The sequence below is a fragment of the Bombina bombina genome, chromosome 1 (genome assembly GCF_027579735.1).
Source record: "Bombina bombina isolate aBomBom1 chromosome 1, aBomBom1.pri, whole genome shotgun sequence".
In the NCBI taxonomy this organism is placed as follows: Eukaryota; Metazoa; Chordata; class Amphibia; order Anura; family Bombinatoridae; genus Bombina; species Bombina bombina.
Genome location: NC_069499.1, coordinates 1,392,481,273 through 1,392,625,451, shown reverse-complemented (window position 1 = coordinate 1,392,625,451; position 144,179 = coordinate 1,392,481,273). Strand labels below are relative to the sequence as shown.

The following is a 144,179-nucleotide window of genomic DNA, read 5'->3' as shown; positions in this document are numbered from 1 at the left end:
ATAAGACAGACAGAGATACAAACAAATTGGCCCTTGGTATATGCCCAAAGACACAAAAATATGACCTTTGCAGGCAGAACAACATACATTATGACAGCATTTGGGAAAATGAAGACAAAATTACAGTCTAAAATGCTGTCTCAGATTGCCAGAGTGAGTTCTGCATTGAGTTACAGACCTTGCTGGTAATTATTACTCAAGAAACAAATTATTTTCTTAAACAGTATGACACCACACTTTGTAACATTATATTTTTGTGAGCAAATTATACATAATTTTATTATACCAGATTACATTACTTGCAAATTATCATTATTGAGCAAAGTTTAATTGTATTTATCAACAGGAAATGACAGTCATTTCTGTATTCCTAAAGGAATAAGCAGGTATTTCAGGAATTATCAAGTATATTTAGGGGGCTATATATGGAGTTATTGGAGCAAGTACTGGTGAACAATATTATGTTGTGAAAATCAGCCCGGTCTACTAATTGGGGCCTATTCATCATTGCGTCAATATCGACGCATTCGCTAGAGTTAATAATAATTAAAAAGTCTGTCAAAAAACACGCGCATCAAGTATGGAGCGATGAGCATCGGACTGTTGATAAATAAGAGTCATCGATGTCGCAGATATTCTGTTTTTTCCAACTTTATTTATACCATTTCATTACTGTCAATGAACAAGCAAATTTCTCTAAAGCTAATCTTTTATTTTTCATATGTTAACATCCAAGAAATAGCTATATTTATACCTGAACAAACAATATCTCATAGAAAGTTATTTTCTATGTATTTGTTATACCAAAAACTGATTGATATATTTTCACAATAAATTAATGTGTATTTGTATTTCTAGAAATCATGATATCCCTATCTCATGTTTTTTAAAAGGATTATTAATGCTAGAATTTGCACATATATCTTTGCACTTTATATATATATATATATATATATATATATATATATATATATATATATATATATATATATATATGTGTGTGTGTGTTATGTCAGAAATCTTTTGCAAACATATTTACATGTCCCTATATTCCTTTTCTTGTCTTTCATATCTCTGTGTTTATTTATACCACTATATGTATATAGTGTAGATTTATTATTATTCTGAGCAGGAATAATTGCTAATATAACATGTAATCAGAGTATCATATGTATTTATTTGCAAACAATGGATATTTTAAGAGCTAGGCCAGTTTTCTCTCTGCACCTGTGTAACCCCTCCTGATTGCAGCCTAGTTTTAAACACCTCCCCTACACAGGTTTTTAAAAAAAATGGGCTGGCATATAAGATGACATTTCTTAATGAAAATAAAATTCAAGAGAATGAAGAAAAACACTGAAAATAGCATGATAGTAAAGTGGTGATTTTTATTTCTGCTGCATTTGATTCATGACAGTGAAATGTTAGGTAGACTATCCCTTTGAGCTCTCAGTTTAAGACTATATTGAATCAAACCATTCGAATTTTAAAATCATTGTCTAAAATATTATACTGTGTGTCCTAATGTCATCATTAAAGGGGTATTCCAGCCAAAATTGGAAACCACATGGGTGCATTTCGGTATTGAACAGAAGCAATTTTGTAATATACATGTGTTAGCAAAAATGCTTCTAATAAAAGCTATAGCTGTTACAAAAGTGTATTTAAGTATGCACCGTGCACCAGCATTTTAAACACAGCACTTGCTCAGAGAGCCTAAGGTGCTTGTACCATCTGTTAATGACTCAATTTGTTACTTGCTGAGATGATACAAGCCCCAGTGATGATCTGAGCAGCTGCATTATTTAAAATGCTGGTGCACTGAGAGTATCTAGCTGTGCTTCACATGCACGTGTAGAGAAAAATGTTAACACTAAAACAGTGATAACTTTTACTAGAAGCATTTTTGCCAATACAAGTATATTGCAAATATATTTTTATTCAAAGATGTAATTAATCTATGTACATTTATATTTTGACTGGAATGTCCCTTTAATGCTTAACTTTAATACTAATTTCACATATACATACTTTCAAAGTATAATACACAATGTAACAAATGGCACTTACAAGTTCTGATGAGTGATCAATGACACAAGTATCAGCTGCAATTTGATTTGTTAATGACAGTAGAAAATGTATATTTAAATCAGATTGGCTGATGTCATAAATCATGTGATTATGCATTTCCCAATAAAAAGTGGTGGAAAATTTCACTAGTTTGCGGCTTGTTTTTGAGTATTGCGTCAAATTTGGTGCGAAGTAGAGAGTGGTACTTGTATTACATGCCTTAAACATGGTGCAAATTGATTTATCCCCCCCAAAAAAAGGAAACAGCTAGATTACGAGTTTTGCGCGCTTTAGGCAAATTAACGACCGCCACAAAAGCGTCGGTATTTTACCTCCCTATAGCGCTGCTATTACGGCTTGTGCGGGTGATATGGTGGGGTTGAGCTCTATACCGCAGCCAAATACAAGCAGTGTTTTGACGTGCTTGTGCACGATTTCCTCATAGACATCAATGGGGAGAGTCGGCTAAAAAAAAGCCTAACACCTGCGATCGCGGAAACAAAAGCTCCGTAACGCAGCCCCATTGATGCCTATGGGGAAAGAAAAAGTTCTGTTTAAACCTAACACCCTAACATAAACACCACGTTTAAACACCCCTAATCTGCCGCCCCCGACATCGCCGCAACCTACATAATGTTATTAACCCATAATCTGCTGCCCCTAACATCGCCGCCATCTACATTACAGTTATTAACCCCTAATCTGCTGTCCCTAACATTGCCGCCACCTAAATACACTTATTAAACCCTAATCTGCCACCCTTAACATCGTTGCCGCCTACATTACAGTTATTAACCCCTAATCTGCAGGCCCGAACATCACCGTCACCTACATACACTTGTTAGCCCCTAATCTGCCGCCCCCAATGTCGACGCCACTATACTAAAGTTATTAACCCCTAAACCTCTGGCCTCCCACATTACTAACACTGCATTAATATATTGACCCCTAAACCTAACCCTAACGTAACCCTAAGCATAAGTCTAACCCTAGCGTAACCCTGAACCTAACACCCCCTAACTTAAATATAATTAAAATAAATCTAAATAAAACTTACAATTATTACCTAAATAACCTATTTAAAACTAAATACAAACTTACCTGTAAAATAAAACCTAAGCTAGCTACAATATAACTAATAGTTATATTGTAGCTAGCTTAGGTTTTATATTTATTTTACAAGTAAGTTTGTATTTATTTTAACTAGGTAGACTAGTTAGCAAATAGTTAATATTAACTATTTACTAGCTACCTAGTTAAAATAAATACAAACGTACCTGTAAAATAAAACCTAACCTAGGCTAACCATTGCCATCAAAAAGGCATTTGGATGGGCAGTGCCCAAAACCCTACTCTAAAAATAAAACCCACCCAATAAACCATTAAAAAAACCTAACACTAACCCCCGACGATCCACTTACAGTTTTCGAAGACTGGACATCCATCCTCATCCAGGAGGCAGAAGTCTTCATCCAAGCGGGCAGAAGTCCTTATTGAAGCCGGCAGAAGTCCTCATCCAAGCGGGCAGAAGTCCTTATCGAAGCCAGCAGAAGTCTTCATCCAAGAAGGCAGAAGTCTTCATCCAGACAGCATATTCTATCTTCATCCATCCGGCGCGGAGTGGGTCCATCTTCAAGACATCCAGCGCGGAGCATCCTCTTCTTCCGATCGCCGCTGTAGAGTGAAGTTTCCCTTTAAGTGACGTCATCCAAGATGGGCTCCCAAGATGGCTGTTGCAATCAGCCAATAGGATTGAGCTTTTATCCAATTGGCTGATCCAATCAGCCAATTGGATTGAGCTCGCATTCTATTGGCTGATTGGAAACCTTTCTGTGTTTTCAGACTCCCATTGATTTCTATGGCATTCGCGGCCTCAAGGGTGGCGGTTTGACGTGGACTTCGAGTGCATTATCAGTTGAAGCTTTGATAAATCGGCCCCATTGTATAAAATAACTGCTATTTCCATTGACACTAATGGACTATCTTATTTTTTTCCAAGATTATCTAAAAGGTTTTTAGTAATGTAATTTAAGAAAGACAAATTTTTGTGAGAACTGTTTAGCTCACTTTGGGATAGATTAAAAGTGGTGAGCTTTTTAGTGCTCCCACTTGAATACATTTACTAGAAGTAAGCTTTTTGAGCATCGGTAAGCGCGCGTTTTATAAGTTGAAAGTAAAAAAAAATTCGCACAAGCACTTAGATTTCAATGGAGTGTGAAAAGTGGGGGGAAAAACCTAACCCCATTACTCATGCACAAACCCAATCTAACTTTCTCAAGTCCGCTAATCTGATATGAAAGCTGTATATTTTACATTACAGTGTTCTTCACGTAGCAAAATATGTTCTATTTTTTCTTATATATATATATATATATATATATATATATATATATATATATATATATATATATATATATATATGTTTTTTTGGGATAAAAAAATAATATATATATATATATATATATATATATATATACACACAGTATATATATATATATATATATATATATTTATACATAGGAATAGAAATATACAGATATATATAGAAATATCTATTTAAAAATACTTAGAACATATTTCCCTATGTGAAGGACATTGGAATGTGAAATATTTACAGTAAATACATAGTTGAACACTTTATTAAATATGAATATTGCATAAATATGATTTTTTCATGATACTACTACTTGACTGCAAAGGTCTCCAATGCACTTATATATCTCTATATATTTCTATTTCTTATTTCTTCAATAAGGATGTTACCTCTTTATTCACACACAGCTAGATTACGTGTTTTGAGCGCTATAGGGATTTTAACGACCGCCACAAAAGCAGCGTTATTTCACCTCCCTATAGCGCTGCTATTACAAATTTTTAAAAAGCAGGCTTGTGCGGGCGATATGGTTGCGTTGAGCTCCATACCGCACCAAAATCAAGCGCTGCTTTGATGTGCTCGTGCGCGATTTCTCAATAGACATCAATGGGGAGAGCCGGCAAAAAAAGCCTAACACCTGCGATCGCGGAATGAAAAGCTCCGTAACGCAGCCCCATTGATGTCTATGAGGAAAGAAAAAGTTACGTTTAAACCTAACACCCTAACATATACCCTGAGTCTAAACACCCCTAATCTGCCACCCCCGACATTGCCGCCACCTACATAAGTTATTAACCCCTAATCTGCTGCCCCCAATATCGCTGCCACCTACATACAGTTATTAACCCCTAAACTGCCACCCCCCACATCGCCGCCACCTACATAAAACTATTAACCCCTAGTCTGCCACTCCCGATGTCGCCGCCACTATACTAAAGTTATTAACCCCTAAACCTCTGGCCTCCCACATAACTACCACTAAATTAATCCATTAACCCCTAAACCTAACCCTAACATAACCCCAAGCCTAACACCCCCTAACTTTAACATAATTAAAATACAACTAAACTAAAGTTACAATTATTAACTAAATAATAACTATTTTAAACTAAATACAAACTTACCTGTAAAATAAAACCTAAGCTAGCTACAATATAACTAATAGTTATATTGTAGCTAGCTTAGGTTTTATTTTTATTTCACAGGTAAGTTTGTATTTATTTTAACTAGGTAGACTAGTTAGTAAATAGTTATTAACTATTTACTAACTACCTAGTTAAAATAAATCCAAATGTACCTGTCAAATAAAACCTAACCTGCCTTACACTAAAACCTAACATTACAAAAAAATAAACACTAAAATTACTAAAAATAAAAATAACTAAATTACATAAAAAACAAACACTAAATTACAAAAAGTAAGAAACAAATTATCAAAAATAAAAAAGAATTACACCTAATCTAATAGCCCTATCAAAATAAAAAGCCCCTTCAAAATAAAAAAAACCCTAGCCTACAATAAACTACCAATGACCCTTAAAAGGGACTTTTGTGGGGCATTGCCCCAAAGATAACAGCTCTTTTACCGGTAAAAAAATTACAAACACGCCCCCAACAGTAAACCCGCCCCCTCCACAACCAACCCCTCCAAATAAAATAACTATCTAAAAAAACTTAAGCTCCCCATTGCCCTGAAAAGGGCATTTGTATGGGCATTTAGCTCCTTTACATGCCCAGACCCTAAACTAAAAATAAAAACCCACCCAAAAAAACCCTTAAAAAAACACTAACCCCCGACGATCCACTTACAGTTCTTGAAGTCCCGCTTGAAAGATCCATTAAGCCGGCGAAGTCCTCATCCATGCGGCAAGAAGTCTTCATCCAGAAGGCCTCTTCCATTTTCATTCAGCGACGAAGTCCTCATCCAAACGACATCTTCTATCTTCATCCATCCGGCGTGGAGCGGGTCCATCCTGAAGACATCTGGCGCGGAGCATCCTCTTCATACGGTCGCCGCCGTAAACTGGAACTTCAATGCAAGTGACGTTGTCCCTTGCATTCCTTATGGCTGAAAGATTTTAATCAGCCAATAGGATTAGAGCTGTTAAAATTCTATTGGCTGTTCCAATCAGGGGTTAATAACTGTATTGTCAGGGTTTTTTCCCTGTTGTGTTTGACATGTGCTGCTGGCAGCCATTTTACTCGCCTCTCTTCCTGACTATGGTGCATTGTGGGGGATGCTGCTCAATTCCTGCACTTCCTTTTATGGCCAAATTGCTGTGCATCATCCATGTGAGACAGGATGCAGTCTCAGAATTGTGATGTCATCACTTTTTATTTAAAGGGCCTCTGTTCAGTATGCTTTGCCTTTGCGTTGTCTGAGACCTGTTTGTGAGAGTTCCTGTGTATTACCTGGCTGCCTGACGTCCTTCCTGGTTCCTCATCCCTGGCTTGTTCCTGACTCTGCTGTTTTCCTTGTTCCTGATTCCGGTTCGTCTGCCTATTCGCTTTGGCTCCTGACTCGGCTCGTCTGACTACCAGTTCTGGTTTTGATTCCTGGCTTGTTATTTGACTTGTGGACTTTTTATTATTTTTTGCTATTAATAAAGGTGTGATTATTTTTGCACCCCCTAACTTAAATATAATTAAAATAAATCTAAATAAAACTTACAATTATTACCTAAATAACCTATTTAAAACTAAATACAAACTTACCTGTAAAATAAAACCTAAGCTAGCTACAATATAACTAATAGTTATATTGTAGCTAGCTTAGGTTTTATATTTATTTTACAAGTAAGTTTGTATTTATTTTAACTAGGTAGACTAGTTAGCAAATAGTTATTATTAACTATTTACTAGCTACCTAGTTAAAATAAATACAAACGTACCTGTAAAATAAAACCTAACCTAGGCTAACCATTGCCATCAAAAATGCATTTGGATGGGCAGTGCCCAAAACCCTACTCTAAAAATAAAACCCACCCAATAAACCATTAAAAAAACCTAACACTAACCCCCGACGATCCACTTACAGTTTTCGAAGACTGGACATCCATCCTCATCCAGGAGGCAGAAGTCTTCATCCAAGCGGGCAGAAGTCCTTATTGAAGCCGGCAGAAGTCCTCATCCAAGCGGGCAGAAGTCCTTATCGAAGCCAGCAGAAGTCTTCATCCAAGAAGGCAGAAGTCTTCATCCAGACAGCATATTCTATCTTCATCCATCCGGCGCGGAGTGGGTCCATCTTCAAGACATCCAGCGCGGAGCATCCTCTTCTTCCGATCGCCGCTGTAGAGTGAAGTTTCCCTTTAAGTGACGTCATCCAAGATGGGCTCCCAAGATGGCTGTTGCAATCAGCCAATAGGATTGAGCTTTTATCCAATTGGCTGATCCAATCAGCCAATTGGATTGAGCTCGCATTCTATTGGCTGATTGGAAACCTTTCTGTGTTTTCAGACTCCCATTGATTTCTATGGCATTCGCGGCCTCAAGGGTGGCGGTTTGACGTGGACTTCGAGTGCATTATCAGTTGAAGCTTTGATAAATCGGCCCCATTGTATAAAAACATAATTTATGCTTACCTGATAAATTCCTTTCTTCTGTTGTGTGATCAGTCCACGGGTCATCATTACTTCTGGGATATAACTCCTCCCCAACAGGAAATGCAAGAGGATTCACCCAGCAGAGCTGTACATAGCTCCTCCCCTCTACGTCAGTCCCAGTCATTCGACCAAGAATCAACGAGAAAGGAGTAACCAAGGGTGAAGTGGTGACTGGAGTATAATTTAAAAGATATTTACCTGCCTTAAAACAGGGCGGGCCGTGGACTGATCACACAACAGAAGAAAGGAATTTATCAGGTAAGCATAAATTATGTTTTCTTCTGTTATGTGTGATCAGTCCACGGGTCATCATTACTTCTGGGATACCAATACCAAAGCAAAAGTACACGGATGACGGGAGGGATAGGCAGGCTCATTATACAGAAGGAACCACTGCCTGAAGAACCTTTCTCCCAAAAATAGCCTCCGAAGAAGCAAAAGTGTCAAATTTGTAAAATTTGGAAAAAGTATGAAGCGAAGACCAAGTTGCAGCCTTGCAAATCTGTTCAACAGAGGCCTCATTCTTAAAGGCCCAAGTGGAAGCCACAGCTCTAGTGGAGTGAGCTGTAATTCTTTCAGGAGGCTGCTGTCCAGCAGTCTCATAGGCTAAACGTATTATGCTACGAAGCCAAAAAGAGAGAGAGGTAGCAGAAGCTTTTTGACCTCTCCTCTGTCCAGAATAAACGACAAACAGGGAAGAAGTTTGGCGAAAATCTTTAGTTGCCTGCAAGTAGAACTTGAGGGCACGAACTACATCCAGATTGTGTAGAAGACGTTCCTTCTTTGAAGAAGGATTTGGGCACAAGGATGGAACAACAATCTCTTGATTGATGTTCCTGTTAGTGACTACCTTAGGTAAGAACCCAGGTTTAGTACGCAGAACTACCTTGTCTGAGTGAAAAATCAGATAAGGAGAATCACAATGTAAGGCTGATAACTCAGAGACTCTTCGAGCCGAGGAAATAGCCATTAAAAACAGAACTTTCCAAGATAACAATTTTATATCAATGGAATGAAGGGGTTCAAACGGAACACCCTGTAAAACGTTAAGAACTAAGTTTAAACTCCATGGCGGAGCAACAGCTTTAAACACAGGCTTGATCCTAGCTAAAGCCTGACAAAAGGCCTGGACGTCTGGACTTTCTGACAGACGCCTGTGTAACAAGATGGACAGAGCTGAAATCTGTCCCTTTAATGAACTAGCTGATAAACCCTTTTCTAAACCTTCTTGTAGAAAAGACAATATCCTAGCGATCCTAACCTTACTCCAGGAGTAACCTTTGGATTCGCACCAGTATAGGTATTTACGCCATATTTTATGGTAAATCCTTCTGGTAACAGGCTTCCTAGCCTGTATCAGGGTATCAATAACCGACTCAGAAAAACCACGTTTTGATAAAATCAAGCGTTCAATTTCCAAGCAGTCAGCTTCAGAGAAGTTAGATTTTGATGTTTGAATGGACCCTGTATCAGAAGGTCCTGTCTTAGAGGTAGAGACCAAGGCGGACAGGATGACATGTCCACTAGATCTGCATACCAAGTCCTGCGTGGCCATGCAGGCGCTATTAGAATCACTGATGCTCTCTCCTGTTTGATTTTGGCAATCAATCGAGGAAGCAGCGGGAAGGGTGGAAACACATAAGCCATCCCGAAGTTCCAAGGTGCTGTCAAAGCATCTATCAGAACCGCTTCCGGATCCCTGGATCTGGACCCGTAGCGAGGAAGTTTGGCGTTCTGGCGAGACGCCATGAGATCTATCTCTGGTTTGCCCCAACGTCGAAGTATTTGGGCAAAGACCTCCGGATGAAGTTCCCACTCCCCCGGATGAAAAGTCTGGCGACTCAAGAAATCCGCCTCCCAGTTCTCCACTCCCGGGATGTGGATTGCTGACAGGTGGCAAGAGTGAGACTCTGCCCAGCGAATTATCCTTGATACTTCCATCATTGCTAGGGAGCTTCTTGTCCCTCCCTGATGGTTGATGTAAGCTACAGTCGTGATGTTGTCCGACTGAAACCTGATGAACCCCCGAGTTGTTAATTGGGGCCAAGCCAGAAGGGCATTGAGAACTGCTCTCAATTCCAGAATGTTTATTGGAAGGAGACTCTCCTCCTGATTCCATAGTCCCTGAGCCTTCAGAGAATTCCAGACAGCGCCCCAACCTAGTAGGCTGGCGTCTGTTGTTACAATTGTCCAGTCTGGCCTGCTGAATGGCATCCCCCTGGACAGGTGTGGCCGATAAAGCCACCATAGAAGAGAATTTCTGGTCTCTTGATTCAGATTCAGAGTAGGGGACAAATCTGAGTAATCCCCATTCCACTGACTTAGCATGCACAATTGCAGCGGTCTGAGGTGTAGGCGTGCAAAAGGTACTATGTCCATTGCCGCTACCATTAAGCCGATCACCTCCATGCATTGAGCTACTGACGGGTGTTGAATGGAATGAAGGACACGGTATGCATTTTGAAGCTTTGTTAACCTGTCTTCTGTCAGGTAAATCTTCATTTCTACAGAATCTATAAGAGTCCCCAAGAATGGAACTCTTGTGAGAGGAAAGAGAGAACTCTTCTTTTCGTTCACTTTCCATCCATGCGACCTTAGAAATGCCAGAACTAGCTCTGTATGAGACTTGGCAGTTTGAAAGCTTGAAGCTTGTATTAGAATGTCGTCTAGGTACGGAGCTACCGAAATCCCTCGCGGTCTTAGTACCGCCAGAAGGGCACCCAGAACCTTTGTGAAGATTCTTGGAGCCGTAGCCAATCCGAATGGAAGAGCTACAAACTGGTAGTGCCTGTCTAAGAAGGCAAACCTTAGATACCGGTGATGATCTTTGTGGATCGGTATGTGAAGGTAAGCATCTTTTAAATCCACTGTGGTCATGTACTGACCCTTTTGGATCATGGGTAAGATTGTCCGAATAGTTTCCATTTTGAACGATGGAACTCTTAGGAATTTGTTTAGAATCTTTAAATCTAAGATTGGCCTGAAAGTTCCCTCTTTTTTGGGAACCACAAACAGGTTTGAGTAGAACCCTTGTCCTTGTTCCGACCGCGGAACCGGATGGATCACACCCATTAATAACAGATCTTGTACACAGCGTAGAAACGCTTCTTTCTTTATCTGGTTTGTTGACAACCTTGACAGATGAAATCTCCCTCTTGGGGGAGATAATTTGAAGTCTAGAAGGTATCCCTGAGATATGATCTCTAGTGCCCAGGGATCCTGAACATCTCTTGCCCAGGCCTGGGCGAAGAGAGAAAGTCTGCCCCCCACTAGATCCGGTCCCGGATCGGGGGCTTTCGGTTCATGCTGTCTTTGGGGCAGCAGCAGGTTTCCTGGCCTGCTTGCTCTTGTTCCAGGACTGGTTAGGCTTCCAGCCTTGCCTGTAACGAGCAACAGCTCCTTCCTGTTTTGGTGCAGTGGAGGTTGATGCTGCTCCTGTTTTGAAATTCCGAAAGGGACGAAAATTAGACTGTCTAGCCTTAGCTTTGGCTTTGTCTTGAGGTAGGGCGTGGCCCTTACCTCCTGTAATGTCAGCGATAATTTCTTTCAAACCGGGCCCAAATAAAGACTGCCCCTTGAAAGGTATATTAAGTAATTTGGACTTAGAAGTAACATCAGCTGACCAGGATTTTAGCCACAGCGCCCTACGTGCCTGTATGGCGAATCCTGAGTTCTTAGCCGTAAGCTTGGTTAAATGTACTACGGCCTCCGAAATGAATGAATTAGCTAGTTTAAGGACTCTAAGCCTGTCCGTAATGTCGTCTAGCGTAGATGAACTAAGGTTCTCTTCCAGAGACTCAATCCAAAATGCTGCCGCAGCCGTAATCGGCGCGATACATGCAAGGGGTTGCAATATAAAACCTTGTTGAACAAACATTTTCTTAAGGTAACCCTCTAATTTTTTATCCATTGGATCTGAAAAAGCACAGCTATCCTCCACTGGGATAGTGGTACGCTTAGCTAAAGTAGAAACTGCTCCCTCCACCTTAGGGACCGTTTGCCATAAGTCCCGAGTGGTGGCGTCTATTGGAAACATCTTTCTAAATATTGGAGGGGGTGAGAACGGCACACCGGGTCTATCCCACTCCTTAGTAACAATTTCAGTTAGTCTCTTAGGTATAGGAAAAACGTCAGTACTCGCCGGTACCGCAAAGTATTTATCCAACTTACACAGTTTCTCTGGTATTGCAACGGTGTTACAATCATTGAGAGCTGCTAAGACCTCCCCTAGTAATACACGGAGGCTCTCCAATTTAAATTTAAAATTTGAAATATCTGAATCCAATCTGTTTGGATCAGAACCGTCACCCACAGAATGAAGCTCTCCGTCCTCATGCTCTGCAAGCTGTGACGCAGTATCAGACATGGCCCTAGTATTGTCAGCGCACTCTGTTCTCACCCCAGAGTGATCACGCTTGCCTCTTAGTTCTGGTAATTTAGACAAAACTTCAGTCATAACAGTAGCCATATCTTGTAATGTTATCTGTAATGGCCGCCCAGATGTACTAGGCGCCATAATATCACGCACCTCCCGGGCGGGAGATGCAGGTACTGCCGCGTGAGGCGAGTTAGTCGGCATAACTCTCCCCTCGCTGTTTGGTGAAATTTGTTCACATTGTACAGATTGACTTTTATTTAAAGTAGCATCAATACAGTTAGTACATAAATTTCTATTGGGCTCCACCTTGGCATTGGAACAAATGACACAGATATCTTCCTCTGAGTCAGACATGTTTAACACACTAGCAATAAACTTGCAACTTGTTTATAATCTTTTTTAGCAAAAACGTACTGTGCCTCAAAGAGGTACTAAACGATTAAATGACAGTTGAAATAATGAACTGAAAAACAGTTATAGCATCAAACTTTAAAACAACACAACTTTTAGCAAAGGTTTGTTCCCATTAGTAAAATAACAATAATTAAATTTGACATAAAAATTACAGAGCAACGTTTTTATTCACAGTCAATATAAAATTCTCACAGCTCTGCTGAGAGAATCTACCTCCCTCCAAAGAAGTTTGAAGACCCCTGAGATCTGTCAGAGATGAACCGGATCATGCAGGAAATATAAGAGTAACTGACTGGAATTTTTTGATGCGTAGCAAAGAGCGCCAAAAACGGCCCCTCCCCCTCACACACAGCAGTGAAGAGAAACGAAACTGTCACAATTAAAAGCAAACAACTGCCAAGTGGAAAATAATGCCCAAATATTTATTCACTCAGTACCTCAGCAATGTAAACGATTCTACATTCCAGCAAAAACGTTTAACATGATAAATACTTATTAAAAGGATTAGTGACTTTTAACAGAGTAGTTCCGGTGAAATACCATCCCCAGAATACTGAAGTGTATACATACATGTCATTATAACGGTATGGCAGGATTTTCTCATCAATTCCATTCAGAAAATAAAAACTGCTACATACCTCAATGCAGATTCATCTGCCCGCTGTCCCCTGATCTGAAGCTTTTACCTCCCTCAGATGGCCGAGAACAGCAATATGGTCTTAACTACTCCGGTTAAAATCATAGTAAAAAACTCTGGCAGATTCTTCCTCAAACTCTGCCAGAGAAGTAATAACACGCTCCGGTGCTATTGTAAAATAACAAACTTTTGATTGAAGTCATAAAAACTAAGTATAATCACCATAGTCCTCTCACACATCCTATCTAGTCGTTGGGTGCAAGAGAATGACTGGGACTGACGTAGAGGGGAGGAGCTATGTACAGCTCTGCTGGGTGAATCCTCTTGCATTTCCTGTTGGGGAGGAGTTATATCCCAGAAGTAATGATGACCCGTGGACTGATCACACATAACAGAAGAAATAACTGCTATTTCCATTGACACTAATGGACTATCTTATTTTTTTCCAAGATTATCTAAAAGGTTTTTAGTAATGTAATTTAAGAAAGACAAATTTTTGTGAGAACTGTTTAGCTCACTTTGGGATAGATTAAAAGTGGTGAGCTTTTTAGTGCTCCCACTTGAATACATTTACTAGAAGTAAGCTTTTTGAGCATCGGTAAGCGCGCGTATTATAAGTTGAAAGTAAAAAAAAATTCGCACAAGCACTTAGATTTCAATGGAGTGTGAAAAGTGGGGGGAAAAACCTAACCCCATTACTCATGCACAAACCCAATCTAACTTTCTCAAGTCCGCTAATCTGATATGAAAGCTGTATATTTTACATTACAGTGTTCTTCACGTAGCAAAATATGTTCTATTTTTTCTTATATATATATATATATATATATATATATATATATATATATATATATATATGTATATGTTTTTTTGGGATAAAAAAATAATATATATATATATATATATATACACACAGTATATATATATATATATTTATACATAGGAATAGAAATATACAGATATATATAGAAATATCTATTTAAAAATACTTAGAACATATTTCCCTATGTGAAGGACATTGGAATGTGAAATATTTACAGTAAATACATAGTTGAACACTTTATTAAATATGAATATTGCATAAATATGATTTTTTCATGATACTACTACTTGACTGCAAAGGTCTCCAATGCACTTATATATCTCTATATATTTCTATTTCTTATTTCTTCAATAAGGATGTTACCTCTTTATTCACACACAGCTAGATTACGTGTTTTGAGCGCTATAGGGATTTTAACGACCGCCACAAAAGCAGCGTTATTTCACCTCCCTATAGCGCTGCTATTACAAATTTTTAAAAAGCAGGCTTGTGCGGGCGATATGGTTGCGTTGAGCTCCATACCGCACCAAAATCAAGCGCTGCTTTGATGTGCTCGTGCGCGATTTCTCAATAGACATCAATGGGGAGAGCCGGCAAAAAAAGCCTAACACCTGCGATCGCGGAATGAAAAGCTCCGTAACGCAGCCCCATTGATGTCTATGAGGAAAGAAAAAGTTACGTTTAAACCTAACACCCTAACATATACCCTGAGTCTAAACACCCCTAATCTGCCACCCCCGACATTGCCGCCACCTACATAAGTTATTAACCCCTAATCTGCTGCCCCCAATATCGCTGCCACCTACATACAGTTATTAACCCCTAAACTGCCACCCCCCACATCGCCGCCACCTACATAAAACTATTAACCCCTAGTCTGCCACTCCCGATGTCGCCGCCACTATACTAAAGTTATTAACCCCTAAACCTCTGGCCTCCCACATAACTACCACTAAATTAATCCATTAACCCCTAAACCTAACCCTAACATAACCCCAAGCCTAACACCCCCTAACTTTAACATAATTAAAATACAACTAAACTAAAGTTACAATTATTAACTAAATAATAACTATTTTAAACTAAATACAAACTTACCTGTAAAATAAAACCTAAGCTAGCTACAATATAACTAATAGTTATATTGTAGCTAGCTTAGGTTTTATTTTTATTTCACAGGTAAGTTTGTATTTATTTTAACTAGGTAGACTAGTTAGTAAGTAGTTATTAACTATTTACTAACTACCTAGTTAAAATAAATCCAAATGTACCTGTCAAATAAAACCTAACCTGCCTTACACTAAAACCTAACATTACAAAAAAATAAACACTAAAATTACTAAAAATAAAAATAACTAAATTACATAAAAAACAAACACTAAATTACAAAAAGTAAGAAACAAATTATCAAAAATAAAAAAGAATTACACCTAATCTAATAGCCCTATCAAAATAAAAAGCCCCTTCAAAATAAAAAAAACCCTAGCCTACAATAAACTACCAATGACCCTTAAAAGGGACTTTTGTGGGGCATTGCCCCAAAGATAACAGCTCTTTTACCGGTAAAAAAATTACAAACACGCCCCCAACAGTAAACCCGCCCCCTCCACAACCAACCCCTCCAAATAAAATAACTATCTAAAAAAACTTAAGCTCCCCATTGCCCTGAAAAGGGCATTTGTATGGGCATTTAGCTCCTTTACATGCCCAGACCCTAAACTAAAAATAAAAACCCACCCAAAAAAACCCTTAAAAAAACACTAACCCCCGACGATCCACTTACAGTTCTTGAAGTCCCGCTTGAAAGATCCATTAAGCCGGCGAAGTCCTCATCCATGCGGCAAGAAGTCTTCATCCAGAAGGCCTCTTCCATTTTCATTCAGCGACGAAGTCCTCATCCAAACGACATCTTCTATCTTCATCCATCCGGCGTGGAGCGGGTCCATCCTGAAGACATCTGGCGCGGAGCATCCTCTTCATACGGTCGCCGCCGTAAACTGGAACTTCAATGCAAGTGACGTTGTCCCTTGCATTCCTTATGGCTGAAAGATTTTAATCAGCCAATAGGATTAGAGCTGTTAAAATTCTATTGGCTGTTCCAATCAGGGGTTAATAACTGTATTGTCAGGGTTTTTTCCCTGTTGTGTTTGACATGTGCTGCTGGCAGCCATTTTACTCGCCTCTCTTCCTGACTATGGTGCATTGTGGGGGATGCTGCTCAATTCCTGCACTTCCTTTTATGGCCAAATTGCTGTGCATCATCCATGTGAGACAGGATGCAGTCTCAGAATTGTGATGTCATCACTTTTTATTTAAAGGGCCTCTGTTCAGTATGCTTTGCCTTTGCGTTGTCTGAGACCTGTTTGTGAGAGTTCCTGTGTATTACCTGGCTGCCTGACGTCCTTCCTGGTTCCTCATCCCTGGCTTGTTCCTGATTCCGGTTCGTCTGCCTATTCGCTTTGGCTCCTGACTCGGCTCGTCTGACTACCAGTTCTGGTTTTGATTCCTGGCTTGTTATTTGACTTGTGGACTTTTTATTATTTTTTGCTATTAATAAAGGTGTGATTATTTTTGCACTTCTCGTCTCAGTCTGATTCCTGGCACCCTGACATTATGCAAAGGCCATGAATCCTGATAGCGCTAATAATCCACCTTTACCTGCCATCATTTCCAGGATGAATGTACAGGATCACTGCTTGGATCAATTTGCACTAGCCCTGCAAACCCTGCTGACTCGCACTGCACATTTGGACCAAAGTGTCCCGCAAGTTATGGCTGCTCCTGTGTCTGATTCCTGGCATCCTGACATGTATTATGGTGTTTGCAATGCGGGAGGGCCTCGGTTCAGGGGTTAATAGGTAGTTTATGGGTGTTAGTGTACTTTTTAACAATTTAGTTATGAGTTTTATGGTACAGCTTTAACGTAAAACTCATAACTACTGACTTTAGATGGTGGTACGGATCTTGTGGTTATAGAGTGTACCGCTCACTTTTTGGCATCCCAGGCAAACTCGTAATACCGGTGCTATGGGATTCCCATTGAAGTTGCATGACTGGCTAAAAGGTGTGTGGTACACCTATACTGACAAAACATGCAATAGCGGCGTTAGGGAAAATGAAGCGTTATAGGCCATAACGATGCTATCTGACTCATAACGCAAAACTCGCAATCTAGCTGATATGGTGGTATAACTCACATCCAAATACATCCAATGTTTCGGTCCTCCATCTGGGACCTATATCATCCTTGATAAAGGTCCCTGGTGGAGGACCGAAACTGGCCATGGAGATCAACTTGACATCTGAGCTAGATCCACAAAACAAGTTCTGCGACACCAAGATGGAGCAATCAATATCACAGATGCCCCCTTCTCCCTGATTCTAGCAATTACTCTTGGTAGGAGAACCAGAGGAGAAAAAACATATGCTAGTTGGAGCTACTGGAGCTACAATACAAGAGCATACACAAACTCCACCTGAGGATCCCTGGACCTCGCAAAGTACCTGGAAAGTTTGTTGTTCACCAGAGAGGCATTTAGATCTATCTCTGGGAGACACCAAAAATCCACAATCTGACTGAAAACATTCAGATGGAGAGAACCCTCCAGTGGAATCAGGGATTGATGACTGAAGAAGCCTGCTTCCCAATTGCTCACCCCCAGAATATGAACTGCAGAAAATTGGCAACAATTTACCTTTACTACTGTAACATTGACTGAAAGCACAGACGAGACTCCCTTTCCATCAGGGGCCTACTCTAGAGGGCACTGAAAATTGCAAGGAGTTTCAAAACATTTATTGGTAACTTTGTCTACTGAGATCAAACTCCCTATGCTCTCTGAGACCCCCAGTTTGCACCGTAACAGTTGAGATAGGACAAACAAAAGAAGCCCCCTGAATAAGAACATGATGATCCTTTTATTCTATACCCTTAGCTTGTTACATCAAGCTTCCTTGTGAGATCAGTGGAGCATGTGTAGTTCTCAAGTGTGTTAGTTTATAAGTGTAGGGAGTTATAACAAGGGAGTAAGACAAAGGAGTGGACAATACAGAAACAAGTGCATTTAAATCTCCCCAAATTAACTGCAAACATGATACACTTTCTAATGTCTGCATTAACCTTTTCCTCCCTTCTCCTTAAAGTCATAGCGCTTCCTTTCACGAACAGCACAATTCATATTTCTCCTTCTTTTCTACCTTCCCCCCTCTACAACACACATGAACTCTATTCCTATCTCACATCCCTCAGCCAGCCATGCTTCACTGATTTTAAACTTAAACACTCGCATAAGACACATTCTCATCTCCTTTCGCTCACCATATTTCTTCTTCTTGCAGCTGGGGATGTCTCACCTAACCCAGGTCCACCCTCTGCTTCCCTCAATTTACTACCCCAAATGACACCTCATACACCTTGCCCACGTAACCCTCTAAACCTAATTAACGGCACCTCTGTTAGTACACCCCAATTCTCTTGTCCCCTATGGAATTCATGCTCTGTATGCAATAAGCTTACATCTATTCACAACCTATTTATTTCACGTTCACTTAACCTGTTAGCCCTCACTGAAACTTGGCTTTCCTCCTCTAACACAACGGCTGTAGCCTCTCTGTCCTATGGCGGCCTGCACTTCAGTCACACTCCCAGACTAGGAGACAAACAAGGAGGGGGAGTAGGAATTCTCCTGTCTCCACACAGTACATTTCACTGCATTCCTTCACCCAATCTCTTTCCTTCTCATCTTTTCAAGTTCATGCTATCCGCCTCTTCTCCTCTGTAGCTCTTCGTGTTGCAGTTATCTATCGGCCCCCTGGCCAAGCATCACAATTTCAGAACCACTTTGAAGCCTGGCTTACATTTTCTCTCTTGTAATGACCCGTCTTTCATCTTAGGGGACTTCAACATACCCGTTGATAATCCTAACATGCCTGCTGCCTCTAAACTTATATCCCTTACCACCTCTTTTGGCCTGTCTTAGTGGACAATATCTCCAACCCACTGTGAAGGCAACTCCATAGACCTAATCTTCACTAATCTCTGTGCCGTTTCCAACTTCCTTAACTTCCCCTTTCCTCTCTCTGACAACCATCTACTAACTTTCTCTCTTACTCTAGCTACTACATCTTTGCAAGCCCCCAAAAAACTGCTACCTTGCAGGAATTTAAATGACTTGGATCTCACAGACTTTTCCACTCAACTGAATCCTCTGCTCTCCAACATTTCATCCCTCTCTTGCCCAAACCTCGTGGTTTTACAGTATAATTCGGCACTAAAATCAACACTTGACAAAGCTGCACTTTACTTTACATCAATTACTCGATGGCAACTGTGGCACGGCAGTGGAGGAAATCATGTACCTGTGCGGATTTCCAGCATTATAAATGTATCCTTAAGTGCTACAACTCTGCGCTCAGCCTGGCCAAACACGTAAAATTCAGACAAAGATGGCATCTATAGGTGAACCACCAATTCACAAAGATGTCAACAGCTTCTATTCTGCAAGACTGTCCCTTTATTTCCAAAATCAGAACAGTTACACAATTAAATTACCTGTAGGTTCAACTATCACTTTGAATTGGTAATTAGAAGTAAACAACTGTACAATGAACTCAGTAGTAGATTCTGATCGTCCCTGAACCTTTGTGATCATAAAAAAACAATTGCTCTATCCCTGAACAAATAAATGGGTATTTGTTTTATCATTTAAATCTTTTTGTTTTGTGATTAGCCCCATTCATGTGAGTGCAGCTTGGTTTATTCTAAGGATTTGGTATCTTTCAACAACTAAAACCAACTTTCTTTATAAGTTCTCCACATGACCCAGTGAATCAGTGAATAAAATAACTAAAATGGATATTTGTTTTCTCCTTTAAAAAAAATTCAAGTCAAAATTAAACTTTATGATTCAGATAGAGCAGCAATTTTAACCAACTTTCCAATTTACTTCCATTAACAAAATGTGCACAGTTTTTTTTATATTTACACTTTCTGAGTTACCAGCTCCTACTAAGCCTGTGCAAGACTTCACATAATATACATTTATGCATTTGTTATTGGCTGATGGCTGTCACATGATACAGGAGGAGTGAAAATAGACATACAATGCCTTGCAAAAGTATTCACCCCTCTTGGCATTTTTCGTGTTTTGTTGCCTCACAACCTGGAATTAACATGGATTTATTTATTTATTTCTTTATTGTGAAGCACACAACAAATAGGACAAAATAAAAGAAAAAGTCAATGTGCATAACTATTCACCCCCCCCCCCCTAAAGTCAATACTTTGTAGAGCCACCTTTTGCAGCAATCACACCTCCAAGTCGCTTTGGATAAGTCTCTATGAGCTTGCCACATCTTACCACTGGGATTTTTGACCATTCCTCCTTGCAAAACTGCTCCAGCTCCTTCAAGTTGGATGGGTTGCTCTTGTGAACAGCAATCTTTAAGTCTGACCACAGATTTTCTATTGGATTGAGGTCTGGGCTCTGACTAGGCCATTCCAACACATTTACATGTTTCCCCTTAAACCACTCAAGTGTTGCTTTAGCAGTGTGTATGGGGTCATTGTCCTGCTGGAAGGTGAACCTCCGTCCTAGCCTGAAATCACGCACAGAGTGGTACAGGTTTTGCTCAAGAATATCCCTGTATTTAGCACCATCCATCTTTCCCTCAACTCTGACCAGTTTCCCAGTCCCGGCTGCTGAAAAACATCCCCACAGCATGATGCTGCCACCACCATGTTTCACTGTGGGGATGGTGTTCTTTGGGTGATTTAATGTGTTGGGTTTGCGCCAGACATATCGTTTTCTTTGACGGCCGAAAGGTTCAATTTTAGTCTCATCAGACCAGAGCACCTTCCTCCATACATTTTGGGAGTCTCCCATATGCCTTTTCGCAAACTCAAAACGTGCCATTTTGTTTTTTGCTGAAAGTAATGGCTTTCTTCTGGCCACTCTGCCATAAAGCCAAACTCTATGGAGCGTACGGCTTATTGTCGTCCTATGTACAGATACTCCAGTCTCTGCTGTGGAACTCTGCAGCTCCTCCAGGGTTAGCCTAGGTCTCTGTGCTGCCTCTCTGATTAATGCCCTCCTTGCCCGGTCCGTGAGTTTTGGTGGGCGGCCGTCTCTTGGCAGGTTTTCTGTTGTGCCATGTTCTTTCCATTTGCTTATGATAGAGTTGATGCTGCTCCTGGGGATCATCAAAGATTTGGATATTTTTTTTATAACCTAACCCTGACTTGTACTTCTCAACAACATTGTCCCTTACTTGTTTGGAGAGTTCCTTGGTCTTCATGGTAGTCTTTGGTTAGTGGTGCCTCTTGCTTAGGTGTTGCAGCCTCTGGGGCCTTTCAAAAAAGGTGTGTATATTTAATGACAGATCATGTGACACTTAGATTGTACAAAGGTGGATATCATTTGATTAATTATGTGACTTCTGAAGGTAATTGGTTGCACCAGAGCTTTTTATGGGCTTCATAACAAAGGGGTTGAATACACACGCACATGCCAATTTTCTGTTTTCTATTTCTAAAAAATAGTTTTATGTATATATTTTTCTCATTTCACTTCACCAACTTAGACTACTGTGTTCTGATCCTTCACATACAATTCAGATTAATAAAACATTGAACTTAAGTCTGTAATGTAACAAAATAGGTAAAAAGTCAAGGGGGTGAATACTTTTGCAAGGCATTGTAACTTTGAAATGTATGAGAAAAAAAATCTACTACTCATTTGAAGTTCAGATTAAGTGCTACTGCATTGTCTTTTTTATCATGCATTTGGTGATGTAATTCTACGGTATTTACTGGTCCTATTACAGGTTTAAGTCACTATATATATATATATACACACACACACACACACACATATACAAGAAAGAACATTCATCAGCACTCTCATCAAAAAATGTGTAAGATATAACAAAGTGACGACATACACTTTCTGGACTTAGGAAAACTGTAGAATTCATTACATATTATCCAAAAACTAAAAAGTGACATTTCAGGGCAGTTAACCCCTTCCTCAGACCTAACAAACTCAAGTATGATAGACGAATAAATAAAATTACGTCTCACCCCTGTGCACACCATGTAATAAATTTAAAATACACACAAAATGTAATATAACCAACCAGCGTCACTAGACCTTCAATCTTATCAAAACCCACCAAACGTGTCTATATCGGAGCTACATCTTGCCCACACAGTCATTATTTGGCACTCTGATAGTCAATTCAACACAGACCAGAGTAATCGCTCCTCAACATAGAAATGTTATAGCAATCAGACTATAAACTATATTTTAGCCTGACACAGACATATTGAATCAATCCATAGGCGCAAGAATAAGCAACAATATATCAAATATATTAACAGATGTTATTCAGATACCATAATGATTTTTAAACATTCTTGGTTAATTTATCCTGGTATAATAGCTTTGTCGATATCATACATGTTAAAGGGATAGTCTAATCAAAAATACATTTTCATGATTCAGATAGGGCAGGTCATTTTAAGCACCTTTCCAGTTTACTTTTATCATCACATTTGCTTTGTTCTCTTGGTATTCTGAGTTGAAAGCTAAATCTCGGTAGGCTCATATGTGTTTCTAAGCCCTCGAAGGCTGCCTCTTATCTTAATGCATTTGACAATTTTTCACAGCTAGAGAGCATTAGTTCACGTGTGTCATAGATAACATTGCACTCATGACCGTGGAGTTACTTATGAGAAGGTACTGATTGGCCAATGCAAGTCTGTCAAAAGAACTGAAATAAGTGGGCAGACTGCAGAGGCTTAGATACAAGGTAATCACAGAGGTGAAAAGTATAATTATATAACCGTGTTGGTTATAAAAAACTGGGTAATAGGTAATAAAAGGATTATCTATCTTTTTAAACATTAACAATTCTGGAATAGACTGTCCCAGGCAGTTCTGTTATTATTAACAAGTTAAATAAGTCTCTCAGTAAAGTCTCTGGGGTAGTGCTGGGCGGACATGATCGCTGTAGTGAATCATGTCCGCTCAACATTGCCAAATGCCGACAGCATACACTGTCTGCATTTAACATTGCCACCCCCTGCACATTTGCAGCCGGGGGTGTCAAGTATCCAAATCGTATTGGATTGGGGAGCAGCGGTATTACGACTGCTGTTTCTTAACTTACGTTTCAGGCGAGCCTGAAACTTCAGGCGTAAAAAGCAGAATTTGCTGCTTTTTAAATCTACCCCTCTGAGTGGACTAAATAAATCAGGAGGCAGGTCGCCATGTTTGGGTATAGAATGGCCACCTCCACCACAGGATCATAATTGGAATGTTCTGTGTAAAGTAACGCAAAAGTAACTGAACATCTTCACAGACGTTAGGACAAGGGATGGGCAAATGTGTCAATTCATTTGGTCGAACAAACAGTCCTGTAGATATTTGTTTTGGACAAAGGAATGTCGATAAGGACAAAAAATTATTTTAGTTTTGTCAAACAAATGTTATTTCCGAATCTTATGTTTGATTTCAAATGTTGATAATTAGATTGAATATCCAAATTCTAAATTTGGAATGCAACATTTAATTTAACAAATACTATTCAGAAATTCAATAGTTTATGTGGGAGGGAATTTAGTAAATGTATACATAATAGATACAAATATATTAATTCAAGTTTTCTCTTTTTAATATTGCATTTAAAGATAGCATTAGAAATAATATTACTGTACGTCTTACCAAAGTTATACAAACATTTGAAATTTGAAACAAACTAATACATATGTTAAAATTTATTTCAAATGTTGCAAAACATTCGCCCATACCTACGGCTAGATTTAGAGTTGGGCGGTAGCCGTGAAAACCAGCGTTAGAGGCTCCTAACGCTGGTTTTAGGCTACCTCCGGTATTTGGAGTCACTCATAATAGGGTCTAACGCTCACTTTTCAGCCGCGACTTTTCCATACCGCCGATCCCCTTACGTCAATTGCGTATCCTATCTTTTCAATGGGATTTTTCTAACTCCGGTATTTAGAGTCGTGTCTGAAGTGAGCGTTAGAAATCTAACGACAAAACTCCAGCCGCAGAAAAAAGTCAGTAGTTAAGAGCTTTCTGGGCTAACGCCGGTTCATAAAGCTCTTAACTACTGTACTCTAAAGTACACTAACACCCATAAACTACCTATGTACCCCTAAACCGAGGTCCCCCCACATCGCCGCAACTCGATTAAATTTTTTTAACCCCTAATCTGCCGACCGCCACCTACGTTATCCTTATGTACCCCTAATCTGCTGCCCCCAACACCGCCGACCCCTATATTATATTTATTAACCCCTAACCTGCCCTCCCTAACATCGCCGACACCTAACTTCAATTATTAACCCCTAATCTGCTGACCGAATCTCGCCGCTATTCTAATAAATGTATTAACCCCTAAAGCTAAGTCTAACCCTAACACTAACACCCCCCTAAATTAAATATAATTTACATCTAACGAAATTAATTAACTCTTATTAAATAAATTATTCCTATTTAAAGCTAAATACTTACCTGTAAAATAAATCCTAATATAGCTACAACATAAATTATAATTATATTATAGCTATTTTAGGATTAATATTTATTTTACAAGTAACTTTGTATTTATTTTAACCAGGTACAATAGCTATTAAATAGTTAAGAACTATTTAATAGCTAAAATAGTTAAAATAATTACAAATTTACCTGTAAAATAAATCCTAACCTAAGTTACAATTAAACCTAAAACTACACTATCAATAAATTAATTAAATAAAATACATACAATTACCTACAATCAAACCTAACACTACACTATCAATAAAAAAATTAAATACAATACCTACAAATAACTACAATGAAATAAACTAACTAAAGTACAAAAAATAAAAAAGAACTAAGTTACAAAAAATAAAAAAATATTTACAAACATAAGAAAAATATTACAACAATTTTAAACTAATTACACCTACTCTAAGCCCCCTAATAAAATAACAAAGACCCCCAAAATAAAAAATGCCCTACCCTATTCTAAATTACTAAAGTTCAAAGCTCTTTTACCTTACCAGCCCTGAACAGGGCCCTTTGCGGGGCATGCCCCAAGAAGTTCAGCTCTTTTGCCTGTAAAAAAAAACATACAATACCCCCCCCCAACATTACAACCCACCACCCACATACCCCTAATCTAACCCAAACCCCCCTTAAATAAACCTAACACTAAGCCCCTGAAGATCATCCTACCATGTCTTCACCTCACCAGGTATCACCGATCCGTCCTGGCTCCAAAATCTTCATCCAACCCAAGCGGGGGCTGGCGATCCATCATCCGGTGGCTGAAGAGGTCCAGAAGAGGCTCCAAAGTCTTCATCCTATCCGGGAAGAAGAGGCGATCCGGACCGGCAACCATCTTGATCCAAGCGGCATCTTCTATCTTCATCCGATGACGACCGGCTCCATCCTGAAGACCTCCACCGCGGACCCATCTTCTTCTGGCGACGTCCAACTGAAGAATGACGGTTCCTTTAAGGGACGTCATCCAAGATGGCGTCCCTCGAATTCCGATTGGCTGATAGGATTCTATCAGCCAATCGGAATTAAGGTAGGAATATTCTGATTGGCTGATGGAATCAGCCAATCAGAATCAAGTTCAATCTGATTGGCTGATCCAATCAGCCAATCAGATTGAGCTCGCATTCTATTGGCTGTTCCGATCAGCCAATAGAATGCGAGCTCAATCTGATTGGCTTTTTTTTTATTTTTTGTAACTTAGTTCTTTTTTATTTTTTGTACTTTAGTTAGTTTATTTCATTGTAGTTATTTGTAGGTATTGTATTTAATTAATGTATTGATAGTGTAGTGTTAGGTTTAATTGTAGGTAATTGTAGGTATTTTATTTAATTAATTTAATGATAGTATAGTGTTAGGTTTAATTGTAACTTAGGTTAGGATTTATTTTACAGGTAATTTTGTAATTATTTTAACTAGGTAACTATTAAATAGTTCTTAACTATTTAATAGCTATTGTACCTGGTTAAAATAATTACAAAGTTGCCTGTAAAATAAATATTAATCCTAAAATAGCTACAATGTAATTATAATTTATATTGTAGCTATATTAGGATTTATTTTACAGGTAAGTATTTAGCTTTAAATAGGAATAATTTATTTAATAAGAGCTAATTAATTTCGTTAGATGTAAATTATATTTAACTTAGGAGGGTGTTAGGGTTAGACTTAGCTTTAGGGGTTAATACATATATTAGAATAGCGGTGAGCTCCGGTCGGCAGATTAGGGGTTAATAATTGAAGTTAGGTGTCGGCGATGTTAGGGAGGGCAGATTAGGGGTTAATACTATTTATTATAGGGTTAGTGAGGCGGATTAGGGGTTAATAACTTTATTATAGTAGCGGTGCGGTCCGCTCGGCAGATAAGGGGTTAATAAGTGAAGGCAGGTGTAGGTGACGTTGTGGGGGGCAGATTAGGGGTTAATAAATATACTATAGGGGTCAGCGGTGTTAGAGGCAGCAGATTAGGGGTACATAGGGATAATGTAAGTAGCGGAGGTTTACGGAGCGGCAGATTAGGGGTTAATAATAATATGCAGGGGTCAGCGATAGCGGGGGCGGCAGATTAGGGGTTAATAAGTGTAAGGTTAGGGGTGTTTAGACTCGGGGTACATGTTAGAGTGTTAGGTGCAGACGTAGGAAGTGTTTCCCCATAGGAAACAATGGTGCTGCGTTAGGAGCTTAACGCGGCTTTTTTGCAGGTGTTAGGTTTTTTTTTCAGCTCAAACAGCCCCATTGTTTCCTATGGGGGAATCGTGCACGAGCACGTTTTTGAGGCTGGCCGCTTGCGTAAGCAACTCTGGTATCGAGAGTTGAAGCTGCGTTAAATATGCTCTATGCTCCTTTTTTGGAGCCTAACGCAGCCTTTATGTGGACTCTCAATACCAGAGTTATTTTTATGGTGCTGCCAGAAAAAAGCCAGCGTTAGCTTTTCGGGTCGTTACCGACAAAACTCTAAATCTAGCCGCTAGTTAGGACAGATATAAGCAGCATAACATAGAATGAGGATACATTAGGTACAAAACACTACAGAAAAGAAACTCACAAGAATTCTTTATTGCACGGATTGAACTGTCATCCTAGTCATATGATCAATAACATTCCTAAGACTCAATTTGAGCCTTTCTAAAATTACTCTTCAACAAAGGATGTCAATAGAAAAAAACAACAAATTTTATAAAAGAAGTAAATTGTAAAGTTGTTAAAAATTGCATGTTCTATCTGAATTGTAATAGTTTAAGTTTTACTTCACTGCCCCTTTAAGTATAATATTCAAAATGAGTATTAGAAAACACTCAGAAAACCCCAAGCAGACTAAGCAAATCATTCTCCATGGCTGAGTTAAAGGGACACTGAACCCAATTTTTTTCCTTTTCGTGATTCAGATAGAGTATGCAATTTTAAGCAACTTTCTAATTTACTCCTATTATCAAATTTTCTTCATTCTCTTGGTATCTTTATTTGAAAAGTGAGAATGTAAGTTTAGATGCCGGCCCATTTTTGGTGAACAACCTGGGTTGTTCTTGCTGATTGGTGGATAAATTCACCCACCAATAAACAAGTGCTGTCCAGTCTGAACCAAAAATTGCCTGGCTCCTTAGCTTAGATGCCTTCTTTTTCAAATAAAGATAGCAAGGGAATGAAGAAAAATTGATAATAGGAGTAAATTACAAAATTGCTTAAAATTGCATGCTCAATCTGAATCATGAAAGAAAAAGATTTGGGTTCAGCGTCCCTTTAAGAAACCACTGTGTATTATTATGCTGTCTGAGCAAGTTTCAAATATGCAAAAAGATAAATGTTAGTTTTTCTATTTTGAGGTGGAATTCCATTTGTCTCTGTTTTATTAACTAATCTCTCTCTGTTGGAGATTATACCTCTGACTCTGAGACGGGCTGTCCAATGTGTGGCCGTCTATGAATCGCAAACAGGGGCCCAATCCGATATGCAGCGTCGCCCGCAAAAGCCAGCAACGCCGAATTTTGCGCGGGTTCGGTATCCTATATACGGCGTAACCTAGAAGTTACGCTTATATATTTCTGCCTTCGCCCGTAGTTTTTTGGGCCATAGACGGGTATACCAAACCCCCCGCAGTTTGGTATCCAATATACAGCGTAAGGACTTACGTGGCGAAAATGGAGAAATCTTACTCCATTTTCACCTCGCCACAAAATGCAGGTGTAGTAAGCCTTACGCTGTCTATTGGAGCCCCGTAACTCCCTAAACTAGCTACAAAATAAAACCTAACACCTAACGCATGCGCAATGTCTATCTATCTGTCAACCGCGATCCCACACCGCAATCCCTAATAAAGTATTTAACCCCTAAATCGTCGCTCACGGACCCCGCCGCCACCTACATTAAATGTATAACCCCTAATGTGATCCCCCTACACCGTCGCCACATACATTACATACCCCCTAATGTGAGCCCCTTACACCGCCGCCATCTACATTACATACCCCCTAATGTGAGCTCCTACCCCGCCGCCAGCTATATTAAAATTATTAACCCCTAATCTAATCCCCCTACCCCGCCGCCAGCTATATTAAATTATTAACCCCTAATCTAATACCCCTACACCGCTGCCAGCTATATTAAAATTATTAACCCCTAATCTAATCCCCCTACATCGCCGCCAGCTATATTAAAATTATTAACCCCTAATTTAATCCCCCTATACCGCCGCCAGCTATATTAAATACATTAACCCCTAATCTAATCCCCCTAAAGTAATCACCTCTATTACCAGCCCTTAAAAGGGCCTTTTGCATGACATTGCCCCAAAGTAACAGCTCTATTGCCAGCCCTTAAAAGGGCTTTTTGCGGGGCATTTCCCCAAAGTAATCAGCTCTTTTACCAGCCCTTAAAATGGCTTTTTGCGGGGCATTGTCACAAAGTAATCAGCTCTTTTGCATCTAATCTAAATCCGCCTACTCCGCCGCCACTTATAATAAATATATTACCCCCCAATCTAATCCCCCTACACCGCCGCCACCTATATTAAATAGATTAACCCCTAATCTAATCCCCCTACACCGCCGCCAGCTATATTAACTATATTAACCCTAATTATATTAGGGTTAATATAGTTAATATGGTTATTATATATATATTAACTATATTAACCCTAATTATATTAAGGTTAATATAGTTAATATCGTTATTATATTATATATATATTAAGTATAATAACCCTATCTAACTCTAACACCCCTAACTAAATTCTTATTAAATTAAATTAAATCTAATTAATATTATTAATTAAAATATACCTATTTAAATCTAAATACTTACCTATAAAATAAACCCTAAGATAGCTACAATGTAATTAATAATTACATTGTAGCTATTTTAGGGTTTATATTTATTTTACAGGCAACTTGGTATTTATTTGAACTAGGTACAATAGCTATTAAATAGTTAATAACTATTTAATCGCTACCTAGTTAAAATAATTACCAATTTACCTGTAAAATAAATCCTAACCTAAGTTACAAATACACCTACACTATCAATAAATTAAATAAACTACAAATATCTAAACTAAAATACAATTAAATAAACTAAACTAAATTACTAAAAAAAACAAAACACTAAATTACAAAAAAATAAAAAAAGATTACAAGAATTTTAAGCTAATTACACCTATTCTATGCCCCCTAATAAAATAACAAAGCCCCCAAAATAAAAAAAATTCCCTACCCTAATCTAAATTAAAAAAGTTAACAGCTCTATTACCTTACCAGCCCTTAAAAGGGCTTTATGCGGGGCATGCCCCAAAGAAATCAGCTCTTTTGCCTGTAAAAAAAACACAATACCACCCCCCAACATTACAACCCACCACCCACATACCCCTACTCTAACCCAAACCCCCCTTAAATAAACCTAACACTACCCCCCTGAAGATCTCCCTACCTTGTCTTCACCCAGCCGGGCCGAACTCTTCATCCGATCCGGGCAATGTCTTCAATCAAGCGGCAGAGCAGAAGTCTTCCATCCGGGCTATGTCTTCAATCAAGCGGCATCTTCAATCTTCTTTCTTTGCTCCTCCGACGCGGAACATCCATCCGGCACGACAACTTCCCGACGAATGAGGTTCCTTTAAATGACATCATCCAAGATGGCGTCCGTCGGATTGAACTTGAATCTGATTGGCTGATTTATTGATAGTGTAGGTGTATTTGTAACTTAGGTTAGGATTTATTTTACAGGTAAATTGGTAATTATTTTAACTAGGTAGCTATTAAATAGTTATTAACTATTTAATAGCTATTGTACCTAGTTAAAATAAATACCAAGTTAACTGTAAAATAAATATAAACCCTAAAATAGCTACAATGTAATGATTAATTACATTGTAGCTATCTTAGGGTTTATTTTATAGGTAAGTATTTAGATTTAAATAGGAATATTTTAATTAATAATATTAATATTAATTAGATTTAATTTAATAAGAATTTAGTTAGGGGTGTTAGATAGGGTTATTATACTTAATATATATATATATATATATATATATATATATATATATATATATATATATAATAACAATATTAACTATATTAACCCTAATATAATTAGGGTTAATATAGTTAATATATATATATATATATATATATATAAATAATATAATATAATATAATAACAATATTAACCCTAATATAATTAGGGTTAATATAGTTAATATATATATATATATATATATATATATAATATAATATAATAACTATATTAACTATATTAACCCTAATATAATTAGGGTTAATATAGTTAATATAGCTGGTGGCGGTGTAGAGGGGTCAGATTAGGGGGTAATACATTTATTATAGGTGGCGGCGGTATAGGGGGATTTAGATTATAGGCAAAAGAGCTGATTTCTTTGTGACAATGCCCCGCCAAAAGCCCTTTAAAAGGCTGGTAAAAGATCTGATTTCTTTGGGGCATTCCCCGCAAAAAGCCCTTTTAAGGGCTGGCAATAGAGCTGTTTACTTTGGGGTAATGCCATGCAAAAAGCCCTTTTCAGGGCTATTTGTAGGGTTAGACAGGTTTAGTGGTAGGGATAGTTTAGTATTTTAGGGGTTAATTAATTGAATATAGGTGGCGGCGGTGTAGGGGGATTAGATTAGGGGTTAATTAATTTAATATAGCTGGCGGCGGTGTAGGGGGATTAGATTAGGGGTTAATAATTTTAATATAGCTGGCAGCGGGGTAGGAGCTCACATTAGGGGGTAGGTAATATGGCTGGCGGCGGTATAGGGGCTCACATTAGGGGGTAGTTAAGGTAGGTGGCGGCGGGGTAGGAACTCACATTAGGGGTTAATAACTTTATTAGGTGGCGGCAGGGTCCGGGAGCGGCAGTTTAGGGGTTAATGCATTTATTATTAGGAGAGTGAGGGGGATAGCGGATAGAGGGGTATACGTGTCGGGCTATGTTTGGGAGGCGTGTTAGACAGTACGGGTGATTTCATAACTTAGTCAGGTTTTGTAGGCACCGGCAGTTTCTAAAGTGCCGTAAGTCACTGGCGACTCCAGAAATTTGTACTTATGCAGATTTCTGGACATTGCTGGTTTATCCGACTTATGGCACTTTAGCATCTGACGGCGCCGTATATGGGATAGCTCGAGTTGTGAGCTGAAACTACGGGCGGCAGGGGTTCCCTCGCTTGCGCCGCAAACTACGATCTATATCGGATTGCGCCCCATGAGTCTAAATCACTCCTCTACCACTTGCTATTCACATCACATTTAGTATTTATCTTTAAAAAGTGAAATTAAAATGTATTATTTAGCTGACTCATATGAAGGTTGTTGCTTATATATTATTGTGCTATATATTTTTACAGTCATCGTCATTTATAGAATGAGCTATTTTGCAAATAAAATATCATTTAAATCAGCTCAGGTAAAAAAAAAGATTTCACATCCTGTTTTATGCTACAATTTAAAAATAATGGACAGGAAATCTGTAGAAAACACAGCTGTGCAAAATACAGAAGCTTTCAGCTTTTGACTTAGAACTGCAGAATATTATATCAAATCTACAACATATCTTTTTTTTCATTAAGAAAGTCTGCCTAAATGGTGAGGTCACACTTTAAATCCTTTTCCCTTTTCTGTGTCAGTGCTTGAATGTCTGCGTCCACCCACATCCATTTTTGTCTTTGATTAAAGCTGACATCACCACATCATGTTTTTGGGGCTGGGCTGTGAGAGAGGAGACAGGGAGAGGGAGTGAGAGAAACTCAGTCTTGTTTCCTGCAGACAGCGTGCTAAGGTAGGTTTGTACTTCTCTTGCATTGTGGGTCATGCTTAGAACTTGGTGTTTAAGGTGAAGTAAAACTTAGTGCTACTAATTTCTGTTTTGGATTGTACTTTAGAACAGAACTGCTCAGTTATAACTTACATGTAGCAGTTTGCAAACTCAGTTATCATTACATTTATGAATGGGTCTATGCCAGCATATGCCTAACATGCATCTCTAACTCTAACACTGACTGTATATAGCTTTTAACAAGATTCATATACAGAATAATATAACATAGTAAGCATAATAGTCTGTAAGGTAAGATTGATCATAAGAGGTGACCAAAGATTCTTTCATGGGTAAAGGTTAAATGAGACATAATTTTACAATCTAGTTGTAAACTGATTTCCAAAGAGAATGCAGTATTGGGGTATGAGGAGAGACTATTCCAATTATCTTACTTTTTTGGGAGTGGTTGGTATATTTGGAGACCCCCTGACTATTTTCAAATCAATGACAGACTCTCATCTAAAAACCTCACAACCTACAAATATGATATGACTGCTACAGCAAACTTCCAATCTAGTGGGGAAAAACAAAGCAAAACCTTTTGATTTAAATATTTAATATTTCACATATGACTACAGTCTAGCAATATGTTGAGTTACAGATTTAATAAAAGGTAAAATAAGACCCAAATTTAGTAGTGTAGTGTCCTCATAAATTATTTCTGATTAATAGCCCCCACTGAGAATAATTTATCAGCAGTGCATTGGATCACAGGAAACACTAGTGTACATGTTAGATATTGCATTTATTCTCTTCAGTAATAGAAAAATCTTACCATACGGACACCTTAAATATATTTGAGACATTTCAGCTATTGTACCACCTTCCTCCCACTGTCCCACATCATTTTGCAAATGAGACATAAGTTTCTGTAAAATAATTTTGGGAGCAAAATATATTAACAAAACGGGGCAAGGTTAATAGGCTTTCATCAAGGTTCCATTCTGATATGAAACTGTATTTATAATATAGTATGTATTTAATAATTTATACACTAGATTAGGGTTTCCCAATTCCATTAATCTGAACCCAATAACAGGCCAGAATTTCAGGACAACGTGGGTGATATCAGATGATCAATAATGGAGGTTAATTCATTATATTCTCATTCAAAGTAACCCTGGAACTGGAGTTTAGAAATCTGTCACAGGAGAGAGAATGCAGGGTTAATCTCTAATCTAACAAAGGAATTTCAAAGGAATTCCTGTTGAAACTGCCCAGGTCTTATCAGCTGCAACTCCACTATATAGACATTTGAGATGCACACGCAGAGACAGGAGAGTAGATTAGTGGTCCAGTTTCTGTGGGATAAATGTGATATCTTTTAGTGGACCAACATATTCATAAATAGAACTTCAACCTCTGTAAATTTTAAAATCTTATAGGTCCCTTCTTCACGTGTAGGTAGTGGCTAACTGAATAGAATAGGCGCTAGGCTATCAAATCCAGTGTATCAATAAAGCACAGACATTTGGTAAGTGACGTTACATAACGTTCCTCCTTATCAATAGTTCCTGAGTGGGACAAATCTTAATCCATTGATATAATGCAGAGACTCCAGCACAGACAGGATTGAGAGGCAGTGAAAAAAAACTGCATCTATTGGCTACACTGTGGAAATAATTATAACTAGAAAGGGCACTAGAAGGCAGCAGGAACAATCTTTATGTGTTCTCTTAATAAATGATGTGGGAAAGTACAACATACATTCCCGGGGGTCACAATGTGGATATTTTTTAATATTACCTGGTACCTATTACTTAAAGGGACATGAAACCCAAAAGTTTTCTTTTATGATTCAGATAGAGCATGTAATTTTAATCAGCTTTCTAATTTACTTCAATGATCAACTTTTCTTTGCTCTCTTGTTATCTTTTGTTAAAAAGCAGGGACGCAAGCTCAGGAGCTTGCACGTGTCTGGAGCACTATATTGCTGCAGTTTTACAAGAATGTCATCCCTTTGCAAGAGCACTAGGTAGCTGCACCATTTCCAGCCATTTAGTGGTCTAGACACCTACGTAGGTATCTTCAACAAATAATAGCTTGGGCCGAAAGCAAATTTGATAATAGAAGTCAATTGGAATTTTTTTTTTTAAATTGTATGCTCTGTCTGAATCACTAAAGATTTTTTTTTTTTATTTCATATCCCTTTAAAGCTTGTTGGCTTGCAGACTATGCTGAGGACACTTCTTTTATACCTCTTGCTACATATATTACCATTATATATAGATTTGTTTGGGTTGGTATTCTATAACTTGGTAATGAAGTACAGTGTGACGACATATGACTTCAATATGGTATTAACATCTTTGTTGAAAAATGTGTGTGTATATATTTAAAACAGAAAATGTTTTATTTATATATATATGACTAACATTTTTACTGTTTTAAATAAATTTGCTGCAACATTCACCCACCTTTAGAATTACGCAACACAAAATATACATCATGGAGAAAAATTGAGAAAGACCTCTGTGGTCTTAAAACCCTTTGAACAAAATCCACATATGGTATTATAAAACATCTTGCTTGTCTCAGGACCTGTAAACACACCTCTTTGTGTGTTTTATAAAATGAGGGGAATTGTAAACCTCTTTATAAATACTCCAGGAATTCTGCACAGCTCCCTGCAGGCCAGGAATGCTAACTAAGGCTAATTTATCATTGTCTGATGGTGTTTGGTTATCGAATACCTAACGCAAACTGATAAACTATATTTGTAGTTACAATATCTATGTAGTAATATTTGCACTTGATGAATACTCATTGTTGAAAAAACAGGAGGCTCTTTTCTTAAACAAGGGTTGAACTGTAAATGCCTCCTGGATTTATCAGCTCAAGTAAATCTATGGCCAGGGGCAGTTTATGTATTATTTTGTCTGCTAAAAAAAAACCTCTAAATGTAGATTCCTTAAGGGTATTTTTTGGCTCTGAAAGTCACCAAGTCACTTTGAGGCAGTTATATTGTGTTGTTTTAAGTGCAGGAGTGTCACTTATTCCAGCCAGGAAATGGCATAGGGTGTGTTTGCTGCTTAGATCAGAAGATAACTCAGGGTGGAGTCAAAGCTATAAGGCTATACGTCTTTTTAGTTACCTTTTTTTTTTCTTTTATCTACTGTTTCTAAGGATTTTAATAATGAAATCAAACTGTTCATTCAAATGTCAAATAAAATATATTGGCAAAGTAATTATTGCAGGAGATAATGTGCTTTTGTACTGCTTAATTCTCATGGGTGGAATGTTAGGTATAGTACGTCTCAAGCACAAATGTACTTTTACATAAGTGAAAGGAAATAGTATGTGGTTATGTGGATAGTAGCAGTGGAAATTGTTACTTGAGATAATGGACTGAAGCCACAGCCCGAGGAATGCAAGGAGTGGAGAATTGTTTTAAGCATACTGTCTGTGTGTGGATAGGAAGGTGTGGCACAGTTAACTGAGTTTTGATTGAGTTCACTAACACTTAGGATCCTGGGCTACCTTCACTAATAATCTCTTCAGACTCACCACAGCCCGTCCAGCCTCACTTGTTCGTGTGTGTTCTGGGGCATGTTGTCCCAATAGCAAATTATGGCTGCCATGATATTGTAGTCATGGTAACACCATGTCCAGAATGAGGCTGTCAGAGCAAACTCCAATTTACCTCACTAGATGCCAGAGAGGACTGCAATTTGTGGTAAAGCTATATTTACCAAACATGTACACTATAATTAGTTAAATAATATTTTGTCCACTGTTGCATAAAAAGGCCTTTGGTCGATTTCAGTTTGTTAAAGGGACATACACATTGTGATATGCTGGAGTTCTACAGCACTAGCCTACTCATGCTACTAATAAAAAATAAAGTTTTCTCTATATATTTATTTACTTTTAAACACTAACACAGAAAATGACTGGTAAGTATGCTCCGTGCGTATTGCAGTCACTTTCTGTACTATTGTACTACTGAATTCCATACCCCTTTAAGGGAAACACTCATTTGAAATAGAGAAATGAAAGTTGATCTTTGATTGTCACATTCCAACATTTTATTTGAGACACAAAATAAACACTGTAAAGCACTTTTTGGTACATTCACTAAAAAAATCCAGGAGATTTTTCCTTCTACTGCTCAAACATTGTGTGTGTGTTTATGTATGCATCATATTTGTAAAAATCTGAATAGAAAATAACACATGAACATGCCTAAGTAATCAAGTAGCCACATCCCACTGTAGAGGAATTTTAAACATCCAATCCAGATGCTCGTCCCAGGACTTGCAAGGGAGCCTGCATCTGTCATATGCCCATGTTCTAAAATAAGTTGTCTACCGCATAGGAATGTGCATACCACGTCACTTCCGGTGATGTGAATCAGCTGCTGGAGGTTTGTGGCGCTCACTGAGCATGCTCTAGAGGCCCAACCTCCTTAAAACAGCTGATTTAAACTATGCAATGGGTAGCAATGAAGGGCATAGCAGCATGTCGCGCTAGTGTAGGCGGAGGAGATGGCAGCAGTTACCCGTCAGTATAGGAGTGACAGCAAACTGGGAGTGGCAGCAATCTGTTGGCGCTCTACAAATAACCGATAATAATAAAAAAAACAAGCAGCTGTTTAAGGTAACTTATTTTAGAACAACGGTGATAACATGGGGCACATCCAGCTGTGTGGGACACTTGGCTGATGCGATGCTGCCAAACACCCCACACTCTTCACGGATACCCAGCTCATCAAACTCCATAGCAGCGCACACAAGTGGGACTCCTGTCTGAATGAGCCCTCAATTCCTGAGCGAGTAGTACGGTGAATGTCAGGGTGCAAACATCACCCCGGGGCCGCTGTGTATGGGAGGAGGGGGAGTCAGAAAAAGAGGACTCTTGGGACAAAACTGGGACTGAGAGTAAAAACAAACAGAATATATAGATAAGTGTAATTTATTAGAGCAGGCTTGTTGTAATATAAAAGATAAGTTTGTTGATGCAGGGACTTTTACGTAATAGAAGATGTAAAAAGACCTAAAATGTAGCGACCATGCTTCTCCTGATTTTGGTCTGCTCATGATACAGTATACTTTGGGAATATGGAAGTTTTTTATAGACGTAACTATTCAGGGTTGGAAACAGCTGTTTGTAGGAGGTTGGGACTCTTGCGCATGCGCACCCCTCCAGCAGCTGATTACACGTCATCGGAAGTGACGTGGTGGACACATTCCTATGGTAGACAACTTATTTTAGAACACCGGCATAGTTACTTTATTTTCCTCATTACTTTAAGGAAGTTTACTATGAAATCTTCTGAGGATATGGTGATCACATTAAAGCAAAATGTTAACTCCGCACTGATGACATTAAACTCAAAATTTAATAATTCATAAAATTGTTTAATTTTATGTTTTTCCTCTAATTTAACTCTGAAAACTCCTGCACAGTGAATGGTTGATATCTGTAGTAGCTTGTGTACATCTGTCCCTAATTGGCTAGAGCAAAGGACGTAAGATAAAGGATATTCAACAGTTATTTGAAGGGGTGTGTCCCGGGCCTCCAAAAGAATATTTTCTAAAAAAATAGTTTTTTATGGTTTTAATGCAGTCTTTTAAAATACAGTGAATAATTTCTGTTGCATAAATGAAAAAATATACAATAGCTAAATGTTAAATGTTTACAGAGAAGTGAACTGATCTTTGTTTTAATAAAGAAAAACCCAATTATACATAATATATTTTTTTTTTCTCACATTAAAGGGATGTTAAACAGTCTTTTTCATTATTGTAAAAAAAAAAAAAACCCCACTAAGGGGTCGATTTATCAAAGGCTTTGTCTGCCTTCACCCCCCTACGACTGCAGGTTCTCACAAGAACCTGCAGTCCGTATTTATCAATAACCTTTTCTCCACCTCTTATCTGACAGGGGAGATTGCCAGCTCCTGCCCGCGCGTGATTAGCCCTCTTGTGAAATGCTGAATTCCGGCAGTGGATTTCAGCCTGCCAGAGGCGAGCTGCAATGGACAGGGGCGCATATGTACGCCCCTGTCCGCCATCGACCCCTAAGCAGTGACATCATTGTAATATGTTTTATTCATCATTACAAATGGATTTTACATTTTATTTCTTTCTTTTATTTTTTTTAACCTCATTTATGCAGTCCATTACTTCCTGTCACAGTCCTACAAGGAGGCTGGGGTCTCTACAGAAAGCTTGATGTCATAAAAACATAATTTATGTAAGAACTTACCTGATAAATTCATTTCTTTCATATTAGCAAGAGTCCATGAGCTAGTGACGTATGGGATATACATTCCTACCAGGAGGGGCAAAGTTTCCCAAACCTTAAAATGCCTATAAATACACCCCTCACCACACCCACAATTCAGTTTAACGAATAGCCAAGAAGTGGGGTGATAAGAAAAAAGTGCGAAAGCATATAAAATAAGGAATTGGAATAATTGTGCTTTATACAAAAAATCATAACCACCACAAAAAAGGGCGGGCCTCATGGACTCTTGCTAATATGAAAGAAATGAATTTATCAGGTAAGTTCTTACATAAATTATGTTTTCTTTCATGTAATTAGCAAGAGTCCATGAGCTAGTGACGTATGGGATAATGACTACCCAAGATGTGGATCTTTCGACACAAGAGTCACTAGAGAGGGAGGGATAAAATAAAGACAGCCAATTCCTGCTGAAAATAATCCACACCCAAAATAAAGTTTAATGAAAAACATAAGCAGAAGATTCAAACTGAAACCGCTGCCTGAAGTACTTTTCTACCAAAAACTGCTTCAGAAGAAGAAAATACAACAAAATGGTAGAATTTGGTAAAAGTATGCAAAGAGAACCAAGTTGCCACTTTGCAAATCTGATCAACCGAAGCTTCATTCCTAAACGCCCAGGAAGTAGAAACTGACCTAGTAGAATGAGCTGAAATCCTATGAGGCGGAGTCTTACCCGACTCAAAATAGGCAAGATGAAATAAAGATTTCAACCAAGATGCCAAAGAAATGGCAGAAGTTTTCTGGCCTTTCTAAAACCGGAAAAGATAACAAATAAACCAGAAGTCTTTCGGAAAGACTTAATAGCTTCAACATAATATTTCAAAGCTCTAATAACATCCAAAGAATGCAACGATTTCTCCTTAGAATTCTTAGGATTAGGACATAATGAAGGAACCACAATGTCTCTACTAATGTTGTTGGAATTCACAACTTAGGTAAAAATTCAAAAGAAGTTCGCAACACCGCCTTATCCTGATGAAAAATCAGAAAAGGAGACTCACAAGAAAGAGCAGATAATTCAGAAACTCTTCTGGCAGAAGAGATGGCCAAAAGGAACAAAACTTTCCAAGAAAGTAATTTAATATCCAATGAATGCATAGGTTCAAATGGAGGAGCTTGAAGAGCCCCCAGAACCAAATTCAAACTCCAAGGAGGAGAAATTGACTTAATGACAGGCTTTATACGAACCAAAGCTTGTACAAAACAATGAATATCAGGAAGAATAGCAATCTTTCTGTTGAAAAAGAACAGAAAGAGCAGAGATTTGACCTTTCAAGGAACTTGCGGACAAACCCTTATCTAAACCATCCTGAAGAAATTGTAATATTCTCGGTATTCTAAAAGAATGCCAAGAAAAATGATGAGAAAGACACCAAGAAATATAAGTCTTCCAGACTCTATAATATATCTCTCTGGATACAGATTTACGAGCCTGTAACATAGTATTAATCACAGAGTCAGAGAAACCTCTTTGACCAAGAATCAAGCGTTCAATCTCCATACCTTTAAATTTAAGGATTTCAGATCCTGATGGAAAAAAGGACCTTGAGACAAAAGGTCTGGTCTTAACGGAAGAGTCCACGGTTGGCAAGAGGCCATCCGGACAAGATCCTCATACCAAAACCTGTGAGGCCATGCCGGAGCTACCAGCAGAACAAACGAGCATTCCTTCAGAATCTTGGAGATTACTCTTGGAAGAAGAACTAGAGGCGGAAAGATATAGGCAGGATGATACTTCCAAGGAAGTGAAAATGCATCCACTGCCTCCGCCTGAGGATCCCGGGATCTGGACAGATACCTGGGAAGTTTCTTGTTTAGATGAGAAGCCATCAGATCTATTTCTGGAAGTTCCCACATTTGAACAATCTGAAGAAATACCTCTGGGTGAAGAGACCATTCGCCCGGATGCAACGTTTGGCGACTGAGATAATCCGCTTTCCAATTGTCCATACCTGGGATATAAACCGCAGAGATTAGACAGGAGCTGGATTCCGCCCAAACCAAAATTCGAGATACTTCTTTCATAGCCAGAGGACTGTGAGTCCCTCCTTGATGATTGATGTATGCCACAGATGTGACATTGTCTTATCTGAAAACAAATGAACAACTCTCTCTTCGGAAGAGGCCAAGACTGAAGAGCTCTGAAAATTTGCACGGAGTTCCAAATATTGATCGGAAATCTCACCTCCTGAGATTCCCAAACCCCTTGTGCCGTCAGATACCCCCACACAGCTCCCCAACCTGTAAAACTAGCATCTGTTGAGATTATAGTCCAGGTCGGAAGAACAAAGAAGCCCCCTGAACTAAACGATGGTGATCTGTCCACCATGTCAGAGAGTGTCATAAAATCGGTTTAAAGATATTAATTGAGATATCTTTGAGTAATCCCTGCACCATTGGTTCAGCATACAGAGCTGAAGAGGTCGCATGTGAAAACGAGCAAAGGAGATCGCATCTGATGCGGCAGTCCTAAGACCCAACATTTCCATGCATAAGGCTACCAAAGGGAATGATTGTGACTGAAGGTTTTGACAAGCTGATATCAATGTTAAACTTCTCTTGACTGACAAGAACAGAGTCATAGACACTGAATTTATCTAGAAACCTAAAAAGGTTACCCTTGTCTGAGGAATCAATGAACTGATTGGTAAATTGATCCTCCAACCATGAACTTGAAGAAACAACACAAGTCGATTCGTATGAGATTCTACGAAAATGAGAAGACTGAGCAAGTACCAAGATATCGTCCAAATAAGGAAATACCAAAACCCTATTCTCTGAATACAGAAAGAAGGGTACCGAGAACCTTTTGAAAAAAAATTCTTGGAACTGAGGCTAGGCCAAACGGTAGAGCCACAAAACTGGTAATGCTTGTCTAAAAAGAGAATCTCAGACACTAAAAGTAATCTGGATGAATCGGAATATGCAGATACACATCCTGTAAATCTATTGTAGACATATAATGCCCTTGCTAAACAAAAGGCAGGATAGTCCTACAGTAACCATCTTGAATGTTGGTATCCTAACATAACGATTCAATAATGATAGATCCAGAACTGGTCTGAAGGAATTGACCTTCTTTGGTACAATGAAGAGATAAAATAAAACCCCATCCCCTGTTCCAGAACTGGAACTGGCATAAATACTCCAGCCAACTCTAGATCTGAAACACATTTCAGAAATGCTGAGCCTTGCTGTGTTAACTGGGACACGGGAAAGAAAAGAATCTCTTAGCAGGAGGCCTTAACTTGAAGCCAATTCTGTACCTTTCTGAAACAATGTTTCTGAAACCAGAGATTAAGAACGGAATTGATCCAAATTTCTTTGAAGAAAACGTAATCTGCCCCATACCAGCTGAGCTGGAATAAGGGCCGCACCTTCATAGGTACTTAGGAGCTGGCTATAGGTTTCTATAAAGCTCGGATATATTCCAAACTGGAAATAGTTTCCAAACTGAAACCGCTCCTGAGGATGAAGGATCAGGCTTTTGTTCCTTGTTGTGAGGAAAGGAACGAAATGATTATTTACCCTGGAAAGAAAGGGAAAGCAAAGTTGACTTAGAAGACATGTCAGTATTCCAAGTTTAATCCATAAAGCTTTTCTAGCTAAAATAGCTAGAGACATATACCTGACATCAACTCTAATGATATCAAAAGATGGTATCACCAATAAAATTATTAGCATGTTATAGAATAATAATAATGCTATAAAATTATGATCTGTTACTTGTTGCGCTAAAGCTTCTAACCAAAAAGTTGAAGCTGCAGCAACATCCGCTAAAAATATAGCAAGTCTAAGAAGATTACCTGAACATAAGTAAGCTTTTCTTAGAAAGGATTCGATTTTCCTATCTAAAGGATCCTTAAATGAAGTACTATCTGCCATAGGAATAGTAGTACATTAGCAGGAGTAGAGACAGTCCCATAACCTTAGGGATTTTTGTCCCAAAAAACTCTAATCTGTCAGATGGCACAGGATATAATTTGCTTAAACGTCTAGAAGGAGTAAATAAATTACCCAAATTATTCCATTCCCTGGAAATTACTTCAGAAATAGCATCAGGGAGATAAAACACTTCTGGAATAACTACCTTATTTAAACGTTTACATTTAGTATCAAGAGGACCAGAATCCTCTATTTCTAATGCAAATAACACTTCTTTAAGTAAAGAACGAATAAATTCCATCTTGGACAAATACAAAGATTTATCAGCATCAAAATGATGATGTTCATTTAAAAATTCATCTGAAAAAAAGAGAAGTTTTAAAAGACTTTTATGTATACTAGAAGGAGAAATAACAGACATAGCCTTCTTAATGGATTTAAAATAAATAAAATCTCTTATGTTATCAGGAACACTCTGAAAATTAGATGTTGACGGAACAGCAACAGGTAATGTAACAGTACTAAAGGAAATTTTATCTGCATTAATAAGTTTGACATGACATGCAATACAAATAACAGCTGGAGAAACAGATACCAAAAGTTTATAGCAGACTTAGCTTGGTAGCTCCAGCACTGTGCAGTGATTTTCCTGTAGTAACTTCTGACTCAGTTGCAACGTGGAACATCTTGCAATATGTAAAAGAAAAAAACAACATATAAAGCAAAATTGATCAAATTCCTTAAATGACAGTTTCAGGAATGGGAAAAAAATGCCAGTGAACAAGCTTCTAACAAAAATGACGCCCAAATTTTTTAGCGCCAAAAAAGACGCCCACATTATTTGGCGCCTAAATGCTTTTGGCGCCAAAAATGACGCCACATCCGGAACGCCGACATTTTTGGCGCAAAATAACGTCAAAGAATGACGCAACTTCCGGCGACACGTATGACGCCGGAAACGGAAATAGAATTTTTGCGCCAAAAAAGTCCGCGCCAAAAATGACGCAATAAAATGAAGCATTTTCAGCCCCCGCGAGCCTAACAGCCCACAGGGAAAAAGTCAAATTTTAAGGTAAAATATGTTAAATTAAAATGCATTATCCCAAATATGAAACTGACTGTCTGAAAAATAAGGAAAGTTGAACATTCTGAGTCAAGGCAAATAAATGTTTGAATACATATATTTAGAACTTTATAAACAAAGTGCCCAACCATAGCTTGGAGTGTCACAGAAAATAAGACTTACTTACCCCAGGACACTCATCTACATATAGCAGATAGCCAAACCAGTACTGAAACGAGAATCAGCAGAGGTAATGGTATATATAAGAGTATATCGTCGATCTGAAAAGGGAGGTAAGAGATGAATCTCTACGACCGATAACAGAGAACCTATGAAATAGACCCCGTAGAAGGAGATCACTGCATTCAAATAGGCAATACTCTCCTCACATCCCTCTGACATTCACTGCACGCTGAGAGGAAAACCGGGCTCCAACTTGCTGCGGAGCGCATATCAACGTAGAATCTAGCACAAACTTACTTCACCACCTCCATCGGAGGCAAAGTTTGTAAAACTGAATTGTGGGTGTGGTGAGGGGTGTATTTATAGGCATTTTAAGGTTTGGGAAACTTTGCCCCTCCTGGTAGGAATGTATATCCCATACGTCACTAGCTCATGGACTCTTGCTAATTACATGAAAGAAACTTGTAGAGTAACATGAGCTGCTTTAGTATTAAGTGAATACTAGATAAACTTTGAGGGCCAGATTACAAGTGGAGCACTTTCCCACTCGAAAGTTAAATAACGTTACACTGTGGTATAAATGAGTCAATATGGAGGCCTTATGATGATCTTAGCATTTATGTCACAAGTGATTATGCTAATGATGTTGACAGTGCATGCATGATCTTATTCGCTTTATTGCCATGGTCTGGAATCGAACCCTATCTCTGAGGTATATATATATATTAAAGATATACATAAATATATAGGATAGATATGGCCCAGAAAATCAGACTAGGTTTTGCGTTTCAGTTATCACAAGGTCTACTTTTTAAATGGTATTTCTTTTTTTTTTACTAAATTACTTTGATTCTCACATTTCAGCTACTACTATATTAACAAACAAAATAGTGACACACACACAGGATAACCAATTTCTCTACAAGGGTTTTTTTTTGCAAATATTTCTACCCCTAAAATTCTCTTAAATAAATAGGCTGCATTCGTGGCAGGATCAGTGTAAGAATCAGTGTTTTCCATTTGTTCGCAGAATAACAGACTAAAGCTCTGTTTATTTTCATTGACGTTTCATGTTTCATATTAGATAAAACCAGAAAACTATGATAACAAAGAGAGTGCAGTTAAGGAAATTCTAGAGGCAGCCACACCTCATTTTGTAGAATATAATAAATGTATTTTCGGTAAGGACAATTGAATTGGTGGAAAGGTTCCCACGTGTATATATTTCAGAGAAATATGCAGATGGAAAACTTATGATGGCTTAAAAACTGCCACCTCTTTTAGTAAAATTTGGTACATTCGAGAACAGTATACAGCTAATTCTTAATAAGAAAATCCATGGCCCCAATAGTTAAACTTATTATTAAAACGAATACACACATAGAGCAGTGTGGGTACCAGTAATTAGACATGTGCATTTGACATTTGTTTGTATAAATCAATGCCAAACATGGCCAAAGGTAGTAGCATTCGGCTCTTTATGGACCCAGATTTATTTGTGTAATAGTGAAACACACAAAGATCTGTATTTGCACAGATCTTTGGGTATTGCACTATTAGACAAGTAAAGCTGGCTCCTAAAAGAGCCAAATGCTGCTACCTGCGACCATATTTGGGATTTATTTGTACAAATGAATTCACATTTCTACCAGTAATAGACAGAGCAGTGATTTGGCTTGTTGGCTGCCAGTAATTGATTTTCTTTACCTCCCTGGTTCCAATAACAAACAGGGCAGTGATTTAACTCTTTATGCCAGTAACACACAAACCAATTATTTACCTTTCTTTGTGCTAGTAACGTATAAAGCAATATATTTTGTCTTCCTTTGTTCCAGTATCACAGAGTAATGATCCAATAACCTGTGTGGTAGGATGAAGGTGCCAGTTATATTTTTCCCCTTTGTGCCAGTAACTTACCAATAATAGACAGTGGTAGCCGAACAACAGACATAATAATGACATTTAAAGTGATGGTAAATTCTAGCGTTTGTGAAACGCTAGGATTTACCAGTGGAACAAATAAAGGGGACTTTCAGTCATAAAGTATAAAATACTGCATGCTAAAAGTTTATTTATTTGTCTGAAGCATTCGCCGCACTGAGCTCAGGCAGCCCACGGCAGAACGCTATTTTGCAGTAAGGTGACGTTTCTACCTTTTAGCCAATAGCCGTGCGGGCCAGTTGGCGCCATGCCGGATAGCTAGCACGCTATTGGCTAAGAGGTATAAATGTCACCTCACTGCAAAATAGCTTTCTGCTGTGGGCTGCCTGAGGCACTCAGCGCGGCTTAGGCTTCAGATAAATAAAGGAACTTTCAGCATGAAGTATTTTATACTTCATGACTGAAAGTCCCCTTTATTTGTTCAATTGGTAAATCCTAGAGTTTCACATCACTTAAAGTGTCTATTTTTTAAAAAAGATTTTATTGGACAGTCAAGATGAAATACTGGACAGCTAACAACCCTAGGACAGTGAGCATAGTTGCAGGTTTACATATAATACAGGCACAGACTCATTTGAATTTGGCAGACTTGTAACCTGGTCGGTCAGTTTATCTTACAGCAATATTGTTCTACTAAGAGATTTGTGACTTATGAATCACTGTGTTGCCTAAACCTGTTATTACACTCAGCACATCCAATGTAATATTAATAATGTGAATAATAATCACCTATTATTGTAAGGGGAGGATAACTAGCTGTCAACCCAAACACTTTTGGTTCATCTAAAAGTCTTTCAGACCTGCCAAGACACCTAAAGACCAAAGCAGTCATAATGAGCTAAATCTCTGTTACAATCAAATATCAAACATTGGAATGTGAGTATGCACTTAAACTGGGTACCGTCTAACTCGAGCATGTGTTAAGTATCAGTGGGAATAATTTATGGCTGTCAGGAGCATTGTTGGATTCTATTGAATAAAAACACTGCTTTGAGTTGCCTCCAGTAAGAACTGTCGACTATAACACATCAACATAATCCCTTACTGCTGGTAATTCTAACCTTTTATTAACTGCACGTTCTAAACTTTAATGAGCCAATAAATTTTCCACTAACTTTTTAAATGAATCGTTAAAAAATAATTCACTCTTATTGCTTTTGGGATAAATTACTTGTAAGTGATGCAGCATAACTGTAAAAAGCTGACAAGAAAATATCACCTGAACATCTCTATGTAAAAAAGAAAGATATTTTACCTCAAAATTTCTTCAGCTCACCAGAGTAAGTGTTCTGATAACAGTTATACTTCAGCTGCAAGATTAAAAAACAAACAAAAAAACAATAGCCAATCGGCATCAGCAGTGCTGAGGTCATGCTATGCTTTGCTGTGATCTGATTAGATTTCACTAACATCTTGTGAGATTTCAAAGTAAACTACCACTCAATGCAGTATAATTGCATAATTAACAAGTTCACAGTAAAAAAAACAATGCAATTACACCTACTCTGAATTTTCAATAAGCAGTAGATTTTTTTTGAGTTTCCCTTTAAACTGAATAGGGAAATAACATGACTGTGCCCGCACATGCCAGATGCACACTCCTTTGCAAGTCCTGGGACTAGTCCCTTTACAATAGGGTGTGAATTTTGAGGTAAATGTCTTTTTTTACATAGAGATGATCATGCACCTGAGTACCAAATGCATTTTAACATGGTCTTTGTACAATTATGAAATGTTATGTCAGGTTTCTGCTGCAACACTATATAATGCAAGATCTTCTTGAAGCAACAACAACTAAATTGGCATTAGAAACATATGTCAAATTTAAAATACATTCCAATATACATGTTTTTATGCTATTGCTTCTTTTAAATGTTATCAATGCTTTTGTGTTATTTTTATTGCACATGTGACCCACTCCCCATGTCATCTTAGCACTCAGCACATGAGGAAAATGCAGTTGTACAATATTTAATGGCCATGGGTTGCATACACATTGAGGCCCATTTATCAAGCTCTGTACGGAGCTTGTGGGCCCGTGTTTCTGGCGAGTCTTCAGACTCGCCAGAAACAGCAGTTATGAAGCAGCGGTCTAAAGACCGCTACTCCATGACCCTGTCCACCTGCTCTGAATCGCCACAATTCAACCCCATCGAGTACGATCGGGTTAATTGACACCTCCCTGCTGGCGGCCCATTGGCCGCGAGCCTGCAGGGGGCGGTGTTGCAATGCTGAATACGGAGAGCGTATTGCTCTCCGCATTCAGCAAGGTCTTGCGGACCTGATCCGCACTGTCGCATCAGGTCCGCAAGACCTTTGATACATAGCCCCCAGTATTTCTAAATCAGACATAACACAGTATATCACAAAAAATGCTTCTAATCAAATGAAAAAATGCACTACTTTATATTTCATCATTGGCCTATGTCCCTTTAATTTCTGCTATACCCAAGGCATCTGAAATTGAACCTCCTACATTTCATCTGTGCATTAAATCCCCCCAAAAACAAAACAAGTTTAAACATTTAAATAGTTAATTGCTGTGAGATCTCTGCTAGTAACATACTAACATAGTAGATGAGGTTGAAAGAAGATACAAGTTCACTGAGTTCAACCTATATCGATCCTACCCGATTTACAATAAAGAAGTGCCAATAGAACTATTTCACAATTAGAAAGCTGAACCCTTTAAAACTAGCCATGAATTCATAACCATGAATTCTGTTTCTTGCAAGAAATGTATGTAGGTCGTCATATTGCTCAAAACGCGTGAAAGGGAAATAGAGAGATGAGAAACGAGAGGAGCAAGAGACGAGAAAAACAGTTAACCTTTGTAACTTTATTGACTGAAACAGCTACATTAGTTCCACTGTATAACTGATGAGACACTGCCGACCACAGTCTCACGACTTTGGTGTTCTCAGCAAATATATTTTGAGATATTGTTGACCCTGAAATCTTTACACAAAATGTTTTAGCCAACAATCTCAATATTAGGCATGGTTAGGGATGCAATGTGGTCTGTTTGTATTATATATATATATATATATATATATATATATATATATATATATATATATATATATATATATATATATATATATATATATATATATAGTCCAGATAGAGGACAGCACAATCTTACGCCAATTCGACTGCCAAGGTGCACTGCAAGCCAATTCGTATCCTCTCCAAGAACACAGGCACTCACTTGTCTTTATAAAAGGTAATCCTTTATTCAATCCATTAAAACGATAATAATACCATAATATGGTATTATTATCGTTTTAATGGATTGAATAAAGGATTGAATAAAGGATTACCTTTTATAAAGACCAGTGAGTGCCTGTGTTCTTGGAGAGGATATATATATATATATATATATAATATACATACATACATACACAAACACATACAGAAATAGAAGTGCTCTCTCAGGAACGAGCACCAGCTCAATAATTTGTTAGCTTGTTCACCACCTTAGATTCACCACCTGGGATCAGCTACTTTTAGTCTTTCTGTGTGTATATGTGTTTGTGTATGTATATATGTGTATATATGTGTGTATATATATATATATATATATACACACATACACATATACACACAGAATCACACACACATATATCCTTTTTAACTGTATTATCATTTACCCCATGATCCTGAAAATGCGTAGGCAAAACTTAATGGAGATTTGATGGAACAAGCAGGTATGTGATTGTGTGCTTGTACATCTCAGATACAGGTAATGCTGCCTTCTCCCTCAGGGCTTGTCTCTTTGAATCAATGATATAATTATTTTGTGGTTAATCTGGTAGAATTGCCTGACAGAATGGAATATAACAGAGATAATCACACTTCTTTCACAAGCCAAGATAATTGTAATGACAAAAAAAGCATTAGAGGCAAATAATAAAGCAACAAAGAAAAAGCAAAGAGCTAGTATGTTACTGTGTGTCTACAGCAGCTGCCTGTCACCACCCCATTAAAAATCTCATTTGTTTGAATGCAGCCACCTAGGATATGACAGGACATGTTATAAACATAGCGATGACCTCATGTTTCAGTCACACCCACCACAAAAAAAACATTACAGTTTATATGGGTTCCTATTTTTATTTTGAACATGAATAATCACATTTAAAAAGAAATTAAGCTCAGCATTTCATCTCTCCATTAAATATTAAATTAGGAAAAATAAGAGAGCATTGTACTGAAAAGTGTGCGTGTTGCTATCCCTTAAAGGGACACTGTACCCAAAATTTTTCTTTCATGATTCAGATTGAGCATGAAATTTTAAGCAACTTTCTAATTTACTCCTATTATCAAATTTTCTTCATTCTCTTGGTATCTTTATTTAAAATGCAAGAATGTAAGTTTAGATGCCGGCCCATTTTTGGTGAACAACCTGGCTTGTCCTTGCTGATTGGTGGATAAATTTATCCACCAATAAAAAATTGCTATCCAGAGTACTAAACCCAAAAAAAAGCATAGATGCCTTCTTTTTCAAATAAAGATAGCAAGAGAACAAAGAAATATTGATAATAGGAGTAAATTAGAAAGTTGCTTAACATTGCATGCTCTTTCTGAATTACAAAACATTTTTTTTGGGTTCAGTGTCCCTTTAAATATATACTTAAAGGGACATGAAACCCAGATTTATTTGTTTCATGATTCTTATTCAGTGTACAATCTTAAAAAACTTCTCAACATACTTCTTTTATCAAATATACATTGTTCTCTTTGTTGAAAACTAGGCAGGTAGGCTCAGGAGCGTGCACGTGTCTAGAGCACTACATGGCAGATGTTTTGCAAGAATACTTTAACAATGTTATACATTATGCAAACACTGTTGTCATCTGGTGCTCAAATGCATTATTGCAACTTTATCATTTCCTTCTATTATCACATTTTCATGGTATCTTTTGTTGAAAAGCATGAAGGTAAGGTCAGGAGCGTGCATGTCTGCATGTGCCTGCAGCAGTATATGGCAGTTTGGCAAGAATGGTATACATTAGCAGGAGCACTAGATGGCAGCACTGTTTCCTGTTATGAAGTGCTCTAGACATGTGCACACTACCTATCTAGATATCTCTTCAACAAAGAATAACAACAACAAAGCAAATTTGATTATAGAAGAAAATTTGAAAAAAAAAAAAAAGTACAAGCTGTAGCTGAATCATGAAAGAAAAACTTTGGGTTTCATGTCCCTTTAGGGGTCGATTTATGAAGCAGAGGATGCCGACTCACTCCCCTACAGTTCCGCCTGAAGCGGAAGTTAAGAAGCAGTGGTCCTACTCCTTAACTCGTCTGCCACCTCTGAGGTGGCGGACAGCAATCAGCCCGATCAAATACAATCGGGTTGATTGACACCCCCTGCTAGCGGCCAATTGGCCGCAAATCTGCAGGGGGCAATATTGCCTCAGCAGTTCACAAGAACTGCTGGTGCAATGATACGCTGTCGGCATTTATCGATGTGCGACGGACATGATGTGCTATAGCGGATCATTTCTGTCCGCACCATGATAAATTTACCCCTTAAGTTCAACACCAGTTTGGCATTTCTACTGCAAGTAAAGCCCAGACCTTATTCTAGCTGAGTTTGTATTCCAGCATCTGTACAAGGGCTGTTGAGTGAGAGAAAAAAAAAGTCTTTCAGGGCCTTATCAGAAATGTTTTCGTCAAATCTCATTAACACATGCACTTTGTACAAACTGATATATGTTTATTAAAATGAGAGACAGATAAGGTGTTTGCATTGTGCCTCATACTGAGAGGCCATTCATCAGAGCTACTATTATTTTTTTGTATTTCTAGCAACTGAAGTTTATCAGTGTAATCAGCTTGAACATATTTTAGTCTTTTTTTATTTTAACTTATACGCTATTTATTAGAAAACTCTCCTTCCTTAACTATGTGCGGAATTTTTTAAACTAACCATCTAAAACGTGCATATTTCGATTGGAACATTCCCAAGTCAAAGTCATTGAAAGACATAAATATGCCTAGACATTAAGGGGCTTCACTAGACTAAATATGGGTCTCAATATATTTGTAAAATCTGGCAGCGCTGCCTGTGTATATACTTTTTTATATACTTGTTACATCTAGAAGAAGGGACTTTATTAAGTATTACAGTTTTTTGTTAAAAAAATGGATGTTCTTGTGCCGAGATAAAAATAATTTACATCTATTATCAAATAAGCTTTATTATTTTAGTATAATTTGTTGAAGGAGCAGCAATACCCTACTGGGAGCTAGCCGAACACATAAACCAAAGACAATAAGCAATCACCAATCACCAGCTAGCTCCCAGTAATGCATTGCTGCTCTTGAGCCTACCTAGGTGTGATTTTTCAACAAAGAATACCAAGAGAATGAAGCTAATTAGATAGTAGAAATCATTTTGAAAGGTGTTTAAAAGGACACTGAACACAATTTTTTTCTTTCATGATTCATATAGAGCATGACATTTTAAGCAACTTTCTAATATACTCCTATTATGATTTTTTTCTTTGTTCTCTTGGTACCTTTATTTGAAAAAGCAGGAATGTAAGCTTACGAGCTGGCCCATTTTTTGTTCAGCACCCTGAATAGCTCTTGCTGATTAGTGACTACATTTAGCCATCAATCAGCAAGCGCTACCCAGGTGCTAAACCAAAGATGGGCCGGCTTGTAAGCTTACATTCCTGCTTTTTCAAATAAAGATACCAAGAGAACGAAAAAAAAATTGATAATAGGAGTAAATTAGAAAGTTGCTCTATCTGAATCATGAAAGAAAACATTTGGGTTCAGTATCCCTTTAATCTGAATCATGAAAGATTATTTTTTTACTTTAGTATCCTTTATAAAATAGTCCTTGTATTAGGAAAAAAAGAAACAAATGTAAAGAAAGAAATACTAGCACAATATGGAAACATTTAAGTTCAAATTGATCTGGCATGGTTTTGCATTCAGTAACATCCCAGCAGAAATGATAAAGACTAAGGTCTTCATTTTTTAAGCCGTGGATGCTGCTTTGGAGCTCTTGCAGTGCAGCCAATAATTACAAAGCAGGGATCTTAAGACTGCTATTTGTTCACCTCTCAGCTGGTGGCTTAAAATCACCTCAGACTTATCCGAACGGTGTGATTGGCAGCCCCTGCACAATTGGTTGCATAACATCAGGGGCAGTTACTTGTGCAATGATAAACGTCGGCAGCGTGATGTTGCAAACACAATGTTAATTTTGTTTTTCCAGTGGTCATAAAAAAAGTGATTTTACATTAGGGAGTGAAGGACATCCCAGGCAGCTATGCTGGGTTAATTGGTAAATATGTTGTTTTCAGGACGCAGATAAGACATTAAAATGATCAACAAGTTACGCTCCTCATAAATCTACTGAATTACAGCCAGATTATACCAATGCAAATTTGTAGACCGATATAATACAGAGGGTATCTGTTTGCTTTGGTATTTATGACTAAAATATAAAAGAGTGAATCAGAAACAGATGCCTGTTGCATGCTGACGTTGTAGAGCTTATCTGTCGCAATCCTGGTTATCAAAGCTGAAAACAAAGATACTTTTGTGTGGGGAATATATTTTTTCTATTAGGAAGACAAGGAAGTTATGTTTTAAAGGGACACTGTAATCCATTTTGTGTTATCTAAGAGAAGAAATTTCAAAATGCATTTTTTAATGTCCCTGTTCTCAGTAAGCTTACATTTTTGTCAGGTTTGTAGAGGTGTGTCCCTCTCCACCAATACAGCTGTATGTATGTGAGTTGTGCAGGAACTGGCCATTAGTTCCAATTTAAAGTGAATGTAAATTTGAATGAATAAGTGACCATTTTTTAAAAATACTATTAAAAACAGGGGCACTTTCATTCATTAAAATTTACATTGAAGCTTTTTTAAAAAAATACTTACCTTTTTCTTTAGGAAACCCAAACCAGCGATCCTCCGCCCGCAGCTCCTCTGTACTTAGCACCGCAATGATGAAACGGGCTTCCTCCAATCGTTGCATGCACCCCAAGGCGTCCAGCTTGTGAGACCACGCAACAATTGGAGGAAGCCGGATTTATCATCGATATGCTAAGTACAGTATGAGAAGTGGGCAGAGGATCGCCGGTCTGGGTTTCCTAAAGAAAAAGGTAAGTATTTAAAAACCAAAACAAAAAAAACCGTTTCTATGTAAATTTTAATGAATGAAAGTATCCCTGTTTTTAATAGTAATTTTAAAAAATGGGCACTTATTCATATTTACATTAACTTTGAACAGCGTATGATCATGCACAGCACATATAGAAAGTCTTTTAAATACAGTGACACCATAAACAAACAATGTACTGTTTTCCCTTTAAATGTTTCCCAATAGTTTATTTTACCTGCTGGAGTGTGTTAAATAATAATAGACTTTTGCAAAGTCTGGTTGAACACCTTCTCTGGCATTTTTTTTCTCCAAAGAAGGCTAATGGCCAGTTTAGATAGCTGTTCTTATCAGGCCACACAATCTAGCTTTCACTGGATTCCAGTGCTGATTGCACATCTGCAGCAACTGTCCTTCAGAAACCTGCAGTGAAACCTAGGTTCCAAAATGGAGGCTCCTTCAATTGAAGGGATGTATATGAAATGTATTTAGTGTTTCATATCCCTTTAAAAAACCTGTAATCTATAGCAGGGCTGTGTATGTAGGCCTACTATAATCCACAATGTACAACAAAACATATATTAGGAATAAATACTAGGGCAGAAGATCTCTTTGAAATTACTTGAAAAGCTGTTCAGACATCGAGCTTCTAAAACATTTACACATTCAAATAAAATGTACATAAAAAGAACTATATCTAAAAGTGTTAACGTTTAACAGACACATGGCTGGAGTAGAAATTCAGATATACACATTCTGTCCATGCCTCCAAAACAGGATAGTATTTGAATGTATATACTGCAGAAAGCCTAAGTTGTCATACTAAGCTAGGTGAGAGCAAATACAGCCAGGGCCATATTTAACACAGGGCAAAAGGGGCAGCTGCCCAGGGCCCAGTCTTTGTTGAGGGGCACAAGAGTCCTACAAAAAAAAATGTGACATGGGGGACACAAACAGTCAGTCCTAATGCTGTCACAGTCAAAAGTTCTCTGCTTATATTTATTTGTGAGAAACTGTGCCAGACCGTGCCGGTGTCATGCCAAGCTAGTGCCATGTGCTGTTTTAGATGTGCACTGTGCAGCACTGAATGCTAAGTCCTAACTCGGCATCCAGCCAATCCCACTGCATCAGAAAAGGTCCTGCTGGGGTTACCACTGTTACCAGGTAACTGCATTGGTGGTGAGGATTGTTTCTGGGTAGGGCTGACTATAGGCGCATGCAGCAGAAAGCTGGAGTGGCAGGCACGTGAGGATTTGAGCATCTGTGCAGCTGCTCTCTTCAGTCTTGAGGCTGTGTGACTCATCTCACACTAGATCCATGCAGCCTTGGGCAGACAGCATCCAGTCTGCTGATCCCCTTAACCCTGCTCATTCTGCTGTGGCCCTAAGATCAACTAACTGAAGTTTGTTAGGGGAACAGTGCTTTGTAGAAAGGTGTCAGTGGGAAGAATAAGTTAGTGCACACACGCGCCTCCCCCATGCAGCATTGTCTAGTGCAGGGTGAGAGGGAACTTGCTCCTAGCAAAGAAGTGACATGTGCTGATGTGGCTGATGTATAACTTCATGCTGATACTTCACACATTAAGGTAAGTTTTATTTTTATAAAAAATAAAACTCTGTCTCAGATTTTACAGCTTCCCATAGTAGTTCTGCTGCTCCAGTCAGTAAACTTATATTTGTCTGCACCTCCATGCTTCTTCCTCAGTCTTTTCCTTGCTTTGCTCCTGTTGACTGCCCTAAATCTCTTTAACCAGCTAACCTCACACCAGAATCACATTTAAAAGCATATTAAATGAATCCCCATGGAGGAATAAATTGATTTAGTTGTTTTTTGGGAAGTTGGGGTGGAGAGCGAAATTGCATGGGGGGGGGGCAAGAAAATGTTTGCCCAGGGTCAAGTCAATATTAAAGACGACCCTGAATACAGCAAAACCCTTTATTCAAACATTTAAACAACTGAAAGTTACACAATACTAAAGTGCTGTCAGCAATCAGTTGCAAGGGGTGCAAAGAACCCCACATAATCTATTTTGCACCCACATTGGGCTGGTAAGAGGAAGAAGAAAATATAAAAATTACTACTTCCTGTCCTTTTAGACAGGCCACATCCCTAGACCACCTTGCTCTCCCATACCCATTATATTTTTTTTTCTAACCACCACTGTCAACAATGTTGACAAAAAGCTAATTGCGTTATTATTTAGAAGTATCTCTAATATTGCATAACAATGGTTTCAGTGTATATAGCTGCATTATTTTAGCAATTAAGCAAACTATAAATGACAAGGGTAACAAATATTTTTTGATTTAGAAGAGCAATATGACAACACGAGGCAAGTATGCACAATTTTACACAAAACCACTGCTAAATAAGGAATAGAGAGAACAAAAGGAGTCTGATCAAATTGTTTATGCAAAGGTGTTTGCCATACACAGATCTCTTTGTATGTACTAAAAATACCATAATAAAGGTATTTGACTTTTGTTATGACACGAATATTCTATAATAAAGGGACATAAGAAAATGTAATATGTTATATGATTTAATTAATGCACTAATGCTTGCATATAACTATCGGTTTAACCCCTGCACATAAGTTAAGCACCTAGTTAAAGGGACAGTCAACACTAGAATTTTTGTTGTTTTAAAAGATAGATAATCCCTTAATTACCAATTCCCCAGTTTTGCATAACCAACATAGTTATAATTATACACGTTTTACCTCTGTAATTACCTTGTATCTAAGCCTCAACAGACTGCCCCCTTATTTCAGTTCTTTTGACAGACTTGCATTTTAGCCAATCAGAACTGTCTCCATGGTAAATTCACGTGTATGTGCTCAATGTTATCTATATGAAACACGTGGACTAATGCTCTCTAAAGGTGAAAAACTATCAAAATGCATTTAGATTAGAGGCGGCCTTCAAGGTCTAAGAAATTAGCATATGAACCTCCTAGGTTTAGCTTTCAACTAAGAATACCAAAAGAACAAAGCAAAATTGGTGATAAAAGTAAATTGGAAAGTTGTTTAAAATTACATGCCCTATTTGAAACACGAAAGGTTTTTTTGGACTTGACTGTCCCTTTAAAGGGATACGAAACCCAAAAGTTTTCTTTCATGATTCAGATTGCGATTTAAACCAACTTTCTTATTTACTCCAAGAGGCCGAATTATACAATGTCTGTCGGACCTGATCTTACAGTGCGAATCAGGTCCGACAGACATCGCTGAATGCGGAGAGCAATACGCTCTCCGTATTCAGCATTGCACCAGCAGCTCACAAGAGCTGCTGGTGCAACGCCGCCCCCTGCAGACTCGAGGGCCAATGGGCCGTCAGCAGGGAGGTGTCAATCAACCCAATCGTACTCGATTGGGTTGAATTGTGGTGATTCCCGTCTGCCTCATCAGAGCAGGCGGACAGGGTTATGGAGCAGCGGTCTTTAGAAACACGGGCCCTCAAGCTCCGTTCGGAGCTTGATAAATGGGCCTCTAAGGGTTGATCAAGTCTTATATTAGGTTTAATCAATCCTCACCTACTACTACTATTATTATTATAATTATTATTAACAACCAGTAAAATAAGGGTAGGTTACATTTGTGAGTACACTGCAGTCACTGCAGTACTTAAAGGAACAGTCAAATAAAATATAAACATTCATGATTCAGATAGAACATGTAATTTTAAACAACTTTCCAATTTACTTCTATTATCAAATTTATTTTGTTCTCTTGCTATCCTTTGTTGAGTAAATCTCGGTAGACATCTGGGTAGACTGATAGGAGCTCAGGAGCGTGCATGTGTTTTTTGCAGTCTATGGCAGCAGTGTTTGCAACTATTTACAACACCTGCTATAAACAATGTTGCAAACACTGCTGCCAGGTCACTAAGGGTACGTGCACACCCCGGAACTCACCTTTAAAGGGACACTGAACCCAATTTTTTTCTTTCGTGATTCAGATAGAGCATGCAATTTTAAACAACTTTCTAATTTACTCCTATTATCAATTTTTCTTCGTTCTCTTGCTATCTTTATTTGAAAAAGAAGGCATCTAATCTTTTTTTGGGGGTTCAAAACTCTGGACAGCACTTTTTTATTGGTGGATGAATTTATCCACCAATCAGCAAGGACAACCCAGGATGTTCACCAAAAATGGGCCGGCATCTAAACTTACATTCTTGCATTTAAAATAAAGATACCAAGAGAATGAAGAAAATTTGATAATAGGAGTAAATTAGAAAGTTGCTTAAAATGTCATGCTTAATATCCATAATATTCTGTGTTGAAGCCATGATGTCATCGGAAATTCCCTGCACATGTGAAGAGCTATATGTGCGGGAGCAAGATGGACACTGTATAGAATTTACGAAGTATGCCGTTTCTACTTCGGGGTTTGATTGGTGGTGTTTAAAAAAAAATAAGAAAAACTACTCTATTATAAAATCACACCCAGTAGACTATGTAAACCGATCAGTTGATAATCAGAGGCTGTATTGTAATTCATATATATATATATATATATATATATATATATATTTACTCTTTAGCCAGTATCTCTCAAAATCTTATCTGTTAATCTGAGATTTTACAGGAGTAACACGGCTACTGTAATCAGACATAAACTGTAGGAAGATTAAGTGTTGGGATGTAACTATTTTGCTTTTCAGGCATGATTTGGAAAAACTATCATGTATATGAATAACTACAATTAAACATGTATTGAATGGAAAGTTTAATCAAAACAGGTTTAATATTTGATAGGCTAAGGAAATGTCACAGCAGTACTGATAGTTAGACATCAACAAACAAAGCGAGGGAGTGACAACCCAGTGGTTTTGGCAGCTTTATTGTCAAAAGCATTGCCATGATCCCTCTTACGCGTTTCATGCACTGAGCATTTTGCCTCCTGATTAGTCACAAGCCTTGGGAATCACAATTATTCAGCACTTGGTCATCCAAATAATAAAAAAGAAAACTATAATACAGTTTAAAATACACACTTTTTAAATGTGACAAAGAAAACAACTGTCTTCCAGGTTCCTTTAAATATATGTTGCGCTTGTTTTGAGGATGTGAGAGAATCTCCTTAATTTCCTGCCTCATACTGTAAATGGGACATTCTATTGTAACAATGCTCCCATTTGTTAGAGAATGTTTCATTATTAAACCTATACTTGATGCAAAGTATGTGTTTAACCCTTTTGTAGGGTTTGAATAAACTGTTTGCAACAAGCACTTGCTTAAATGATCATTCTAATGCAAAACAAAATGCATTCTCTAAGCATGTATTGTTTGCATTACTCTATAACTGCAATATTGTATTATAGGATCAGTAAATATGGTAGATTTGCAGAATCAACAAATGCATGATAAAGAGAGTACAACAGCACTTAGGGGTCGATTTATCAAGCTGCGACGGAGAGGGGCGCATACATACGTGCCCCTGTCCGCTGCAGCTCGTCTCTGGCAGGCTGAATTCCGCTGCCGGAATTCAGCATTGCGCAAGAACGCAATTTTGCACTCTTGTGCAACACCGCCCCCTGCCCGCGCACAGCCAATCACACACGGGCAGGAGCTGTCAATCTCTCCAGTCGGACGAGACTGGGGAGATTGAAATTCGCCACCTAAGAGGTGGCTAAAGGTTAGGGAAGCAGCGGTCTGTTGACCACTGCTTGTTAAATACGGACTGCAGGTTCTCTAGACATAAATTTCAGTTATGTCTATTTCCACTCCCCCCTGTATCATGTGACAGCCATCAGCCACTCACAAATGCATATATGTATTCATATAGTCTGTGAAGTCTTGCACATGCTCAGTAGGAGCTGGTGACTCAAAAAGTGTAAATATAAAAAAAAACTTTGCAAATGTTAATGGAAATACATTGGAAATTTGTTTAAAATTGCATGTTCTATCTGAATCATGAAAGTTTAATTTTGACTTGAGTGTCCCTTTAAAAATCTTTTAAAACAAGAAAGAATATTGTTTATGCAAATATATTAGTTGTGAAAGACCAAGTAAGCTAAAAGAAACTACACCTGAGTAAATGTCATTCCATTGAACAAGCACAGATTTATTTTTTTTAGCAGCGTCCATTCTAAGATGTATAGAATCATGATGAGAACACACACATTTTGTCATCCCATAGACTCACTCCACAGGCTTTATATTATTACCCCGTTGCATACTACATTTGTTTAAAATCTATCATGTACATGTTGCTGTGTGCATAGATCATATCCAGGAAGGATAACAAAAAGGGAGGAAAACCCGGAGCTTCAAATCATTTACAATCTTTAAAAAAAATGACAAAAATTGCTTGTGAAGGGGATTCTGGAATGTCTCCAAAAGCAATGAAAATACTCCCAAATTTGGACACAAAGAATTTCTCCTAGAGTATACTGTTAATGGATGGAGGGAGAGGAGATGGCAGGCTCCCAGCCAGTAATACACAAATTCTTCTAAGGCTGAGTGTGTGGGAGGGAGGCTATAGTTGGGCTTCTTGGTCTTTTCACCGTGGGGTCCCCAGGGCTGAGAGGGGAAAGGGGGCAAATAAAAAATAAAAGGATTCTAATAATAATAATCATTGATTCTAATAATAATAATAATAATAATATTTAATGTCAATACCATAACTTCCTGGCTGCTAACCTGTTCCAAGCATAGCAGAACAATATAATAAATGAAGGATTTTCAGTACAATAATCAGACACCAGAATTATTGTTGTTTAAAAAGATAGAAAATTCCTTAATTACCCATTTCCCAGTTTTGCATAACCAACACTGTTATAATAATACACGTTTTAGCTCTGTGACTAACTTGTATCTAAGCATCTTCTGACAGCCCCCTGATCACATGACATTTTATTTATTATCTATTGACTTTCATTTTTGCCAATTAGTGCAGTGTCTGCCACAAGCCACAGGCGTGATCACAACTTTATCTATATGGCCTACATGAACTAGCTCTCCCCTGTTGTGAAAAGCAAATACAAAAAGCATGTGACAAGAGGCGGCCTTCAAGGGCTTAGAAATTATTATTTAAGCCTTCCTAGGGTTAGTTTTCAACTAAGAATATCAAGAGAACAAAGCAAAATTGGTGATAAAAGTAAATTGGAAAGTTGATTAAAATGACATGCCCTATTTGAAACATGAAAGTTTTTTCTGGACTTGACTGTCCCTTTAATTACACATTGGGGCCGATTTATCAAGGGCGAATGGCCCCTGATGCCCCTGTTTCCGCACAAGCCTTCAGGCTCGCTGGAAACAACAGTTATGAAGCAGAAAGGGACACTGAACCCAAATTTTTCTCTCGTGATTCAGATAGAGCATGCAATTTTAAGCAATTTTCTCATTTACTCCTATTATAACATTTTTTTCATTCTCTTGGTATCTTTATTTGAAAAGCAAGAATGTAAGTTTAGATGCCAGCCCATTTTTGGTGAACAACCTGGGACACCCACCAATAAACAAGTGCTGTCCAGGGTACTGAATCAAAAATTATCTGGCTCCTTAGCTTAGATGCCTTCTTTTTCAAATTAAGATAGCAAGAGAACAAAGAAAAATTGATCATAGGAGTAAATTAGAAAGTTGCTTGACATTGTATGTTCTATCTGAATCATGAAAGAAAAAAATTTGGGTTCAGTGTCCCTTTAACTCGTCCACCTGCTCTGAGGCGTCGAAGAGCAATCAACCCGATCAGATATGCGACTCACGAACAAGCACGGGTGGAAGTAGGTTGAGTTTAGTCCGACGCATGCGCTCAGTCATCGAGTGACGTAGGAATGGATGGGCTAAACCCCTGAAGGGGAAACAGCTGATTGGACTATAATATCGCTCGCAACTGTCAATCAAAGTTTAGAAAATGTCGGGCGGACGAAAGATTGGTGTCGGAACAGTACTTCTAAGGTAGAAAAATACGTAATTAGGAGACATATATTATTATAATGATGAATGAAACTTATGCTAATTTTTAAATCTATGAAAGATAGCGTTTGTTACGGTACCAACTGTGTACCAAGGGTTAACCCCAGATGAACAATGTCCTGCATAGACAATCAGCAATTCACAACCCAGCCAGTTTCAGGTTTAAAACAGAATGACAACTTTATTTGAAGGCAGCACACAGATTTATACAGGTTTTTGACCCCCCCTCAGATGGGGGTTGAAAGAATGTTGTACATTAGATAAAAGGGAGAAGCGCCCTTGACATGATACAATAGAATTATATTACTTAAATACTTTACTTAGGCAGATAACAACTTAAACACATTTGGCTTGTCTTATCACCTAGCGTCTGTTCTCTGAGGGTGATTAAACAATGGCCTGTTTATTACTTAAATGTAATTATAGCACACAATAGCTGAGGCCAGAAAACCTGTCTTTAGAAATTAGATTCTTAAAGCTAAACACAGTTAACTCTTTCAGTCCTGACAGAAGGGTCTGTCACATAGCTCCCCCCTTGTGGAACACTCCGGCAGACCCGGCTTGACCCTTTTGCGGGTCAACCTGGGGATGACCGGACTAGGAGGTGGTAGGCATGTCAGTTTGCTGGGACAATCCATTTGTATTCCCGTTATGAGAGAGAATCCCTGTCTGTATAAATAAGGGTTCAACCTCTTCAGTGCCCCGACTAGGGCTAAACAGTCCTTCAAAATATCATCGGCTTCTTTACGTGGTTTTTGTACCTGTTCTTTATAGGTATCCACAATCCCTTCATACTGACATAGGGTGCCCTTGAGTTGCTGCACCTCCCTATGAGCCAGCGTCAGCTTCTCCTCCAGTGTCACTAAGTTTGTCCTTAATGTTTCATGTTCCACTCTCAAGCTGGTGTTTTCTGCAGTCTGTCGATGCAGCCTGTCTAGCAGAGATTCCTGTTCTAAACGTGCTTTTTCCTCTGCACTCCTCTTCTCTCCCGCTAGCACTGTTACGTGATTGTTTAACGTGACCATTTTATCCTCTACGTGACTCTTCTCCTTCATCAGCGCATTGTAACGTGACTCCCACATATCAATAGCGGATAGAGATTTACTGAGCTCAGCGTCCTGGGGCTTAGCAGCAGGGGGGTCAGTCTCTGCTGCACGGATCTGAGCACGGGTAGTCACAGGGTTAACATCAGCGGGACCCATGGGAGCATAGGCAGAAACAAGGGGGACCAAGGTATTTCCAAGGAGAACATCAGCTGGTAAATCCTTCATGACCCCCACATTCACAGGTCTAGCGCCCCCTCCCCAATCCAAATGCACCCTGGCAACAGGTAGGCGGAACACAGTGCCCCCTGCTACCCTCACAGCTACAGTGTCTCCTGTGTGCTGTTTCTCAGACACCAAGTTCTTTCGAAGCAAGGTCATGGTAGCACCAGTATCCCGTAGACCACTGACCTCCTTCCCATTCACTTTAACCAGTTGCCGGTTATTCCGGTGGGCAGCTTGCACAAGGTCTGCCTCATGTAGGATGCCCCAGCATTCTTGCGCCTCTACGTAGCGGGCCGCAGGCTGAGGGTTACGTGGGATTCTGCCGGCGGGTCTTCTCCAGGACTGTGCTTGGTTCGCTGCGTTTAGGGGACACTCTGGTCTTTTGTGCCCTAGTTGCTTACATCCAAAGCACCGAATAGGTTGTGAGTAGCCCCGCGAATTGAACCAGGCTCTCTGAGGGTAGTTCGTGGCCCGAGACCGTGTGGTATAGCGGTGTGCTGGGGGTTGGTAACTGGCAGGTGCTGGGGTGACTGGGGGTCTGTACTCCACTCTGGCAGGGGGCTTAGTGGTAGCAGTGTCCAGTTTGCGGGCATCCGTATACTCATCTGCCAAGCGAGCCGCTTCATGCAGGGTGGAGGGTTTACGGTCCCGAACCCACTCTCGAACTCCTGCGGGTAACTTGTCGAAGCAATGTTCCAACAGGAATAGCTGCAGCACCTCTTCCCCAGATACGGCTTGGCACCCCGCTATCCAGTGAGCTGCTGTGCGGTGCACCTTACATGCCCACTCAAGGTAGGAATCACCAGCCAATTTAACAGTGTCTCTGAACCGCCTCCGGTATGCCTCCGGTGTAACCGCATACCTGGAGAGCAGAGCCTCTTTTACAGTATTATAATCCCCGACTTCCTCATCTGGAATGGCCCGAAAAGCCTCACTGGCCCGGCCGGATAATTTTCCGGATAATATCGTGACCCAGTCCTCTGCGGGTACCTTGTGTAGTGCACATTGCCTCTCAAAATCTGCAAGGTACCCATCAATCTCTCCTTCTGTTTCCAGGAAGTTTTTAAAAGCTGCAAAATTTACTTTTCCCTTTTCCACTGGGGTTGCTGTGACTTGGGCTGCTGCAGCGCCGCTTTGGCGAAGTAGGTTGGCCTCCACAGCTGCTATGACCCGGTCGATAATTTCGGCAGATGGGTTGGGGCCATAATATGCCAGTCTTATTTTAACCGCCCGATCAAAGCTTGCTTCTTCAGGGGTTCTGTCTGATATGCTGGGCCCATTGGTTCCTTCTGTCCCTGGTACTCTTTCCATCTTAGTCAGTATTGTAATAATCCCCCTCTTCCTGAGGTTACTGGCTTGTGTAGTTGCTCTTCTGGGCGATAAGGATTCTCCCGTCGCTTGCCACCAATGTTACGGTACCAACTGTGTACCAAGGGTTAACCCCAGATGAACAATGTCCTGCATAGACAATCAGCAATTCACAACCCAGCCAGTTTCAGGTTTAAAACAGAATGACAACTTTATTTGAAGGCAGCACACAGATTTATACAGGTTTTTGACCCCCCCTCAGATGGGGGTTGAAAGAATGTTGTACATTAGATAAAAGGGAGAAGCGCCCTTGACATGATACAATAGAATTATATTACTTAAATACTTTACTTAGGCAGATAACAACTTAAACACATTTGGCTTGTCTTATCACCTAGCGTCTGTTCTCTGAGGGTGATTAAACAATGGCCTGTTTATTACTTAAATGTAATTATAGCACACAATAGCTGAGGCCAGAAAACCTGTCTTTAGAAATTAGATTCTTAAAGCTAAACACAGTTAACTCTTTCAGTCCTGACAGAAGGGTCTGTCACAGCGTTAAGTTGTGTGCTCAACTTTACCTTACCTTTAAGTGGATCTAACTTCTAGAGAGCAATAAGGCACTCAAATATAATAATTTTATAATTTTCAAGGCAAAAACTGTCACCGTATAGCCAGTGGTGGTGGGGGAAGATACAGCACAGATAATATATGGAGCCCATTGTAGTTTAACTGCGTATACATATTTACTCAAATACAAAAACTGCTCATTTAATGAAACATTTAAAGGTAACATAAATATAAAAACTGAAACGTACATGCATGAATTTCAGTCTTAAATATAATATTTTTTTCCAGTGCACATGTATGCACAAAACAGGTTTCTAGTAAACGATTCAGTAAGGTTTACTGAACATAGAAAATATGTACATATGAGATGTATGCCTGCATTCTAACACTATACCTGCTGATCTATATTCATCATGATAATGCAAATATCTGCCCCCTGAGCATGCACTGTGTTTGTATGCAGGTGCACAGAGCATCGTTTTTACTAGAAGTCTTTTGCTAGTACATATGTATTGCAGAAATGCTTCTTTTCAAAACTGAAATGTACTCATGTACATTTAAAGGGACATTCCAGCCAAAATTGGAATACACTTGAATACATTACAGTTTTAAATAGAAGCATTTTTGTAATATACATGTATTAGCATAAATGCTTCTAATAAAAGCTATAGCTGTTTCAAATGTGTATCTAAGTATGCAGCGTGCACCAGCATTTTAAACACAACACTTGCTCAGAGAGACTAAGGTGCTTGTACAATCTGGTAATGACTCAATTTGTTAATTGCTGACATGATACAAGCCCCACTGGTGCTCTGAGCAGCTGCAGCACTTAAAATGCCGGTGCACTGAGAATATCTTGCAATGCTTCACATGCTCATGCATAGAAAAATGTTAACACTAAAATAGTGATAATTTTTACTAGAAGCATTTTTACATATACATGAATATTGCAAATATGTTTCTATTCAAAGATGTAATTTATCTATGTGCATGTAAATATTGACCGGAATTGAATGTCCCTTTAAATTTTCAGCTTTATGTCCCATTAAAGGATCAGTCAGCACAGTAGATTTGCATAATCAACAAATGCAAGATAACAAGACAATGCAATAGCACTTAGTCTGAACTATGAGTAGTAGATTTTTTTCTGACAATTTTAAGTTGTCTTTTTCCACTCCCCCTGTACCATGTGACAGCCATGTGACAGCCATCAGCCAATCACAAATGCATACACTTACCATGTGACAGCCATCAGCCATTCACAAATGCATACACACTTATTCTTGCACATGCTCAGTAGGAGCTGATGACTCAAAAAGCTTAAATATAAAAAGACTGTGCACATTTAGTTAAAGGGACACTCAATCAAAATTAAACTTTCATTATTCAGATAGAGCATGCCATTTTAAACAACTTTCCAATTTACTTCCATTAACTAAATGGGCACAGTCTTCCTTTAATGGAAGTAAATTGGAAAGTTGCTTAAAATGGCTGCTGAATAATGAAAGTTTAATTTTGATTGAGTGTTCCTTTCAAGGTATGTAAAGAGCCTATTTAAAATTAAATGCATTTCTAATTCATTTAGATGCATTTTTGCAACATGCGTTCAATTGCAACGTTAAAGGGACAGTCAACACCAGAATTTTTGTTGTTTTAAAAGACAGATAATCCCTTAATTACAAATTCCCCAGTTTTGCATAAACAAAACAGTTATAATTATACATGTTTTACCTCTGTAATTACCTTGTATCTAAGCCTTAGCAGACTGCCCCCTTATTTCAGTTCTTTTGACAGACTTGCATTTTAGCCAATCAGAGCTGTCTCCATGATAAATTCACGTGCATGAACTCAATGTTATCTATATGAAACACATGAACTAATGCCCTCTAGTGGTGAAAATCTATCAAAATGCATTTAGATTAGAAGCGGCCTTCAAGGTCTAAGAAATTAGCATATGAACCTCCTAGGTTTAGCTTTTAACTAAGAATACCAAGAGAACAAAGCAAAATTGGTGATAAAAGTAAATTGGAAAGTTGTTTAAAATTACATGCCCTATTTGAAACATGAAAGTTTTTTTTGGACTTGACTGTCCCTTTAAAGATGTGTCATGTGATGTGCTCAGCACTTGGTGAACGTGCGGGAGACAAATGCATGTGCATTAGATATATAGCTGTATCTACAGAAGGTCGTTAACGTATTACATTATTCTAGAAGTTAAAGGAATCTGAAATTCAAACATTTTATTTTGTTCCCGTGATATTATGTGTTGAAGAGATACCTAGGTAGGCATCTGGAGCACTGCATGTCAGGAAATAGTGCTGCTATCTAGTGCTCTTGTAAATGGGTAACATTCTTGCAAAACTGCTGCCATATAGTGCTCCAGAAATGCCCGCCTCCTAAGTATACGTCTCTGCTTTTCAACAAAAGATACCAAGAGATCAAAGAAAAATCGATTATAGAAGTAAATTAGAACATTGTTTAAAATCACATTTTCTATCTGAGTTATGAAAGAAAAAAATAAGTTTCATATATTCCTTTAACTAAGTGTTGTTGCTCTGAATGATTCTGTAATTTAAAAGCATTGCTATGAATTTCATGTATAATTTCAGCTCCTTATTCAGAACACGTCACAATTGGCAACTATAGGTTAAAACTTTCAGAATATTATGGAGAGCCACATGATTTAACCAGAGATTTTCCATAAAAGCCAGGAAATTACATTTTGTCTCTTATTTTTCCATACATTTTTTTTATATCTATGTCATGTATTTATTTATAAAGCTAGAACAAAACCCTGCTTTGTTTCAGCTTATTGCTGCAAAAGAAGTAGAAATGATAAATGCTATGAATATGTAATAAAGGGCAGGCATTGTCAAATTTGCAGCTCATATTTCAATGTGTATATTCCCTACTGTCTTAAAAGTCATATTGGCACGAGATGAAAGGACAGATCCATTTGTTATTAACTAGCTGCCAGCACCTTGTATATTGCAGACATGACCTATTAATGTGACGAGGGGTTCATAGCTGTGAAACAGTTTATTTTATGACCTACCACAATGTCTTATTTTAGATAAGACAAATTACCAAATGGCTCGACACGCTGCCCTAAAGATTTCACTCAGCACAAGGAAATGCTGCTCATTGTTTATACTGATTCATATATGGGGGTATCCATTAAGTTAGAAACACACAAAAGACCCTTTTATTGTAAAACCTTATTTGGCAGCTATTTTTTCCCAAAAAAGGTAATGTTTATAGGTGCATTCTGCTGGCCATGTATTAATCACAGACTTTACAGCAAATTCCTGCCTAAGGCCAATTTTACATGAAGTCACGTGCTAGGCCTGCTTGCCGGCATCCCATTGTTTACAATTTCTCTAGCAAAAATGTCAATTTTCCAGTCTTAGCTCTGTCAAATAACATTAGAAAGCAGCTTAAATCATAAAATGTTGACACCAGTTTGATATTCCAGTAAAAAAATTAACCTATTTTAGAACTGGAAGGGATCTATCAAACAGAAAGGGAGGATGCAAACTCACATATAACAATACATTCTTAATGATTAGAATGGTTAAAAAGCAGATTATCTGTAAGAATTCGTTTTTTTTTGCTCCATCACTTTTAGTTAAACGTGAGCATTATATTATGTAGCTGTGTCTCTTTAAAGGGACAGTATACACCGATTTCCATATAAATGCATGTAATAGACACTACTATAAAGAAGAATATGAACAGATACTGATCCAAAAATTCAGTATAAAACCTTTTAAAAACTTACTCAGAAGCTCCCAGTTTAGCACTGGGGATGAGGTAGTCTGGGACACCCACTGAAAAGGGCTGGGTAAACAAAAAGAGCAGATACCCCCCCCCCCCTGCATATGAAAAGACAGATGACATAAACAGGAGCCTGCTGGAGTCTGTAAACGCATGTATACATCTGGCACTGTGGGGCTAGGTTAGGAGTCTGAAAATCAGCACGTTCTTAAAAATAAGCAAAACTATACATTGTTACAAAAACACTACTATATAAATGGATCATCTACCAAACATTTATGCAAAGAACAATCTAGTGTACAATGTCCCTTTAATATCAAGAGCCATACATGGTGAGATTACACAGCTTTCAAGCTAAAATTTGCATTTAAAATATTTGAGGGACCTTCCAGTACTAATATAAGTTCTTAGATAATTTTACCAGAACAAAGAGCATTAGATAGTTGGGCCCTTAGGCAGGACATGTAGGATTCTCTTCTTGTGTGGTCCTCAGCACCAAAGAGCAGACAACAGACTCCTTAGTACTATGGTATCTGTTGGCACTTTAGAAATAAATTATAAAAAAATTTTAATAGAAAATTCTCATTAGGTGATTAAATACGCACATATGTAGTATATGTAATTATATTCATTAATAGTCTAATTTGCCATAGAATTTAATAACTAAAAATAGGATTATAGTTTAATTTTAATTTGAGGCTGTATGTTAAATGTGAGTATAATGTAATGTGGCCAATCTAAACAATAGATACTGCCCCTCTGTGCTACAATAATTGTAAAAACTAATAGTTGTTTAATAGCGTGGGTTAGTAGCAACACAATTAAAATGTGGATAGATTGTTATAAACAGAACTATGTTTAACTCAAAAAATAAATGCTCAAAATCATATTTTTCAGCAAGGGATACCAAAAGAACAAAGCACTTCTAAAAATAGAAGTGAATTTAAAAGTGTCTTAAAATGACATGCTCTGTTTACATCATGCAAGTTTAATTTTGACTTGCCTATCCCTTTAACTGCCCCCCCCCCCATTCAGTTATAGTTCCTAGTCTCTAAGAAGAGATTGAAATATTTTTTCTATGGCAGGATGTCAGTGCTCGACACTAAATGTACAGTTACCAGTGAGTCTTCAACATAGTAACTGCTGGCTTGATATCCTCATTATACCCAATATTTCCAATGAGTAGTGCACTTGGTGACTTTTCGTTTTCTTTTTAAACAGTCCTCACTATTTCCCTAACTTATTTGTATATTCAATATTTTCCACACTGACTGCAAAGTATATACAAATATGTATTAGGTTTTAAATCCTACCTGTGTATATAAGGATTATTTGTAAGAATTCCTAACATTAAGATGGATATGCAATTCTATGGTGGAAATTATAAAGAAAAAATGATCTAATATTAATTTGTTTCAATGTTTGTTTCACATATTATCATTAAATAAATGTATCTTAAACTATGCAATTGATTTATGCTTTGGATATTTGCCTTATGTAACATTTATAAATAACAGAATATGTTATATTACACTGACCCCACCCGGCTGCCAAACCTTTCTGCAGAGAACACTGAGAAAGATATGCCCTTGAAATGTGTGGGTTTCTATAGGTGCCTAGTGTAAATGTGTTGGGCATGCACACTGTATAATGAAAAGATACCCTTTGGTTTTAAGGGCAACACTTATTACGAGGCAAATGCCCCGAGGCCCCCGACTATTAGCAGTTTGAGCCTGCAAATGATATTTATCAAGCAGCGGATTAAACCGCTGCTTCATAAACCCTCTCCACCAAACTAGAGTTGGCAGGTGAAAATCACCCTGGATTTATTCGCCCACGGTGATTGACAAGCCCTAATCTTACGCAATTGGTTGTGTGAGGGTAGGGGGCAGTATTTCTCGTGCAATGATAACATTTGGGAAACAAATTTGTCCGACAATTTGCGATAAGATGTGACATTTTAACATGTTTATTTGATATTTTATTATAAGCATAAAAATCCATTTAAGTGGACATTATACTTAAAATGAAATTCTCTATAAAATTTGTATTGATGTATGATTAAAATAACTTTTATAGTGTACTTTCATTATATATATTCCTGCTTTCCCTGCAATTTACCTATGATACCCTGGATTGTAGATACCTGACACTTCTACATGTTAGAGTGATTGGTTGACATGTACAAGAGTGTTCTTTATTTGCCATAGAAAGATAAATAATATGCAACAGGCTTCTCGAGGGGTGTGTCCCAGCACATATTTTTTTTTTTTAAATTAGTTGAAATATTGAAGCTATAAGTACAAAGGTTTTAGTTTTTTTTGTAAAGTACTATAGTTTCTATGAATAATGGGAGCTGCCATGTTGGAACCTATCTCTTCTGCTGGTGACAGATATAAACAGGTAATAAAAGAGAGTGTGCTAACAAGTGTGAAATATAGGACTGTTAAAGAAACCGTCCAACAGAGTCTGTTTTACATCTGCTCCCAATTTCCTCAGCAGAAGGGATAGATAAGGGGAAAACATAGGTTCCAACATGGTGGCACCCATTACTTCATAGAAACTCAGTGGAATTGAGAAAACGAACAATTTTCAAGGTTAAATGAAAGGAAAAGGGGACAAAATAAATAATGAAACAATATGTGCATTTCTTTACTTCACAATTTATATCAAAATGTCATTGTTCCTTTAAGACTAATTTGTATTACTTCATGCTCAGTCAGTATTGCCATACTAGTGCATGTGCTAAAATGTTTCACAGTTTATTAAATCTTGGCCCAGACATTGTCCACGTCTTCTGTGTTATTTTATGAGAAACAATCATAAACTCCCTTTCATTCAGTGGGATTTTCCATAAATCAGTACAATTCTGCTGGAAGCATAAATCTCTCTTTTCCTCCAGAAAATGTTGGCTTGATCCAACTTGCGATGTGTCTAACAGTATTAGAAATGCATGTTTTATAATAGCATGCATCATACTACATGCATTTTTCCTTTTCAACCTGATCTTAAATACACCTTATCAACCTGCCTAGCAAACGTCACCTCATATATAAACACATAATAATCAAGTCGCCTCTATTGTTTGAGCGGTACGGCCTCACCACTCCCTCACTCTGAAGTATTGCTTCATTTTCCGTACGCATTTAGCAGATTACATGACAGCGCAGCTGTGGTTTGATAGCTTGGTAGCAGGGCAGTAGTTTGGGGCCCTTCTTGGGAATACATTTTATGATGGAAATATAACTGTGATAGAACTGACTTCTCTGGGAAATATACACATTTTCAAATATCTCTGGTAATCTCTCTAGGGACAATAACATTTGCTATTAATAGAGGCAAATAAAGCTAAAGAACATTGAATTGCCATGCTTGTCAGTGAGATTTGGTGGTGTAGTCTGTACTAAGTATTAAAGCTATAAAATAACTCACTACAGTTTTATAAAGTGATTACTTTAAATCTATATAATGAGCTGCGGAAAGGCGTAATAGCTTAGAGTAGGCTACCAGTTTTACTGCATATATCTACTCATAGGGAGGAAGTTTTGCATTAAAACTGAAGGCTGGTTAGTTCAACTGTGATTATGCTGCTGTTAGTTTTTGCAGAATGACATAGACAGGGCTCCCTGGCAGGTAGAAAGGAAATGGAAAGAATTTAAAACAAAACATGGTAGATGCATGGAGCATCCTCCCAGTAGAGGGACTATACAGGTCTAGCTAAGTATTTAAAGTGAAATCAAATAAAGGTCACACTGCAAACACACACACATATTTTTTTTTTTACAAACACAGTATACATAAATAACAGGTTAAAAATAAAAGAAAATCCTATTAACTCACTACTGGCAAGATAAAAAGTATTTCCTGCCCCTAGAGAGCTTTGGCGAAAAAATGGACATCCAGTACAACACAGGCTGGCTCCCCATTGAATGACAATAATATTTTATGCTCAAATCACAGTTAAATACATTTCTGACCAACCTTTTTCCAGAATGGGCGTGGAAAGTAGCCACCCTTTTTTTATGGCAGGCCTTAAACAAAATTGCAAGCCCTGGCTGAAGTTATAGGATACCTGATAATTTGTTATGTATATATAGTACACATTCCCTTATAAGCAAACCCATTGTTACTTCATGAGGATTATTTTTATACCAAACATGACATGTCCGTCATATTTGGTCACCCTGTAACATAAAAGTAATAAAAACATGTTAAAAATATTGTAGAATGTCACTTAGAAACGACCTCATTTTTGTTTCTTGATAATGGACACTGTCTAATGTAACTTTGTGTTGACTGGGTACTGACTTGAGGTACCAGGTCTCTGGATGTATGTAATAAAGTTCACTCTACTGAAACATAAAAATTATTTAGGACAGGAGCAGTGTTCCCACTCAGGCCAGTTTTGTGAGTAGCCCAGCAGTGACACAGTTAAAGGGACACTGAACCCACATTTTTTCTTTCATGATTCAGATAGAGCATGCAATTTTAAGCAACTTTCTAATTTACTTATATTATCAATTTTTCTTCGTTCTCTTGCTATCTTTATTTGAAAAAGAAGGCATCTAAGCTAAGGAGAAAGCAATTTTTTGGTTCAGAATCACGAAAGAAAAAATTTGGGTTCAGTGCCCCTTTAAGGGAACCGCACCTTGCAGTCTGCATTGTGTAGTGTTTGCTAATTGCTCTAATTAACAGTTTAACAGCTGGGCCACTCACAATGCTGGCCTTAGAGGGAACACTGGATAGGAGGTCTGTTTTTTTTAAGAATAAACCAGGTAATTGAAGAATTCTCATCAGGAAAAACAAAATAATTAACACACTGAGAAACAAAGTTAACCGCTTACAACCTAAAATCACGAGGTCTTTATGTCAAGCACTGCAAAAGAATTATGTTAAAATAAGTTAAAACTTAAATGTTAGCATCATTTATAAAGTTTTGGAATTTAGAGATAAACTCCTTAAAACGTCTGGTGGAATCCATGTTTCTTGTCTCCATTGCTATGGCCAGTTAAGGATAGATAAAAAAGAGCATACTCAGAACACACCTATTAAAAGCCTCTTGTATGTTATTAGACTTCCTTTGCTGTGGCCAGGCACATATAGAAATTAGTTCCAACACATATACACCAATAACTGTGAAGCATATAGGAGGGTCAAGGTTCTATATTCCCATATACATACTTCAGCATTACTGATGATCAGGGATAGGCACAGACAAAGGCTGTGGCGGACATTTTCCAAAGTACAGACCTTAGTGAAGGACACCAAGGTACATTTGAAATTAAAAACATTATTTTATAGTGCTCAGTGTTATTATACTGATGCAGATACCACTGATCCTATAACCAGCCCTCCTCTGGCTATACCTATGAGCCAGTGTCACTACTGTGTCATTATATAGTGCTTAGTGTTATTATACTGATGCAGATACCACTGATCCTATAACCAGCCCTCCTTTGGCTATACCCATGTGTCAGTGTCACTACTGTGTCATTATAGAGCGCTGGGTGTTATTATACTGATGCAGATACCACTGATCCTATAACCAGCCCTCCTCTAGCTATATGCATGTGCCAGTGTCACTACAGTGTCATTATATAGCGCTGGGTGTTATTATACTGATGCAGATACCACTGATTCTATAACCAGCCCTCCTTTGGCTATACCCATGTGTCAGTGTCACTACTGTGTCATTATATAGCGCTGGGTGTTAGTATACTGATGCAGATACCACTGATCCTATAACCAGCCCTTGTCTGGCTATACACATGTGCCAGTGTCACTACAGTGTCATTATATAGCGCTGGGTGTTATTATACTGATGCAGATACCACTGATCCTATAATCAGCCCTCCTCTGGCTATACACATGTGTCAGTGTCACTACTGTGTCATTCTATAGTGATGGGTGTTATTATACTGATGCAGATACCACTGATTCTATAACCAGCCCTCCTCTGGCTATACCCATGTGCCCATGTCACTACTCTGTAAATTATATAGCGCTGGGGGTTATTATACTGATGCAGATACCACTGACCCTATAACCAGCCCTTGTCTGGCTATACGCATGTGCCAGTGTCACTACTGTGTCATTATATAGTGCTGGGTGTTATTATACTGATGCAGATACCACTGATCCTACAGGGAGTGCAGAATTATTAGGCAAATGAGTATTTTGACCACATCATCCTCTTTATGCATGTTGTCTTACTCCAAGCTGTATAGGCTCGAAAGCCTACTACCAATTAAGCATATTAGGTGATGTGCATCTCTGTAATGAGAAGGGGTGTGGTCTAATGACATCAACGCCCTATATCAGGTGTGCATAATTATTAGGCAACTTCCTTTCCTTTGGCAAAATGGGTCAAAAGAAGGACTTGACAGGCTCAGAAAAGTCAAAAATAGTGAGATATCTTGCAGAGGGATGCAGCACTCTTAAAATTGCAAAGCTTCTGAAGCGTGATCATCGAACAATCAAGCGTTTCATTCAAAATAGTCAACAGGGTCGCAAGAAGCGTGTGGAAAAACCAAGGCGCAAAATAATTGCCCATGAACTGAGAAAAGTCAAGCGTGCAGCTGCCAAGATGCCACTTGCCACCAGTTTGGCCATATTTCAGAGCTGCAACATCACTGGAGTGCCCAAAAGCACAAGGTGTGCAATACTCAGAGACATGGCCAAGGTAAGAAAGGCTGAAAGACGACCACCACTGAACAAGACACACAAGCTGAAACGTCAAGACTGGGCCAAGAAATATCTCAAGACTGATTTTTCTAAGGTTTTATGGACTGATGAAATGAGAGTGAGTCTTGATGGGCCAGATGGATGGGCCCGTGGCTGGATTGGTAAAGGGCAGAGAGCTCCAGTCCGACTCAGACGCCAGCAAGGTGGAGGTGGAGTACTGGTTTGGGCTGGTATCATCAAAGATGAGCTTGTGGGGCCTTTTCGGGTTGAGGATGGAGTCAAGCTCAACTCCCAGTCCTACTGCCAGTTTCTGGAAGACACCTTCTTCAAGCAGTGGTACAGGAAGAAGTCTGCATCCTTCAAGAAAAACATGATTTTCATGCAGGACAATGCTCCATCACACGCGTCCAAGTACTCCACAGCGTGGCTGGCAAGAAAGGGTATAAAATAAGAAAATCTAATGACATGGCCTCCTTGTTCACCTGATCTGAACCCCATTGAGAACCTGTGGTCCATCATCAAATGTGAGATTTACAAGGAGGGAAAACAGTACACCTCTCTGAACAGTGTCTGGGAGTCTGTGGTTGCTGCTGCACGCAATGTTGATGGTGAACAGATGAAAACACTGACAGAATCCATGGATGGCAGGCTTTTCAGTGTCCTTGCAAAGAAAGGTGGCTATATTGGTCACTGATTTGTTTTGTTTTTGAATGTCAGAAATGTATATTTGTGAATGTTGAGATGTTATATTGGTTTCACTGTTAAAAATAAATAATTGAAATGGGTATATATTTGTTTTTTGTTAAGTTGCCTAATAATTATGCACAGTAATAGTCACCTGCACACACAGATATCCCCCTAAAATAGCTATAACTAAAAACAAACTAAAAAACTACTTCCAAAACTATTCAGCTTTGATATTAATGAGTTTTTTGGGTTCATTGAGAACATGGTTGTTGTTCAATAATAAAATTAATCCTCAAAAATACAACTTGCCTAATAATTCTGCACTCCCTGTATAACCAGCCCTCCTCTGGCTATACCCATGTGCCAGTGTCACCACTGTGTCATTATAGAGCGCTGGGTGTTATTATACTGATGCAGATACCACTGATACTATAACCAGCCCTCCTCTGGCTATACCCATGTGCCCATGTCACTACTCTGTAAATTATATAGCGCTGGGTGTTATTATACTGATGCAGATACCACTGAACCTATAACCAGCCCTTGTCTGGCTATACGCATGTGCCAGTGTCACTACTGTGTCTTTGTATAGAGCTGGGTGTTATTATACAGATGCAGATACACATCCAGTATTTCACTCAGGCTTTAATTTATTCCATAACTTATTACCCAATATCACTAGCAGTCTCTTGACAAGCCACTAACTTAATTCACACTACATATATTTTTTATTCCTATTATTTAATCAGAAAGAAAAGATATACTAAGGTTTGTGGCGGACACTGCAAGGGCTAGTCCGTGTACAGACACCTTGCCTATCCCTGCTGATGATTGGAACCACATTACAAATTATAGGAAAACACGTTTTTTTTAAGCATAAAGATTTTATGGGGAACAGAATTGTGAGCGTAATGGCCCATTAAGTATGATGGCAACACTTCAGCTTCTCTAAAGTATTTGAAATCAGACGCAGGAAAAATAAATAATGTGTATATATTACAATTTCTTATTTTCCTTATACATTTTAGGAAGGATTCACTTTTCAACTTCTCGGCCCTTAAAATAAAGGTTGTGGAATAAAAAGGGCTATTGTGAATGTAAAAACTCATGCTGAGATTTATTGCAGACTGGATGTAAATCTGAAACATCCTGCTCCCACTCAATGCACGTCTGTTTCCTTCTCCCCATCAAGCTGTCCTAATGACCATGTTTCCAAGAAAGTTGTGCAATCTAATTAAGAGTTAATGAGATAAATCTGGCCAGTTTGTAGTCTCCAATCCATGCAGTAATTTATCCTGTTAATAATATCATGTAGACCTACTGAGCTGCTCATTAACCCTTTCATGACGGGTCATAATGTCTACATCAGAACAACGTTCCAATGTAGACAAATTGAAATTACGTGATCGCGAGATTTCAATTATGGGATTGGGTCGGGGGGGGCGTCCCTATGACGCTAGGCAAGCCCTCCAGACCACGATCACATCCAGGAAGCGCCGTTGGCTTCAGGACAGCCAAATGGCTATGACGTATTTCGTCCTAACGGCGCTAAAGCCCAGCGCCGTTTGGACGGAATACAACGCCATAACAGCGGTAAAAGGTTAAAGGCAACACTATAGTGAAAATAAAACCTTCCTGATTTAGATTACACATACAATTTAAAAAAAAAAACTTTCCATTTTACGTTATCAAAATGTACACGGTTTCTGAGGCTCCCACTTCTACTGGGCAAGTGCAGGAGTTAACTGGTTATAAATACAGTTCTGTTATTCGCTGATGGCTGTCATATTATATAGGGGGAATGGAGGGACATTTTGAAATTGGTCTGAAAAAAAAAGATTTACTGCTCATTTGAAATTCAGAGTTTCTAAAGTGCTAATGTTTGTGAGATTTTGATTGTAAGCTCTGTTAACTCATTCAGTTTGAGAGCAATACAACTAAGGAGGTAAGGTATTGCTGCAAAATAAAAATAAAAAGTAAGACAATGCTCCATAGGCTAATGTTATGGCAAGCTAGTTTATACAGATGTCTGCAGCAGGTCTAATAGAACTTTATGCTGATTTTATTTCTTTTTTATGATAAAGTATTTAAAAGTAGTAGCGTTCCTTGCATATTGCGGGGATATACCTCATAAGGGGTTAAACACACCTCTTAAATCCTTCCGCTCTTATACAGGAAATGGCTAGTGACTAGTAGCGTGTTGCTGCTCCCAAGCAAGACTTTATCTATGTGTTTATTAATGCCTTTGCAGGTCCATAGGAATTGTTGTGCACAAACCAGCATTAGATTAAAGATTATTTACTTGACCCCTTTCTTTTTTTTTCCACATCAGGGAAACATTTTTGAGCTTAAGGTCCCTTTTAATATTAGGGGTTAATCAAATGTCTTCCAGACATGACTAGTGTAGACCTGTCCTACCTTAGGCCCAAGGGCCACAATGATGCTAGATAATGTAGCTTTCAAGACTAAAAAAAAAAGTATATTTCAAGTGAAAGGCATGTTCATGACTTTTTCTATCATATATATACACAGGTATATATATATATATATTTTTTTTCTGTTATTGCATAAATGGATGTGTGAAAGGGTTAGACACCTCTTTGAAAGAGCTGAATGAAATTAGTAATGCATATCTAAACTTCATGGTGTACGCATAAAGCTAAAATACTCAACATCACTATATTCTCATGACATTAACATCAAAGATTATGCTTAAACCTACGGCAATATATATTGTTTGCTATACTAGAAAAGGGTAATACCAAAATTGTGCTTCATTCTCTTTGTATCCTTTGTTGAAGCAGCAGCAATGCACTACTGGGAGTTGAAAACATTGGGTGAGTCAATGGCAAGATGGATATATGTGCAGCCACTAATTATCAGCTAGCTCCCAGTACTGCACCTGAGCCTACCTAGGTAGCTTTTTAATAAAGGAAAGCAAATTAGATAATAGGTGGGAGATCTATAAACCAATGTATACGCAGCTGGGCATACACCTTTATATACAGTACATTCTAGCCTTTTTTCCAATTTGGGCCAGGTCTCCATAATGTTTTATGTACTTTTTAATTTCACCGATATAATTGTAAACCTGGGTGTTTAGTTATTGCGTATAGGGATGTAGGACTGTTATTGCTTTTCACTATAGCTGAATTAGTGCACAGGTGAAGTAATCAGCTGATCAGTAGCCATGGTTACTAACCTGCTCTCACCCATCAGCTGATTATTTCACCTGTGAACTGGTTCAGCTATAATGAAAACCTGGCCTATTGGGGGCACTTGAGAAAAACTGAGAGCATGCAATTTTAAACAATGTTCCAATTTACTTTTGTTATCAAATTTACTTTGTTCTCTTGGTATATTTTATTGAAGAGTAAAACTGGGTAGGCTCATAAGAGCTCAGGAGTGTGCACGTGTCTTTAATACTCTATGGCAGCTGTGTTTTGCAATATTGTATAACAAAGCTACAAATAATGTTGCAAAACAATGCTGCCATAGAGTACTAAAGATTTGTGCACACTCCTGAGCTCTTATACCAAGAGAAAGCAGCAAATTTGGTAACAGAAGTAAATTGGAAAGTTGTTTAAAATTGCATTCTCTTCCTGAATCATGAAAGTTTAAATTTTGACTTTACTGTCCCTTTAACCTCTAGTTATCAATGTCTGTCGGACCTGATCCGACAGTGCGGATCAGGTCCGACAGACATCGCTGAATACGGAGAGCAATATGCTCGCCGTAGTCAGCATTGCACCAGCAGCTCACAAAAGCTGCTGGTGCAACGCCGCACCCTGCAGACTCGCGGGCAATAGGCCGCCAGCAGGGGGTGTCAATCAACTCGATCGGGTTGATTTCCGGCAATGTCTGTCCGCCTGCTCAGAGCAGGCGGACAGGTTATGGAGCAGCAGTCTTTGTGACCGCTGCTTCATAACTGCTGTTTCTGGCGAGCCAGCAGGCTCGCCAGAAACACGGGGCATCAAGATCCATTCGGAGCTTGATACATATGCCCCTTTGAGTGTTAAGAGATACAGGCTTCTAAGCAGCATGCACCCTGCTCCTATACTTAACATTGTTAACTATAAATAAAGTTGCACGGTGACGTCATAACGTTATTGCACGTGACGTCACCACGCAAAAAGGGAAGCCCCGGCGATGCCTGTCACTTTACAGGCACAATCGCCGGGGTGGGAGCGGGTGGGAGCCCCCAGATCTCCCTCAAGGTGGGAGAGTGCTAGTGACGGCTATGAGCCGTCATTAGCACCAGAGTGGGAAACTCTGTGACGGCTCAGAGCCGTCATTAGCACTCAAAAGGTTAAGATGAAAAAAATTGGGATTGAAAATGATTTACACAATACTCTGCTTTGAAATTTCCCAGCATATAAAAAAAAAAAAAAAATCTTTTAATTGCTCTAAATAAGAAAACAGAAGTAATGTATTAAAGTTAATTTCTCACTTGGTTTTCATGGAATAAACGGTAAGTAGGCACAGGGTGACGTGACTCCTTTACTCTAATCGTGCATAGCTCTGTCGTCCTTGAAAGTTCCTAGCGTCCCCTGTTGATTCTGCAAAGATGTGAATAGCAGCTGTTTTGTTTACAGTGATGACATAAAAATATATATCCAGTAACCATGCATTTAGCTCCAACAGGGCCTATAACAAGCAGCAAGTTACTTTGTTGTGGTCTTATTCATTAACTGAATTTAGTGCTAAATACATAAACAGGAACAATAATACATGAGACTTCTGCACAGGTCCTTTCAGATTTTGTACTGCCAAGCATAACGCTTGACAAAATGGTTTTAAAATCAAGGAGCCTAAAATTCATAGAACAGTGATTTAACCTGTTGGTTATGCAGTAATGAAAGAATGAAATCACTGCAGTGTTGCACAAACATTTGACATTAAAGGGACATGAAACCAAACATGTTGATGTCATGATTCAGATAGAGCAACCATTTTTTATTCCAAGTTGTTTTTTATTGGTATATTTCAAGAATACAAAATCCGTTCAGAGATACAGATCACAAATGACAATAACAAAATAAAACAGTCAAAATATCAAGTTAGAGTAACATTTTCTGAAAACATGAAAATTAGAAGTTAAGATAACCAAAGCATAGACAAGTAGAAAACAACTGTCTACCATGCCATATCATAGTTTCAAACCAGTATTACACAACATGTCTGAAAAATGTACCGTTAATCATTGAAAATTCTCTATCTGAGTGGGTAAGTATGTGAAGGTAAGTGGAAACTCCGTAGTGTGTGAGTGACTAAAGAGAGCTTTCTGAAGCTATATATTGTGTCCACATATTTTGTGCATTAATATAATGATCCCTAGTGTCCAATCTAAAAGCTTTATATTCCTCTAGTTCTATAAGATCGCTAACTTTGTTTCTCCACATTGTGATATTAGGGGGGGCTTGGGATTTCCAGTTCTTTGCAATAAGTGCTTTAGCACTATTTGTGAATATGCGAAGCAAAATGATATGGGACTTGGAGGGGAGTTTGATGTGTTTATTTAGAAGAAATACTAAGGGGTCAAAGGGGAGTATGAGTTGGAAAATTTTCTCAATTTCACCAAGAAGAGTTCTCCAGAACCAAGTGATGCTGTTGCACCACCACCACATGTGGCCCATTCCACTCCCCGAGTGCCCGCAGCGCCAGCATCTATTCCCGGTTGAAGGGTATAGTTTATATAGTCGTCTAGGTGTAAGATACCAGTTATGAAGGATTTTATAATTCATCTCTAGAAGGGCTGCCGATGAAGAGGATGACATAGTGTTTATAAATATAGATGATGCTACTTGGGGAAGAATTATAACTCCTAACTCCCTTTCCCATGATTCGATCGCACCAGGTAAGTACCCCGGAGGAGGTTGGGTTAAAATAGAATAAATTTTAGATAAGGTATGTCTTAGAGGGGTAGGTGATGTTATCAACGTCTCCAGTCTAGTCATAGGTCTGAGCATGTTATTACTGGATTTATGAGTTGTAATATAATTGTGAAGTCTTCTATAGTTGAACCAGTTGTTGGCCCAAGTGAAGTTCCGCTCCTGAAGTGTGGTGTGTGGGAGTAAGTGTTCATTCTCTGAGAGGTGGTGTATCGCAATGTCGGAGTGATGGTGCGGGTCGGAGGGGACAGTCCCCAAGTCAGCCAGAGAAAACTCAATATTATGTGTCAGGGAAGTGAGTGGGGAGGGATTGGATGAAAGGTAAGGGTTAATTTTATTCGTTTTCCCCCACTGTAATAAGGTCTCTTTAGTTATTGGATTGTCTATGTTGAGGATTATGTTTTCAAATCGGGGGGACCAGCATACAGAACGGAGATTCAGGTCTTTATATGGATATTCTTCCAGGTGAACCCAACGTTTTTGAGATCCATGTATCCTCCAATCGAGGATCCTTTGGATATAGATGGCAGATCTATATAATTCTAAATTGGGGACTCCTAGGCCACCATGTAATCGGGGGGATATCATTATCTTATTATTAATTCTAGAGTGTCTGCCTCCCCAAATAAAGGAATTGAACAGTCTTTGAATATTCGTGAGGTATCGTGGTGGGAGAGGGATCGGGAGAGCTTGCAGTACATAAAGGAGTCTGGGGAAAGCCGTCATTTTTATCGAGTTGATTCTACCCATCCATGATAGGTGTCTAGAGTGCCATGAGGAAAGTTCACGTTCTAAGGATGTCTTAAGGGGGATATAATTATAGCGAAATGTTGAATCTAAGTCTGCAGTGAGATTAATGCCTAAGTATCTCAATGATGTTTTGCACCGTCGGAAGGGACATGTGAGTTCGATTTGTTGGGCAAGGGTGTCTGGTAGTGAAATCCCTATATACTCAGACTTAGACTGGTTAATGGTAAAGTTGGTTAGTTCATGAAACAGTGACAATTCATCTAGGAGTATGGGTATTGACTTATCTGGAGATGTGAGGGAAAACAGCACGTCGTCTGCGAAGAGGGATAATTTATAAGTTTCACCCCCAACTGATATACCCTTAATGTTTGGGTTTTGTCTGACTCTGGCAGCAAAAGTCTCCAAGAGACATATAAATAGTAAAGGGGACAAGGGGCACCCCTGCCTAGTGCCGTTAGTTATTGGGAAGGGACGGGACAGGATGCCATTCAGGGAGATTCGAGCACTGGGGTTGTTATATAAAGCAAAAATTCTATGGAGCATAAGTTCGCCGAGTCCCATGGATTTCAATGTGGCCCTAAGGAAGGACCATCGAACTCGGTCAAAGGCCTTCTCCGCATCGGTTGACAACCAGACTGCGGGAAGGCCCTGTCTTTTGGAATGGATAAGTAGGTGGAGATTTCGGACTGTGTTGTCCTTAGCCTCCCTGAGTGGGACGAAGCCAACTTGGTCTTGGTGGATGAGCTGGGGGAGGTATTGGTTTAGTCTAATAGCTAACATTTTAGCGAATATTTTTATATCTGCGTTCAGCAGAGAGATAGGCCTATAGTTAGGGATATGATCTAGGGGCTTATTTGGTTTTGGTATTATTGAAATATGAGCTTGGAGGGATTGAGGGTGGAAGAAATTGTCATTATCAATGTCAGAGAAATGTGATAGGAGGTGGGGACCAAGGATGTCTATAAATTTAGAGTAATATGAGTGACCAAAGCCATCTGGGCCTGGGGCTTTGCCAGGCGGGAAGGAGAGGATAGCTTTTCGGAGTTCCTTTAAGGTGAAGGGGGATTCGAGGTTTAATTTTTGGTCTTCTGTCAAGGAGGGGAGATTAAGTGAGGTAAGGTAGTTGGTTATGTCTGAGGGTGAAGGTGGAGTATTTTTCCTGTCTAGATTATAAAGGTCCTCGTAATAGGATTTGAAATTATCTGCTATGTCGGAAGAGGTGGACCAAGTTTTGCCTTTATTATCTTTTATAGTCATAATATATCCCTTAGAGGATTTATTTCGTAATAAACGTGCCAGAAGCTTGCCCTGTCTATTTCCCCCTTCGTAAAATCGTCTCCTAAGGAAGAGAGCTCTACGTTTGGCCTCCAGGCCTAAAAGGAGGGCCAACTGCCTCTGTTTATGAGTGATATGTTCGAGTAGCGAATGGGCCTTTGGGTGTCTCTTATGAGTGTCTTGGAGTTTGTCTAGTTCTTCTAATAAATTACTGAGTGCCAAGGAGTTTTGTTTGGTTATTCTCGCTTTGAGCGCGATTAATTCTCCCCTAATAACGCACTTATGTGCTTCCCAAATTTGAAGGGGGGTGACATCAGGTGTGACATTTAACTGAAAATAGGATTCAATTTTCTCTTGGATGTGAAGTTTGGAAATTGGGTCGGTCAGTAGTGTTTCGTCAAGTCTCCAAGTGCGTTCTGGTCTCTGTGAAGTGGGCCAAGTTAAAGAGCAACTAACCATTGCGTGATCTGACCAGGTTATGGGGAGGATATTAGAGGATTGGACTAAGGCTAAGCTAGTGACGTCAATCATGAAGTAATCAATGCGGGAATAAGTTTGATGGGGATGGGAGAAGAACGTATAGTCTTTAACGTTTGGGTGGTGAATTCGCCAGGCATCATGGACATTTAATTTTGAAATATGGGATTTAATTAATTTTAACGTCTTTTGGGGTATGGATGACGTTCCAGAGGAGCAGTCTAAATCCGGGTTTAAAGCTAAATTAAAATCTCCTCCTACAATCAGACAACCCCTAGACATTTCAGAAATTATGTTAGTGGTTCTAAGAAAGAACGGGGCATCTCCAGAGTTAGGGGCATATACGTTAGCAATGGTTATGACTTTATTGAATAGTCGGCCAGTAATCACTATTAGTCTTCCTTCTTTATCTCTAAAAATATTAGTGAGATGGAAGGGAATCTGTTTACGTATTAGAATTCCTACACCGTTGTGTTTTGTAGAATGTGATGAGAGAAAGACTTGGCCGAATTTCCTAAGGGACTGCATGGGTTCTCTGCCTTTCTTAAAATGGGTCTCTTGGAGGAGGATAATGTCGCTTTTAAGTCTATGATAATCTCTCAAGGCTTGGGATCTCTTCTGGGGGATATTTAGCCCTTTAACATTATGGGACAGTAAATTGATAGTCCTAGGTTGTACAGTCATATCTTATATATTCAAGGGTGACTATAGTTAAATAGGATGCTGGGACACCCGGGGAGCAGCATAGGGTGATTATAGCCAAATGTTGTAGAGAGTAAATGTGTGTATTAGTGCGGGAGGTGAGTAGTACCCTGTGTATTATCTGTGAGAACAATTGCTGAATAGAAACAAAGAATTCTTGGAAATAAACATACTGATATATAAATGAACAGTACAAAAAAACAATTATATGCAAAATTCGACTGGTATTAGGTGTATATAGACATTCAGAAACAGTTATGACATTTCTAGTAAAAACGGATTGCTTAAATGTGAGCATGTGAAAAAACAAGCATAAATAGAAACTTAAAATTTTATGGTAACAAATGGTGGTCGTGAAGTTCTGACATGACACCATTCAAGGGGGTGGAATGATGTCGGGGAACTTCTATGGCATTCGTAAGGTATATGACCGGGAAATATCATTCATAATAAAAGTGTAGATGAACCCAACTGAACAGTTAAACACATTAAACTAGGGTGAAATAAAACAAGAGTTCGAAATGATCATACGATACCCTGGGAGCTTCAAGGCTGATGTCGGTTCACAGGAGCTTAAGATCAAAATAGCAACTGCGTTAATCACAGTAATAGTCTGTAAACCTAATGTCCTATAAGGAAGGGAGGTGAGGTAGCGTTGCTAGAGGTGTCAGGTATCTTCGTCTGGTGTAGAGAGGCCGGTCTTGCGCCTCTTGGGGGCCACCCTAGACCAAGGAATTCTTTGCTCTCTTGAAGATCCTTCCTCCGGGTGATTCCTCAGGAGTGGAGGGTCTATGACTGTCTCTGGTGGTAGCTCAAATGAGAGGTTAAGTTTTTTTGATATGTGGTCTAGGTCCGGAAAGCTTTTATATATCACTTGCCCTCCGTTGTGCGAGATTATAAGGCTAAATGGAAAGCCCCAGCGATATCGTATGTTGTTTTCTTGTAGAACCTTAGTTATAAAACGGACCTCTCTCCTACGCTGGATTGTTTGAGGGCAGAGATCTTGGAATATCTGCAAATTGTGGTTGTGAAATTGGATTACTCTTCTGGTCCTGGCCGATTGCCACATCTCTTCTTTTACAGTGTATTTCAGAAATTTGAGAACAACATCTCTTGGGGGAGCAGGAGGTCTGCTGGGAGGTCTAAGGGCCCTATGTATTCTTTCAATGTCTTCTGGCAGAAGATTGGGAGATTGAGGGAGAAGGAACTGAAAGAGTTCTGTGACATATGTTCTAAGTTGTTCTTGTGAGACCTCCTCTGGGATCCCACGTATTCGCAGATTGTTCCTCCGGCCTCGATTTTCGAGGTCTTCTATTTTATCAGATAGGCTTTGAAGCATTGAGTCATGTATAGACAGTTGGTTAGAGTTTGTACTGACCATGTTGTTAAGGTGGTCTTGGCCGTCCTCCAAAAATTCCATTCTAGAGCCTAGTTCGTTAAGGTCTTTCTTTAAATCTTTAATCTCATCTTTGATGAACTTTTTTAGTGATTCAATGTCTGATTTAGATGGGAGGCCAGCAATCTGCGATTGTATAGACTGTAAAGGGTCCTGTGTAGAAGCAGGAGCCGGGATGGTGGGTGCTGGTTCTTGAGAGTGCATAGTTTCTGGAACTGATGGTTCGTGTGGATGAAAAAATGAAGAAACTGATGGCCCCAACTGTTTGTTTTGCTTGTCTGACTTATTGCCTTTTCTGCTGGTCATGTTATGGTTGAGGGTGGCCGTATTGTTAGGCAATGCGGTGAGAGGGATCGTAACCCGAGGAATGATCTAACTATGCGTACAATTGTGGTGGGAAGCAGTTGTTTGAGGCCTAAAATCGGGTCCGTAAGCCCGAGTTCCCCTAAACATACGTCACAGGTTAGTCTATTGCCAGATTAGGCCCCAGTGAGTGCTCTGGTAAGTGCTTTTGAATTCAGAGGTAGTATCTCCGTGTACTGTATGTGAGAGCCTAGAAGCTAGGCGTTGTGTATGCCAGAATAATACCTGTCTTCTCACGTGTCGGCCCGGCTGGGTCTGATACCGCCGTGTAGCTCGTAACTCAACTCCCTTTACAGGTCACATGCGGGAGTAGAAGTGTAGTCGCCCACGATGAGGGATTAAGGGAGATGGTTATCTCTGTGTAGTGAGGCGGCGGGTTCGTGTCCTGTTATTTTCAGTGCTTCTTATATTATGTGCGGCAAGATGGCGGCCGCGACCTTTGCTCCGGCGATCTTCTATATTGAAATTAAGTCCATAATGCCCAGATTTAGTTACAGATCTCAGGCCAGCTATTTAGAGGGTCATAGTATAGACGGTCAAAGCCATATTAGATTATAAAATGCTCATTTGTATGCCATAAAAGGCCCGACAGCTCCGGAGCTTAGTTACACTGCTTCCATGCTCCAGCACGGCGCAGCTCCGCCCCCCAGAGCAACCATTTTTTAACAACTTATCACATCACTTCTATGTAATTTAATTTTTCTTCTTAGTATCCTTTCTTCTTGGTATCCTTTGTTTAAAAGTATGCTCAGGAGCAGCAATGCATTACTGGCTGCTCATTGGATCACCTGATGTGTTTAGCTAGTTCCCAGTACTGCATTGCTGCTTCTTCAACAAAGGATACCATGAGAGTAATGCAAATGTGATAATATAAGTCAATTAGAAAGTTATTTAAAATTGCATGTTCTATCTGAATCATGACAGAAATAGAAAATTAAACTTACAAATGGGTAAATTTAAAGGACCATTTTAACATTAAAGGGACATGAAACCCAAAATGTTTCTTTCATGATTTAGATAGAGTATACAATTTTAAACAACTTTCCATTTTACTGCTACTATTTAATTTGCTTCATTCTCTTGGTATCCTTTGGGAGCTAGCTGAATGCATTGGGTGAACCAATAACGTGTGGTATTTCAATCAGCAGCTCCTGAGTCTACCTAGGTATCCGAAATTGGAAAGTTGTTTAAAATCATTTGCTCTATCTAAATCATGAAATTTTTTTTTTTTATGATAAAAAGTGGAACCTGATTTCAGTCATTGCAGAGAAAACAGACCCAGGTGCAATACATTAACTTCTTCTTAGAACCTTGGGTTATGCCTTGGTGCGTGACTTTAACAAAAATAACCTTTTTTTTTTCACCGTTTCAGTTCATTTAAGGAATGTGCTCTGAATGCCCTTTTGAAAGTCTGATCTACTAATTCTAATTGGAAAATACAGATGAAAACATTGTGGGGTTTTTATGTGGAATCTGTGATGAGAATCATACTCCCTAAAATGCTGGAAAATATAAAAAGTTACTCAATGTAATAGTTTGTAAACAAAGTATGAAATTCAATCTTTTTGTTTCATTATACAAAATACTTGTTTTTTTATCACTAGCAAAAGATGTGTTTACCATTCCCTAAGCAATCATTAACCCACTAACTGCTAAAGCTAAATGCGTTTCTCTACTGAGATAATTTTCATTCTAATCCAGTAAAAGAAAACCTTTCATTTTTACTGGATGCATCAGATTTCCTAATCCATTGAATAGCCCGTCTGCATAAACTCTCATGAGCACTATAAGGTATTTTTTTTTTTATATACTTGTAATATAATTAAAATGATCGAAAGCAGTCAGGTATAAAAATGTAGGCCTGAAGATGGTGTTAATGTTGCATTATGGGTAGGGTGTGACCATACCCACAATATCCTGGACACAGGTGTGTTGGTCCATCAAACACCTCCCTATTCAATCTGTGTGTTCTTTGGGCATGGCTGTTTGTTCTGCATTGGCACATAATCTGGTCACTTTACAAGCAACAGGGTTTAGTGTGAGAAGGGAGGAGACCCAGGGCTGGTGTTAATCACTTGTGCTTTTATTATCTTTGGGAATTGTTTATTTTGCAAATCTAAACCTTGGTTTAAACTATAATCTACAGTATCTCGAAAAGCTAATCTTGCATTAAACTGAACCTTTCACCGAATGTGCAATTTTATTTAAAGGGACATGAAACCCAAAATGTTTCTTTTATGATTCAGATACAGCATGAGCATCCATTTTTAAACAAATTTAAAATGTACTTATATTGTCAATTTTGCTTCAATCTCTTGGTATTCTTTACTGAAGGAGCCGCAATACAGTACTGGGAGCTGAACACATTGGTAGGCATGTGCATTCGGCTGTTTTATTATGAAATGAATACCAAAGATGGCGGCCGTCAGCGGCATTCAGCTATTTTCTGAGCCAGATTTCTTCTCTTTGAATGTACACAGATTGTAATGTGTTGCACTTTCACAAGAAGGAATCTGGCTTTGAAAATAGCCGAACGTAGCTGGCGGCGGTCACCATCTTCAGCATTCGTTTCATAACGAAATAGCTGAATGCACATGCTTAATATGTAGCCACCAATCAGCAGCTAGCTCCCATCTCCTGAATCTAGCTAGGCATGTTTTTCAACAAAGGATACCAAAAGAACAAAGCAAATTAAATATATAGAAGTAATTTGGGAAGTTGTCTAAAATTAAGTTCAAATAAAGAAAAGCTTAGAGAATGAAAGAAGCAATGAGGAAGACCATGTGTAGATTGCCACTTATACAAAGCTTTTCTGCAATTTACAAAGTTAAAGACTTACATAGAGAAAAAAAAACACAAGTAAAAAACATACAACTAGACTTTTTTTTTTCTCCCAACAGCCAATGATAAGTTATTACAACTCTATTCTATTAACTTTTTACTTCATAAGTTCTATAAAGAAAAAAAAAAAACAAGAATTGCTAAATTTATCAACAAAATGGATGATAAATTTACGTTTATACCGTACATCAATGTTGTTGTCTTCTAATTAAGTTAGCTTGCATTCTTAAACTTATTTGGGAGCTTAAATGGACAGTCTACTAAAAAAAAAAATAACAATTTAGTGTCCGAATCCCCCTTTTACCCACGGGGAGTATGATTTTTCCTAAAATTCTTGTTTACATAGCTTTTCAATAACCATTACTTTAGTATTGAAATTTCAGTAAACAGGCAAAACCAGCCGTTTTAAATTAAAAATCAAGGTAAAGGAACTATTTGGAAACTATTGAACACACATGAACAGGTAAAATGGCTCATTGGCAACACATTAAAGCAGAGAGAAATAAATCACAGTAAACCCTTTAAAGATAAAAGAAGGCTGTGCCCTCCTAAGTTCTGAACTCTTTTAGGATTTGTAATGAGTGCTGTTAATTATAGTCAGCTTGACCCATTTATATTTAGTTGCAGGGAATATAAAATTAATTAATTAATTTAAAAAAACATGACTTTTATTCTTAGACTATAGAGTTTAAAAATATCAGGAGTAAGCAGCTTATTAATGGTTATATCAAGTAAACTGTGAATGAGGTTTAAAATAGATGAGGAAAATATGAAGGGACCAGGTCTTAGCAATAAGTTAAGGAAAATGTCTAAGGCACCGTGTTACCTTGAATGTTACTGGCCTCTGGCTAGCCTAATATATCAATGTAAGAGATCTTTGTCACCATCTAACACCTGACCCAGGGCTTAACCTTATCAGATAATGGAAGTTAGCAGATGTAACAGCAGGAAAGTTGTCTGTATAGTTGTGGAAATTGGTGGTTGTGTGGTGAACTGAAGGCCGGAAGCCTGATAGCTTTGCTAAATTTAGCCTTATATTTCTATGGTAGGCGGCCTGCTGTTGGACTTTTACTCAGAGCTGTAAAGGTGTTTGTATAGCACAGCTGGATTGTATATCAGGAATATCCAACAATTTTAGTTTGGGAAAGGTCCTTGGAGCTGCTGGTGAACCATACAGATAAGTTATGGCTCTAGATGTCTATTAATTGCAGAAATGTAAGTGAATATCAATCAAAGAGCAACTTTATCTATTGATGAAAGTGTTGGAAAAAAATTTGTCTTAGGTAAACCGGCTGACACATTTTTCAGAAATTGTCTTTAAATGGACAGTCTACTCCAGAATTTTTATTTAAAAAAATAGATAATCCCCTTTTTACCCATTCCAAAGTTTTACATAACCAACATGGTTATATTAATATACTTTTTACCTCTGTGATTACCTTGTATCTAATCCTCGGCAGACTGCCCCCTTATTTCAGTTATTTTGAGAAACTTGCATTTTAGCCAATTAGTTCTGACTTCTAAGTAACTCCACTGGAGTGAGCACAATGTTATCTATATAGCACACGTGAACTAGCTCTGTCTAGCTGTAATTTTTTTTTTAAATGCACTAAGATAAAAGGCGACCTTCAAGGGCTTAGAAATTAGCATATGAGCCTAGTTTAGCTTTCAACAAAAATTACCAAGAGAACAAAGTAAATCTGATAATAAAAGTAAATTGGAAAGTTATTTAAAATTGCATGCCCTATCTGAATCATGAAAGTTTAATTTTGACTAGACTGCCCCTTTAACTCTAGAAAACATAATACTAAGTTTGACTGCACAAGTGCTATTTTAATGAACAACATTTTTATGATATGAAGGATACCCCAGCAGAACATACATTACCTGGATTTGAACAATTAATAATGAAAGTAGAGTTGAATGGATTTCACAGCCAACTTGGGCTGGTGCCATCCAAAAACTGAGCCCTATTAGATTGAACTACACGCTGCTTAGCTCTGGTACTAACTGAAAGGTTGGCATGCACACACTTTTATGCTTTGATATAAAATGGATATTGAAGACAAAATCTAGTTATCCAAAATTTTAAATGGCAAATTTAAAGGGAAATCCCGTTGTTTATTTTTTCTTAATTTACATAAGTGCTTTTTCTGTAAATATAACTTTCCAGCCACTTCCCGCTCCTTCTAGAGGAGCCTATCGTTCTTGGCCCCTAATTGTATTGCATTTTGGACATATGTTCTATGGAGATATAAAATACATTATGTAAAGGAACATTAAATACAAATATCTAATACTTATTTGACAAAACAAATCTGTATTATTTAGTGAAAAGAAAAAGCATTTTATAATGATTTCCCCTGACCTCTAGAACAAAAAGATCTTTGATAACCACTGCAGATATGTGCAGTAGTGAAGGAGACAACTTCTCCTTTTTTCTTAAATTAATTTTGCATTGACTCTCCCCAGTTAATTAATTATAATTTTATTTCTTATCTTCTGAAGTATTCTGAGTAATGCTGAGGTTGGGGTCTCCATAATAAAGAGCATGAGAACCTAGAGTGCATTGCGATAATCTTACTTGTGACATTAGCTAACCATTTTTCAGCTGAAATTTCAGACTCTTACATTATGATGATTTAGTAAGGTATCCACTTATCACCCTTTTTAGTGAGTGACTGTCAAATAGTGTGTGATATCCTGTCTCCTGGAGATTCTGGAAGCAGTAGTTGCTATAGTAGTTTCGTGCTGCAGAACTAGACGTTTTAGAACTCCATGGGGGAAAGGAATTTGGCCGACTTATTTTCCCACAAAAACTATGAATTCTGGACATGTATATCTAAGTACAGTTGAATAATTATTGATTACAAATGAAGAATTAACGTTTCTTTTATATATATATATATATATATATAATCAAAGCTTACCGGATTTTTGGGCAGCAGTGATGTTAGTCAGAGAATGACAAGGTATTGCAGGACACTTAATAAAAAAACCTGTGGAGAGCAGAGAATATTGTTGTTGGAACAGATGAGATTGCTACATATTACGGGATGGGTTTCAGCATGCTTAGGCAGGCTGTGGCCTCGTGTCCTAGCAACTGTTTCCCGGCTGGCTTTTTCTCCAACAAGAGAGAATCTTGGCTGACTTCCGAAAAAGTGTTGGAAAAATACTGTGCCCCAAGTAGAAACCTTGGCTCAGACATGATCGTGTTTGCTTAGCTGCTATATTCCAAGAGCATAACAAATATGGGGTATATAATATATATATATATATATATATATATATATAATGTATGTGTATGTATATACATATATATATATTCAAATAAATAATACTTCAGATATTAAGATATATGGTTTGTAGACTTCAGTTGCTTACAATAAAAAAAATATTGCACTTCATATAAATTAATGTAAAATATGTGGGTTTATTATAAGAAAAAAAATGGGAAATAATTACGTTTTTGTTCATGTTCCTGACCACCTGAAATGTAATCCGCCAAAGTTGAAAACGACCTATTTGTATTTTTTGGAATGGTGATGGTGAAAAGAGTTTTTGCTCTGTAAAAGAGCACCGTCACGCTAATACTGCAGAAATTCTGCTGTCATATTTTAAACCATGTTTTAAACTTCTATTCTCTCCCAGTTTGCCTTCCTGTTCTACTTGTACCCCCAGTATAGCACAGCGACATCTGTTGCCTCATTACAAATAAAGATCAAGATGATAATACTTGTTTTTATTGTATTTTTTAATACCAATAAAAAAAAAAATAATAATACATTGAGGTAAAAGAAGCAGTCTAATCTTCTAATCTAATCTTTGGAAATTTAGGTAATATTTTCACTGCTTGTAAAAACAATTAAGGCGTTCATATTTTTTATTTCCCAATAAGAATGTTGCAATATCTTGCAGGAAATAGCAACCAGATAGGTATTTAAGATAAACATGTTGGTTTATAAAGCGAATACATGTATTATAAATAAAGAGTGTGTTATTATTATTCAATACTTTTTAAAAAAAAAACACAATTGTACAATGTCATTTTATTTGTTTGTTTACCTAGCTAGGGACTGGTATATTAGTCATAATATTATATGACTAATATAATTCTAACTAATATAATTATAATGTAATTATAACATAAAAAGGTCCCATAATGTTAAACGCTGTACAGTATATGTATGTGGTTAATTTGGGGAAAGAGGAATAGAGAGTAACTATAGATGTTTTGTGAGCTGCAAGAGAGGAAATAAGGCGCCTGATAGGCATTTGGTGGCCCTCCACTGGCCTAGAGAGAGAGCTACCTAATTACCAAGGGAAAGTGTATACAGCAGAGGTTCCAAAACTTACAGCTGAATGTTGTCTCATATAACGCTTTCTATACACAGAGATTATGAGGAGTAGGGAACAAATGTTGGACATATTTTTTTTCTTTTTATGGAAGTGTTCCAGAATTTTTTTTTATCTAAAACAATTTGCAATATTAGCAGAAAAGCCAGACAAGAGTAATGCAGGAAGTGAGACACAGGGGGGTTATCATGAAATGAGTATGGCTTGATGTATTTTTGGTGCCAAGTTAAACTGACCTATCAGACTTAATAATTGTGAAAGGTTGAAATAGATTATAGTATTGCATGAAATGGTGGCTTGGATGACATATATTTATAATGGGCTCTGGATTTTACCCCTTTAACCCATGAAGTGCAGTGCTTCTCTCCATTCTGCATTGCAGGATTGCTGACTGGTATGTTAGTGGCAAAGATGATATTGTTAAAGTCGAGGTGAATGTAGAAAATAAAGAATAACTATAGAATGGGCAGATTTATCAAAAGGTGAGTGCCCCTATTGTTTGCAAGCTCTCTCAACTTGAACCTGCAACTGATATTTCTAAAGCAGTGGTTTAAACTGCTGCTTCCTAAACCCTCTCTCTCCGTCAGCTTAGGTGGAGTGGATGAAAATTTCCCGAGACTGATCTAACCAGGGTGATTGACAAGCCCTGCTCTCACACAATTGTCTGGACAATGATAAATCTGCCCCTAAGTGTGTGACAATATAACTTTAAATACATATTCATTTAAAAATTGGTGCAAACGATTTTAGTTTGAATAGAATACTCTAACAAAAAAAAAGTTGTTGTACACATTTTTTTTGTCCTTATATCAAATCAATTTATAGCAGATACAATGGAGAAATAATATGTATATCAGAAAACATGACTATATTTACAGCTACTAAATCTGCATGAATATTTCATGCATTTAGTACTTTTTTTCTTAGTTTAATAATTTTTATTTATTAACAAAAATAAAAAGTAACAGATATTCAACAATACGATGTGTTGTCACTTTTCCAGCGTAAGGATACAAATGTACGAGAATGCTTCTAAATCTTCCACCCTAACCATATGACCCATGATAACTAATATTTAATTTACATATACCGCAATAACAATAATGTTATATATTAAAATATGTCAGTAATCACTACTGCAAATAAGTCAAAAGAAGTACATTGCTTAAGAAACATATCAGACAAGATCGCTATCAGCTGCCTCATTAAGTGCCTTCTTCGCTCCGATTAAATTCTACGTTAAGGAAGAAATCTAGTTTCCTCACTTTCACATAAAAATTTTCACAAAAAATGTTCACATTACATTTTTGTTACAAACCGTTTCTATTCTGAGAAGAATGGGCAGATTAATATTTTCCAATAGCGAGGAATAAGACATTTTGCACAGTTTAACATTATCTTAAATAATGTGAGTTTGTATTTACATTTAATTTGAGGGGTTAATTTAGCAAGAGAACCAATGGATCAGGATTGATGGAACATGTTAATTTTGATTTCATGTGGTGAATGACCTGGACCAATAAGGCAGGAGCACCCTGCAATCCCACCACATGTGACCAAGGGCTCAATTTATCAAGTTATGGCGGACAGGGGCGTACATTTACGCCCCTGTCACCCGCAGCTCACCTCTGGGGGAATTTAACATTGCATGCAATGCTGCCCGCTGCCTGCGCACAGCCAATCACTCGCGGGCAGAAAATGTCAATCTCCACGGTCAGACGAAACCAGGGAGATTCAAATTCTCCATCTAAGAGGTGGAAAAGTGGCTAGGACTGCTGCTTGATAAATTGTGACTGCAGGTTCTCTTGTGAGAACCTGCAGTCGCAGAGAGGCAAAGAGCTTGATAAATTGAGCCCCAAGTGTACCCTCCTCTCCACATTCTCTCCAGCAGACAGACTGGTCTCAAATACAACCTCATCAGCAGGTTAAAATCGTTTTCTAAAGCATCTAGTACGTTTTTAAGATGTTTAAATAATATTCTTTCACATGTATAATGTCCTTTAAACTAGGATAATCTGGTGCTCTTCTCTGTCCCAATGAGCAGTTCAGTTTATAATGAAAATGTGTGTAGTAGGTAACTTCCTGCTGTTGTCTCTGCATGTGGTAGGGAATGGTGCTCTGCAGTTGTGTTAATACGGTAAATGTCACATCAGTTTTTAATAAATTTAAAGGCAATGGGGCCGATTTTATTAAGGCCCGAATGCACTTTTCTGTGCGAGCCTTCAGTCTCGCCGAAAACAGGAGTTAAGAAGACCACTGTTCCTTAACTCTTCCGCTACTTCAGAGGTGGCGGAAAGCAATCATCCCGATCAGATACGATCGGGTTGATTAACCGCAAATGTGTAGGGGGCTTCACTAGTACAATGATGTGCGTATGCTGTCGGCATTTATCGATGTCCGTCTGCACATTGATAAATCGGCCCCCATGTTTTAAAAAGCCTGATTAATATGCTGTCTTTTCTAGGACTGAAGTTTGGTTTGCCATGTTAAACATTTCCAACCTTTTACTACTGATGCACACTGTATTTTTTATTTTTTTTTGCTTGTTGAGTAAACAAATCTTTTACGCTTTATTATTCAAAGCAAGAATATGTATAGTTCCATTATAAATAAAGTTCCAATGGGCAATGATTAAAAGGAACATGAAACCCAAATTTTTCTTTCCTGATTCAAATAGAGCTTGTGATTTAAAACAACTTTCCAATTTAATTCTGTTATCAAATTTGCTTTGTTCTCTTGGTATCCTTTGTTGAAGGTTCAATTATGCACTACTGGGAGCTAGCTGAACATATCTGGTGAAAAAAGAAAGAGGTATGTGCAGCCACCAATCAGCATCTATTTCCCAGTAATGCATTGCTGCTCCTAAGCCTACCTATGTATGCTTTTCAACTAAGTATACCAAGAGAATGAAGCAAATTAAATATGAGAAGTAAATTAGAAAGTTGTTTAAAATGCTCTGTCTGAATCATAATTTTTGGGTTCCATATCCCTTTGAGCAGATATAACACTGCTTATGCTTGTACAAGTGTATACACAGGGCCACAAACATAATCTACAGTGCGAAGTTAAACCAGCTGCAGAGACAAGGCTGTTGGCTGTATGTAAGCTACACATGGTTTGACTCTCTGGGTTGCAAAGGTGTATGGGTATAACTAGTATATGAATCTAATTAACACAACCAATGTTTGACAGATGAATCAAACAATTTATGTTCAATCGTTCAAAAGACCTGTTCCGAGTAACTAAATTTATTACAACATCCCCATAATGAAAACAGGAAATTCTACAGGAGTTCCTGTGTGTAGTCGTTTTCCGGGTTGACTTCAGTGTTTAAACAGCAGAAAACAAAAAAGGTTAAGAGCTTAAAAGTCAAGCTTGTTGATAGTAGAAATATTAAAAGTAAAGTTAAAGATCATTCTCCTTTTCCAATTTCTGTTATCGAACTAAAATCTAAGGCTTGTTGTAGGTATTTATATAAACATATATATATTTTCAATAATGAACTACATTGTAGTATGTATATTTACTCAGGTTGTTTAACTCAAACTATATAATGGTTTGCTTCAATCATGTGTTGACTTCTTAGTTCAAGTTTCTTCTATTTATGAAGGTTTTTGTTTTATTCTAATTTCTAGTTTTCTTCTTATGTTCCTAGACTATATCAATCTAGTAAAAATGGCAAACAAGGGACCCTCCTATGGATTGAGCAGAGAGGTGCAGCAGAGGATAGACCAGAAATATGACCCAGACCTGGAGGTTATTCTTGTCCAGTGGATCATTGCACAGTGTGGCCCGACTTGTAAGGAGCCTGAAGCCCCAGGGAAAGAGGCCTTACAGAAGTGGCTTAAGGATGGAGAGGTGAGAGCATATCTTTGCTATAATAAAGAATGACAGAACTCATTAATTTTTTTTTCCAGCTTTACAATATGATAAAGAAGATGCTCTCTGCAACTGTCAATCGTACATAAGATGCTTAGTTTTAGTGGAGGTTTGCATAATGTTCAAAGATAAAAAGTCTCCTTTGGTGTTACAATGGTAGATGAAATATGTCCATGACTCTACTTCAGAACACACTGGACTCAACCTACCAAAAGTTATTTGGTTGCCTTCTTCCATTTTAGGATACTATCAAAGCATCCAAATGCACATCCCTAATTAAAACTATATTTATTTTTTAAGGTGTTGTGCATACTGATCAACTCTCTGGCCCCAAAATCTGTGGACAGAATCCAAAAATCAGACAAGTCCTTTAAGCAGATGGAACAGATATCACAGTTCCTGAGGGCCTGTGAGAAATATGGAATCCCACCTACCGACCTGTTTCAGACTGTTGACCTTTGGGAAGGTAAGGCTTTGGTTAAAGGGTAGAGTGGAACCTAGATAACAGACCTGGACAAGCGAAAACAAAACAAAAAAATCTTTATTAACCTACTCTTTCTTTGTTTACAGGAAAGAATATGGCCAGTGTTCAAAGGACTTTGATGAATCTGGGAGGTATTGCAGTCACAAAGAGTGATGGATTTTTCCGTGGTGACCCTAACTGGTTCCCAAAGTATGTTTTTTTTTCTTTCCCTCTTTGCAAGTACCCATTTGCTACAGCAGAGCTCTTCAATTCCAGTGCTGAAGACCCAATAATGAGCCAGATTTAGGTTTTTAGGATTATGTAAAAAAAAAAAAGAACAGGTTAACAAGTCACAATAACTTGGTAGATGATTATAGCACGTGCAACATATTTTAAACATAATACAAATCTAGTTCATTAGTGGGTTCTGATGACTGTTATTGAAGATCTCTGTATTATGGCACTTAAAGGGACATGAAACCCCATTTTTTCCCCCCAATTAATTTAGATACCACATACATTTATAAACAACTTTCCAATTACTTTTTTTGTTTTTATTAAGGACATTTAAAAATAAGTGAGGTTACAATAGTGATATAGAATACAGTTATACAAATATTTACATCATATTTGACAAATATACTGTATTCAAAAAAGAACAGTCCTCATTTGGTTTTGTCCCCTGGATAAAGTTGGACACTTGGTCCTGTTTTAACAATGTAGATGAATACTGGGGGTTTTCCATATGCTTAACCCTTTCGTGACAGGGTTAAAGTGTCTACATCGGAACACCTGTTCCGATGTAGACAAATTGAAACTACGCGATCGTGCATACGATCGCGAGATTTCAATTATTGGATCGCATCTGGGGGGCGTCCCTACAACCCTAGGAACGCCCTCCAGACAGCGATCAAGTCCTTGAAGCGCAGAAGGCTTCAGGACAGCCGTTTGATATGACGTTCTATTCCGTCATAACGGCTTTAAAGCCCAGTGTAAATATGACGGAATAGAACGGCATAACGGCGTTAAAAGGTTAATATACATAATAAAGAAAAAGTTGCATATCTAGATAAATAAAGAAAAGGAATATTATCCTAACATATCCAGATAAACAAAAAGAGAATGGAGATGCTAACCACCAGAACGGTATATTTCAACAATTTAAATGTTAACAATTTCAGTGTTAAACTCAATTAGGTTACATAAGTAAGCTTGGAAAACAGTTATTTTAAACATAAATTATGTATGGCTGAACCTCTCATTAGATCTGAACAAATGCATTAGTAGGCTAAACATATCTATTAAATCTGTATAGCTATACAGGAGTAGAAAAATGAACATCATTGTTGCTCAATGGGGCTAATATCTTGGTTCTGCTGAATAAGCGTCTAATTAACCATGTATGTCAGAACTAAGGAGCATAACTGGGTTAAGAAACATTTTCAATTTAAATAGTTGCTCTCCTTCTTATCTAGTGGTTACACATGTATGCTGCTTGTTGATATGTCAGGTGAGGGGTTGCATTCTATATACCATATTGGTGTTTTAACTCCTCCACTTGGCTCCGGTCCCGAGCCGCAAGGAGGGGAGGTTGTATATTTAGAATATGTGCTCTATATGAAGTACCCCTGACCCTAGAGAGTAAATTTGCGTAGTTAATGCAGGCATACAAATAAGTAAAATATTAATCACGGATTATGGAGAAGGAAACCAGAGGATAGGGGATATTTCTCCATATAGAGTACACGATAGACATGCAGGCAAATTTGTATATAAATTAGGAGCATACAACTAAACAACATTTTTAAATAATACAATTAGATCATTGAGGTTTTTCAACGATTGGCTATTGTGTTATAATATATTGCGAACAAGCTATCCTCCCTTTAAGTTTACCAGCATAGGCAAAGCCTCTATATCTGTGGGAAAAGGTGACCGGAAAATGGTGGCTGTGTCCCTTCATCTGGTTAGAGTATTATAAGTCCGTGTTAGCGTATAGAAAAGTCCCATATAGCATCGTGAGGTGTATTGTGGATTTTATTATACCTTGTACAGTCCAGGGCACCTTCCGAACCGACGATGTGAAGTGAGGGCCATGTTATCTCTGTGGCTAAAACCTCCCGGGGGTCTCCCTCAAGCCCCCAGGATGGCCGTCCCAGATCCAAAAACTGACATATTCATGCTGACAGTCTTGCTGTTCCGATGTGGCCCTGCTTCAGTTGTATATTAGCCGCACGTTCCCTCACTCACTAATGTAAGCGAGCATTTTAGCAGGATCTATTCTTTTCAACTGGTTACAAGTTGGCATCGTTGTTAGCTTCATTACAGAGTGCAGACTAATGTATTCCAAGTTTGAAGGGTCCGGTGTTAAGAGATGGTACATTGCTTTAGAGAGTCGCTCCCACTCCCGATTTTAGTTGTCTTGTAAGTAGCAATCGGCTTTGACTGTGGAGCTTTTGTTGCCGGCATGCTAGGTGGCTGCGATAATTTACCGGCTGCTGGTGTATCGAGCTGGTCTGCCTCAATTATCTGTAAAGCTGGGTCAGGCTGATAGGTTGTAGGCTGTTGTTTTGTTGTTTCTTCTGGTTTGAAGTTTTCAAACCTCTCTATGAAAAGTTGTAGGTCTCGTTCTGACATCGCCTTGTCTATAAGGTTTTGCATCATCATTTCCAGTTTGACGAGTTGTGAGTCCATTTTGTTGGAGAGATAGTTAACCCACGTGGCATCATTTGGGAGCAGCATTTTCCTCAATAGTATGGTTATGCCGTGTTGACAATCGTACCGGCTCTGGTAAATAATAAATGCTGAGAGAGGTCTGGACTGTTATGTCAGTTATAGTGTATGATCAGTTCTGGTGGAATACCCCGAGTGACAGGGGGGTAACGCTGCCTGCGAGATTGTCGCCGCTGCAGGCCTCAATTGTCCTGTTCTGCCTCTGGGATCATTAATACAGCAACGTGTTGAAGTATAGATACAAAGTTAATCATTTGGATGATGCTGTGGTTTTGAAATATAAGTGAAGTGAGCGCCTAAATGTAAGGCTAAGGGGACGTGGTGGAATACAGAGGGTGGTGTTTATTCGGAAAACGTTAAATCCAGATAAACCTTACACTTAAAAAATAAACATAAAATCATGGATCCATGAGTTAACCCCTTAAGGACCAGCGACGTACCCTGTATGTCGCTGGCCTTTTTTTGGGACTTGATTGTTTTATAGCGCGGTCTTGCCACCAGCGTTGAGACTGTTCTATTCCACAAAGCCTGCTGGAGTGAGGGCATTAATAGCGTGTTCTTGCTAGACTTGTGCTATTATGTCCTGAAAAAACCCTTGACGACCAGTGACATACAGGGTACATTGTGGTCATTAAGGGGTTAACAAACTTACAAGATTAATATAAAACGCATTGGAACAACTAGCACATATTAGATGAACATATATGTAAGAAAAATAAAAAATGGTGTTAGTGTACTATCCTGGGGAGCAGCCCTTATTGGTATTACCGTTTAAGGTGCTATAATATGAGATCTCACTTGAAATAGTGTTTAACACAAATTCAGTGTCCCAAGTGGTGTGTCCTTAAAATCCAAAAGTGTCTAAATAATTAATTGTGAAGATCCAGTGCTGAATGTGAAAGATGTCCAAATTCCAATGAAGGCAAACCTGAAAAGGATAAAAAAATAGAAAAACATTTTTGGGCGATAATAAAAATGTGAAACAATGTGTAAAAAAAATTGATATTTTGTGAAAATTGGAAAAAAAGGAAAAATGTGAAAAACAATCTGGAAAAAATGAAAAAATGTAAAAGATCCATTTATTTTTTTACACATTGTTTCACATTTTTATTTTCACCTAAAAATTGTTTTCTATTTTTTATCCTTTTTTTTTTTTTTTTTCTTCATCATCCGGTTTGCCTTCATTGGAATTTGGACATCTTTCCCATTCAGCACTGGATCTTCACAATTAATTATTTAGACACTTTTGGATTTTAAGGACACACCACTTGGGACACTGAATTTGTGTTAAGCACTATTTCAAGTGAGATCTCATATTATAAGCACCTTAAACGGTAATACCAATAAGGGCTGCTCCCCAGGATAGTACACTAACACCATTTTTTATTTTTCTTACATATATGTTCATCGAATCTGTGGATTTAACGTTTTCCGAATAAACACCACCCTCTGTATTCCACCACGTCCCCTTAGCCTTACATTTAGGAGCTCACTTCACTTATATTTCAGGTTGTTATCCACTAGGTCTACTAGGAGACCCACTGAAGAGAGCCACAGGTGTAACCACTAGCGCTAGGCCTACTATCATACTACAGAATGCTGTGGTTTTGAAGTAATAAACGGCGGGTTATTAACTCCTCTCCCGGAGCTCCAGAAAAACAGAGTCGCTGCTTGGACACGCCCCCCCTACTTTTTTTTATGATCAGTTTTACTTAATTCTCTTAGTACCCTGTAATGAATGAGCTAGTTGAACACATTGGTAAGCCAATGACATATGTGCAGCCAGTGCCACCAATCAGCAGCTAGCTCCTAAGCCTACCTTGGTATGTTTTTCAACAAAAGACAGCAAGAGAACAAAACACATTAGATAATAGACGTAAATTGAAAAGTTGTTGAAAATTGTATGCGCTATATAAACCATGAAAGAACAATTGTGGGTGTCATGTCTCTTTTAAAGTGCCCCCCAATGCTTTTGATTGCACTGTCATTTCTTAAATCGTAATAATCATCAAATGAGTAAAACTACTTTATTAACTTGCTAACATTTTTTAAAAAACAATGTTCATTAACTACATAAAAACACAATTTTAGAATTAGTATGTACATTTGTAGAATTATACTGTAGCTTGGGTTTTTAGTCCAGTAAGGAGACAATTTAACAAATTACCTCGAACAGTCTGCAGTACATTGCAGCAGAAATAAAAAAATGGGGAAAATATACATGGAGGTTTATTTTTTTTTATCTTCAAAAAGTGGAAGAATAGTAGTGTGCTGAATATTACATGAATCTTTTAATTTGTACATTTAGGAAGTCACAAGAAAACAAGCGTGCATTTTCCCAGGACAAATTAAAAGAAGGACAGAGCGTAATTGGTCTGCAGATGGGCACCAACAAAGGGGCATCACAGTCAGGAATGACAGGCTACGGCATGCCAAGGCAAATCCTCTGATCAATGAGACTACCATAAGCACCTGGCTCAACTCAAGATACATCATTCACATGCCTACTACTTCCTGTTCTCTTCCTTCCTTCCTTCCTGTTTGTCCTCCCCCCATTCTTTAATGAAACACATTCCTATCTTGGCAACACCTCAACAATGAGATGCCTTTGAACCACTTTATTGGCTTAAACAATGAGGTTGTCTGACCCTCTTATGTGGTTTAACACCACTGTAAAATCTTATAAAGTTAATTTAGCCAAGGATAATGCTGTCTGAAATAATTTGTACCAATATGTCTGTATGCCTTTAACTGATGACGTGGACCTAAGCTTTATTGATATCTCTCATACTTTATTGTGGGTTATTTAATAATAATGATGATGTTTTTGTGTCACGTGCAGCTGTATGGCTGTCAAAAGGAGAGCATTATATTCCCCAATTATTTACTGTACTAAATAAACAGGAATAGCAACCACTAATAATGCCTCCAATAGCTGTGTAGTCTTAATGTTTTAATTCTCAGTGTTCTGTTTTTAGTACAGAATTCGTGAAGAGGCCTTAACATTCCACACCCTTTGTGCCTACTGTTTTATGGGTTTATTTTTATTTCTTAAAACCAAAGATTTTTTTTTACCAAAGTTCAATGGACTGATCACTTCGTTTTTACTGATTCCCTGGTTGCTAAATGTTATCGTGATATATCAGAGCTTTAGTGGGGATACAAACCAACTGTGTAAAAGGGAAGATGATGTTTAGATATTCTTCCCAGCACATTCCTTGTAAATGACTTGGAAACTGTACATTTTCCATGGCTCTGCTGTCTACTATGATTGAGATATGATGCTGATAAATATACTTCTAATCCAAATAAAGACCAATCTATGTTTATAAATCTGAGTTATTTCATTATTAATATGGTTCAAAGCAAATCTCTTTTGAATATCCATGTTTGCAATGAGAAATCAGTCTGCACATCTTCATTTCCCAAACTGTAATATAAGTTTAGCATAACTAAAAAAAAACAATAAACGGATCTTTAATGTACATGATCTAATTTGTTGCAGCATGTAATTTAAGCACTATTCACAATGGAACTGTATTTAACCCTTCAATGAGTAAAGACCTCACATAAGTAAGATGCCGCTCGGGGAGCTGCAAGCACGTTATCTCCTCAGCAGAACACATTTGTGATTGGTGAGGTTGTGCAACTTACATTGCTAATTGCATGTTTTTTCCAGCTGATGAGCAGTTCTCTGTGGCTCTAGACCCGGGCTTTATGTTTTTAACTCCTTTGCATGAGTTAAACACATTCAGTTCCAGTGTGCGTAGTGCAAAGATTACATTCTCTAAATCAGGGTTCTTCAAACGATTTCTCCCAAGACCCAGTGCAATGATACCACATATTTTTGAAACCCTATTTTTATGCTTGGTCTGAAAATTTCTGAAGTAATATACAATAGCTGTAATTTTTGGCAAAGGGTCTAGGTAGGCTCAAGAGCAGCAATGCATTACTGGGAGCTAAAAAAATGCCTATTGTCATTGGCTCACCTGATGTAAATTCAGCTAGGTCCCAATAGTGCATAGCTGCTGGTTGAACAAAGGGTACCAAAAGAATGAAGCAAATTGGATAATAGAAGCAAATTAGAAAGGTGTTTAAAATCACATGCTCTATCTGTATCACTAAAGAATAAAAATAGGGTTTCATATCCCTTTAAGCACTGCAGTAATACAAAAAAAATGGCAAGTGGTCAACTTAAAGTACTGCAAAGAGCATCTGCTAGAACCCACAGCCTGATATGAAGTCATGTAGCACTTGGAGCAGATAAATGCAATATGATGGATAATTTATACAGGATTAAAGTTTAATACATTTCAAGAGGAAATATTTTCATAAAAGATGTTTTCAAGATGGAGTGTGTGTTTTTTGTGTACAGGAATCATTTGCTAGTGCACTTAACGAAGGGTGTTTAATTCTATTATCAAATTTGCTTCATTTACTAGGAGCTCAGGAATGTGTACGTCTTTGGCAGCAGTATTTGCAACAATGTTTGTAGCAATGTTATACATTGCTGCAAACACTTCTAAGTGCAAGAAACAAGGATTATACTAACAGACGTAAATTAGAAAGCTTTTTAAAACGGCATACTTTATCTGAAATGTGCAAAATTTATTTTGAATTTACTGTCTCTCTTTATTTAAAACAGGGATATGGAAAGATTAGATGTGGGTATATGGGTGCAAAAGTATACTTTTTACATTAGGAGAAGCATTTGGCTAATTCAGGGATGGGTTTCTCCTTAGATAATGTAGGTTATCATCTATTAATATTCTTCACTGTAGAACTTACTTGTTTGACTGGTAATGCAAAGTAATACACTACACATTTTCTACATTTTGGAAACATAAGTAAATATCTTAAATAAAAAAAAAACAATCCACCCTTTGGGTAACCAAGGAATGGTTTTATTGTATGAACAAGTTGGTAACACACCAGAAGAAGCACTAGCTAGCACACTAATATTCCAGGAAGGAAACAAGGCTACTCTGCAAAATTCCATGAAAGATATGTGCAAAAGCCAGGTAAGACCAGACTATACAAAGGAGATAATGGAGATAAACATCTTACAGGTAAGACATGGGGCAAGATTTATCAATTTACGAGCGGACAGTATTCACATATAGTGAACCTTTCTGCATCTTATCGCAAATTGTGGGATGAATGTGTTCCCCATATTTATCATTGCACAATGGAATACTCGTCGAATACCGCCCCCTACCCTCACGCAACCAATTGCGTGAGAGTAGGGCTTGTCAATCATCCCAGTCAAATGAATCCGGTGTGATTTTCATCCGCAAACTAAAGTTTGACAGAGAGGGTTTATGAAGTAGAATTCGCCCTCACCCTGTCATAAAACGTGCCCATAGTATCAACAGCTGTTATACCAGTTACCCAATGTTATCCAGGATTGGTCAGAGATGCTTGATACAGGGTCCAGAGTAGGGCTGCAACTAACTATTATTTTCATAATCGATTAATCTGACGATTATTTTTTCGATTAATCGACTAATCGGATAAAAAAAGAATCAATAATTGTTTCCTATATTCTAAATAAATAAACTTCAGACTAAAACTTTACATTAACACAACTATTAATTGACAACTGTTAATTAACACAATTTATAAGCAACAGAGCACAGTTTTATAATTAAGCAAAACAAAACCAAAAACTGTTTGAAAAGAGGTAGAACTTCCACCAAGGGGCCTCTCAAAGTAACCCTTAACTTCCTTCTAAAAACAGAATTTATGCTTACCTGATTAATTTCTTTCTTTTGCGATGTACCGAGTCCACGGATTCATCCTAACTTGTGGGATATTGTCCTTCCTGACAGGAAGTAGCAAAGAGAGCACCACAGCACAGCTGTCTATATAGCTCCCCCCTTAACTCCACCCCCCAGTCATTCGACCGAAGGCCAAGGAAGAAAAGGAGAAACTATAAGGTGCAGAGGTGACTGAAGTTTACATAAAAAATACTATCTGTCTTGAATAGACAGGGCGGGCCGTGGACTCGGTACATCGCAAAAGAAAGAAATTTATCAGGTAAGCATTAATTGTTTTCTTTTGCAAGATGTACCGAGTCCACGGATTCATCCTAACTTGTGGGATACCAATACCAAGCTTTAGGACACGGATGAAGGGAGGGATAAGACAGGAACCTAAACGGAAGGCACCACTGCTTGCAAAACCTTTCTCCCAAAAATAGCCTCCGAAGAAGCAAAAGTATCAAATTTGTAAAGTTTGGAAAAGGTATGAAGTGAAGACCAAGTCGCAGCCTTACAAATCTGTTCAACAGAAGCATCATTTTTAAAAGCCCATGTGGAAGCCACCGCTCTAGTGGAGTGAGCTGTAATTCTTTCAGGAGGCTGCTGTCCAGCAGTCTCATAAGCCAAACGGATGATGCTTTTCAGCCAAAAGGAAAGAGAGGTAGCCGTAGCCTTTTGACCTCTACGCTTTCCAGCATAGACAACAAACAAAGAAGATGATTGGCGAAAATCTTTGGTTGCCTGCAAATAAAACTTCAAGGCACGAACCACGTCCAAGTTGTACAACAGACTGTCCTTCTTAGAAGAAGGATTAGGACACAGAGAAGGAACAACAATTTCCTGATTGATATTCCTGTTAGAAACAACCTTAGGGATGAACCCAGGTTTGGTACGCAAAACCACCTTATCAGCATGGAAAACAAGATAAGGCGAGTCACATTGTAATGCAGATAGTTCAGAAACTCTTCAAGCTGAAGAGATAGCAACTAGAAACAGAACTTTCCAAGATAGAAGCTTAATATCTATGGAATGCATGGGTTCAAACGGAACCCCCTGAAGAACTTTAAGAACTAAATTGAGACTCCATGGCGGAGCAACCGGTTTAAACACAGGCTTAATTCTAACTAAAGCCTGACAAAAAGCCTGAACGTCTGGGACATCTGCCAGACACATGTGCAACAGAATAGACAAAGCAGATATCTGTCCCTTTAAGGAACTAGCGGACAATCCTTTCTCCAATCCTTGGAGAAAAGACAAAATCCTAGGAATCCTTACTCCATGAGTAGCCTTTGGATTCACACCAAAAAATATATTTACGCCATATCTTATGATAGATCTTCCTGGTGACAGGCTTTCGAGCCTGAATCAAGGTATCTATAACCGACTCAGAGAAACCACGCTTTGATAAAATCAAGCGAGCAGTCAGTTGCAGAGAAATTAGATTTGGATGCTTGAATGGACCTTGAAACAAAAGGTCCCGTCTCAGTGGCAGAGTCCATGGTGGCAGAGATGACATGTCCACCAGGTCTGCATACCAAGTCCTGCATGGCCACGCAGGCACTATCAAAATCACTGAAGCTCTCTCCTGTTTGATTCCATCAATCAGACGTGGAAGGAGAGGGAATGGTGGAAAAACATAAGCCAGGTTGAACGACCAGGGTACTGCTAGAGCATCTATCAGTACTGCCTGAGGATCCCTTGACCTGGATCCGTAACAAGGAAGTTTGGCGTTCTGACGAGACACCATCAGATCCAATTTTGGTGTGCCCCATAGCTGAACCAGTTGGGCAAACACCTCCGGATGGAGCTCCCACTCCCCCGGATGAAAAGTCTGACGACTTAGAAAATCTGCCTCCCAGTTCTCCACCCCTGGGATATAGATTGCTGATAGATGGCAAGAGTGAGTCTCTGCCCATCGGATTATCCTGGAAATTTCTATCATCGCCAAGGAACTCATTGTTCCCCCCTGATGATTGATATAAGCTACAGTCGTGATGTTGTCCGACTGAAACCTGATGAATCCGGCCGAAGCCAGCTGAGGCCACGCCTGAAGAGCATTGAATATCGCTCTTAATTCAAGAAAATTTATCGGTAGGAGGGCCTCCTCCTGAGTCCACAAACCCTGTGCTTTCAGGGAATTCCAGACTGCAACCCAGCCCAGTAGGCTGGTGACCGTCATCACAATAACCCACGCTGACCTGCGTAAACACATTCCCCTGGACAGGTGATCCTGTGACAACCACCAAAGAAGAGAGTCTCTGGTCTCTTAATCCAGATTTATCTGAGGAGATAAATCTGCATAATCCCCATTCCACTGTTTGAGAATGCATAGTTGCAGTGGTCTGAGATGCAAGCGAGCAAACGGAACTATGTCCATTGCCGCTACCATAATTCCAATTACCTCCATACACTGAGCCACTGACGGCCGAGGAATGGAATTAAGAGCTCGGCAGGTGGTTAAAATCTTTGATTTCCTGACCTCCGTCAGAAATATTTTCATGTCCACCGAATCCATCAGAGTTCCCAGGAATGGAACTCTTGTGAGAGGAATAAAAGAACTCTTTTTCATGTTCACCTTCCACCCATGAGATCTTAGAAAGGCCAACACTAAGTCCGTGTGAGACTTGGCAAGTTGGAAAGTCGACGCTTGAATTAAGATGTTGTCTAGATAAGGCGCCACTGCTATGCCCCTCGGCCTTAGGACCGCCAGAAGGGACCCTAGCACCTTTGTGAAGATTCTTGGCGCCGTGGCCAACCCGAAGGGAAGAGCAACAAACTGGTAATGCCTGTCCAGAAAGGCAAACCTGAGGAACTGGTGATGATCTTTGTGGATAGGAATGTGTAGATACGCATCCTTTAGATCCATGGTAGTCATATATTGACCCTCCTGGATCATTGGTAAAATAGTCAGAATGGTCTCCATCTTGAAGGATGGAACTCTTAGGAATTGGTTTAGGATCTTGAGATCTAGAATTGGTCTGAAGGTTCCCTCTTTTTTGGGAACCACAAACAGATTGGAGTAGAAACCTTGCCCCTGTTCTGTTTTCGGGAACTGGGCAGATCACTCCCATGGTAAAAAGGTCTTCTACACAGCGTAAGAACACCTCTCTTTTTGTCTGGTTTACAGACAATTGAGAAAGATGGAACCTCCGCCTTGGAGGAGAATCTTTGAAATCTAGGAGATACCCCTGGGTTACAATTTCTACGGCCCAGGAGTCCTGAACGTCTCTTGCCCAGGCCTGAGCAAAGAGAGAAAGTTTGCCCCGTACTTGATCCGGTCCCGGATCGGGGGCTACCCCTTCATGCTGTCTTAGTGGCAGCAGCAGGCTTTTTGGCCTGTTTACCCTTGTTCCAAGCCTGGTTAGGTCTCCAGGTTGGCTTGGATTGAGCAAAGTTCCCCTCTTGCTTTGCAGCAGGGGAAGAGGAAGCGGGACCACCCTTGAAGTTTCGAAAGGAACGAAAATTATTTTGTTTGGTTCTTGTCTTATTTGACTTATCTTGAGGGAGGGCATGACCCTTCCCTCCAGTGATGTCTGAAATGATCTCTTTTAGTGCAGGTCTTACCTTTGAAAGGGATGGTCAAAAGCTTAGATTTAGATGACACATCAGCTGACCAGGACTTAAGCCATAACGCTCTTCGCGCTAAAATGGCAAAACCTGAATTCTTTGCCGCTAACTTAGCAAGATGAAAAGCGGCGTCTGTAATAAAAGAATTAGCCAACTTAAAGGGACACTGAACCCAAATTTTTTATTTTGTAATTCAGAAAGAGCATGCAATTTTAAGCAACTTTCTAATTTACTCCTATTATCAAATTTTCTTCGTTCTCTTGCTCTCATTAGTTGAAAAAGAAGGCATCTAAGCTTTATTTTTTGTTTAAGTACTCTGGACAGCACTTTTTTATTGGTGGATGAATTTATCCACCAATCAGCAAGGACAACCCAGGTTTTTCACCAAAAATGGGCCGGCATCTAAACTTACATTCTTGCATTTCAAATAAAGATACCAAGAGAATGAAGAAAATTTGATAATAGGAGTAAAATAGGAAGTTGCTTAAAATTTCATGCTCAATCTGAATCACGAAAGAAAATTTTTGCGTACAGTGTCCTTAATTCTGTCCAAAATATCATCTAGTGGGGTCTCCATCTGAAGAGCCTCTTTTAGAGCCTCAAACCAAAAAGCAGCTGCAGTGGTTACCGGAACAATGCCCGCTATAGGTTGAAGAAGAAAACCCTGATGAAAAAAATTTTTCTTTAGGAAACCCTCTAACTTTTTATCCATAGGATCAATGAAAGCACAACTGTCTTCAATAGGTATAGTTGTACGCTTAGCCAGAGTAGAAATAGCTCCCTCCACCTTAGTGACCGTCTGCCATGATCCTTTGTGGTGTCAGAAATGGGGAACATTTTCTTAAAAACAGGAGGGGGAGCGAACGGAATACCTGGTCTATTCCACTCCTTAGTAACAATGTCCGAAATCCTCTTAGGGACCGGAAAAACATCAGTGTAAACAGGAACCTCTAAATATTTGTCCATTTTACACAATTTCTCTGGAACGACAATAGGGTCACAATCATCCAGAGTAGCTAAAACCTCCCTGAGCAATAAACGGAGGTGCTCTAGCTTAAATTTAAATGCCGTCATATCTGAATCTGTCTGAGGGAACATCTTTCCTGAATCAGAAATCTCTCCCTCAGACAGCAAATCCCTCATCCCTACCTCAGAACATTGTGATGGAATATCGGATACGGCTACTAAAGCGTCAGAAGGCTCAGCATTTGTTCTTAACCCAGAGCTACTGTGCTTCCCTTGCAACCCTGGCAATTTAGATAAAACCTCTGTGAGGGTAGTATTCATAACTGAGCCATATCTTGCAAGGTGAAAGAATTAGACGCACTAGAAGTACTTGGCGTCGCTTGTGTGGGCGTAACTGGTTGTGACACTTGGGGTGAACTAGATGTCAAACCTGATTTACTTCTGTCTGAGAATCATTTAATGCCAAATTCTTATAAGACAAAATATGCTGTTTGCAATTTATAGACATATCCGTACAATTGGGACACATTCTTAGAGGGGGTTCCACAATGGCTTCTAAACAAATTGAACAATGAGTTTCCTCAGTTTCAGACATGTTTAACAGGCTAGTAATGAAGCAAGGAAGCTTGGAAAATACTTTATTTAATGAAAAAAACACAATTTGCAAAAACGGTACTGTACCTTTAAGAGAAAAAAAGGCATACACAAACTGCAAAACAGGTTAAAATTGCTTCAAAAATTCAGAAATTTTAACAGTACACCCACTAAGCTTTAGAAGGATTGCACCACAAGTAAAAAAGCAATAGACCCCCAAATGAAAAAAACGGATTGATAAGTGTCTAAAACCGGTTAAAACCCCCTAAAGCACATTGAAACAGCTCTGCTGTGGCCCTACCTGCCCTTAGGAAGCGATAATATGGGGTTTAAAGCTTCAATTAGTCCCTCAGAAGACTCTCAGGACCTCAGGAGAAGTTGCTTGCTGCTTGTAAATGTAAGCCCCACCCACCTCACTCGATGTTGCTGGGGCCTACACAAAACTAACAAACCCTGCCTGAAAGCCATGTGGGTTATAAACAACCCCAAAGAACCCTCAAGCAAATGTTGTCAGGGTTTTTCCCTGTTGTGTTTGCCATGTGCTGCGTTATTGACTCTCGTATGTCCAGGGGCCGTGTACAGTATTTGGTTCACTGGAGGGGCTACGGTCCGGAGGAGCGTTCTTGGGTTCCCTCCTCGGATGTTCATGCTCCCACCCTCCTCCGTGCCTTCCATGCCTGTTTCCCCAATAAGCCTTTTGTCCTCCTGCGGGGGAGGGGTCGTTGAGGGAAGGGTACTGTCAGGGTTTTTCCCTGTTGTGTTTGCCATGTGCTGCTGGCAGCCATTTTACTCACCTCTCTTCCTGACTTGGTGCATTGTGGGGGATGCTGCTCACTTCCTGCAATTCCTTTTATGGCGAGACTGTTGTGCATCATCCATGTGAGACAGGATGCAGTCTCAGAATTGTGATGTCATCATTTATTATTTAAAGGGCCTCTGTTCAGTATGCTTTGCCTTTGCGTTGTCTGAGACCTGTTTGTGAGAGTTCCTGTGTATTACCTGGCTGCCTGACGTTCTTCCTGGTTCCTGATCCCTGGCTTGTTCCTGACTCTGCTGTTCTCCTTGTTCCTGATTCCGGCTCGTCTGACTATTCGCTTTGGCTCCTGACTCGGCTAGTCTGACTACCAGCTCTGGTTTTGACTCCTGGCTTGTTATTTGACTTGTGGACATTTTATAATTTTTTGCTATTAATAAAGGTGTGATTATTTTTGCACTTCTCGTCTCAGTCCGATTCCTGGCACCCTGACAAATGTCCCATAAAACAGAAAACGTTACTCACAGACACAAAAACGTTTGGCCCAAATTCACATAACAAACTGAGTGCCCACAAAAAATTAACCCTTTATGCAAGCTAGTAAAAACCTCTGATAACACTAGGATTACTGCTTCCCCTTCCCCTAATGGGGACACTGTCAGCGTGAGTTAACACAGTCTCTGCAGAAAATATGACTGAACATACCTCATTGCTGTATAGCAAGAAACCGTTCCTCACACTGAAGTTTTCCTATACTCCTCAGCTTCTGTGGGAACAGCAGTGGACCTTAGTTACAAATGCTAAGATCATCCTCCAGGCAGAAATCTTCATCTATGTCCTGCCTGAGAGTAAATAGTACAACACCGGTACCATTTAAAAATAACAAACACTTGATTGAAGATAAAATAAAAACATAATTTATGCTTACCTGATAAATGTATTTCTCTTGTAGTGTATCCAGTCCACGGATCATCCATTACTTATGGGATATTAACTCCTCCCCAACTGGAAGTGCAAGAGGATTCACCCAGCAGAGCTGCTATATAGCTCCTCCCCTAACTGCCATTACCAGTCATTCGACCGAAAACATGCAGAGAAAGGAAAACCATAGGGTGCAGTGGTGACTGTAGTTTAATGGAAAAATTACCTGCCTTAAAGTGACAGGGCGGGCCGTGGACTGGATACACTACAAGAGAAATAAATTTATCAGGTAAGCATAAATTATGTTTTCTCTTGTTAAGTGTATCCAGTCCACGGATCATCCATTACTTATGGGATACCAATACCAAAGCTAAAGTACACGGATGACGGGAGGGACAGGCAGGCTCTTTATACGGAAGGAACCACTGCCTGAAGAACCTTTCTCCCAAAAACAGCCTCCGAAGAAGCAAAAGTGTCAAATTTGTAAAATTTGGAAAAAGTATGAAGAGAAGACCAAGTTGCAGCCTTGCAAATCTGTTCAACAGAAGCCTCATTCTTAAAGGCCCAAGTGGAAGCCACAGCTCTAGTAGAATGTGCTGTAATTCTTTCAGGAGGCTGCTGTCCAGCAGTCTCATAGGCTAACCGTATTATGCTACGAAGCCAAAAGGAGAGAGAGGTAGCCGAAGCTTTTTGACCTCTCCTCTGACCAGAATAAACGACAAACAGGGAAGACGTTTGTCGAAAATCCTTAGTTGCCTGTAGATAAAATTTCAGGGCACGGACTACATCTAGATTGTGTAGCAGACGTTCCTTTTTCGAAGAAGGATTAGGACACAAAGATGGAACCACAATCTCTTGATTGATATTCCTGTTAGTGACCACCTTAGGTAGGAACCCAGGTTTAGTACGCAGAACTACCTTGTCTGAATGAAAAATCAGATAAGTAGAATCACAATGTAAGGCAGATAACTCAGAGACTCTTCGAGCCGAGGAAATCGCCATTAAAAACAGAACTTTCCAAGATAACAACTTGATATCAATGGAATGAAGGGGTTCAAACGGAACCCCCTGTAAAACATTAAGAACTAAGTTCAAACTCCATGGTGGGTCAACAGTTTTAAACACAGGCTTGATCCTAGCTAAAGCCTGACAAAAAGCTTGAACGTCCGGAACTTCTGACAGACGTTTGTGTAAAAGAATGGACAGAGCTGAAATCTGTCCCTTTAAGGAACTAGCGGATAAACCCTTTTCTAAACCTTCTTGTAGAAAAGACAATATCCTCGGAATCCTAACCTTACTCCATGAGTAACTCTTGGATTCGCACCAATATAAGTATTTGCGCCATATCTTATGGTAAATCTTTCTGGTAACAGGCTTCCTAGCCTGTATTAAGGTATCAATAACTGACTCAGAAAAACCATGTTTTGATAAAATCAAGCGTTCAATTTCCAAGCAGTCAGCTTCAGAGAAATTAGATTTTGATGTTTGAAGGGACCCTGGATCAGAAGGTCCTGTTTCAGAGGTAGCGACCAAGGTGGACAGGATGACATGTCCACTAGATCTGCATACCAAGTCCTGCGTGGCCATGCAGGCGCTATTAGAATCACTGATGCTCTCTCCTGTTTGATTCTGGCAATCAATCGAGGAAGCATCGGGAAGGGTGGAAACACATAAGCCATCCCGAAGGTCCAAGGTGCTGTCAAAGCATCTATCAGAACCGCTCCCGGATCCCTGGATCTGGACCCGTAACGAGGAAGCTTGGCGTTCTGTCGAGACGCCATGAGATCTATCTCTGGTTTGCCCCAACGTCGAAGTATTTGGGCAAAGACCTCCGGATGAAGTTCCCACTCCCCCGGATGAAAAGTCTGACGACTTAAGAAATCCGCCTCCCAGTTCTCCACTCCCGGGATGTGGATTGCTGACAGGTGGCAAGAGTGAGACTCTGCCCAGCGAATTATCTTTGATACTTCCATCATTGCTAGGGAGCTTCTTGTCCCTCCCTGATGGTTGATGTAAGCTACAGTCGTGATGTTGTCCGACTGAAACCTGATGAACCCCCGAGTTGTTAACTGGGGCCAAGTCAGAAGGGCATTGAGAACTGCTCTCAATTCCAGAATGTTTATTGGTAGGAGACTCTCCTCCTGATTCCATTGTCCCTGAGCCTTCAGAGAATTCCAGACAGCGCCCCAACCTAGTAGGCTGGCGTCTGTTGTTACAATTGTCCAGTCCGGCCTGCTGAATGGCATCCCCCTGGACAGATGTGGCCGAGAAAGCCACCATAGAAGAGAATTTCTGGTCTCTTGATCCAGATTCATAGTAGGGGACAAGTCTGAGTAATCCCCATTCCACTGACTTAGCATGCACAATTGCAGCGGTCTGAGATGTAGGCGTGCAAAGGGTACTATGTCCATTGCTGCTACCATTAAGCCGATCACCTCCATGCATTGAGCTACTGACGGGTGTTGAATGGAATGAAGGACACGGCATGCATTTTGAAGCTTTGTTAACCTGTCTTCTGTCAGGTAAATCTTCATTTCTACAGAATCTATAAGAGTCCCCAAGAAGGGAACTCTTGTGAGTGGAAAGAGAGAACTCTTCTTTTCGTTCACCTTCCATCCATGCGACCTTAGAAATGCCAGTACTAACTCTGTATGAGACTTGGCAGTTTGAAAGCTTGAAGCTTGTATCAGAATGTCGTCTAGGTACGGTGCTACCGCAATTCCTCGCGGTCTTAGTACCGCCAGAAGAGCACCCAGAACCTTTGTGAAGATTCTCGGAGCCGTAGCCAATCCGAATGGAAGAGCTACAAACAGGTAATGCCTGTCTAGAAAGGCAAACCTTAGATACCGGTAATGATCTTTGTGAATCGGTATGTGAAGGTAAGCATCCTTTAAATCCACTGTGGTCATGTACTGACCCTTTTGGATCATGGGTAAAATTGTCCGAATAGTTTCCATTTTGAACGATGGAACTCTTAGGAATTTGTTTAGGATCTTTAAATCCAAGATTGGCCTGAAAGTTCCCTCTTTTTTGGGAACCACAAACAGATTTGAGTAAAACCCTTGTCCTTGTTCCGACCGCGGAACCGGATGGATCTCTCCCATTAATAAAAGATCTTGTACGCAGCGTAGAAACGCCTCTTTCTTTATTTGGTTTGTTGACAACCTTGACAGATGAAATCTCCCTCTTGGGGGAGAGAATTTGAAGTCTAGAAGGTATCCCTGAGATATGATCTCTAACGCCCAGGGATCCTGGACATCTCTTGCCCAAGCCTGGGCGAAGAGAGAAAGTCTGCCCCCCACTAGATCCGTTCCCGGATCGGGGGCCCTCGATTCATGCTGTCTTAGGGGCAGCAGCAGGTTTCCTGGCCTGCTTGCCCTTGTTCCAGGACTGGTTAGGTCTCCAGCCTTGTCTGTAGCGAGCAACAGCTCCTTCCTGTTTTGGTGCAGAGGAAGTTGATGCTGCTCCTGCTTTGAAATTACGAAAGGAACGAAAATTAGACTGTCTAGCCTTAGGTTTGGCTCTGTCTTGAGGCAGGGCATGGCCTTTACCTCCTGTAATGTCAGCGATAATTTCTTTCAACCCGAATAAGGTCTGCTCTTTGAAAGGTATATTAAGCAATTTAGATTTAGAAGTAACGTCAGCTGACCAGGATTTTAGCCACAGTGCTCTGCGTGCCTGAATGGCGAATCCGGAATTCTTAGCCGTAAGTTTAGTTAAATGTACTACGGCATCTGAAATAAATGAGTTAGCTAACTTAAGGGCTTTAAGCTTGTGTGTAATCTCATCTAATGGAGCTGATTCAAGTGTCTCTTCCAGAGACTCAAACCAAAATGCTGCTGCAGCCGTGACAGGCGCAATGCATGCAAGAGGTTGCAATATAAAACCTTGTTGAACAAACATTTTCTTAAGGTAACCCTCTAACTTTTTATCCATTGGATCTGAAAAGGCACAGCTATCCTCCACCGGGATAGTGGTACGCTTAGCTAAAGTAGAAACTGCTCCCTCCACCTTAGGGACCGTTTGCCATAAGTCCTGTGTGGTGGCGTCTATTGGAAACATCTTTCTAAATATCGGAGGGGGTGAGAACGGCACACCGGGTCTATCCCACTCCTTAGTAACAATTTCAGTAAGTCTCTTAGGTATAGGAAAAACTTCAGTACTCGCCTGTACCGCAAAATATTTATCCAACCTACACATTTTCTCTGGTATTGCAACTGTGTTACAATCATTCAGAGCCGCTAACACCTCCCCTAGTAATACACAGAGGTTTTCCAGCTTAAATTTAAAATTTGAAATATCTGAATCCAGTTTGTTTGGATCAGAACCGTCACCCGCAGAATGAAGCTCTCCGTCCTCATGTTCTGCAAATTGTGACGCAGTGTCTGACATGGCCCTAATATTATCAGCGCACTCTGTTCTCACCCCAGAGTGATCACGCTTACCTCTTAGTTCTGGTAATTTAGCCAAAACTTCAGTCATAACAGTAGCCATATCCTGTAATGTGATTTGTAATGGCCGCCCAGATGTACTCGGCGCTACAATATCACGCACCTCCCGAGCGGGAGATGCAGGTACTGACACGTGAGGCGAGTTAGTCGGCATAACTCTCCCCTCGTTGTTTGGTGAAATATGTTCAATTTGTACAGATTGACTTTTATTTAAAGTAGCATCAATACAGTTAGTACATAAATTTCTATTGGGCTCCACTTTGGCTTTAGCACATATAGCACAGATATCTTCCTCTGAATCAGACATGTTTAACACACTAGCAAATAAACTAGCAACTTGGAAATACTTTTCAAGTAATTTACTATAATATGAAAACGTACTGTGCCTATAAGAAGCACAGAAAAAGTTATGACACTTGAAAATTAATAAACTGAAAAGTTATAGCATCAAATCTTTGTAAAAAACACAATTTTAGCAAAGGATTGCTCCCATTAGCAAAGGATAACTAACCCTGATAGCAGAAAAAAAAATAAAAAAAAATACAGAAATAAACGTTTTTTTATCACAGTCAACTACAATCTCACAGCTCTGCTGTGAGTGATTACCTCCCTCAAAACAAGTTTTGAAGACCCCTGAGTTCTGTAGAGATGAACCGGATCATGCAGGGAAGACAATAAACTTCTGACTGAATTTTTTGATGCGTAGCAAAAGCACCAAAAAAGGCCCCTCCCCCTCACACATAACAGTGAGAGAGATCAGTAAACTGTCATAAATTAAATAAAACGACTGCCAAGTGGAAAAAAATAGTGCCCAAAACATTTTTTCACCCAGTACCTCAGAAAATTAAACGATTTTACATGCCAGCAAAAAACGTTTAACATTAATAAATTGAGTGTTACTAAAAAGCCTGTTGCTAGTCCCTGCAAATTAGGCTAAAGTTTTATGCATACAGTATAATTCCAGTGAAGTGCCATTCCCCAGAATACTGAAGTGTAAAATATACATACATGACAGCCTGATACCAGTTGCTGCTACTGCATTTAAGGCTGAGTTTACATTATATCGGTATGGCAGAATTTTCTCATCAATTCCATTGTCAGAAAATAATAAGCTGCTACATACCTCTTTGCAGATTAATCTGCCCGCTGTCCCCTGATCTGAAGTTTACCTCTCCTCAGATGGCCGAGAAACAGCAATATGATCTTAACTACTCCGGCTAAAATCATAGAAAAACTCAGGTAGATTCTTCTTCAAATTCTACCAGAGAAGGAATAACACACTCCGGTGCTATTATAAAATAACAAACTTTTGATTGAAGGTATGAAACTAAGTATAATCACAACAGTCCTCTCACACATCCTATCTATTCGTTGGGTGCAAGAGAATGACTGGTAATGGCAGTTAGGGGAGGAGCTATATAGCAGCTCTGCTGGGTGAATCCTCTTGCACTTCCAGTTGGGGAGGAGTTAATATCCCATAAGTAATGGATGATCCGTGGACTGGATACACTTAACAAGAGAAACTAACAGTTTAACACCTCTTCTCTTTACCCTTCCTGCTTAGAGCCAGCAAAGAGAATGACTGGGGGGTGGAGTTAAGGGGGGAGCTATACAGACAGCTCTGCTGTGGTGCTCTCTTTGCTACTTCCTGTCAGGAAGGACAATATCCCACAAGTTAGGATGAATCCGTGGACTCGGTACATCTTGCAAAAGAAATAAAAAAATATCTTGAATATCTTTATGCAATGGTAATTAACCAGCTATAAGGTTAGGTGAAAATATCTAGTCCGCTCTAAATAAAACAGATATATAATTATAAAGGTTGAATCTGGTGCATATTATCACAATTGATTAAAAATATAAAAAAAAACAATAAAAAACAAATCAAAAGCGCTAGGGACTATATATCAATAACAGGACAAAGCCTTACACATTTATTTATACAGTACATATAATCAGCAATAGCAAGCAATCCGCTAATAATTGTGCAAACAGATAATAGTGCACATCAATTTAAATAACTCCCATCAATCTAGGGGCTAGGTGTAAACAACAAGCTTGGCACTATATCATGCAAAGCTTAGTCCCAAATCACCAGATTTAATATAAACAATCCAAATGATGACTATTATATCTGGGTTGCACATAAGCCAGGGGTAGTTGTAAACTTATATTGTCCTGAAAAAGTGAAAAGTATAAGTCTGTAGACGTCCTTTAGGCTAAGGACTTAACCATAAAACACAATACCATGTGCAGGAGCTCAGTGGAGTGAAGCAGCTGGTGCTGTGCACAGAGCAACTAATTGCAAACCAACTAATCGATTATGAGATTCGTTGACAACTGTTTTCATAATCGATTATTATCGATTATGACGATTAGTTGTTGCAGCTCTAGTCCAGAGATCTTATACATCATAAAAAGACAGAAATACATTGGCTGTAACAAGAATAACTTACTAACCTATCTTCCTACACAGCATCTTAGAAACTTTTTTATATCAAGGAGTTAAAGGGACAGTTTATTGTTTAAAAAGATAGCAACTTTACTACCTATTCCCCAGCTTTGCACAACCAACATTGCTATATTAATATACTTTATGAGATATAGCAGTGTGATACATAGTTACAAGCACTGCTGCCATAGACTGCAATAGAAGGCGAGGGGGAGGTGGAAATGAGGCGCTAGAAATAGCACTAGGGGTTAAAAGTACTATGGATAAAGTGATATCTTACTATTATATTGGTGTGTATTTAGAGAGTTTGTTGAAATCACATCAGATTAGATCATTAGCGACAGGTGTAAAATATATAAAGGTCTGGTAAATGTTGAAATCACTAAAGAACTAGTGACAAGATGTAAAACATAAATAAACATCAATTTTTTACAAATGTAACCCTATTAATAGAGAAGCACAAATCTTAGTGCTATAAAATGAGCATGTAAAATATACAATAAAAATTATAAAATACCTAAGTGTTGCAACACTGATTCATAAATTCAAGTTATTTTGATTAGCACTAAAAACAGTAGGTTTTCTGAGTGGAGACTTTTCTAAAGTATATCAAGGGTTAAACCACAAAAACTGTTACAAAAGTTATATGAGCGGTGATATAATGTATCAGACAAAAGTCAATCCTTGCAATGATGCCGTTACGGATATATATCATGCAGTTATTTTCAGATTATAATCCCATATGCAGCAATATTAGCTGTGTAGTGGAGTAATAATGGCAAATATCAGATGACAGCGGTATTCACGTTTGTAAATGAACAGGAATATTTGTAATTTTAAGTCAGTTCACTGAATATTCCATTTAGGTAAGGGTTATTAGTATAAATGTTCTTACCGTTATTTGAAGATGAATCCAGCTAGCCTTATTTGCAGCGTTCTGCCTTATTCCCCAGAGCTTGCCGCATTTACTTACTCCGTATTTCCGGCATCCTCTCAGGTGGGGGAGTTCCGGGAGGTCAATTGCCCTATGACCTGAGTCCCCGTCTGGATCCTCTGTGCCCGTAAACGTAAGGGCAGACACCTCAAGCTGTAGTCTTTTTTAATATACTTGCGCAAGTTATTCCTTAGAAGGTTCTTACTTGAAGTCTTTCCGGCACTTTAGTACTGAACATACGCAGGTAATTCTCCGGTCTCCTTCCGGTGTAATAGAAAGTCACACTCCCATCGACATGTTTTGCCAGGTTCTGGCTTTTTTTTTTTTTATAGACTGCAATAGACACATGCAAGCTCCTAAGCTTTCAATAGCCTACCTAGGTTTAGTCTTCAACAAAGAATACCAAGAGTACAAAGCAAATTTGATAATATAAATACATTGAAAAGTTGTAAAATTACACGCTCTATCTAAATAAGGAAAGTTTAATTTTGACTTTACCAACGCTTTAAATGATTTAATATCTTTATGCATTGAGAACACGTGAAGTCAGACACTCATCATGCATGTGAAAGACACGTAAGCTAGTATGTTTGTTGAACTGACAAGCACAGGGCATGCACATTTGTTGATGCCCCACACCCACCATGTTTCATGGTTTTGTCCAAAAAATAATTGTGATTTTCTGTTTTGTTTCTAATGACTCCCCATTCAAAAACTAATAGATCGTCACTGCTCTGAACCTCTTCTGGAAGTTGATGTCTTTTAAAATACTTAGATTAAAAAAAAAATGTTAAAAGGGACATTAAACACTATGGGCAAAATTACAAGTGGAGCGCTAAATATCTTGAAATATAAGTATATGCATATATATGTATGTGTTAATATGTGTAACTGTATATATTAACACAAATATATATATTTACTGGGAACACACAGTTCCCATAGACCGCAATGTTAAGGCACTTTTCAGTTCCATTTTTTTCCTAACACCCCACTCCCACCAACTTTAGCCCCAAAATACTGCCTAGTAGTTTTTCATAAAATACACTACACAGTATTTTGGGGGCATTTTAGGCACAAATTAACCAGAGATGTTTTATTTCTTTTAAAAATCTGATCCTGTTATCAGATAATGTGTACTGTGACCTTCAAAATTAAAAAAAAACATGAACTTTTCTTAGAATTTCTTCATCTTAGTAAAAGTAGGGATAAAGGAAACATCCATCTTCATTCAGTTATAAAAGAAAACACACAGGCTGTGGGATAAATATTTATTCTGGATAAAAAGAGGAGTCAGCCAGAAGACACCGGTTTAAAGCTTGTATCAATTTTGCTGCCAGAGCAACACTACAGAGGTGCAAAACGGAGTAAAAATGCTTTTAAATAAGAATATGTGGCTTCTATTCCTGCTGCTGTAAAGACTTAAATATTATATATATATATATATATATATATATATATATATATATATATATATACACTAGTCCTAAAGCCCGTTCACACAGGCCATTTTTTGCAGTACAGCGGTCCCACCCCTTGCTCCCCCCCTCTCTTTTGTGCTCTCTCCCCCCCTCTCTTTTGTGCTCTCCCCACCCCTCTCTTTTGTGCTCCCTCCCACTCTCTATTGCGCTCTCTCCCCCTCTCTTTTGCGCGCTCTCGCTTCACCTCTCTCTTGCTCTCTCTCTCCCCCTCTCTTTTGCTCTCACTCCCCCTCTCTTTTGCTCTCTCTCTCCCCCCTCTCTTTTGCGCTCTCTCCCCTCCCTCTCTCTCTTTTGCTCTCTCTCCCCCTCTCTTTTGCACTCTCTCTCCTCCCTACCTCTCTTTTGCGCTCTCTCCCCCTCCCTCTCTTTTGCGCTCTCTCCCCCTCTCTTTTGCGCTCTCTCCCCCCTCTCTTTTGCGCTCTCTCCCCCTCTCTTTTGCGCTCTCTCCCCCCTCTCTTTTGCGCTCTCTCCCCCCTCTTTTGCGCACGCTCTCTCTCCCCCTCTCTTTTGCGCTCTCTCTCTCCCCCTCTCTTTTGCACTCTCTCTCCCCCTCTCTTTTGTGCGCTCTCTCTCTCCCCCTCTCTTTTGCCCTCTCTCTCCCCCCTCTCTTTTGCCCTCTCTCTCCCCCCTCTCTTTTGCCCTCTCTCTCCCCCCTCTCTTTTGCCCTCTCTCTCCCCCCTCTCTTTTGCCCTCTCTCTCCCCCTCTCTTTTGCGCTCTCTCCCCCTCTCTTTTGCGCTCTCTCCCCCCTCTCTTTTGCGCTCTCTCCCCCCTCTCTTTTGCGCTCTCTCCCCCCTCTCTTTTGCGCTCTCTCTCCCCCCCTCTTTTGCGCGCGCTCTCTCTCCCCCTCTCTTTTGCGCTCTCTCTCTCCCCCTCTCTTTTGCGCTCTCTCTCTCTCCCCCCCTCTCTTTTGCATTCTCTCTCCCCCCTCTCTTTTGCCCTCTCCTCCCCCCTCTCTTTTGCGCTCTCTCTCCCCCCTCTCTTTTGCGCTCTCTCTCCCCCCTCTCTTTTGCGCTCTCTCTCCCCCCTCTCTTTTGCTCACTCTCTCCCCCTCTCTTTTGCTCTCTCTCCCCCCTCTTCTGCACTTTCCCCTCTCTTCTGCTCTTCCCCCTCACTTTAGCTCTTTCCTATCTCTTTTTGTCTCTCCCCCTCTCTTTCTATTTCTCTCCCCTCTCTGCCGCTCCCGACCATGCCAGTCCCACCTGACCACGCCCACTGTCCCGTCTGCCCACGCCCACTTTCGCCGCAAACAGCATGGATTTATTGTCAGGTAAGGCCAGGTGTGTTTGTCCTCGTGCTGTCTCTACTGCGCATGACAGCTTCGGACAAACACACTTGGCCTTTTATATAATAGGAGATATATATATATATATATATATATATACGCACCACACACACATATAGTACATATGACAATGACTATTTGGAATCCACAAGCCATCACATCTGGTATTAAAGTCAAGCCCTACAGGAGGAGGCAAAGCACCCCACACAACAGAGCTTTAATGCCTCCCACATTCCCATGATTCCTTAGCAATTTTTTTGCCTCCAGCAAAAGGTGATGGTGATCTACACGATGACTGATCGGGGTTCTCAGACCAATGTTAGACCCAATATCCCTCACAGAGAGCCAGGAATAAAAACCCAAAATTCTTATTTCATGATTCAGATAGAGCAGGCAATTTTAAACAACTTTCTAATTTAATTATTTTATCAATTTTTCTTCATTCTCTTGTTATCTTTTGTTGAGAAGATAAATGCTTAGTAACTGGCCCATTGCTGGAGCACTATATGTCAGCAGTTTTGCAAGGATTTTATCCATGTGCAAGAGCACTAGATGGCAGCACTATTTCCTGACATTTAGTGCCCCAGATGCCTACCTAGGTATCTCTCCAACACAGAATATCATGGGAACAAAGCAAATTTGATAATAGAAGTAAATTGGACATTTTTTTTTAAATGGCATGCACTGTCTGAATCACAAAAGAATATTTTTGGGTTTCCTATCCCTTTATTAATAAATGAAATTCTGATTCAGTTGCAGATCCAAGGGGGCAACAGGGCAATTGCTCCCCGGACAGCAGAGCCAGATTAGTTGTTGTCAAAAACAGCTTGTGATCGTGATCAGCACTCACAAAGCGATAGGTAGGACACACAGTGCTCCGGGGCTTGAATATTTTTTTATATAAAAGGCCAGCAGATGGCGCTGTTACAAGAACTTTCCCTTGTTCCTCACTGGTGTTTAACCCCTTAATGACCACATCACTTTTCCATTTTCTGTCTGTTTGGGACCAAGGCTATTTTTACATTTCTGCTGTGTTTGTATTTAGCTGTAATTTTCCTCTTACTCATTTACTGTACCCACACATATTATATACCGTTTTTCTCGCCATTAAATGGACTTTCTAAAGATACCATTATTTTCATCATATCTTATAATTTACTATAAAAAAAATGATAAAATATGAGGAAAAAATGGAAAAAAACACACTTTTTCTAACTTTGACCCCCACAATCTGTTACACATCTACAACCACCAAAAAACACCCATGCTAAATAGTTTCTAAATTTTTTCCTGAGTTTAGAAATACCCAATGTTTACATCTTCTTTGCTTTTTTTGCAAGTTATAGGGCCATAAATACAAATAGCACTTTGCTATTTCCAAACCACTTTTTTTCAAAATTAGCGCTAGTTACATTGGAACACTGATATCTGTCAGGAATCCCTGAATATCCATTGACATGTACATATTTCTTTAGAAGACATCCCAAAGTATTGATTTAGGCCCATTTTGGTATATTTCATGCCACCGTTTCACCACCAAATGCGATCAAATAAAATTTTTTTTTCACTTTTTCACAATTTTTTTTACAAACTTTAGGTTTCTCACTGAAATTATTTACAAGCAGCTTGTACAATTATGGCATTATTGGTTGTACATTTTTCTCTGGGATCCCCTTTGTTCAGAAATAGCAGACATATATGGCTTTGGCGTTGCTTTTTGGTAATTAGAAGACCGCTAAATGCCACTGCGCACCACACGTGTATTATGGCCAGCAGTGAAGGGGTTAATTAGGGAGCATGTAGGGAGCTTTTTGGGGTAATTTTAGCTTTAGTGTAGTAGTCAACCCCAAGTATTGATCTAGGCCCTTTTTGGTATATTTCATGCCACCATTTCACCGTCAAATGCGATCAAATAAAAAAAAAAAAAAACTTTACGTTTCTCACTGAAATTATTTACAAACAGCTTGTGCAATTATGGCATTATTGGTTGTAAATTTTTCTCTGGGATCCCCTTTGTTCAGAAATAGCAGACATATATGGCTTTGGTGTTGCTTTTTGGTAATTAGAATGCTGCTAAATGCTTCTGCGCACAACATGTGAATTATGCCCAGCAGTGAAGGGGTTAATTAGGTAGCTTGTAGGGAGCTTGCAGGGTTAATTTTAGCTTTAGTGTAGAGATCAGCTTCCCACCTCACACATCAGACCCCCTGATCCCTCCCAAAGAGCTCTCTTCCCTCCCCCACCCCACAATTGTCCCCACCATCTTAAGTACTAACAGAAAGTCTGCTAGTACTAAAAAAAAAAAAGGTATCGGTTTTTAATTTTTTTAAGCATATTTACATATGCTGGACCCCCCCCCCTTAGCCCCCAACCTCCCTGATCCCCCCCCAAAACAGCTCTCTAACCCTCACCCTCTGCCTTATTGAGGGCCATCTTGGGTACTGGCAGCTGTCTGCCAGTACCCAGTTTGCATATAAAATGTTTATTTTTATTTTTTTTCCCTTTTTTCGGTAGTGTAGCTTCCCCCCCTCAAGACCAATCTCCCACCCGCTCCCAGATCCCTTAGATTTATTTTTTATATATATATATTTACCCCCCCCTTTCTCCCACTTTCAAAAACAATTTTTCTGTAGTGTAGCAGTTCCCACACGCTCCCTCCCCATGCACGCCTCTGCCGTGCACACGCCCGTGCGCGCCCCCGGCTATCCCACCCTCGATCCCGCCCCTCTCTCTCACTTAGACCTCATCGATGGCCGCCCACCCGCCTCCCACTTCAGTTCCCACCCACCAACGAATGCGGCCATCAATGTCCGGTGCAGAGAGGGCCACAGAGTGGCTCTCTCTGCACCGGAGGGGTAAAATTTGTTATTGCAGGATGCCTCGATATAGATCAGGATCGCTTCCAGCAGCTTTCCAGACCGAGGACGTGCAGGGTACATCCTTGGTCGTTAAGGGACTTTTTTTAGAGGACGTACCCTGCACGTCCTCAATCGTTAAGTGGTTAAAGGGACATTTCAGCCAAAATTGGAATCCACATGGATGCATTTCATTTTTGAATAGAAACATTTTTGAAATACACACGTGTTAGCAAAAATGCTTCTAATAAAAGCTATAGCTGTGTCAAAAGTTTATTTAAGTATGCACCGTGCACCAGCAATTTAAACACAGCACTTGCTCAGAGAGCCTAAAGTGCTTGTACCATCTAGTAATGACTCAGTTTGTTAATTGCTGACATGATACAAGCCCTATTAGCGCTCTGAGCAGCTGCACTATTTAAAATGCTGGTGCACTGAGAACATCTAGCTATGCTTCACATGCACGTGCAGAGAAACATGTTTACACTAAAACAGTGCTAGCTTTTATTAGAAGCATTTTTGTCAAAACATGTATATTGCAAATATGTTTCTATTAAAATATGTCATTCATCTATGAGCATTTACCTTTTGACTGGAATGTCTCTAAGCACCATCCGGAGCTCCCGCGCTGCAAGTCACCTGCTTGGCTTGAAAGGAAGGTGATGGTCTGCTGCTTGAATGAGATTCAGCATTCATTAGGTGAGTGGGTTGGCTGGGTTGTGTGGTGCAAAGTTAGGTAAATGAAGATATAATTTTAAAGGAAGCTGTGTGAGTGTATGTGTGTATATATATATATATATATATATATATATATACACACACACACTGTATATACAGTATATGTATATATATATATATATATATATATATATATATATATATATAAATAAATATGTGTTTGTATGTACAGGTGGCCCTCGGTTTACGCCAGTTCAATTTGCGCCATTTCAGAATAACAACCTTTTTTTCCAGTCATGTGACTGCTATTGAAAAGCATTGAAAAGCAGGGCACTAATTAAAATAGCCAGTGGGTGGAGTTGTCCGCTTGTGTTGCAGCAAAGTTATGCAATTTAGCAGACTGAAATTAATCTGTGTACACAGAGCAGACCAGACCTATCGAGCAACAAGATCTAGCAGCCACTTCCCTATTATCTTCCTGTCCAGCTGCTTGAGGTGAGAGTGCCTAACTGCCTATTAATCACTCCAGATTGAAATGCATAGAATAGGTGCAGACCCAATATTATCTAACAATGCAGAGAACTGTTTACAGAAAAATGCAAGTAAAAAAAATGTTTTTTTTCCACTAAATTTAGTTTGATGATAGTCTGTTGTGTGATTATTTAATTAGGTTTATAATGCTTTTAGCATTTAAAGTTTTCATTTCAAAGCTTTAAAAATAATGTATTAGGTCAGTGGCGTCACTAGGGTTGGTGTCACCCGGTGCGGTAAGTCATGGTGTCACCCCCCTCCCCCTCCAGAAAGCAGACACACACAAAAACACAGGCAAACACACATACAAACACTCAGACACACTTAAAAACATACTCAGAAGCACACACAAACACTCGGAAACACACTCAGACACACACACAAAAACACTGACACACACAAAAACTCAGACACACACATACAAAATATGTAAACTGCACTGCATTAATTATGAAGCTCATGCCTAGAGCTGCTCCCTGGCTCAGCAGAACATCAAATGAAAGATAAACAGAGCACTCTAAAATAAATCACTGAAGAAAAGGTTTAGGCGCGCAAACTATGAAAATTCTGCTCTCTGACTCTGTTCTAAGTCTGTCAGTGCACAGCCCTGGGCCACATGTCACTGAGCAGTGAGCACAGATAGGCAGGCAGGTTTAGGCTAGCAGCGCAACTTTGCAAGCCCCACGGCACACCCACAACATTCATAGTGAAATTGGGCAGGGGAGGAGCAAAGTACAAACAAGCAAAAGCAGCCGGGAAAACTATTTGTTGAAATTGCAGCACTGGCTCAAGGGGCAAAAAAATTGTGTGTCTACAACTTCCCCAGTCCCACTAATGTTCACAAATGCCAGCCTCTAATAAAATAATCTATGCATCTCAACATTGTATTTCTTCGAATTTCAATTTTTTTGGTGTCACCCCCTGGAGGGTGTCACCCAGGTGCAGCCCGCACCCCCCTAGTGACGCCACTGTATTAGGTGTTACTTATGACAATTTTAAGAGGGGCCTGGAATCTAACTCCCTCACTTCCCATTGACTTACATTATAAACTGGATATCAATTTACAATGGTTTCGATTTACAACCATTCCTTCTGGAACCTAACCCCGGCGTAAACTGAGGGCTACCTGTATATATATATATATATATATATATATATATATATATATATATATATATATATATATATATATATATATATATATATAGTATATATATATATACATACAGTATCCCACAAGAGTGAGTACACCCCTCACATTATTGTAAATATTTTATTATATCTTTTCATGTGACAACACTGAAGAAATTAAACTTTGCTACAGTGTACAGTCTGTATAACAGTGTAAATTTGCTGTCTCCTCAAAATAAATAAATTGGGCCCAATTAGCCATATGAGTGCTGCCAGCATTGCTGCAGAGGTTGAAGGGGTGGCGGATCAGCCTGTCAGTGCTCAGACCATACGCCGCAGACTGCATCTAATTGGTCTGCATGGCTGTGGACCCAGAAGGAAGCCTCTTCTAAAGAGGATGCACAAGAAAGCCTGCAAACAGTTTGCTGAAGACAAGCAGACTAAGGACATGGATTACTGGAACCATGTCCAGTGGTCCAATAAGACAAGGATAAACTTATTTGGTTCAGATGGTGTCAAGAATGTGTGGCGGCAACCAGGGGAGGAGTACAAAGACAAGTGTGTCTTGCCTACAGTCAAGCATGGTGGTGGAAGTGTCATGGTCTGGGCCTGCATGAGTGCTGCTGGCACTGGGGAGCTACAGTTCATTGAGGGAACCATGAATGCCAACATGTACTGTGACATACTGAAGCAGAGCATGATCCCCTCCCTTCGGAGACTGGGCTGCAGGGCAGTATTCCAACATAACGACCCCAAACACACCTCTAAGACGACTACTGCCTTCCTTAAGAAGCTGAGGGTAAAGGTGGTGGACTGACCAAGCATGTCTCCAGACCTTAATCTTATTGAGCGTCTGTGGGGCATCCTCAAATGGAAAGTGGGGGAGCGCAAGGTCTCTAACATCCACCAGCTACGTGATGTCATCATGGAGGAGTGGAAGAGGACTCCAGTGGCAACCTGTGAAGCTCTGGTGAACTCCATGCCCAAGAGGGTTAAGGCAGTGCTGGAATATAATGGTGGCAACATAAAATATTGACATTTTGGCCCTAATTTGGACATTTCCACTTAGGGGTTTACTCACTTTTGTTGCCAATGGTTTAGACATTAATGGCTGTGTGTTGAGTTTTGAGGGGACAGCAAATTTACACTGTTATACAGGCTGTACACATTACTTTACATTGTAGCTAAGTGTGATTTCTTCAGTGTTGTCACATGAAAAGATAAAATAAAATATTTACAAAAATGTGAGGGGTGTACTCACTTTTGTGGGATACTGTGTATATATATATATATATATATATATATATATATATATATATATATATATATATATATATATGTGTGTGTGTATATGTGTATATATATATATATATATATATATATATATATATATATATATATATATATATATATATATATATATACATATACACACACACACATACTGTACATACATATATATGTGTATATATTTTTATATATGTGTGTGTATATATACATAATGAGGGATTAGAGTAATTATTTATAGATAAAAATAACTAATATGACTATGAAGGGCAAGGTTAAAGTAGAGAAAGACTTCAATATGCTATATATAGACTGGAAGGCTGCTGTTTCTGGATCAGCTAAAATTAGTTATATTCCTTATTCTTTACAATGGGAATCACTTGAGCAATTGGTAAAACAGCCAACTTGTAAGGAGGATATATCGGGCTCGAAAGTGATATTTAGCTGCAATGCAAACGCGATATCATGAGAGCGCGCTTCCATAGGCTCCAATGGGAGTCTCATGAGACAAGGCATGAGAACTAGCACAGGGGAAAGGGCTAAGCAAATTGTAAATATATATTTATATGCTTATATACATATATATATATATATATTAAATAAATATTAAAGATAAAGTACTTAATTTGTCGAAAATTTGTATACTTTATCTATCTTTAATATTTATTTAATACTAATTACCAGAGGGTCTGCACCATAAGATGTGACTACATCAATAGTAATTTCTTACCATAAAATGGTGAAATAATTAATCTCTCTCCATAATAACATTTTGTATCTATACTTCCAGTTAAAGGAAAATTTGTTGAGGATTCACAACCCCCCTTTATTTTTGGATGATGAGATCAATAATTAATTTATAGTCTTACTTCTGTGGGCGGTAGACGATGCCCTAAGGGGAAAACATTAGTTTCAGAGTTAGGTCTGTATCTGGCGTGGTTCAGTCTGTCCTGTTTGTGGGTAGAATGGCGTTCACCATGTCAGATGAAGTGTGGGAAGCAGAACTAAATGAATCGCTTTCCCAAAGTAATAGCATAGAAACAGGAGATATGAACAATGAATCTCTAAATGTATTTTCATCTTTTAAAAAATACAGACAGTGCTTAACCAGACAAATAAAAATAAGAGCGGAAAATTCTAGTCTCAATAATTATGTAAATAACGGGCAGCTTCAAAAGTCAATAGACTAGATAGAGATGAAGTACTCTATAAAATTAAAGAGGAACCAATTCAAAAAGAAAGGATAAGATTCATCTCAGGTTACAACTGCCAGTGGAGTACTATTAAATCAATTCTGCAGAAACACTGGCATCTCCTAACCTATGAGGAGAAAATAAAAGACAAAGTAGGAACATTTCCCCTAATGGTAGCACGAAAGTCACCTAATTTAAAAGATCATCTAGTAAGAAGCATGTACAGTAAGAGCCCATCTAGTGCAGACTGGCTCAGAAAAGATAGAGGAGTTAAAGGTAACTATCCATGTGGCCAATGTGTGTATTGCCCGTACATGGAGAAAGCTAAGAAATTCTCAGCAGGCAATAGTAAAAATTATGATGTTAAATATTTTTTTAATTGCAATTCTGTTGGGGTAGTCTATCTAATACACTGTTCATGCCCAAAATTCTATGTAGGAAAAACAAAAAGATTCCTAAAAGATAGGATTCAAGAACACAGAGACAACATCTCACATAACAGAGACATTACAATAGCAAGACACTTCACTCAGTTTCACCAATCAAATGCTTCACACTTGAAAATAATGGCAATAGATAAGGGAATAGTGAATAACAGAGGAGGTGATAATGATACAGTATTACTACAGTAGGAAACTCGTTGGATCTATGTTTTAAAAACAAGATATCCAAGAGGTCTGAATGAAAGACTAGAGTTTGTTTCATTTCTCTAGAGATACTGTGCAAGTGAAATATAATGACATGGTGAACGCCAATTCCTGTGCTTCAGGATTGCATTAAAAGAATGCTAATATGTTTTATATGTTTAAGGAATATGATGTATAATACCTTTATATGTAGAGCAGTTTTAAAAAACCTCTTTGCTATACGCCCCCATGACGTAATGAATGGAGGCGGGGTTTAGGGTACTAAAAAGAGCACCTGTACCTGAGTAATTTAGCCCTGTGGAAGCCCCGATATGTTTGGAGCGACAAGGGGTGAAACGTACGTTGGCAAGCTCCCAAAGAAGTCACACTGACAGACCCTAACAAGCAGTCCCCAAGTAAGATTGCACCATTTTAGCAAGCACCGCGATCAAGGAGTATCAGTTTACCTGCATGAGTCGGTTCCTGATTGGAAACAAGATACAGCTGACAACCTCAAAGTTGGTAAAGGCAAAGGAGGAGTGAGCAGCGACTTACAAGTATCCTGGAAGTATCCCTGAAAAATAGGGAGGTAAGACACCACAGATCGGAAACAAAAAGCGTAAAGCTGACCGGAGTGAAAGTGGAAGTCTGAAAGTTACCCCGGATGCAGTGCACGGCCTGGTTCTGTGCATATCTGTTTCTAATTGGTTGCCTTGGATGGTATACAGCCCTGGAGAGGTGAGGAGACGCTGAGCTAAGCGTGGCTGTTAAGACACGAATCTGCAAAAGGTTTGACAACAGTGATCCGTTATTTTAGAGCATGAAAGCCCATATCGGTAGGGAGAGCAATACCGAATGGCGGACACTGCCGTGGAAATGGTAAAGTGAACTTTAACTTTTTTCTCGTCATTCTGATGAACTGGTGCATACAAACAATGGTGCAATACTATCATATGGGATTATGACTATGCTAGCACAGTTTTACTATGCATAATTCGTCTTGACCTATGTGAAGTTGGCACCCCATGTTTGTAAAAACTGAATTAAAATATACCATTCGTTTGTGCTGCGTTTGTGCTGATTTGTGCTGCAAAAACCAACGTTTGTGCCGGTTTGGTTTAGGAGATATTGCACATTATTTTTTTATGAAACCCCGCCCACTTTGCACCCCATGTTATGCAATTTTAAAAACAAATATACCATTTGTTTGTGCTGCGTTTGTGCTGGTTTGTGCCGCAAAAATGAACATTTGTGCCGGTTTGGTTTCGGAGATATAGCGCATTATATTTGCTGAAACTCCGCCCACTTAGCACCCCATGTTATGCAAATTTAAAAAAAATATACCATTTGTTTGTGCTGTGTTTGTGCTGATTTGTGCTGCAAAAACGAACGTTTATGCTGTTTTGGTTTCGGAGATATAGCGCATTATTTTTATGAAACCCCGCCCACTTTGCACCCCATGTTATTCAATTTTAAAAACAAATATACCATTCGTTTGTGCTGCGTTTGTGCTGATTTGTGCCGCAAAAACAAATGTTTGTGCCGGTTTGGTTTCGGAGATATAGCGCATTATATTTGCTGAAACTCCGCCCACTTTGCACCCCATGTTATGCAATTTTAAAAACAAATATACCATTTGTTTGTGCTGCGTTTGTGCTGGTTTGTGCCGCAAAAACGAACATTTGTGCCGGTTTGGTTTCGGAGGTATAGCGCATTATATTTGCTGAAACTCCGCCCACTTTGCACCCCATGTTATGCAATTTTAAAAACAAATATACCATTTGTTTGTGCTGCGTTTGTGCTGATTTGTGCCGCAAAAACAAATGTTTGTGCCGGTTTGGTTTCGGAGATATAGCGCATTATATTTGCTGAAACTCCGCCCACTTTGCACCCCATGTTATGCAATTTTAAAAACAAATATACCATTTGTTTGTGCTGCGTTTGTGCTGATTTGTGCTGTAAAAACAAATGTATGTGCTGTTTTGGTTTCGGAGATATAGCGCATTATTTTTTATGAAACCCCGCCCACTTTGCACCCCATGTTATTCAATTTTAAAAACAAATATACCTTTTTTTTGTGCTGCGTTTGTGCTGGATTGTGCCACAAAAACGAATGTTTGTGCCGGTTTGGTTTCGGAGATATAGCGCATTATATTTGCGAAAACTCCGCCCACTTTGCACCCCATGTTATGCAATTTTAAAAACAAATATACCATTTGTTTGTGCTGCGTTTGTGCTGATTTGTGCCGCAAAAATGAATGTTTGTGCCGGTTTGGTTTTGGAGATATAGCGCATTATATTTTCTGAAACTCCGCCCACTTTGCACCCCATGTTATGCAATTTTAAAAACAAATATACCATTTGTTTGTGCTGTGTTTGTGCTGATTTGTGCAGCAAAAATGAACGTTTGTGCCATTTTGGTTTCGGAGATATAGTGCATTTTTTTAATGAAACCCTGCCCACTTTGCACCCCATGTTATTCAATTTTAAAAACAAATATACCGATTGTTTGTGCTGTGTTTTTGCTGATTTGTGCCGCAAAAACGAATATAGAACACCAGTGATTAAAGGGACATTATACACTCATTTTTTCTTTGCATAAATGTTTTGTAGATGATCTATTTATATAGCCCATAAAGTTGGTTTTTTTTTTTTTTTTTTTAAACTGATAGTTTTTGCTTATTCTTAAATAACATTGCTCTGATTTTGAGACTCCTAACAAAGCCCCAAAGTTTTAGGAGAATACCGAAGTATACCTACTCCACCTTGCTTCTGTTTGTGTAAAGGGTCTTTTCATATGCAAAGGAAGGGGGAGGGGGAGTGTCGGATATTTCCCACTTGCAATGGGTGCTCCAGTAACCTTTTAAACAGAGCTAAACTGGAAGCATCTAAGTAAGTTTTTTAATGGTTTTATACCGGATTTTTATATCAGTATCTGTGCATATTATTCTTTATAATAGTGTCTATTACATGCAGTTATATGAAAAACAGAATTTATGCTTACCTGATAAATTACTTTCTCCAACGGTGTGTCCGGTCTACGGCGTCATCCTTACTTGTGGGATATCTCTTCCCCAACAGGAAATGGCAAAGAGTCCCAGCAAAGCTGGCCATATAGTCCCTCCTAGGCTCCGCCCACCCCAGTCATTCGACCGACGGACAGGAGGAAATATATAGGAGAAACCATATGGTACCGTGGTGACTGTAGTTAGAGAAAATAATTCATCAGACCTGATTAAAAAACCAGGGCGGGCCGTGGACCGGACACACCGTTGGAGAAAGTAATTTATCAGGTAAGCATAAATTCTGTTTTCTCCAACATTGGTGTGTCCGGTCCACGGCGTCATCCTTACTTGTGGGAACCAATACCAAAGCTTTAGGACACGGATGAAGGGAGGGAGCAAATCAGGTTACCTAAACGGAAGGCACCACGGCTTGCAAAACCTTTCTCCCAAAAATAGCCTCCGAAGAAGCAAAAGTATCAAATTTGTAAAATTTGGCAAAAGTGTGCAGTGAAGACCAAGTCGCTGCCTTACATATCTGGTCAACAGAAGCCTCGTTCTTGAAGGCCCATGTGGAAGCCACAGCCCTAGTGGAGTGAGCTGTGATTTTTTCAGGAGGCTGCCGTCCGGCAGTCTCATAAGCCAATCGGATGATGCTTTTAAGCCAAAAGGAAAGAGAGGTAGAAGTCGCTTTTTGACCTCTCCTTTTACCAGAATAAACAACAAACAAGGAAGATGTTTGTCTGAAATCTTTTGTAGCCTCTAAATAGAATTTTAGAGCACGGACTACGTCCAAATTGTGTAACAAACGTTCCTTCTTTGAAACTGGATTCGGACATAAAGAAGGTACAACTATCTCCTGGTTAATATTTTTGTTAGAAACAACCTTAGGAAGAAAACCAGGCTTAGTACGCAAAACCACCTTATCTGCATGGAACACCAGATAGGGCGGAGAACACTGCAGAGCAGATAACTCTGAAACTCTTCTAGCAGAAGAAATTGCAACCAAAAACAAAACTTTCCAAGATAGTAACTTAATATCTATGGAATGTAAAGGTTCAAACGGAACCCCTTGAAGAACTGAAAGAACTAGATTTAGACTCCAGGAAGGAGTCAAAGGTCTGTAAACAGGCTTGATCCTAACCAGAGCCTGAACAAATGCTTGAACATCTGGCACAGCTGCCAGTCTTTTGTGTAGTAAGACAGATAAAGCAGAGATCTGTCCCTTTAGAGAACTTGCAGATAATTCTTTCTCCAAACCTTCTTGTAGAAAGGAGAGAATCTTAGGAATTTTTATCTTATTCCATGGGAATCCTTTGGATTCACACCAACAGATATATCTTTTCCATATTTTATGGTAAATCTTTCTAGTTACCGGTTTTCTGGCCTGAACCAGAGTATCTATCACAGAATCTGAAAACCCACGCTTCGATAGAGTCAAGCGTTCAATCTCCAAGCCGTCAGCTGGAGGGAGACCAGATTTGGATGTTCGAATGGACCCTGAACAAGAAGGTCCTGTCTCAAAGGTAGCTTCCATGGTGGAACCGATGACATATTCACCAGGTCTGCATACCAAGTCCTGCGTGGCCACGCAGGAGCTATCAAGATCACTGAGGCCCTCTCCTGATTGATCCTGGCTACCAGCCTGGGAATAAGAGGAAACGGTGGAAATACATAAGCTAGGTTGAAGGTCCAAGGTGCTACTAGTGCATCTACTAAAGTCGCCTTGGGATCCCTGGATCTGGACCCGTAGCAAGGAACCTTGAAGTTCTGACGAGACGCCATCAGATCCATGTCTGGAATGCCCCATAATTGAGTTATTTGGGCAAAGATCTCCGGATGGAGTTCCCACTCCCCCGGATGGAATGTCTGACGACTCAGAAAATCCGCCTCCCAGTTTTCCACACCTGGGATGTGGATCGCAGACAGGTGGCAGGAGTGATCCTCCGCCCATTGAATTATTTTGGTCACTTCTTTCATCGCCAGGGAACTCCTTGTTCCCCCCTGATGATTGATATACGCAACGGTCGTCATGTTGTCTGATTGGAACCTTATGAATCTGGCCTTTGCTAGTTGAGGCCAAGCCCTGAGAGCATTGAATATCGCTCTCAGTTCCAGAATGTTTATCGGGAGAAGAGACTCTTCCCGAGACCATATACCCTGAGCTTTCAGGGATTCCCAGACCGCGCCCCAGCCCACTAGACTGGCGTCGGTCGTGACAATGACCCACTCTGGTCTGCGGAAGCTCATTCCCTGGGACAGATGGTCCAGGGTCAGCCACCAACGGAGTGAATCTCTGGTCTTCTGATTTACTTGAATCATTGGAGACAAGTCTGTATAGTCCCCATTCCACTGTTTGAGCATGCACAGTTGTAATGGTCTTAGATGAATTAGTGCAAAAGGAACTATGTCCATTGCTGCAACCAACAACCCTACTACTTCCATGCACTGCGCTATGGAAGGACGAGGAACAGAATGAAGAACTTGACAAGTGCTTAGAAGTTTTGACTTTCTGACCTCTGTCAGAAAAATTCTCATTTCTAAGGAATCTATTATTGTTCCCAAAAAGGGAACTCTTGTCGACGGAGACAGAGAACTTTTTTCTATGTTCACCTTCCATCCGTGTGATCTGAGAAAGGCCAGAACGATGTCTGTATGAGCCTTTGCTTTTGACAGAGACGACGCTTGTATTAGAATGTCGTCCAAGTAAGGTACTACTGCAATGCCCCTTGGTCTTAGAACCGCTAGAAGGGACCTTAGTACCTTTGTGAAAATCCTTGGAGCAGTGGCTAACCCGAATGGGAGGGCCACAAACTGGTAATGCTTGTCCAGAAAAGCGAACCTTAGGAACTGATGATGTTCTTTGTGGATAGGAATATGTAGGTACGCATCCTTTAGATCCACGGTAGTCATAAATTGACTTTCCTGGATAGTGGGTAGAATCGTTCGAATGGTTTCCATCTTGAACGATGGTACCCTGAGAAATTTGTTTAGGATCTTCAAATCCAAAATTGGTCTGAAAGTTCCATCTTTTTTGGGAACTACGAACAGATTGGAATAAAATCCCATTCCTTGTTCCTTTATTGGAACTGGGTGTATCACTCCCATCTTTAACAGGTCTTCTACACAATGTAAGAACGCCTGTCTCTTTATTTGGTTTGAGGATAAGTGAGACATGTGGAACCTTCCCCTTGGGGGTAGTTCCCTGAATTCCAGGAGATAACCCTGAGAAACTATTTCTAGCGCCCAGGGATCCTGAACATCTCTTGCCCAAGCCTGAGCAAAGAGAGAGAGTCTGCCCCCCACTAGATCCGGTCCCGGATCGGGGGCTACTCCTTCATGCTGTTTTGTTAGCAGCGGCAGGCTTTTTGGCCTGCTTACCCTTGTTCCAGCCTTGCATCGGTTTCCAGGCTGGTTTGGGTTGTGAGGCATTACCCTCTTGCTTAGAGGATGCAGAATTAGAGGCCGGTCCGTTCCTGAAATTGCGAAAGGAACGAAAATTATACTTATTTTTGGCCTTGAAAGGCCTATCTTGTGGAAGGGCGTGGCCCTTTCCCCCAGTGATGTCTGAAATAATCTCTTTCAATTCTGGTCCAAATAGAGTTTTACCTTTGAAAGGGATGTTAAGCAATTTTGTCTTGGATGACACATCCGCTGACCAAGACTTTAGCCAAAGCGCTCTGCGAGCCACGATAGCAAACCCTGAATTTTTCGCCGCTAATCTAGCTAATTGCAAAGCGGCATCTAAAATAAAAGAGTTAGCCAACTTAAGTGCGTGAACTCTGTCCATAACCTCCTCATATGGAGTCTCTCTACTAAGCGAGTTTTCTAGTTCCTCGAACCAGAACCACGCTGCTGTAGTGACATGAACAATGCACAAAATGGGTTGTAGAAGGTAACCTTGCTGTACAAAAATCTTTTTAAGCAAACCCTCCAATTTTTTATCCATAGGATATTTGAAAGCACAACTATCTTCGATAGGAATAGTAGTGCGTTTGTTTAGAGTAGAAACTGCCCCCTCGACCTTAGGGACTGTCTGCCATAAGTCCTTTCTGGGGTCGACCATAGGAAATAATTTCTTAAATATAGGGGGGGGGGGACAAAAGGTATGCCGGGCTTTTCCCACTCCCTATTTACTATGTCTGCCACCCGCTTGGGTATAGGAAAAGCGTCGGGGTGCACCGGAACCTCTAGGAACTTGTCCATCTTGCATAATTTCTCTGGAATGACCAAGTTGTCACAATCATCCAGAGTAGATAACACCTCCTTAAGCAGTGCGCGGAGATGTTCTAATTTAAATTTAAATGTCACAACATCAGGTTCAGCTTGTTGAGAAATTTTTCCTGAATCTGAAATTTCCCCATCTGACAAAACCTCCCTCATGGCCCCTTCAGATTGGTGTGAGGGTATGACAGAACAATTATTATCAGCGCCCTCCTGCTCTTTAGTGTTTAAAACAGAGCAATCGCGCTTTCTCTGATAAGTAGGCATTTTGGATAAAATATTTGCTATGGAGTTATCCATTACAGCCGTTAATTGTTGCATGGTAATAAGCATTGGCGCGCTAGATGTACTAGGGGCCTCCTGTGTGGGCAAAACTGGTGTAGACACAGTAGGAGATGATGTAGTATCATGTTTACTCCCCTCATCTGAGGAATCATCTTGGGCAATTTCATTATCTGTGGCAGTACTGTCCTTACTTTGTTTGGACGCTATGGCACAATTATCACATACATTTAAATGGGGAGACACATTGGCTTTCATACATATAGAACATAGCTTATCCGAAGGCACAGACATGTTAAACAGGCTTAAACTTGTCAATAAAGCACAAAAAACGTTTTAAAACAGAAAACACTTTATTACTGAATATGTGAAAAAGTATGAAGGAATTGTTAAAAAATTACCAAAATTTCACCACAGTGTCTTAAAGCATTAAGAGTATTGCACACCAAATTTCAGAGCTTTAACCCTTAAAATAACGGAACCGGAGCCGTTTACAAATTTAACCCCTATACAGTCCCAGCTATAGCCTTTGCTGAGACCTAACCAAGCCCAGAGGGGAATACGATACCAATTGACGCCTTCTAGAAGCTTTTCCAGCAAATTTCAGATCCTCACACATGCATCTGCATGCCCTGCTCTCAAAAAACAACTGCGCAGTAATGGCGCGAAAATGAGGCTCAGTCTACAACTAGGAAGGCCCCCTGACTGGAAAAGGTGTCTAACATAGTGCCTGCCGTTTAATAAACGTTCCCCAAGTTTATAAATGCGAATTGTCAGCATAAATATGAATAAAATGCCCAAATAAAGCAATCGATTTAGCCCATAAAAATGTCTACCAGTTTTTTAGCCCATATTAAGCCCTTTATTCTGTTTGTTTGACTAAGAAAATGGCTTATCGGTCCCCATGAGGGGAAATGCCAGCCTTCCAGCATTACATGGTCTTGTTAGAAATATGGCTAGTCATACCTTAAGCAGAAAAGTCTGCTAACTGTTTCCCCCAACTGAAGTTACTTCATCTCAACAGTCCTATGTGGAAACAGCAATCGATTTTAGTTACTGTCTGCTAAAATCATCTTCCTCTCACAAACAGAAATCTTCATCCTTTTCTGTTTCAGAGTAAATAGTACATACCAGCACTATTTTAAAATAACAAACACTTGATAGAAGAATAAACACTACATTTAATCACCAAAAAACTCTTAACCATCTCCGTGGAGATGTTGCCTGTGCAACGGCAAAGAGAATGACTGGGGTGGGCGGAGCCTAGGAGGGACTATATGGCCAGCTTTGCTGGGACTCTTTGCCATTTCCTGTTGGGGAAGAGATATCCCACAAGTAAGGATGACGCCGTGGACCGGACACACCAATGTTGGAGAAATTGGTGTATACTGTCCCTTTAACACTGCACCAGAAAGTAAATTGTAAGAGGGTTAATATTGTGGCATTTACCAGGCCAGATTTGTAATGAGGCAGAGTAGGCATGTGCCCGCAGGCGCCCTCCATAGAGGGGAGCCGTGCCTTATTGCTGGTGTTCTGTCAATTAATTCGACAGAACAGCGGCAACAACAAGGAGGGTGTGCTCTATAAAGAATACTATTCAGAGCGCACCTCCTTCTTTTCCATGACCGGCGGCTTCCGTGGGGGCAGAGAGGGACCTCGGTGTAGGCTGCCTATTAAAAAGTCTGTCCAGCACAGGCAGGCGTTTCACTGGCACCACGGAAGCCGCCGGTAACAGAAAACAAGGGGGATGTGCTCTGTTTAGTGCACTCTGTGCCTATGGGCACCCGAAATGTAAATCCAGCCCTGGGCATTAAAGGATTAACATGGTAACATACCGGTTTATACGACATACATGGGGTTATTGAAGAGTAATGGATTGGAAGAAGCCCAAACCATAGCTTAAAGGGACACTGAACCCAATTTTTTTTCTTTCGTGATTCAGATAGCGCATGCAATTTTAAGCAACTTTCTAATTTACTCCTATCAATCAATTATCAATTTTTATTTATTCTCTTGCTATTTTTATTTGAAAAAGAAGGCATCTAAGATTTTTTTGGGTTCAGAACTCTGGATAGCACTTTTTTATTGGTGGATGAATGTATCCACCAATCAGCAAGGACAACCCAGGTTGTTTACCAAAAATGGGCCGGCATCTAAACTTACATTCTTGCATTTCAAATAAAGATTCCAAGAGAATGAAGAAAATTTGATAATAGGAGTAAAGTTGCTTACAATTTCATGCTCTATCTGAATCACAAAAGAAAAATTTGGGTTCAGTGTCCCTTAAAAGGGATATGAAACCCACATTTTTTCTTTCATGATTTAGAAAGAGCATGCAATTGTACACAACTTTCCAATTTACTGCTATCATCTAATTTGCTTAATTTTCTTGATATTCTTTGCTGGAAGCATATCTAGATATGCTCAGTAGCTGCTGATTAGTAGATGCACAGATGCCTCGTGTGATTGGCTCACCCATGTGCATTGCTATTTCTTCAAAAAAGGATATCTAAAGAATGAAGCAAATTAGATAGAAGTAAACTGGAATGTTATTTAAAATTGTATTCTCTTCTTAAATCATGAAAGAAAATGTTTGGGTTTAGTGTCCCTTTAAGTAATTTAACTGCAAAGTGAATAAGTAGAAACCCACTACTTAATTGAAAAAGGAAATTTTCAATTAAATTGCAGTAAAGCCCTCTTCAACCCCATTAGGCCTAATAAACCTCCTTTAGCCAATTTAACCTCTTTGTTGCCATATTAATCGCCTGTAATGTCATGTTAACCACAGACAGCCCAATATTAACTTGCTTAGATTTAACAAGCGCTTAAAAGCACTCAAGCAAGTTTTCTTATATAAGTCAATTCTTTTTTAGTCGCTTTTTTTTTTTTTTTTAAACATTTAGGGGGGCATTATACATCCCTGGCGATGGGGAAAAAATTGTCTCACTAGTTTTTTATGCAGCGTAACTGCGCTGCATAGAAAACAGGTTTTTTTTTCCAGTTGCCAGGGATGTAATCTCACCCACATGTTCTTAAACATTTTTTTCTGGTGTGGAAGTCACATCTGTTCTTTTGTATACCCCAAAGTTTTATCATTCTATTTGTACTTACAAACATTGTAGTTGTGATAATACTTTTGAATCAAACAGTATATGTACACATAATGCACAATATCTCTGAAATCAAACCGGAACAAACGTTCATTTTTGCGGCACAAATCAGCACAAACGCAGCACAAACAAATGGTATATTTGTTTTTAAAATTGCATAACATGGGGTGCAAAGTGGGCGGGGTTTCATTAAAATATAATGCACAATATTTCCTAAACCAAACCGGCACAAATGTTCATTTTTGCGGCACAAATCAGCACAAACGCAGCACAAACGAATGGTATATTTGTTTTTAAAATTGCATAACATGGGGTGCAAAGTGGGCGGAGTTTTCGCAAATATAATGCGCTATATCTCCGAAACCAAACCGGCACAAACATTCGTTTTTGTGGCACAAACCAGCACAAACGCAGCACAAACAAATGGTATATTTGTTTTTAAAATTGAATAACATGGGGTGCAAAGTGAGCGGGGTTTCATAAAAAATAATGCGCTATATCTCCGAAACCAAAACAGCACATACGTTTGTTTTTGCAGCACAAATCAGCACAAATGCAGCACAAACAAATGGTATATTTGTTTTTAAAATTGCATAACATGGGGTGCAAAGTGGGC

At 39.0% G+C, this 144,179-nt stretch overlaps 1 protein-coding gene across 1 annotated transcript; it reads left to right on the top strand.

Moving 5' to 3' along the window:
• Nucleotides 1-32,494: 32,494 nt before the first annotated feature.
• Nucleotides 32,495-104,812, top strand: TAGLN2 (transgelin 2). Its single transcript, XM_053704809.1, has 5 exons — nucleotides 32,495-32,643; nucleotides 98,060-98,262; nucleotides 98,584-98,749; nucleotides 98,854-98,956; nucleotides 103,788-104,812. The coding sequence occupies exons 2-5, from the start codon at nucleotides 98,080-98,082 to the stop codon at nucleotides 103,927-103,929; spliced, it is 594 nt and encodes a 197-aa protein (XP_053560784.1). The 5' UTR covers nucleotides 32,495-32,643; nucleotides 98,060-98,079; the 3' UTR covers nucleotides 103,930-104,812.
• Nucleotides 104,813-144,179: the final 39,367 nt, after the last annotated feature.

Bases quoted from the DNA above. Each gene is read 5' to 3' on its own strand.
- TAGLN2 (XM_053704809.1), top strand. From the start codon at position 98,080: ATGGCAAACAAGGGACCCTCCTATGGATTGAGCAGAGAGGTGCAGCAG. The intron at 98,750-98,853 runs GTAAGGCTTTGG...CTTTGTTTACAG, and splicing joins GACTGTTGACCTTTGGGAAG to GAAAGAATATGGCCAGTGTT. The intron at 98,957-103,787 runs GTATGTTTTTTT...TTGTACATTTAG, and splicing joins GACCCTAACTGGTTCCCAAA to GAAGTCACAAGAAAACAAGC.